The sequence below is a fragment of the Camarhynchus parvulus genome, chromosome 3, assembly GCF_901933205.1.
Source record: "Camarhynchus parvulus chromosome 3, STF_HiC, whole genome shotgun sequence".
NCBI lineage: Eukaryota > Metazoa > Chordata > Aves > Passeriformes > Thraupidae > Camarhynchus > Camarhynchus parvulus.
The window spans coordinates 54,428,351-54,572,529 of record NC_044573.1 but is presented as its reverse complement, the minus strand read 5'-3'; the positions used below and the strand labels follow the sequence as shown (position 1 = coordinate 54,572,529).

The 144,179-nt window shown below is 38.9% G+C and overlaps 3 protein-coding genes across 7 annotated transcripts; all 3 read right to left on the bottom strand.

Moving 5' to 3' along the window:
- Positions 1 to 17,858: 17,858 nt before the first annotated feature.
- On the bottom strand, positions 17,859 to 23,889 carry FBXO5 (F-box protein 5). The gene is made up of 5 exons (XM_030944600.1): positions 23,833 to 23,889; positions 21,225 to 21,955; positions 20,833 to 20,923; positions 19,741 to 19,902; positions 17,859 to 18,479 (listed from the first exon to the last, which is right to left on the bottom strand). Exons 2-5 carry the CDS (start codon positions 21,938 to 21,940, stop codon positions 18,228 to 18,230), a joined length of 1,221 nt encoding a protein of 406 aa, XP_030800460.1. The 5' UTR covers positions 21,941 to 21,955; positions 23,833 to 23,889; the 3' UTR covers positions 17,859 to 18,227.
- Positions 23,890 to 26,100: 2,211 nt separating this feature from the next.
- Positions 26,101 to 36,924, bottom strand: MTRF1L (mitochondrial translational release factor 1 like). Of its 2 annotated transcripts, none has more exons than XM_030944601.1 (7): positions 36,531 to 36,924; positions 35,058 to 35,137; positions 33,686 to 33,869; positions 30,034 to 30,197; positions 29,002 to 29,119; positions 27,073 to 27,209; positions 26,101 to 26,478 (listed from the first exon to the last, which is right to left on the bottom strand). In XM_030944601.1, the coding sequence occupies exons 1-7, from the start codon at positions 36,811 to 36,813 to the stop codon at positions 26,263 to 26,265; spliced, it is 1,182 nt and encodes a 393-aa protein (XP_030800461.1). In that variant the 5' UTR covers positions 36,814 to 36,924; the 3' UTR covers positions 26,101 to 26,262. The 2 variants fall into 2 exon arrangements, with proteins under 2 accessions (XP_030800461.1, XP_030800462.1); XM_030944602.1 differs by lacking the exon at positions 36,531 to 36,924 and adding an exon at positions 36,205 to 36,285.
- A 4,061-nt stretch (positions 36,925 to 40,985) lies between these two features.
- Positions 40,986 to 111,092, bottom strand: RGS17 (regulator of G protein signaling 17). Of its 4 annotated transcripts, none has more exons than XM_030944603.1 (5): positions 110,940 to 111,092; positions 70,180 to 70,323; positions 48,699 to 48,788; positions 46,636 to 46,870; positions 40,986 to 43,553 (listed from the first exon to the last, which is right to left on the bottom strand). In XM_030944603.1, the coding sequence occupies exons 2-5, from the start codon at positions 70,296 to 70,298 to the stop codon at positions 43,365 to 43,367; spliced, it is 633 nt and encodes a 210-aa protein (XP_030800463.1). In that variant the 5' UTR covers positions 70,299 to 70,323; positions 110,940 to 111,092; the 3' UTR covers positions 40,986 to 43,364. The 4 variants fall into 4 exon arrangements, with proteins under 4 accessions (XP_030800463.1, XP_030800467.1, XP_030800465.1 ...); XM_030944607.1 differs by having other exon boundaries at positions 48,699 to 48,776; XM_030944605.1 differs by lacking the exon at positions 110,940 to 111,092 and adding an exon at positions 110,178 to 110,248.
- Between the last annotated feature and the right edge of the window lie 33,087 nt (positions 111,093 to 144,179).

The window sequence follows — 144,179 nt, the reverse complement described above, 5'->3', positions numbered from 1 at the left end:
ATGAAGCCTCATTTATAGATTTTTTTCTCTATTTGCATTATATTTCTAGTATTTTCTGTCCTGCTTGCTCCTTTATGTACTTGAGATAAATAATAATCATAATATTCATAACAATAATAAAGCATCTTCTTCTTATTTTACTCCAAAACATTGGGGATGTGATAAAGGGTAGTAAAGAAAAAAAAGGAGTTTGAAAGACAGAATTCAAGCTTTGGTTTTAATTGGCAAGAAAAATTGTACCTTGGTACTGAGAGAATATGCTTTAAATAATTTCAAAATTGTCTATAAAATTAGTTACATCAAGATAGACATTTTGGTTATATTTAACATAATAACAAAAAAAATGAGGAGGAAGAAAATTAGCTGTGGATCATCAGAAGAACTGTTCTTTTTTGCAAAATCAAGCATTGCATCTCCTAGGTTCAGGATCACTCACTGAATAAAGTCATGCACTTCAAGAGGTTTAATCTCAAAAATGTGGATTTTAACACTTATGTCTGATATGAAGTCAATCTACACTGGATTCTACCAGACCAGAGACATTTAATAGGTGCTATTATTATTCTAGTCAACTTTTAAGATCATTCTCAGGCCAGATTTGGATTTCTAGAAAACAAAAGAACTAGACATAATGCCGGTAGAGAAAAAAACTACTCTTGGTAAATGAGCATTTTATGGAAATCAGGAAGATTTGTACTTATGAACTAATCTTACTTATCCTTTACTTCATATAAAAATTTGATGAAAACCACTTTTAGACATACTTGTTCTTGACAAAATTCTTAAAGGATTTATCAAATGCTTTGCAATATTTAGTTACAATTAGAAGGTGCACGAATCTCAAAATTGTAATTGGCCAATATTTTTTCCATTCATCTGAAACAAAAAAAGTGAAGAGTTATGTGTTCTTCCAGTAAAATAATTTTATTGAAGACATACCAGAAAGTATCTCCATAGAGATCTCCACAAACCAAGGAGCAATATTTCTTATAACCTCCCTCAACATCAATGGGGTGCAATATAGAAAATCTGAATTTCTGATTTTTTTAAGGTTAGGCTCCAGAAAGGTTCAGGTCTAAATTCAGCAAAAATAGACATATAACCTTAGGCATCTAACACAGCGTGCAGAACTAATGCAATCTGAAGTATATACAGCTTTGCAGAAATAAAGAAAACAAAAACCAAAACCAGAACCAAACAAACAAAAAAACAAAAAACCAAATCCAAACCAGCAACCCCCGCCCCCAAAGAAACAAACAAACAAGAAAACCAAATTTAAACAAAAAAAAAAAGCCTCTGGAAATATTTATACAGTTGCATATGAAACCATTCTTTGGAGATTTTTCTTTTTCCATTCCCATCATACTGCCTGCATCAGGAAGGGGACGTGGCTGTTCAGGATTGAAGAAAACTGGTCCCAGTCCCTTCCTGACTCCTTGAAATTTCCTGAGGTTTACCAGTCAATACCACATCCCATTACAACCATTTTCCTGAAAGCCAGACCATCTGCTCTCCTAAAGAAAATGTGAGGGCACATCTGGTGAGCAGAAGAAAGGTGTCTCTGAGGTCCCAGGTAGATGTACTGCAGGTAAGTCAGAACTAGAAAAAGAAACCTTTGTTCTGTCACAGACAACCTGGAGAAAAGGAGCTTTCTTCTGCAGAGAGGTAGATGCCATATTGCAGTGGAAGTTCTCCGTCTTCATTGTTCTTCTGTATTTTCTACTACATATTTAAGCAACAGGCAATCATCATCTGGCAAATGCTCACACAGGCAGTCTAAACAGTTAATTTCTGTGCATTTCTGACTTTTAGAATTTGCTTTGCAATCACCTCTGCATGTAAAATGCTATTGTTTGTATATTTGCTGCTGGCAGCACGAAGAAAACAAAAGCCATTGCCAGCTTTATGCATAGTACTGCAGATCAGTCTGAAACTATAATAAAGGCTGGTTTTTGCTCCTTAACACTGGCCTTTTTTTGAGTTTCTCTCTAATATTCTACCAGATAAACAAATCATATATTATTTAAAAGGGCTAAAGAAGAATTTCACCTTATATACCTCTAATTTTTATTTTAAAAATAAAAGTTATGATGAAAACAAAAAAAACCCACCATGACCATGTTTTATGATACAAGTCCTAAATTCCCATTCACTTCTTCATAAGGCATGAGAGAAAAACAGGATTTCTGATTTTTTCCCTAATTGCTCCAAGTTGCGGTATATAAAAATTGCACAACTGCATCTGAATGTCTTCTTTAATTGTAATTTGTAATGAAGCCCTTTATGCTTCCTACATTGTCCTCTGTCTCAACAACATTAAATTCCAATTTGTTGACATCTGGTCCAGTCCAAATCAAATCAAAGACATTTGACATTGCAGAGCTGTATTCAGCAAGCTTTCAGACAAACAGCAGAGGTTGCAGAGAATTTGTTACATACCACAACAGATCTCCTTCATCCTCAGTATACACTGAAAAACAGTGTGAGAATCAAGTACTAGAAAAGAAAGAATGAAGAATTAAAAAGGGATGTCTTTTTCTTTCCAATTTTAGGTAACCATAAACTAGAATAATTCCACTGAAGTCTGCAGAATACTATTGTGAAAAAAAAAATAGAGAAATTACATTTTCTCACCTTGAACAAAAGCTGTTTGATTTTAAATAATTGGATGACTTTTCTGTGTTCACAAATGCAGCATTCTAGTTCCCTTGTAATAAAGATATAAACAAGCTTTCTCTAACCTTAATCTCCCTCCACAAAAACTGTCTACTTGAACTTTTGGTGCATGTAATGAATAAAACTTTTCTTAGGAAACCTGAAGCAGAGGGCAGTAAAGCAAGTGAAAGAAATGTTGTAAGAAAGATAATTGTAATGCAAGGCCTAGGAAGTGAAGTATCTGGATGGTATTAATGATTTCATTCCTTCCAGTGCAGAGTTCATCAGGTAAAATATATGTTGTGATTTCAGTAATGTGTCCTCTTGACTCTACCTCTTTTAGTCTATCCATGTCCACATCAACCAGAACACCATTTGGAGCCATGCTGAGCCATTCTGGTCCCTTGATGCACCCCTTGGATTAAGCCTTGGAAGGGAATCAAGCACCCTAAGCTTTCCCAAGACAATTAGAGAAGTTTAATTGGCAGCATCTAAGGGTTGAAGTGAGATATGTTTTCTCAGAAAATCACTATATAATTCACATGTATTTTGAGTTAATTTTTCATTATATCCTAGCTAGTGACTGCAACACTTCCCTCTGAAAGATCGTTTTTGGTCTATGAAGTTACATTAGACCACAATACAGAAAAAGTTTGCTTTGGGATTGTTTTGGATTTTATTCATTGAAGATCCTTATGTTAAATAACTAGCTTAGTAAATGTAAAGGCTTCCCTGAGATGAGATGATGATGATGAAAACTTCAGCCTAGTGCTAAATACTGTCAACAGAAAAACTTCCTTCCAAAATGTGTCCTTCCAAAGGCCAAAAACTACTTATCAACATGTTGTAACAAAATATGAGCACAACAGCCTCAATCAGACGCGGCTTGGTGATTGACCTCAACCATCTCTCCTTTAAACGATGCATCACTTTTACCATCAAAAACAACTTACAAGAGGGTGTTAATGTTCTCCTCCAGCTCCTGCAGCAGCAACTGCAGCAAAGCGTGGGGTCAGGTTGGGGTGGGATGATGAAGACAGAAATGAGCTGGTAGGCAACTCCAACAGCCACTTAGCCAAGTTATGTTTAATGTTGTGTTGGTTTGTAATTATTTCTACAAAAATTAAATATGAAGGATGGAAAATTTCCAAACCAAATGACCAAATCAGAAAGGTTTGAGGAGAAGAGGGGGGAAAAGCCCTGCTCTAGAGACTCTGCAATACTGAGGCGCTGTGTGACAAAGCTGTGAAACAGCCCTGCATACCTCAGGCCTATTAAAGTGCAGCTTCTCTTCTCTGGCCTCAATTCCTAAACCTGAAATAAGCAAAAAAACATAAGACAGACATACCTAGCAAGAAGTGCTTCATGAGAGGCTCCTAATGGCAGTAAGTCACCCCAGATGGTTTCATGGGCTCTGAACATCCATAGGCACCTGCTGGCTGACGGCCTGTGTCAGTAGCAGAGCCTCTCCTCAGTCTATTTTTCAATACAAAAAAGTGTAGATATGATTCAGTGTCATGCACCTCCCCACTCCCTCTCTCTAGTTGAAGAAAGAAGCTCATCCTGTACTCCTCCACCTTCCTCTCCGCCTCCAGCTGTTTTGAAAGAGCTGCCTGTCATGTTTAAAACAGACCCCACCTTACAGTGAATAACAGCATCTAATAAAATTCTGGGCCACCAAATCTTTCTGCTTTCTCTGAACCCCTGAGGCTACTTAGAGCTCCTCAGCTTGCCTGTGGTAGAAGGGTGAGTGACCCAGACAAATCACCGGCTGTTGAGTCACAAGTAAGGGAAGGGTAGCCACTTCTTGCAGGTGCTCCAGGTGAGATCCATATGCCAGTGTTGACCTCCTGTAGAAATGTCTCAGCTGTCTGGAGGGAGTTACTGCCATGAGAGTAAAAAGGGAACACAAAATGACAACCTACCAGCTTTGCCCCCCCCAGCCTCCAGGCTTCTATCTTGAGCACAATGGGCAAAGCCACTGTAGTGTCTCTACTAGTAATAGTGTCTCTACTAGCACAGTTCCCCATAGCAGTGGGGAAGAGGGTGGCTGGAAGCACAGCAGCTCCTGCAGCCTTCTGGAGTCAGCTCTGAGTCACCACACAATCACAGCGCATCATTATCACCACTTAGCATGCATGATGACCAACACTTTCCACAAATGGCTAATAAATGTCTATCACTTCTATTTTAGCCTTCCCCTCTTATTTTATTGGGTCCAATTTTTCATGCCAGCACTTCACAAGCATCTTGGAAAGCAGCATTCAAAGTGTCTTCTTCCAGACTTTCAGTTATACATATCAGAGATAATTATATTTCAGGCAGTAGCCTGGAATCTGTCAGCACTGGGGCTGGATTCCAGATGAGGGATGTGTCTCTGGGCTGGCTTGCTCCAGAAGCAAATCTAAATGTAGGGCACATGGAGGTGCAGGACAATACCCGCTCCCCTTTCCACCTGCTCTCCCACAGTGACAGAGACTTGCCCACTTGCCTTGCTGTGCTGGGAGATTTTTGGATGTGTCTCTAGGACTACCTGCATTACTTGAATAATCACCCCTTTGAGGAGAGGTTGAAGAGCCAGGCAGAAGTGTCCTGGAGTCTAAATCAATTTTAGATGAATTTAGCTGTAAATATTCAGCTGGACTGTGCCACTCTAGAAATTTTTTCTCCTTGTACAGAGAGAACAGTAGCTGTTAGCAGTACAATGGTTGCAAAAGATACTCCACAGGGGAGCCAATTCTTACACTGTTATTAAGGAAACATCTCATAAAAATCTTTCACAGATCTGACAGCTTCTTGCTGAATTGTTCAAAACTATAACCTCTCAGCACATTTTCAAGAGTATTACATAGTTTTCTTGCTTTGCTTTTCTGCTTGGAAAAAGCTTGTTTGTCTCAATATTCTCCACATTTTAGCAGCATCAATTGAATTGAATAATCAGTGTCTTTTTCTCTGGAAGAGTACTAAGAAGAAAGAATTGACTAAATTTATTGTGATTTAGCCACAAATTTATAGTGTATTTAACATGATGATGTGCTCAATTTAACACATTTATCAATGGAATTAAATATATGCCTGCTGGGGTTTAAACTTGACAATGACAACACAACATGATCTGTCATTTATATATTTGCAACACACATTTTGGAGCTAATTCACTTCTCATTCAATGAAGAAAAACTTTTACATTCACTGCAGTTATTCCAAAATTATCTCACAGAATTTGCGAGAAAAACCATCCCCATAATCCTTACAGTATAACAGAAATTATCTATACACTATTTGGACTAGAGCCTCATATGCTGTGAATCATGTAGGTGTTTTGATTTAGAACAGCTGAAAGATCTGTCTCACCAAACATAAATTACAGGCTTCATCTGAGAGGTAAATCCCTGGGAATCTTCGGCTGACATGGAATCTATGTGCTGTTTTCACATGCAGAGTCTGGGTATTACCAGCCAAAATCTTAACTTGCTGAATACTGCAAGTGATACTCAGGCATAGCTAGGGCAAGAAGGTCAGGAAGTTAAGTCATACTTTCAGCTGCTAGCCACCTCTTCTTCCCAACTTGCAGCAGGAATTTCAGAAAAAAAAGACTTTCTTTCCATTTCCTTGACCTTGCTCAGGATTGGAAGTCCTTTTTCCCTGCCCTTCTATCATCATACACAACCCTCTTTATCTCTCTATTTACTCCTTCCAGGACAGGACAAAACACATCCTTTCTATGTGCCCAGGGTGAAACAGAACAGAATCCCTTCAATTCAGCTCAGTTATCTGAGGATATGTATCATTCTTGCACTTTTCTTCCATGGCACTGTTAGGGATCTGCATTTTTCCTAAGAGGGGATCAGATCTATACATGCATGGTAATTTATTCACTATAATTGGTTTGTAAGTTCCTACAGTCCATCTATATCTATCTATCTATCTATCTATCTATCTATCTATCTATCTATCTATCTATCTGGCGTGCTATCCTTTGGGAAACAACAGAAACTGCACATATTTCTTACAGCATCAGTGCATTTTTACTTGTCTCTTAAAACAGGATTCAGTCACTGGAAACAGGAATAAGATGAGGCAGTGTGACACAGACTGACAGGAGATGTCTTAGCACTCCAGGCTGGTATTTTCTCCATTGACCTGCTTAGGTTGCAGAGATTTCCCTAAACTTTACCCCTTTGGTAAAAAATCTGAATGTGAACTGATTGTTACCCAACAAATTGTCTCACTGCCATAAATAAAATTAAGATTGTGGGGCAAACTCCAATCACTTTTTAAATTACATAGTTTCAGCAAAAATCATTCTGTATTCTAAAACCTCAATTGATTATGTTACAGCAGCTTAGCTGGTCCACTGTGGCTGTCTTTGTGCAAGCAAATTATAAGTTACCTGAGGAGCTACCTGGGCATAGGAATACTGTCTTCTAGCGCCAGAACCGTGCCATTAGCATGTATCGACTAACTTTTTCCCAAATAATTCCTAACACTGAATGGACATTGCCACAAAGAGGTCACATGCACATAGTCAACCTCTTTTGGAGGCACTGGGGATTCATTAGCACAGGCATGGGCTGTACTGTACTAGTTAGCCTCAGTTACCATAAACATTTCTGAACACTTTTATTTTGCCAGCTTATAGCTGTGGGTATGCTCTAAACTCATTCATATTGCAAAGCAGAAAAAATTATCCTGAACACCACAGGATAGCCTTTAAACTAAAGTGCATCTCGAAAACCAGGACTGAGTCCTGGAACTATTATTACATTCAGCACTGGTCCTTAAACTTCTGTAACATACTCATCATACATTTGATGCCTAAAATTCAGCTATGTTATGAATGCCTTGTACTGTAGTATATATTGCTCTTATGGTGACTAGCATTCCACAGCAAATTAATAGCATACTCTAGTTAGAAAGCCTAAGCTGGAATAATTAGATGCCGAGCATGGCTCTGTTACGTAAAGATTGCAAAGTATCTGTTCTTGAAGTCAATGATAAGTATGCACATGTAGTCTGTGTCTGCAATTAATAACATAGCAGTGCTGTCATGGACAATGGGATCAATAGATTAAACCACCCCCAACCTCATTATAATTCAACAATGTAGGAGGCGAAGGTCATGGCCATACTCAGGGGTTAAAATTAAGAGGAAGATTCATTAACTTTGAATCCACCTCATCATGCCTGCAAGTCTGTATACAGAGAGATGGCTTTACATTCTTAATAAGATAGGAAGCACTAGGAACTGAAAGAGTTAGAAATAACTTCAGCTAAGTAGAATTTAAAACCAAACAGCACTGACTATAAAACAAGGCAGTAATTCAAGAAATATGTGTGTTCTAAACAACACTCATAAATGCATCAATAAACAGATAAATTCAATTATATTATCTTATGTTGAACTCTGATATTTTTCTGACATTACTTTTGGAAATTAATAATAATCAAAAATGTAGGAATGCTGTGCTTTAATTCATGGCAAAATTGGACTCAAAAATATTATGCATGACAAATATCTAATGAAAGAAAAAAATCTTTGGTACACACTTTATTTTGCCTTTTGCACTTTTCTTTGCCTTCCTCCTTTTTTGCAGAGGACTCTTACTTTGGAGGAATGTGTGGGTACTGGTATAGTTGTTGGCATCACAGAAAGATTAACATGATAGCAAACTTGAAATCACGGCCAAGTTTAGTACCAAGGATGTGGAGTGGCGCTGATGGCATGAGCTCCTACACTTTTTATAGCCAACCTTGCAGCAGGAAAGAAAAGCATCACTGCATTAGTGTAATGATTTCTGTACGTTTGTATCTTTGCCCTGGCAATGATCAAAAATTACACCTGTGTATGCTTTCACCTGCTTGTTTTACATCCACTCAGAAAGCAGGTAAGAAGATGGTTCTGTCTTCTCTGTTCTGATGTTAAAGCACTGACTGTTTTGGGTTTCTTTGCTTTTTCTTTAAAGATGTTTTCCATACCAGGTATTTGCAGATTAAAAAGTCTAGTCTCCAGCTGCTTCAGGAGATGGGGTGGATATCATGATTCCAGTGGTGTCAAGGTGGGTGGTTGCACTTCCTATGCTGCTAGGGAGGAAATGGCCCAAGCAGTGAAGCACTGCTGTGGGAATGTTTATACAGTGCTGGAAAACAGCACCACTCCCTGCCAGCCTGTTCCCACCTGCCTCTGGCCAAGTAGAAATGGGGGAGTACAAAAGTACTTAAAATTATCTTTAAAAACTCAGCCTTTGCTTGCTCAGAACATGATTCTGTCCAAGAGAAGAACCAAGTCTTCTACAACCCTGTCTTTGGTTAAAATAACAGTAAAGTTTTCAGTGCTCCCGCTGAGAGCTTTGCATGGTAGAGTGCTGGAAGCTGAGAGCAGGAGTTGTGTGTGCAGTACCTGCATGTGTGAATGATGGGACACAAGAGAAATGGGGTGCACGTGATATCCATGTCCATGTAACACCAGGGTAAAGAGCAAAGCTGAGGGACAATCCTGAACTCCTCAGCCTGCATTCAGGATGGTGCTAACTCAGCTGCATGTCTGGTTTTGAACAGAACCTGTCATGCTACTTGCTTGCTAAGAGCACAGGCAGAGAATTCACAAGTCTGGAAAAAATAAAAAGAGAAAGGCTCTGCAGGCACACCCTCGTTACATACTCATACTGAAGGCAAAACAGATATCTGAGGACTAGTTTTATATGCAAAAATAATCTCTTGGACAAACACTTACAAATTAAGGACAGACCTGACTTCAGCTCAGGCTCCCTTCAAGTCATACCCTGTTCTATGTTCACAGTGTGGACATTACACTGGTGGACTCCAAGTAACAAATACCAAATATAAATAATAAAAAAAACAACCTACATGCTACCAACTACTCTGAATTTAAATCATGCTAACTGAGGTTTAATACAAAAATTATCATGATGCTTTTTCTTCCTCCTCAGAGTTAACATTTATTACCTATAAAACACACCAAGACAAGAATGACATTGAAAATACACACAGTAGGGGTTTTTGTGGCAATTTTGTAGCAGCTTTTAATACAATATAGCAGCATCTCTAAACTGAGATCCTACAGAGGATATATTGTGTCCATGAGTGTTCTGAGTTCACCAGCAGATGAAATCCATTTTTCAGTAACACAAATACTGGCTTAATTTACGAAGATTTATGGATCAGTTTCTTGCCCGTAGGCTGTGTATCACAATCCTGTATTGAGCTCCTTTCATGCCCTTAAGGGCAAGCTTAAGGAGAAACCTTTTGGATCACGTTTCCCTCCATGTTAATTTTTAAAACTATGTGCTTTCTTGCTGGTTTTGAACAAAGCTAGGAGATGGAAGCCAAAATATTTGCTGACTTCTTTTAATATCTAATCCTTCAAACTTTTTCTACCAGGTGTACAGCCCACTACCAGCAAACTGTGATACTTGCGGCGGCCTGAAAGGGAACATTCTCACCTACACACCAGTTTAGAATCTGATTTTTTAAAGCAAATACTTCTTATCATACTGGATTAAATATTTCACCAACTATTTTAAGATGTGTAATAAATAATAACCATGTATTTCCCCTATAACCCTGGGAAGCTGGATTACAAACTGAAAGACAAATCACATTATTTCTAGTTTGTTATTCAGTAGAAACAAAGACATGGCATACAAATTTTATTTTTCATACTTTCATTATTTGTTCTTCACAAGTTTATACAACCGATGTCTTTTCAGCACAGTTCCACAGAAATTTCTGCTAAGTACTAATAAAAGTGAAAGACAGATTGAACAAAGAGCTGGCATAATATTTCTCTTTCTCTGAAAGGATCTGAGGTAATGAAGTAAAAAAAGAGTCTAAAACCCCATTCAAAAATGCAACTTATCAGATAAAAATATATACCTGCAGTTGTACTGCATGTTCTTTTTATATTTTAATAAGGTTATAAATTTAAAAAAGCTTTAATAAAACACAATTTACATCGTGAAAATGGGTCAAAAATATAAGTTTAAAATTCTTCAAATTAAAACTAAACACAATACTTAAAAAAATACATTGTATAATGTCCTTACTTGCAACTAATCCCTAGCACAATAGTTTACAGAGACTTTCTAATTTCTATGTGTAACATATTTTGTTTTGAAATTGAATAGATTTTCTGTGAACTGGAATTAAGCGTACAGATAACTGTGGAATAGGAGAACCATATTACCTGAATAAAAATTTAGTTGGTTCATAAGAAAGAATTTCTGTTCGTATGCAATGAAAACATTCAGAAATATTTTTGAACTTTACAATTATATTTAATGATTTCTCTGAAAAAGAACCTACTAATTTAAGATCAAAGGAACAGAAATAAATAGTAATTTAGCTCATGGCTTTTCTTTTTTAGCTTATAGTCCTTGTAAGCCCATATTAAATCATATACTTAATTTATTCAGGAATGATAGCAAAGGAAAAGCAATATGTACCCTCTACCATCTTCTCCATAAGTAATATCTGTTAAACTTTGGGAGCCTAATCCACTGGTCAAGTTACACATGTTTTCACTTGGAATGACAACTATTTCACCAGCAATAAATATTTATCCTGATTCTATATAGGAGAATAAATTTCTGGTTTTATCAGCAGTAGACTTATGTCATGCAGACCTAGGAGGGCTGTGCAAGTGTACATGACTTATCTGCACTAAGAAGTTACTTCAAAAGGTGAATTTCATATAAGAAAGAAAAATAAAATTATTTGCTACCTCTGATCTTCACTTGGCCTTAAATGAGCTGAGCCTGGTTTTTTATCTTTTCATACAATCTCTTTTGTATATCTATAGCTGTATCTATATATATATATATATATAATTTCATCAATAAAGTAATCAAATTTCAAACATTAATGAATTAAACCAATAATCTTTCTTTTGTAGACAACCCCTCACATTCCCAGAAGCCTCATTGCTTGTTTGAGCACCAGGTAACACAACATACAAATCTTACTAAGACTTGCACTACCGGTACCTTTGATTTTGGTCAGCAGAATTTAAGAAATTGATATGCAGTAAACTAAGTACAAAGAAGGAATTTAATTTCCTTCAGTGTCAATTTGTATGGATAGTAAACCTGAAAGAATTTTAATCATATTTGAGAGTGGCATGTAAACATAATGCAATATATTGAATTACCATCTACATGAGTGAAAACATTGGCATAGTGAGGATAAAGGGTTCTGCATGAACAGTGAAAATCTTGCTCTTGATTGTAACTCCAAGGAAAGAATATCCAAGTCTTCTGTTCTGATATGTTAAGCAGTAAAAGGGTCGTCTTAATCTTCTTAAGAAAGTCAGCCTTCAGGATATAAGCTATTTACAAGAATGTTGAGAAGAGTGAAGATTATCAGTACTGACAAGAGAATAACTCTATGAGTATTAGCATGCTGAGAGTATAAATAGATATACTAAAAAGGGTACTTTTTATCTACTATGTGGTTAATTCATGGCAGAGTGGTGGGGCTGTGGTAGTGGTGTAAGGCATTGAGACATCTTATTCTATGTATTTTCCATTTGTGTATCAAGTACAAATACTGAGAATATAACTGCTATTTAACAGAGGTGAGGAGGTCAGAAGAAATGCAAACTGCTTATTTTTCCAAAAACCATTGCTAAAGTTTATACAGTGAGATTGGAAGTCCTGTGGTATTCCTACTGATTTACTTAAACATGTGACAGCTAACATGATTTTTACCCTGCTTCAGAGGGCTCTTACTACTAGAGTCTAGCATCACGATTTTTTACATAACCATGATGTGCTACAAAGAAAGAAAGGGACATGAAGCGATTCAAACTATCTGGATTTCCTACTAGCACACAGGTTTTTTATTGTTGAGTACATAAGTAAACATGTTGCAGAGAGTAAATGTTACGCTCCCTGATGCAAGTATTTTTAAGGCAACACAGAGTTTTTTAATTTAAAAACATCATATGCATTTTTACAAGCAGCTAGTGTTTAAAGTATGTTTGTAAGCAAATTGCAGTTGATGTTTTCTCCGCTAATTTGGTACCGAGGGACAATCTTGAAAATTAGATCTACATATGACTAACAAAAATCTGTTGTACAATGTAATTAACTGAGCCAAGGTGGACCCTCGGAAAATGACACTAAACACAAGAGGTAAGTCTCAGAGCTCTTGTGTCATCATGCTTGCGCTATGATTCATGCATCAGCCGGCTCCAGCGGAGCCTCTGGAAGCAGCTTCCATCCCTGCTGAGCAGGGGCACTGCGCTCTCTGCTGGGCACACAGTGGACACGGGCAGGAAGCAGAGGGCAGTTTTGGGAGGTGGTGGCCCCCACAGCTGTGCCCATCCCAAGTCCCTCGTGTGAAGCTGTAGCTGCCATGCATTAGCCCTGGAAGAGCTGGACCTCCTCCTGAAACACACGGGAGTGTCTCCCGAGCCCAGTCCCTCGGCACAGCAGCCAGGGGCTGCCCGACATTTATATGCCCACAGCAAGAACTTCAGGTAAGAGACACCCCCAATCCTTTCAGTGTGTCTGGCTTGAGGGCCTGATGAAGGCAGAGGGGCTTTTTAACCCCAAACCAGCATGAACAATGACTGCCTTGGTCTGGCTACAAAGAAACATCAAATGCCCAGAGGTCTTGGTTTTCCAGCCCTGGCCTGGCACATTTACACCAGCCAAGGGCAACAGCACTACTGGCACACCCCCAAAAGCTAGCCCAGCACTTGTGAGGTGGGAAATAGGGTAGGGGAGGGGCAGGGTTCCCTCCCTCTTCCCAGACATGCACTTGCATGTCCAGTGACATCCTCAGGGCTGTTCTTCAGACCATGGCCCTGACACTGCAGCTGGATGAGGCTGCAGAGGGCTGGTTTGTGTGCTGGACTGAGATATTGTGAGGGCAGTTCTGAATGCAAAAAGCGGAACAACATAAAACCTCAGCTGCTGCTGAACCATCTTAGTGGCCACTACAACAATGTCTGTTCCATCATTTAAGTCCTGCAACTATTTCTGCCTGTACCAGCAGGCTCACAGAGCCTAGCTGCTTTTATTTTGTGTTGGGAACATCAGCACTATGTTTTGACCTTTATCCTTAAGTTCCCATGGACTGCTTCAGAGGGGAAACCATTCTGACAAGGTAATACTGAAAGTGAGTGGCCCTGACAATTTGTACATCCTTAGGTAAAGACTCAAAAATCCAGGAGTTGTCCGTCTCTGTAACTCCTCGTCTTTTACTCCATATTTCAAATATATTAGAATGGGGATCTTTTCATCACGGCAAGTGTCTTCAAAAATCAAGCATCTCTCACAGTAATGGCCTGGTCCATCCTAGCATTCAGGTAATGGCATGTCAGCTCTAGATTCCAGCCCCTCCTAAGCACAGTGGAGGCACCCTACAAGTGACATAAGCATGCTGTGACTGTCAGATATTTTGCAAGTTGGCACCATTAGCTCCTGCCAGAAGACACATTAGGGTGGCAGCAGAGCTGTTGGGCTGTTGAGGTGTTCACCAAAACCTCCATCATGAGGAACACTATATCCAATCCCAGGCAAAGTTCTGCTGCTTCCTCCAGACCTGCAGTGATGGCTTTCACAGGACAGCTTGCACCCACTGCTTGGGAGTGGTGACTCTGCTCTCCAGTTGTCACCACAAGGGCACAAGGTGGGCAAAGGAAACATCATGTTTAGGGCAGTTAATCACTCCTTGAAGAAGGCATCTGCATTTTGCAGCACAACAAAGCTTTCATGAAAGGCTCCAGTGTATTTTTAAGTTTAGCAAATGTGTACATATCCTACACAAATGTGTTTGAAACAAATGTTAGAATCAGTAATGGAATTCAAGGTTTGAGGTTTGTTCTTCTGGTTGCATATATAATCTGATTCCCCATGACTGTAGTAACTAGATCTACAGCAACAGTTATTAGAGGAGAAGGGAATTCACTCTCTGTGAACACAGCAAAAGGAACTCAGTGAATCCAACTTCAGGCAGTGAGTGAGTCAAGAGCACCATCTCGTGGTTTTCACTTTCCAGAACAGATTTCATTTTGAAAAATCTCCATACTACAGCATAATTTCCTCAAAAGTGAAGTCTTTGTCTTAGGGAGGTCGGGAAAGAATTCTTATTTAGAATCTTAATCTAGATTCCTTCTTTTTAAAGTTTCTAAGGTGGGGGAGAGTTTATATTTTAGGGCTAAATATACAGAATTTTTTGAGAGTGATCACTGATGCAACTATGACTTTTACACTTAAAAAAAAAAAAAAAAAAAACAACCAAAACCAAAACCAAAAACAAAACAACAACAACAACAAAAAACCAACCCACCATTCAACATACTAAAGTTTTGCTTAGTTGCAGTGAAAGCTTTAACTAGGGAGAACATATCTGGCACATGTTGCAGTTTTCCCACACATTAGAAATCAGGCTTCGAGGTGACCAGCTGGGCTAAGGTGCCAATAGTTGCAGGGTTGAGGGTTGTTTTTTCTCTTGTTTTAATTCTTACATGTCCCACATTCCTCAGAAAACAAAGGCTTCTGCTGGAGGATACATTAAATAGATAAGTCCATTCAAACTTGGTCCTGTTTATCCAAGTGACTCTATCATCACTATCAGGCACTTCTCTTCAGCTTCTCTCCTTGCTGTGGTGAGAGCTGAAATTGCCTTTAATGACAAGCAGCTCCTTGGGTTTTTCAGGACAGCATCATAAGTGCAAGAAAGAAGATCTTAAAAATATTAAGGTGTTAATACTGATATTAAATACTGATTTCAGAAAGTCCTAAATGCCTACCTTCGTCTATCTCCCAGCTAGCATTAGTATGAAGGAATAATCTGTCTTCACAGCTGTTCAAGCTGGGGAAACAGCTGCTAGACACAGCAATTTACACAGCAGAGGAACTTTCCACCCTTCCTCACCATGCAGAGCCATTGCTGGAGATAAGTAGGTCACTGGAAGAAATCTGTACTTGCACCAGGAGACTCTGGCAGCCTGCAGGTATTTATCACCCTCTGTAGATCTGAAAGGCGTATGCAGTGTGGGTAAGCAGCTTATCACATTCCTGCAAAGTCACTGGGGCTGCCAACTGCTGAGTTTGAAAGTGCTTTTTGACAACAGCTGCAGTACCTGAGGAGCGCTGATCTCCATATGGCAATTGCCGCGCTCCTGCCTTGGTATGACTCACAGCGATTGCATATCAAAGGCAGGTCCGAGATAGCTCAGCAGAGACATCCACAGCAATCTGCATCTACGACTTTCACACCTTCGGCACACAAATCACTCTCCTCAGCACTCCTTGGGGCACCTACTAGTAGTAACACCCATCATCTTCACTCTCTGAGGACCTGCTTTCTCCCTCAGCTGCAGATGCTAGCATGCCTGGGTGGGGATTGATTGTCCACCTTCTTTTTTTCTGCAGCTCACCATTCACTGAAACTATTTATGAGGAGACCAAACATCCTGTGACTTCCAGGAAGCTGCATGGTTTTATTCAGGCTCCATTCTCAGTGTTACTGGGCAAGTTTTGAAATGCTGGGCAGGATTATGATAAAGAAATAGCGGTGCCACCCTAACAGATCCTATGCATAAGAAAAATGTGTTGATTACAGATCAAGGTCCTGAAGATGTCACTCGCCTGTTGAAGGCTTCAGTCTTGAATGTCTATTCTGATTAAAACTAAAGCTGGTAGGCAAGGATCTGAGGATCACATAAGTCAAAAAGGGTTGGGCAAGTGAAAACAGCCACAACGGTTTGCAGCAGATCCATTACAGCTTGGCCAAAGCTTCATTAAGTCAAATAATTTGACCTTTCCAACCAGGTTTCAGGCAGAAGGTACTTGCTCATTATCACTTAGAAGTTAGTGAAAAACGTTCATTTTTATCTTATCTGGAGGTAACAAGGGATTTTTCTCAAAATTCTTCATGAACAGATAAATTTCTATGGCTAAAAATGAAAAAAAAGGAAGAAAAAGAGCAGCTGTTCTTTACTCAGTGTACAAATTGTTAGGCCTACTAGAAAGGCCTAACATTTCCTTTAGAAAGCTTGAAAATATAAAAAAGTAAACTTGATTTACCACATGCAGTTTGAAAGCACACAATTTTAATTCAAGATGTATCCTACAGTGCAACACCAGTCCAAGAGTGAATGCCTGTGCCATATTTCTTGAAACTACTATAAGAAATAGCATTTCTGTTTGGATCACATTATCTGCACTCTTCAGAAAACAGGGATTTCAGTGGACAGATGAAAATTTTAACAAATTTTGCTTGTAAGATTCCTTATCTGTGTGTGCTCAGCCTAAGACTTGCTGTGGTATCAAGCTGGTATCATATGTATGTATCAAGATGGTACTGTCTAAATACCAGAATAAAGGATAATAGGATTACAGATTCATAGAATGGGGTGGGTTGGAAGGGCTCCTAAATATCATCTAGTTTCAACTCCCCTGCTGCAGACAGGACACCTTTCATTAGACCAGGTTGTTCAGCGCTCCATAAACACTTCCAAAGTTGGGCATCCATTTTCTCTAGGAAACCAGTTTCAGTGTCTCACCACTCTCACAGTAAAGCACTTTCCCCTAATATCTAAAATACTTTCTCCTAACTTTGAAGCCATTTCCCCCTGTCCTGTCACTACACACATTATAGTTCAAGAAGAAGGACTACAGTGCAGTGCTCCCAGTCTGTCATTTACTTACCAAAGAGGGGAAAAAACCACCCCAGATAATTCCACAAAATTACTAGTCTATTTCTTGAAAGCTTGCCTTTCTTTACTGTGGGATCAGGACTATTTTGCAGTGAGCTAGTTTGGCAACAGTAGCATAAATCCAGCCAAAAGAAAAATTTCCCTTGAAATTAAAAGGAAGCGCCGGCACTATTGACACTATAAACAATTGCTGATAAGAGCCTTTAGGGAAGATGCAGGAATACAGCATGACAATGGATTCAGTACACTGCTTCACACTAACTCAGGAGGACTTGTCCTTTGTTGAATCAACAATTTAAAGAAGTACATACTAGAAAACCTGCAAAAAGAGCATGAGAAGCACTAGGATGACAAAATAGGAAGGTCAGATTTACCAACCAAGTTGTTGAGAATAATCATTTATTTTCACATTTACAAGACATATGAATAATATTTACAAATATATACAAATATTAAAATTAGCTTGTGAATTCAAAAAAAAGTCGAAGTATTTTTTAGCAATATAGCCAACATACAGTACTTTTTTTTTGAACTTAGAAAAGGTTCAAGAAATGAAAGAAGAAATGAAGAGAAATTTCAGATTCACATAAGAGAAGCCATCAGAGAAGATAGTATTATGAATGTCCACATTATAAAATCAAAGGCAAAGCTTTGAAAAACCATAAAATCTAGTCTCCCTCATATTTTCGTATTAAAAGGGGCTTCACTCACCTCACTCAACAGCACTAGAAATGCTTTTAAAACCTTTCTGAGCAGGATGATTAAATAGTACAGAGGAATAACAGAACCAACCATTTTTATGAATATGGAATAGCAGAAAGCATTCTCTTTGTGAGTGACTAAAAAAAACTTCTGCCAATTTGTACTGGGGGGGGATGGATCACAATCGCTTTAGATTCTGTTTGCTTTTCTTAGTCCCAGGAAGCGGCCCCAGTGCGGAGCTGTGTTTCACTGGTTTGCTGCTCACACAGTCACTGGAGCTGTGGTAGCTGCACATGCACTTGGTGCAGAAGTCAAAGCCACAGCTTTCACGATTGCACGTTGCTCTTTGGAGGTAGGAGTCATACTTGGCAGGTGAGCCACAGCGATGGCAGGCTTTAAGGCTTTCAGTGTTCTTCAAGTTCCTGGCAGCCTGTTGGGAAAAGTACACACAGAAAATCGTGAGTAGAGGGCAAATACATCCTCCAAACACTTCATAATATTATCTTAGTGCCACAAAACGTATTATAATGCCTCCTAATGTAAGGAGACAAACTAAAGTCTTAGCCTAATTCTTGTTGCATCAAAATCTGATGGAGTTCCAAACAGGAGTAATGAGGATGTAATTGCAGGTATTTTGAACTGGAATAGAGGTAGCCACTGTAGAATTCTTAAAATTTAAAAGTTAAAGAACAGGCTAAATCAAGAGCAGTAAGGACAGTGGCCTTCCTGAACCTCCCAAACCTCATTCAAGGATAATGATACATATTGTGTATAGTGATGATCTAACAATGATCTATGTTGTGTATAGATGTATATACCAGGAATTGAATCTTAAGACTGCTACTGAACAGTTGTACTTTTACATTCCTAATGCTACGGAGTCCTATGTAGTAGTAGTATTATAGCATCTTGATTATACTTTCCAGTGACTTTTCATCTTCTCTTACTGCATCAATTTGAAGAATAAGACTTGAGCATAAAACCTTTTTCTAGTTAGGAAAATCTTTTGCTTACTAGCAAGCAATAACATCAATAAACATTTTTAAAAGTCTTATAAGATACAGGTGCAGGTCTACATTGCAAGTATGTGGGAAAAATGACCAGCTTAAGAAAGGTAAATGGGAAACAGGCTATTGGCAGTTATTGACAAATGTGTGACACACTATAAATAATTAGTTAAAGTAATTTTAATGCAAGGTTCACAAAATACCCCACAAAATGATTAAAAGAAATATGCAGTGCTAATACTGCATATTTCTTTGATATTTTTCTTTGGTATTTTTCTTTTTTTTTTTTTCCTAATTGTCCATCAGTTTTGAAGCAAAGTTGACAGTTTTTGTGATATTGCTTATCTGGAAAATATGTGATTCATTATAAACCCATGGAAAATAACAGGAAATTACTAAATTTCTTCATTTCTGAGGAAACAAAATTTAAGCAAAGAAAATTCACTAAGTGAAATTCTTAAGGAAAAAAAAAGGATGTAGGACAACCCAGTATGTCAATATTCTCTCCACTTAGCTTCTGACATTGTCTTAAAATAGGCATACTAAGCAAAAGCTGGCAGCCATATTAATAAGAATTACAAACACTTGAAACTGGAGATGCTACTTTCAAAAATACGCTTTACAAGGTGATTGTTTGCCAGACAGCACGAGAGAAATTAAAGAGCAGTGGAAATCACTACTTACCTCGGAAAACTCTGTGAGCCTGCTGTGATTCCTAGATGCTTTGGATCTGGTGCTTTTTTTGTTCAAGTGTTTTGGTGGGGTTGCTTTCTGAATGGAAGCTAAGGACACTCTGTAGAGAACATACTCTCTTGTTGCAGCATGCTCTGGTGCCTTAGTGACATTCTAATGAAAAGAAAAACAAAGACTTAAATTCAGGAAGAGAAGTTACCTGATACAGAGCTTTTTGCTTAACAGAAGTCAGTCAGTAATTTTAGATTCTTCCTCCTGGTTTCCAATAATACAGCATCACACTAAGGAATGCTACTGATTTTACATTATTTTCACAGCTACTTCTGTTATAAATGCATGGAATGGCTCCCTAGTTCCTGGTCAAAACCCAGTCATCTTCTCTCATGTAATTCATCAAAAAATTTTAAAGCAAAAATCAGTACTTCCAATCCTTTATGGTGAACAGGAATGCTTGAGGCTCTCTTTGCGAAAAATAAACTCCGCCCATCTGTTTTCCAAGTTCCCAGTTAAACAAAAGAGCATACAATAGCATGGAAGAACACTAGTCTAGTGTGGATGGATCAAGTATTTTTATTTCACAGGACAAAGGCATTAGGAATAGCTCATAGTATGAAAAGTTTTTCAGTTTTCTGTAGCAGGCAGGGTGGGCTTCAGAGACTCCTGCTATAAACAGAGACCCTGATTCACAGAGCCACCTGAGCAATTTACCTCAGTCTTCCTCCCTCCTTCTGGATCAGTGGGGATGCTGAAGCAAGCAAGTCCCTGCTGGGAGACTCTAGGTCTTGCCCAGTGGGCTGTGCTGGCAATGACTCTCTCCTTCCTGCCTTTCTCTGTAACACAGGACTTGTGGAAGTTCTTAAAAACATCTGCATCTCTCCTTGGGTCACCTTCTCAGTTAAACTTCCTTGGGGTCCCCAAAGTCCCTGAGGTAACTAGCAATGCTTGAGACAAGGCATCCTAACGGGACAAACTTGTACACTCCAGTGACAGTTTTCAATCTAAGAAACTTATCTGTGATCTCTTAAGCTTAGGAGGACACCTGAAATAACAGAAGAACACTGATGGTTCAGTGCAAAAACTTACAGAAAGGTTTTTCACAGCTTTGCTATAGATTTGGAAAATCCATTTATCTTCTTGTAGAATCTTCTGCCATGTTGTGCTGACTTTGGCAAAACTGCAACAACAATACAAACACATCAGTTGCCTCCTAGGAAAGGGATTTATTAAATAGCAAGAATAACCTTTTTCTTTTACGTAAACATAGTGTGTTCACAGTTGTAGTCTTTAATTTGCCTTTTAGGGAAAAGACACATTCTCCATATGTATCACAGCTTACATTGTCAGTTAATATTTTAATATATTAACACATAATACTAAACATTGAGTAAATGTCACAAGCCCCATATCTAAAACATTAAGGAATGTGATTAAGTTTTTTCCTTTCTAGTGAAATACAATAACATGAACATACTTACTTTACTAAATCCATCTCGCTGAGATGCCTTAAAATGTTTGCTAATATATGTTTCAGGTCCTTTTGGAAGAGTTCAGCAAGAATGTCTATTCTATCCAGCCCCATTTTCTTTCCAATTAAGTTACAAAGTTCAAATTTTCCCCTAGAAACAATTCTATCTACAGCAGCCCAAGACTTGAGATTTCTTTTACCACTTTTTTTCAAAGTTGAGCAAACCACTTCTTCATAATGGATTACTGGCAACAGCGTCTTCTTTGAAAACTGTTCTTGTTTTTGGTTCTTCATGAGACAATGCTTTGGTGTACCACAGAGATTCCCAGCCAAAGGTAAGCTATCCTCATGTTCTATTGCATCAGCATAGTGAGTACTTAACATAGAGGAATAGCCACTGTCCTCATTAAGTTTACTGCTTTCCATTGCCTCCATTTCACAGATACCTTCATCAAGTCTCTGGGTTACTTGGTTGTTTTCTTTGTTATGTATGGGTCTTTCTCCATCTTCAATATCCAGATTTCTGGTGGCTGCATGGTATGAGTCACTAAGGAGTATTTTCTGATGTTCTTCTGCGCAGCTTTTACAAAAGCCTTTCTCATAATTCGAGGGGCACGATTTTTCCAGTCTTGTTTTCTCCACAGCACATTTCAATGGCGCAAACCCAGCACGAAGAGAATCAAAATCACGTTTCATTTTGCAAGAGCGGTTAAGGTTTGATTTCATTTTATTGTTTGTATTCTGCAAGAAACAACAAGGGCAAAATGAAAACACAGCATAAACTAGATCACAAATTCTTTCTCTTACAAAGACTCTACCATGCTCCCCTTCTGACTCACCCTTTTTATGTGACTCACCCTTTAGTATCTAAAATACAACTAATGGAACTAAGGATTTGAACAGCCATTGATTATACCTATGTAAGATCTTCCCAAAACCTAGTTTTATGCTGCATATTACTAGGGAAAGAAAATCGACTGAGTGATTTACTTGGTCACCATTTCACCAGCATGAATGAGACACATCAGTGCTTCCACTTCCTACCATAAAGGTAGCAACACAGTCAAGACACTTGAGGTCCCTGCAAGGGACACCAGTGGCAGAGGGTCCATGAGTGGCTGCAGGCCTGTGCAGGCCAGAGAAGACTGAAGTTTGCATCCAAGACCAGAAGCAATGCTGCTGCTGCAGCCAGATATCTGGCATTTTTGAGAAGGGAGGAGGCTGGGGGGCACAGGAAAGGCTTGAGTGCTCACATGTGTGAGTAAAATACAAAGGAAGCAGCCATACCTAAACAATGGTCAGAGAAATAAAGGTTTAAGCATGATTTAAAGAGGATGAGAGGTCGATAGATATCATAGGAGAATTAATATGCCCTTTTCTTGCCCTGTTCCATTCCCCTCCCCCGCGAAATGTGGTGCTATCTATATTAAAAATTGCGGGGGGATGGGCGGGAGCTGAAGGGGAGAAGGAGGTCATCTCTCCCCGGTTAAATCTAAAGGGAAAATAAATTTCAACATGCTTTGCAATCCCTAGGAAATAGAAGATCCCCGATTTGAGTAAGCATTTTAAAGGATTTAAGCACTTCCAGCAGTTTTGTAAAGAAGAACGAGAAAAATGTGTTTCGTGAGGGACTTAGAGAAAAAGTTCCCTCTTTGTATCTACATTTGGTGTGAGAAAGGAGCAAATAGGCTTATGGCTTTGTATCGTGTCAGTTGGGGGAAGAAATGAAAACCCTTCCTAAGCCTCCTCCTCCTCCTCTTCCCTTCCCCCCGTCCATGCGAACGGTCAGAGAGGCTTTTGGGCTGAAATCCTGATGATTTGGAAAATGCGCCCAAATCACATTTCGGTGCACCAGGGCCTGCCCCGACCCCCGGAGGAGCGGGCTCAGCCGCGGGGCCCCGCGGCGCTATCAGGCTTCTCCCGCCCAGCGCTCAAGATGGCCCGGCCGGGTCGGTGCAGGTAGACCGGGTCCGGGCTCCGCCGTGCCCCACGGTCCCGGGAATTCACCCCTCGCCTTCTGGAGCCTCTCGCAATGGAGGATTTCCCCCACAACGGAGGATTCCCCCTAACACAGGGGTGGCGGGGCGGGCAGGAGCGCGCTGGGGGGATGCTCTTCCGACGGCGTGGCCGGAGGGCGGGAGACAGCGCGGCGCTTTCTCGCCGGCCACTGCCCGCCGGCGGGAGCTGGGCTGAGATCCGCATCCCGGCCGTTCCCGGCCCCGCCAGTGCGGCGAGCAGCCGGGACCACCCCACACGCGGCTCCTTGGCGGGATCGGGGCGCTCCCTGGCCACCAAGGCGCCACCATCCCATCCCATCTCGTCCCGCCGGCGGGATAGCTGCGGGGTTAGGCGAGGAGACCAGTGAGACCGGGCGGGATTCCGCCAGGAATCCCCATCCCCAGTCCAATCCCCGCCGCAGCGCCGCTAGCATCCGCACGGTCCCGCCACCACGTACACCGGCAACTCCCGCCTCCCCATCCAAAGAGCCCTGACGGCGGAACCCCGCTGCCCCCGAGCCGGCCCGAGAGAGGCGCCCCGGCCGTGGAGCCCCGGAGCCCCAGAGCGACTCCCGACGGAGCTCGGTTCCCGGCGGAGCTCGGTTCCCGCTCCTCGCTCACCTGCAGGGCTGCGCCAGCGCCGCCGCGGGCAAGGAGTGAGTCCCGCTCGCGCCGGGCGCTTTTTAAAAACTTTAAATTTGGTGTCCAAAACCGCGGCAGCCAATGGCGAGGCGCCGAAGCGCCGGCCGCGGCCAATGGGCAGCGGGCAGGCGGCGGGGGCCAATGGGAGGTGCGGCGGGCGGGGCCGGGCCCGCCCCTCGCTTTCCCTCCTCGGCCGCCGGGGAGGGACGCGAGTGGTGCGTCTGCGGCTCCCGCGCGGGCCGCTCCCGCCCGCCCCTTCCTCCCGCCCTCGGCCCCGCACCGCTCCCGGTCCCGCAGGAGCCCGCGGCTGCCGCGTCCCGGTTCTGACTCGCGCCTGAGCGCAGCCTGGCGCCCAGCTACATCTGCGTCTGCTTGTTTAAATGGACGCGCTCGGGATCTGCACGTCGCCCCGGCGCGCTCCGAACGTGCAAAGCTCCTCTACCGGGAAAGGATTCTCTCTCGCACTGGAGATATTCAAGAACTGCCCGGATGCAATCCTGTGCCATGTGCTCTAGGATGACCAGGCTTAAGGAGGGTTGTTGGACTGCATGACCCACTGTGGTCCCTTCCAACGTGACTCATTCTGCGACTCAAGCCTGGCAGAGATCTGGGCTACTCGCCATAAAAGAGTTGTATTTATTTTATATGACCAACGCTACCAGTGGCTGCAGAGTGAGTAGGAGCACTACTGGGAGCTAGGCTGCCTGGACACCAGTGCAGGGATCCCCACCACTGCTCAAGGAGATTGCATTGGCAGAGACAACATCCCTTGCATTAAAATTAATACAGAGCAAGTGGGAGACTTCAAGACTTTACACAGTAAAGCTTGTCATGACAGGCCAAGGACAGTGAAGTCCTCCTATGTACAGCACCGTCAGACACCAGGTTTGGAATACCTCTGTAAGCCTCCTGCCAGAGCTACGTGATGTCTGTTTTTTCTCACACTGATCAGAGCCCGGTCACTTGCAAGGCAACAACACATTCAGTGTTCAAGAGCCAGATGAGAATAGGGAGGCAGGATCTGGCCAGACAGGTTACAGGCCAGAAGATCAGGGAAGGTCTATGGTGACAAAGACCTAAACAATTATCTAGGTTTCATGCAGAAGTCCAGAGTGCAGACCTGACCAATGGCCCTTATTTGTTTGGAAGAATATGAAATTGAACAGCAAACTCTATCTATCATTTGGCATAAGAAGGCCTGGCTTTAAGTCACGCCCATAGGACTGCCACAAGTGCTCTCCAGTGTTCCATTTACAATACTGATCTGGTTAGAATGAAAACTTCAGTCCTAGTTTCTGCTCCAACAGGTATCTAATTATTTTACACAAAAACTGAGTCAATGTTTCTTTTTACTTTTTGTATGTGCCAGTTTGGAGTTATAAAACTGGTAATAAATATACACCTAGGACTCATGCTTATCAAAAGGAAATATGTATGCCTCGTCTTATGCACACAGACATTTCTTCATCTGAAGTTAATGAATGTGTCTTAAATTAAAAGACTTGGAACTTAATCATAGTTACCATGCAGTGTTTACTAGAAAAAAAAATGATAATCAAATCAAATGTATCAAATGTTGTGAAATGCTGTTAAATAAACAGATAGAACCAGTAAGTGCCAATCATAGCACATAACTTTTAGAAAAATCAATAGCTTGAACATTCCCTTAAAACCATAAAGGAGACTCTGAACTGAAGTCAACTGGATACTAAAATATCAGACAAACAATATTGTAACAATTACTTTTATTTTTGACTCAAGAACAGAAACATTTGTTCCAAAACCAATTCATATGATGCATCACTTGGCTTCCATGGCTTTTTTTCCTCGGACAAGGAATATTCCTAAACTTGTTTTGTATTTATAAATAAGGGCCAGAAGGCCTTGAACACATGACGGAGATACACTTTGATTCCCTTTCCCATGACACACGTAAACGATTAATAAATATGTGGATAGATAGAGTGGGATCATTTATTTATCACTTTTTTCCAATCACTCAAACAAAATAAGATTTTTTTTGTTCTCACAAGTAAGCTCTTTCACAGTGTTGGTTGATGGTTAAGCCATAGTTTAAATGAAAATGGGAACTAGAAATAACTCCTTTTTTAATGCATGCATACCTTTTGAGAGTGGTGAATCACTCCTCAGTAGAAGTTAAAAACTGCTGTTACTTCAGGTACAGTCAAATAAACTTTTCAAAAGGATGACTGCAGCAATAATGTCTCATGTGAAGATAATAAAGTCTTTTACTTAGCAAGTAAGAAAACTGTTTAATATTCATGAGGAAACAAGTTGTGATGTTATTCATGATCTGAAAACAAGTTCCATTTTCTAGGTGGTGCTCTGAGAAGCTTCTTTGCAGACCAAGGTCTACATATGTTGTAATGGCCTGAGAAAGAACCATGTTCAGGATGAATTATTTTTTTCATTTTCTGAAATAATTTCCATTAGAGATTCATAATCAGCATATTCTCTCAGAGTTTGTATCATTTCATCTAGCATTTCTTCCCCTAGCATGAAAGACTCAACATGATGCACTGATCTGCTTATTCTGTGGTCTGTAATCCGGTCCTGTGGAAAGTTGTATGTTCTGATCTTCTCTGATCTTCCTTTAGTCCCAATCTGTTGAACAAGAAGAATCAGTTTACCATCATCCTAAAAAATGGTGAAATAGTGATTAGGCATATAAAGCAAAAGCCTTCTCTTCCTCACATGACTATACAAAATTCGTTAGCTACATAGTACTCAGATCACTTCTACAGCGGCCGTAATTGTTCTCAAACATGTAAAAGAACAATCTTACTGCATCTTTTTCTAATACTATTCTGGTTCTTCATGCTGCAATCCAGTTTGTTTCACTGGATCTCTAGAATTTACCTACTTCTGAAATTTTAAGTATGGCTAATATATAGCCCTTACTACTGCAGTAAAATGCAATGCTGTTGTTCAGACAGCTTGGGGATTCCACAATTTTGTTCTCCAGAGTGACCTAGTAGAAGGCATCCCTTCCCATGGTAGGAGGGTTGGAGCTAGATTGTTTTTAAGGTCCCTGCCAATCCAAACCATTCTGTGATTCTTTGACCTTTTTTGCCTCATTTAAATCCTTCCTGGGCTTCTGCTGCTCTGTATTTCCATTTACTACTTGCTGTTCAAAAAAGGTGTTACCCTAAAGACATATGCTTGTACAGAATTAGATCACAACTAAATGAAACTTACTTGAATCTTTCGAGCATAGTTTCTCTTTTTGGTTTCTTCTTCTAGTTTGGCGTTGTATAGTTTAGCACATAGCATTTGCATAGCCTTCTCTTTGTTTCTAATTTGGGATCTTTCTTGCTGACATTCAGCCACAATCCCTGTCAAAAATATCGTGACATTTAGCATTTAAGATTAACACATACGAAAAGAGCTCTGCAATTTCTGGAAGATTTTTTATATGTTATATTTGGCTGTTATATTTGGACTGGGAATGTAGAAGTCCAGGTTTATTAATGAGTAATGATACATTTTGGGAGAGACATGTAGGCTGAGTTGTACAGGTGCTTTAAGCCATAAGACAAATTTAATTCAGTGGAAATTTATTTCACCTGAACAACAAATGGATAATGAAATAAAAGATACGTGATGTGATCTGACTTATAAAAGACACCTTCATTACTTGTAAATTTTGGCCACAGTTCCAGGAAATGTAGGATTTAAGGAACAGTAAAATCCATAAGATAGTGAGTGCTTAGCATATGATCAGAATATGAAAAAGTGGGCACTATTTGATTTAAAAAAATACAAGGGTGTGCTTTCTCATCCCAAAACACACAATTAAAGGTAAGAAATGAAAAGCCAAAAAAAGAAGCAGGAAGAAGAAATACAGTACGAGCTAAGTTGTTACTTGGACTTATTAAGTTGCTCTGGTAATATTAGAGGATGATTTTATAACATTACATAGTATTATTTTCTGAAAGACTTATTTATAAACAACATTTTGGATCATGGTGAAGGTTTATAAAAAGATTTAGGATGAGAGAAATAGAAGAAACAAGAGGACAATTTTAAGGGAAGAGAGATCAGAGAAATGAAAAAGGGAAAGGTGGAAGAGGAAAAAGTCAGGAGCTAATGTGAGGTATGCACTCCCCCGTTAACTGTGCATTAGTGCAAAAAATTTGCAATACACTTTAAGGTTTCTATAACACACCCTAATAACTACCATCAGCAAAAACTAAGATCAATTGCTGGTTTTAGTTTGCTGCGTTTTTATCCAAACATACAGGCAATGCAAAACATTTTTATCTGGGGAATCTTTTTGTCACCATATAGTGAATAGAATTTTAACCTCTCCACTGCTTGCCTTCTGCTTTACTAGAGTGATGCAGTAAGTGCAGAATGGATTGATATTTTAATCACATACAAAGAAATGGGTGGCAAAAACCTGGATACATGAAGATAGAGGGCTTGGGATTACTCTGAAACCATGTAAAGCCTGACAAATGTTTGTGGTAGAGAAGAGGAAAAGTTAAAATGCAATGAAAGTAAAGAAGGCTGTTGTGAATTGCTCAAAGGGAAGTAAAAGGCTTAGGAATGGCAATAAAAAGCCCCCATACAGCTAAAATCAGATAGTGTTTGAGGGTGTATCTTATCCCTGCTATGTTTCCTAACCTGAGCCAGAGGGATGGGCCTCTTAATTATGTATGTCATCTACGGGAAGGGAGCCAGCAGACAAATGGGAGCTGGCATTCTGAGTAGATTCTGCAATTAAAAGTAATGTTTTAATATGAAAATAGCACGATCTCTCTTTTGGAGATTAGTCAAGAAAATTCAGATCATTAGATTTCAACCTATTCCATTTTTCAGTGTAATTTTCAATATCTGAAAGCTTAAATATATTTTTTTGATAGAAACTGATCTGAGTCCTTTTAGAGTGTCATGTTTAATAGCAAAATAATAGATTACCTAATGAAGACAGTAGTCTTCACTGCTAAAAACTGGAGTGGGCACAAGATGATGCGTTTAGACTAGTATGACTAGACATGAAAACTACATTAATCCTCTGCTGTACTGTTGCCCAGGTTTGAAAATAAAACCATTGTTTCAGAAGAAATTGTGGCAGCAGTTTTGGAATGTAAATCTTGTACTAAGGAAAGGATGAAGTAGCACCTGTTGGAATATGAACTATCCGCACAGCACTATCGGTGGTATTGACATGCTGGCCTCCAGCTCCACTAGCTCGCTTTGTTTCTATCCGTAGATCTTTTGGACTAATTTGCAGCCTCATCTGTTATGGGAGACAGAAGAAGAGAAAAAAAGTATTTTATGTTGTTTATTTCTAGACAGATATCAAATATGCACAGTCAGTTTATTTTAGAAGGCACATTCATGCAAGATCAAACTTCTGAACGCTTACAGGTACTAATTCAAATCCACTTATAAACATATTAAGAAATCTTGATAATCAGACTGGAATGCATCATGATGGAGACCCAGAAATGAGCCAAATAGTAACTTAATGCCTAACCATTGCTTAGCACTAATTTTCCTCTCTTCTGAGAGCTCTGCATTCTCTTCCAGCAGAGTTAACCAACATTTGAGCTTGATTGGATGGTTTTTAAATGAAATGGAAGACATTCCGTTTTTTGGCTTTGGAGTGGAGCAATAGTCTCTGTGAGGAAGGAGCAAGACAGTTGCAACGAAGTTCAGGAAGGAGTAACATCTTTGTCAATGTGCTACGTCAACATGAAACTAAGATCAAAACAAAGCTCAGCCCGTAGCTTTTAAGTAAGCAAATATAGCAAAATTGAATTATCATACATTTTAGAACGGGCAAGAGAGGACACTACAAAAATGGGAAAGAGGAAGTGCTAAAAGAAGTAATCTATGAGCTTGGTAAAATGATGCAGTCTTTTGTTACTTTTCAGAAAATGTAGTTTTCCATAAAGCATGCAAGAACATCACAGTGAATGTTTAAGTCATAGTTAAATATACTCTCAGTGACTTTACTGAAATTAGGATTATGAGAAAAGACAGAAATTCTCTACTCCATCCCTGTGATAAAAATAAAATAACAAATATGACCTAATTTAAAATTAAGATTAAAGAAGTCATTATGTGAGAATATCAAGAGAGGCAGAAAACACTTGGTATCAAACATTGCTCCTGGTAAGTTCTGTTATACTGAAAGATAAATATTACCTCAGCGGGTTGGGGTAATATTGCAACAGTCATTGTGCTGGTGTGAATGCGTCCTTGTTTTTCTGTCTTTGGTACCCGCTGAACACGATGCACTCCTCCTTCAAACTTCATGTATTTGTAAGCCTCAACACCTGCAATACTAGCTACTGCATGTCTTAGGCCACCTTAAATAGAGAAGAAAAACACTTGGAAACCTTTAAGAATGGCTGGTACTATGCTGTTATACTTCAAACAGTGTATTTACACACCTCTGTCATTTGTCTCTTAAAATGATGATTTTACCATTTAAACACTTGGGCGAAATTACGCCAAAAATGGAAGGACAACCTTAAAGCCCATCATATTTACTCACACACTACTACTAAAGAAATGGACTTTCAACTTGTCTTTTGTAGAGTGCAATTTATTTTTAAATACATTTTTTATGCATCTTAAATACACTTGTATCAATTTTTCTGGAGCAAACAGAACATAGGTTCTTGCACCTCTTACCAATACCTCCAGGCAAACCCTTGACAGCAACATCCTTACAAGCATTGAACAGCTTGGAACTTGGAAGTCAAGCCCATAGCAATCACGACTTTGTGACTGTTTGTTGCTCTACTACTTTATGACATTCTTGATCTTCCTTGTTCACTGGTGTGCAGTATAACTGAAGGACCAGAGAAGTGATGACACTATAAATGAACATAAGTTTTCACCCATTTTTGTTTTCAATGCAACACAATTCCCAAATCCCATTCTCAGCACAGTGGGTAGTGTGTCAAGGGACTAACTGAAGAAGATACAGGTGGCCTTGAAAGAGTATTGGTCTTCAAGCCTTGCAATATGAAACTACAGCTGAGGAAAAGAAGAGGCACACACTTCTCAGAAATACTGGTTTAAGCTATATGTCAGACTAAGGAGCTCAACCACAGGAACAAGACAACAGCTTTTTAAAAAAGTAAAATGAAGACAACATGGAATCTGAAATTACCCTGTGGAGCAGGAAAAAGTCACCTGCCAGTCACAGGCCAGTTCGTTCACCTTCATGGATGTGTTTGTTCAGTCATAACTTTATTAAAATATATATTGTTTTACAGTCACATTGGTGAAAGATAGGAAGAGGCAGTTTGGCTTTCAATTTCACATCATTTTTATCCTTCTGCTTTAAAAATTTGTAGTGGCATGTGTACCTACAGTGCTTAGAATAAGATGACCAAGAAACTGGTTCACATGACAGGTATGTAGGTCATACTGCTTCAAACTGACTATTACCAACACAGGTTTATCAAGAATTGCAGTGAAATCTAATGAAATTTTGACAGACTTTTTATGTTGGCAGAAAAGTTGTAGGCTTGTTTAATGAAGTTAACTCTTGATAACTATGTGTTTGCCCCTTTCATACAAACTATCCTGTCCCAATCTATCCTGATATCTGATCTACTCAGAACAAAGTATGAGTTTGTGCTCATTTTTTATGTGGCATCTTAGATCACAGAAAAATCCCACATCTGTGTCTCTGCCTGCCACTACAGGGTGAGAAGCAGAGGATAAATAATGACACGTGAGTTTGTGCTTAATCTTCAACATATTATTTTTGCATAGTGGCATCCCATGGGGTAGGTCAATAGTCATTAAGAGTGGACTGTAACCTGTATTTTATTGCAACTTTATTTAACATGCACCTGGTTCACACATGCTCACCTTAAGATTTCAGATTCAGGAGTTCTCTGAAATAAGGGAGACTGACATTTTAACACAGGACCTCGCTTTTGCTCTTGTGATCAATAAAAAATGGAATGTGGGTAGGATGTAACAGCCCAGTGTCATCAGCATCCTTAGCCCCACTCTTATGCAGCACAGCACAGACACTTTGAACCTGAGGGTTCAAATATGCATTTCATTGGCCATGCAATGTATACTGTGCCTACCACCCAATTTTTCTCCAGCATCTGTTTTGATAATATGCGGTCAAACAAAATCAAAAAATAACAAAAGGCTGACAAAAGCTAGGACTTCCTTTATTTTTCCCAAGAGTTACATCCTAAATGTTAATTAAGGTGCATAAACAAACCCTTAGCAAAACAGACTTTAAAATAAACATATAACTATTTCAAAAATAGCCCTTTACAAGAGAAAATATGGATAGATTTATACTAGGTTCACATATTAGTTCCATTTCCCATTTAAGGCATTAATGAGAATATCTCTGAGGGTGTGGGCTCCTTGTCCAAGGATTGAGCTTTCACCAAAAGGGTAGCCAAGCCCAACTCCCTTTTTCTTCTAATCATAGGACTGTAAGCTGAGTCAGATCTGAATTACAACTATTCCATAGCAGGGAATTTTCAGCCAAATCAGTGGACTGATCCAATTAGCACAGTGGCCTCAACACTGCTACAGCTGAGAAAGAAGAAACATACAACTGGCTGGAAGATGAGACAGGCTTTGCTTAAGCTGATTGAAACTGTACTCTGAAGGTGAAGTGTGTGAGACTGCTGGGGTTTACCTAATCCAAGTCTTGCCTCAATGGAAAGGCTACTCTCCTCTCCCCCTAGTTTGTGGAAAAAAAAAGACCCAGACCCTTCCTCTTTTCTGTTTACATCCATCTAATGTGTACAATGTTTATTCCATTCACTTAAAAAAAAACCAAACCAGATTTCTGTTGGCTTTGATGGCTGAATTGGTTCAGGTCCTAGCAAAGTGTTTGCCTGGTCATGAGTGGGGATGAACATGATTTTGTTCCTTCAGCAACAAGATGCACTCTAATATGAAGCTTCTCATCCCTATCACCACGTAAACTGTATAGACAGTTTACTTGGCACATGAGCTCTTAACAATATAAGAAGTTTATTAATATTACCAAATCTAGATAATAGAAAATAAGGAATTCAAGTGTCATAAGTTTTTTTTTTAAGTATATTATTTGAATTATTAGTAGTCACTCTAGAGGGGAGTGAGCCACTCTAGAAGGAAGCCTGCATTCATGTTCATGAACTTGAAATAAGATACTTACTAAGAACTCTAAAGAAACATATTAAAACAGTTTACAAATATAACACTTTTGAAAACCAAATTCTAATAAAGATTTTAACAGATGTTACAGATGAACTATATCCAAATATCTCATTCCCTCATATTATAGATGAGATACTATTACAAATAAAATTAAAATGTTTTAAATTAAACTTCAAGAATTTTTTAAAATAAAACTGATTCCTCTATGCTAATAGATCCATAATAAAACCCAGATTTTTCAATCGTCCACCAACCTAATCTATAAACAATAAAACATTAGATAACTAAGTAGAATACTTCAGCCAAATAAAGTTTACTAAGTCTTTATTAAAAAAAAGCTAAACCAACATATCTGTATAATTTTCTAAATTTCCTTCTGCCAAGCTCATGTCTTTCAATAGTTTTAAAATATAGAAATGAAATTACTGAAAGACAAATTTTCTTTGTAGCACTTTAGTATTTTACTAGTTTTTCTGAAATGGAGTTTCATGCCCAAATACAGAAGCTGAAGAGAACTGTACTCAGACATTCAAACAATATTCCACTTCTAAAATTAAGATAGTGCAAATTAGTTTCCTTTACTTTGGAAATTAAAATATCATATGAATGAGTGTTTCAACTTGAATTAGGAAGTTACAGTTTTTTCATTACTGACCTAGTTCACTGGGAAAGTATTCTAAAACTTCAAATTTCCACTTTTTATAAGCAGCATATCGTTGATACATATCAAATATCTCCGAGGTGAACAGCATGGCTTCCTGCCCTCCAACTCCAGCAGTTACTTCCATGACAAGATCACTCTCATCTGTTTCTTCTGAAGGAATCAAAAGCAACACTATCTGTGAATACAAAAGCACCCAGCTAAGACTCCTCTCTGACACTGCTGTCCACACCTGAGTCAGTGTAAAACGCCAGACCCGCCTGTAACTGTTCCAGGCTGTGTTCTCCTGCCCTGAGGACAGGAATCAGCCAGGCAAAGGTGTGCAAGGGTGATGCTGCATTGCAGGAAGGCTCCCTGTGTCTGTTCAGGGTCACAGGAGCCAGCTACAGAGGCCTCTCTTGAGAGCCACAAAGCTTCACAGAAGTTTTTAATCCATCAGGAGCACTGGGAGGATAAACCACAGGATACATGCCTGTTCTTGCAACACAACTGAATCCAACTCCCCTTTAATTCTGTCTCAGCTGCAGAGCTAAGAAGGATGTTCAGGAGCACAGTCCTTCAACAACAACACAAACGTATTATTTGTTTATTTATTTTTTAAAAAGAGTCTGATTTGAAAAAGAAAGATATACCAAAACCAAAAAACGATCAACATTTTGCATGCTGAATCAAAATTCTGGATGATTTGTAAATGCTTTTAAATCCTCATCCTCTACTAGCATTGGGTAATGTTTCTTTCCACAGACAAGGAACACCTTTTGGCAACATCATAAATATTTACAAAAATATTAATAAAGTGACTGTTGTATTGCTGTTGGAGGAATAAAGAATACAGCCATAGCAGCTTCTACAGTTAAATTGAAACAGCCTGTTTACCTAAGGATTTTTTTTGTTAAATAACATAGATACTCTGTAAAATTTATATAAAGTAGCAGCCTAACATAGTTACATAGTATTACTTTTTTTCAAACCAACCAGTGAGTGACACTATGTAAGTTTAACGTTTCCAATGGCTAAAGGGTTGAACATCCATAAAGATACATCCAGAGAAGACAAACTATAGCACCTATTTAAAAAGATACTTTGATTGAAACATTTTCAGGTACAAACAGGCACTAGCTTACAGGATGTCTTTTATAGCACCTGATTTTTTCATTTTCCTTAGCTAACAGACACTGTCTGGGGACTATAACTAGCACAGTGGGGAGGAAGAAGAACTTATCACATACATCTTGATGAGAATCCTAGAATGGTTTGGGTTGGAAGGGGCCTTAAATACCACCTAGTTCCAACACCCCCAAGAAGGCAATTTGGCATTGTTATTTAAGAATGGCAAGGAAACAGGGGCTTTATAAGGGGATCTAACCTGTTGTTTCAGTTCAGCTATCTCTTCTTCACAGGAAGCAATTTCTGTTTCTGCAAGCTTCCGGAAATCTTCATTATCATCTGAAATATTTGAGTATGGTTAATCCTCAGACATATATCAGTGCCATTCTAAGAAAACCTTTTAAAAATATAACCACATGAAGAACTTACTTTACCTAAAAAAAAAAAAAAAACAAACCCAAACCAAAACGACATTACCACACAACCCCTCCCTCCCCAAAACACTAAATCTGTTAGAAAATCAAATTACTAATATGCTCTGTAAAGGAGATTCTAAGTACATATTAAGTGTTTTCTGATCCTGTGCAGATATAAGACATGAGAAAAATCTGAAATAAAAGAATTTCTGTTAAAACATTCAAAACTAAAATTCAAGCCAACCATAAAAAACAACAATTACTGTGCCGGTGGTCAAACAATAGCACAGGTTGGTTGTGAATTTCCATCCTTGGAAATACTCAAAACCTAACTGGGCAAAATCCTGAGCAACTTGTGGGTGACCTTGCTTGAGCAGGAGGGTGGACTGGGTGATGTCCAAAGGTCCTTCCCACACCAGCCATTCTGTGGCTCTAAAGAACTATTTTCTGTATTTCAGTGTGGCAAGAACATAAAGGATTAAAGAGCACAGTGGCTCCAAAATTGACACTCCTTGTTAAAAGGACTGAGGCTCCTATCACTGTATGCAAAAATCTGAATACTACAGTTCACTGGTTCTAGGGAATACTTAATCATCTAACGAATGTTTATTGGTGCTAAAATAGTCCATATCCACATTTTAGTTTTCTAACTGCTATCAAAAAGAAGTTTGATTCTCGGTTAAAAAAAGCAGCCCATTATTTGGCAGAACTAAACGTGCACAGCTTCTGACACACAACAAAGTCAAATCATGGTGTGGAGACAGCAGATTCAGGTGCTGACTTCTATGACTGCCAAAACGGAGACAGGCAGGTGGACTGGGCTGTCTTGGCAGCAAGGGAAAGATGGATTAAAGAAAAAAAAAAACTCCACCAAAACTTTAGAAGTTTTCTCTCCCCGATTAGTTATCTTTGTTTTATATGAAATAGCTTCCAGCATCAGCACTTCCCACGCCGGCGGAAGTACTTCCCCCACTCATTCGCACTCACTACCTCTGCTCGGGCTGTTTCCTTTGCCCGCGGAAGGCCCTCGGGGGGCGCCCCGGGCTCCCGGGGGTGACGCGTGCGTTGTCACCGGCCCGCCCCCGCCCCCCCCCCCGCTCGGGGACACAGCGTCCCCCGCGCGCGCTCCCGCCATCCCTCCCAGCAGGTGCGCCGCGCCACGCGCCGGACTCCGCCCTCCCGCCCCACCCAAGGCCCACTCGCCCAATGGCGTCAGCGCATGCAAACGAACCCCGCCCTCTGCCCGCCCCCTCGGGGCCGCTCCCCGGTGACGTCACGCTCGCAGAACAAGCCCCGCCGCGCGCCCCGTCCCGCACCTCGCGCCAGCTCGCGCGTGTCGCGCAGCTCCCGTTCCTTGTCGCGCAGCCGCCGCACGCGCGCCGCCAGCTGCGGCGCCGCCCCGCCCTCGCCCCGCGCGCGCGCCTCCAGCAGGCGGCGGAGGGAGGGCGCGGCGAACAGCTCCTCCAGGCCGGGCCGTGCGCTCAGTCCGCGCCGCGCCGGCAGCCGCCATCCCACCGGTGCCGCCCGGAGGCTCCGAGGGGGCAGCGCGGCGGCTCGGTAGCCTTGCGCCGCGCGGAGAGCCCGCGAGAGCAGCCGCATGTCTGGCTGGGGCCGGATCGCGGCCGCCCTCCTGTCGTTCGGGCGTCACTGCCGTTCCGGAGACGCCCGAACGCGCTTGGCAGCCTCCCTTCCGGATTTCCGGAAGTTGCCGAAGAGACTCGGCACTGGCTTTGGGCGCAGTCGGAAGTCATCGGGTCTCCGGTGGCGGAAATGGCCGAAGTGGTTCGTCTTCCCTCGGCTCGCGGTGTCCCGCAGTGGGGCGGGCGGGCTCTGATTGGCCAGCGCTGACGGGGCGGGGCTCTCCCTCATGGCCCGGCCGGGCGCCCCGCGCGCCCTCTGCAGGCCCCGGAGGAGGGTGTTAGTCATTCTGAATCAGGGAAAAAAAAAACCAAAAAACAAAAAAACTTCAAACCTCATCAAATCCTCCGTACCTCAAGCTTATAAGCCGGACTTCTGAGCAAGAGCCTCGGGGGTACTGAGGTTTTTACTGGAGTGGTTTAAAGTCTTGCATAGGTAAGAGTGAGGGTGGTGGGGAGTGTGAGCTGGGTCTTTGGATATCTGGGTTACTCTCACAGACCTTCTCTCTCCAGAAGAAATCTTCAGAATTAAAGTACACTGGGGACGACCGTGCAAAAATTGTGGAAGGATGTCCCCGTACTGAAAGCAGGTGAAAAATTAAGCATTTAGAGGAAAAGAAATGAATTGTCAGAGGAACCAAAAAGGGCAATTCAAAGTGCCTTCACATCAGAGATTAGCGGTGAGACTAAAAGACAACCCATTTACACAATACAGATCTGAGCACAGTGTTTTACATGGAAGTTTCAAGTGGGAAAGCAGTAAGGATGCAGCCATTTAGGAACTGTGTGTTGTAGGATGATCTGGGCAAATCCCTCCTGAAATGCAGACCAAGTGCATATTACCTTGTTTTAGATAGCAACATTAGTGAGATTCTTGGCTAAACTTACAACAGTTTCAAGATTATATTTTATTATAGAAATGTGCAACTATCCATAAAATTTCATTAGGGAGTATTTTGTATTACAATCATTGGAGGAGTCAGAGTTGTGTCCTTGCCTTCCTTCTGTCCTTGTTCATGTCTTACCAGAACCAGGCTATCATATCTTACAACTAAATTACAGTGTTGGAATAACAGTTACTTCCTTATGAAACATTAGTAAATTGTTATTTTCACAAATATATTATCAAAAGCAAGAGTAATTCTTAAAAATCTAAGTAGTTCTGGTAGTCAGAAAAGAAAACATGGAAGTTTTTGTTCTATGATGGAAATCCAAAGGCCAGTGTGCGAATTTGTTATTCAAAATATTAGACATTAAAGTGAATGGTTACATAAAAATGTTTTCCTATGATTTCAAGTGCGCAACTTTGGATAAGGTGTATTGGCAAAATACAGTGTAGCAATAATTTATAAGTAAAAGTCACACTGGAAGATCTTTGTGGAGAATGTACAGTCTGTGTGAGTTGTTAAAAACTCACTGTTAAAACACTGTTAAAAACCCCAGGCTATCACTTCTGAAATCTCACCCACCAAAAGCTTCCTTTGCACCCACTACTGCCTGTCCATTGAGTGCCTTGAAGTCTTCTTCCAGAAGCATAAAGGAAAAATTACCCAATTTATGGTTTTGCAGACAAAATATTTTGATGTTCTGTAACAATCAATGAGAGTCTAAGATCTGTGTGAGCCCAGCTTGTGAAGAGACATATGGAAAACTCAGGAAACTTAGAGTAAGGGGTAAATAAGATAAAGCTTTTGAGAAAAAAAATGTGATCTGAGTCAAAGACTGATGGTCAGCCTTTGAATCACCTTAATGATATCCCTGTTTTAAATGAGAAGGGTGGATTTCCATAGAGTGAGTTCTTGGATAAAGGAAGAGGCAAAATCAGGCTTTTGGTATAAAGTTAAAATAATGTGAAGACACTGTTTCTGTCAAGTCCTTGTCCAACTGATTTTGGCACTATTTTGCTTTGTTCTTTCATCCCACCAACATCACTTGTACTGCTGGCAGAAGTATTCAGGACATGTTTGAAGAGAGATGATGGTTTGTCACTGCAAATGTACTCAGAATATTGGTAAACAGGATGGGACTTGCGTCGCTGTGTCCCTGTCGCAGGATGTGCTACCGTGCTACTCTTGGGTCTCTTAAGAAATAACAGCATTATAGGCTGAGAAAACCCTATTTGGAACTTGGCAGTTTCACATGATTCAGACCAACTTGGAGGAGATATTGCAGCTATCTGCCTATGTGCAACCTTATTTTTTTGCTTTGTTGGATCTCATAAGGGGTCAGGCTCTGTTGACTGGGTCAACAGTGCCAGGAGTAGGATCAGACATTGTGGAAATACAGACTTTGCTCCTTGTAGAGGTGTAGAGAGTTGCTGAAGTTACACTTTCTTGTATCAGCTTTGATTGCTTTTGCATTGGTGTTGTGGAATACTTCTGTTAAATGGCTTTTGCAACCACTTCCTGCATATGGAAGGTGTGGGTTCCTAACTATGCTCACAGCATGGTCAGTCCAGCAAGCTGCTCTTACTGAAAAAAACCTCCACCTGATTTTAGGTATTGGCTCCTTGTAATTGAGTTTGCTGCCTAGGGAATCAAGTTTAGCATGAGATGACGTCTTAAACCCTGGCTGTTGGAGCTAGACTGTAGGTCTCCTTTATTTCCTTGTTTTAGACCACAGCCTAGCAGCACTTCAGCATTTTTTTAATTTAAAAAGTAACTATTGCTAGCTGAAGTGTGGTTTGTGTCCACTTTCTGTTGTCCTGCAAATGAACTATGTGGACTCCACAGGTACTCAAGCGAGTTATGGACTGGTTGTGGACCTGGAGGTGCTATGACCACGTTCCCATAGTACCGTGCCGTAGCTGTTTAACCTGCAGCCCAGCCACCTGTGTCACCAACCTGTCTTTTCTCCATCAAACCTTGAGTCTCCTTCGCACCACATGTGCCTTCAGGCTAATCTGAATGTTCATGATACTGTCTCTGAGTTTTGCTTCATTCTGGGTATCCCAAACTACCTTAAGCTCGGTTATGTGAAATCTGGCTGTAAACAGCTAAGTTGAACACATGTGTAACACAGTATAGATTGAGTTTCTTTTCAATGTAAAGGACAGGAGGGTACAGAAGTACTCTGCTTATTTTTGGCTCTTTGGCATTACGTTCTATTTGACAGGAATTTAAAACACCAGGCAAAAGTGACAAAAAACATAGCTCACTTTCTGTAGTGCACTTGCTGTATACATTCTCATGAAAAACTGAAATACAAGTTAAATACATACTTATTTTATTCCAAGCTATAGAATAAGTGTATTTAGGCAGTTTTTCAAAGTGTATTGTACACTGCATGCACAATAAATCAGTTTAATAGCTTGACTTTTTTACAGTTTGTGTTCAAAGAACTGTATGATAGGCAATGAGATCATGTTACTTATTGTCCATTTGGACCACATCCATTTTTGTCATAAAAAAATTTGGGAAATCCAAACCGATAAACGGAATGTATATTAAATGTTTTAATGTGAGCATTTGCTCCAAGAAAGAAACTTTACATGCTATGTTCAATTTTTTAAATCCTTCCCAACAGAGGATTTTAGACAATAAATTTTGAACGTGATTTCATTGCAGTATTACACTGAAGATTGGTGTAATATTTTTCAAAATTATGTCACAGTTTCCAAATACAGATTTTGGAACCTTAAGCTAGAAATCAAGGTAATATTTTAGGGCCTGCACATCTAGCTTTAAACCTGTCTTGAAAGGATGACTTGTCTGTGTTGACAAGAATTTCTACCTGTATGAAATATCTTATAAAGATAGCTTATGACTAGCAGGTCACCATCAAATAGTAACATTAAGAATATTCAAGTCTACATTTGTCAAGACTTATGCATGCAGTTTTGTCTCTTACACATTGCTTAGATGTGTGCACTAAATGTGTTGTGCCTCAAACACCAACAACTTGAAATTACACTATGTAAATATATACATATATGATGCTGTATATGTTTAGTACCAAGTAAATATAACTAGTCAAATGATACTAGACATATATAGGACCATAGTTAAATTCCAATTAAGAGAAAAGCAAGAAAATTTATTTTTTTCCTAACAGCATTTCACAGTAGAAGGAGGCAGTCCTTTCTCACTGAATTTTTCCCCCTCAGGATTTGTAAACATCATAGCTCGTATTCTATCAGTATAATAATTGAATATTTTATTCATAATGGTAAGTAGCTAACCAACATGAATAAAGTTGTCATAACACGGTAGCACTTTCAGACAAAACAGGTATTTATTAAAAGAAACATTTATAAATATTTTGTCTTGCATTTTAAACTACATTTTCATAAATAACAATATTTAAAAGTGCTGAATATGGTAGGATAGTCAGCAATGCCACTGTAAACAGATTTGTTTTTCCACTTTGCGGATTTTTGTTTTAGATCTCATTTTGTCAAACACTACAACAGTTAAAATATTTGCATAGGGAATAGAGAATAGCCCTTTTAATCATCTCCTGAATTCTATATAAATTACAAAACCAAATCAGTTTAAGAAACAGTTTGTTAAATTGTTCATATATATATCCAAAAAAAGCACACAGGTTTCAAGTAAAAAGAATGACTAAAAAATTCCCCAAACCTGCTATCTGAAGCATGTTCAATAAATTAAGAAAATCAGAGGTAGTAAAACAAAGGGAAAAAAATAAGCCCCAGAAGATAAACTAAGACCTGCATGCTCTCAGTTACGGTGCCACAGCAGACCTGCCTCGGCAGCAGCAGCTCCCGCCAAAGCTGGCACCAGAGGCTGCCTGCAGGGAGTAACTGAGGGCTTGGAGCCAACTGTGCTCAGGCCAGATTCCACTCGAGGACACAACTGCCAGACCTTGCAGGCCAATCGAAAGCGATGGGCTCATGCCATGTTTAGTCCTACATAAGTGAGAAGAACCTTGCCTCTTAAGTCTTAGTATGGTTGTCAGTATTAAATATATATATATATACATATACACACAAACATATATATATATATATATATATATATATATTTAACAAGTTTTCAGAGCAATTTCTTGGTGTATCTTTAGCAGTTTATGAGGGATGCTAACACTCATTTTGCTTGTGTATGGTAGGTATGAAGATGGGTTTTTTTAAGTTCCAAGTCACTGTCTCTTTAAACATCAAAATGTGTCCTGAAACTGGACATTCTTTGATAAAAAGGCCAAGCAAACACCTATTAAAAACACCATGGCAGCCTGGTGATGGGAGTACTGTGCTGCCTTAGCTATGATATAAGGGCTCAGTACAGGAATCTTTACCCAGGAAAGATACCCCTTGTGTTTCTCTAGGCATTTTGCTTGGGTAAGATCTGTGGGTTTAGAAGCCCTTGAAGTTTGGTTTATATTACTCTCCAAACCCCTTGTTTTCAAGGAGTTGTTCAAAATCAATGAGGCTAGAAGCTAAGTCTTCTTTAACCTGCCACCTCGTAAAACATTACTTCATTTAAAAACATTTTTTACCAGATTTAGCTTTCAAAAAAAATATCTTACAGAACAGATGCAGTTCATCAAAATGTTCTAAAATGCTCTAAAATGCTACATGTAGGCAATCTTTTATTAAATTTCTTTATTCAAAAAACTAAATTATCAAGCTTTTTGTGTTGTTTCTTGTTGTTTTTTTTTCTGAAGTACATAACATTATACAACAGTGTTAGAACTGGATAGCCAGTCTTTAATAAATCAATTACAGTATCTGACATCTGAAATGTACATTGAAAATCTTTGTTCTTTTAACAATTAAACAATATCAGCGCATAGATTGTGTCACCCAGAAATGGATCCCTTTAAGTGATTTGTGCTTTTTTTTTCTCCTTTTATTTTTCTTTTTCTTTGACATTGCAAACTCTGTAATGAAAATGCCACAGTTTTGGCAGTGAACAACCAGAGGAATCCTCCGCTTGATTCATTTTAAATAAACAGTGATAAATAGCTCTTTTTCTCTGTACAGAAATATTGGCTTCAAAAAGTCAGTGTATTGTACTCAGTAGAGCATATAGAGTAATGCTACACCTTAAAAATTGGCTTTTTAGTTAGTGATGTTAAAAAATGCAAGCCTCTTTCTGGTTTGCTGTAATTGTTTCTATGTACCATAGGACTGTATTGCACAAAAAAAAGTTTTTAAATACAGCTATAATTTATGTTATTGGATTAAATATTGCAACAACTAAGTGGTAAGTGAAGCAGTTTTACCTTGCACATGCAGTGTGAGGATACACAAGGAGACTGTTCATAAAACTACAAATACATCATTGCAATCTTGACTGCAGTAGGGTGAAAGGAGTGTGAAACAAATGTATTTTGGCAAATCCATTGATCCCCTCCCACACCATCTTAAGCAAGGAGGACCTTGGTAAAAATGTAGACAGAGACCATAATATGTATTTTTTTTCTTCACAGTAGCCTGAGTAGTGCTAAACTGTAGTTCTCCAGGAACCCAGCTCCAGATGTTATTAAACTAATTTTCTTCCATCCCACCCACCAAAAAAAAAGGCAAGTTATTTTGTTTGAAAATTAAAACTAAGTTTCAGAAGTAGAGCCCGTAATACTTTCAACAAGAGACTTATAAATCTGAGAGTTCAAAAACCTTGGAAAAGAGTCTCTGTGCATCAAGGTGTATATCTGGAGCTGGGCATCTTCATACATGTGAGGGCTGGGATCCAACAAGTTTCTGTTGATCACTTCTCTCACCCGGGAATCAAGACTAACCTGAAGAAGATGAGCACAGAATAATAAAACAATATCATTGGAAAAGCTGTAATATGTCTCTTTATTTCTCAGGGCTCCATTGAACATGCTGAGTTTATCAGTTACTCAAGTAATGCTCTGTGCTTCTTTCAGAACCATCACACAATTACTGGGTAATGCACTGAGACCATCATCTCTATTTCAGTTTTGACTTGGTCTTTGCATCCCTCTTAAGATCTGTGCAATGAAATGCAGCTGTATAGCAGATTAAACTGCAGTTTTCCAAAATATATAGTTTTACCTTAAAAAATAATTTGTATGCATTTAAAAATGTTTCTCTGAAATGAATGTTGAATTACCCACATTCAGAGAGCTGCAGGGTTTTTTTCTGAGCATTTGTGGTTAAAATTTTTGAAGATTTCTATTTATCATTCTTATCTGGCTGCCCTAAAGATTTTTTTTCTGTTTCTTTTTCAGGCACTACATTTGCTCCTTACAAATTACACAGGGATTTTTATCATTTTTATTGTGTTAATCTCCCCATTATTATTAACTATTCCAGATTTTTTCTTCTTGTCAGAACTCTTTAACATCTGGTAATTCATACTTTCAGGAGATCATATATCCATATTGAAGTCGTTAGCAAGTTTCAGTTTTAGCTTCTCATTTACTTACCATTTGTGATGAACTCCTGTGCCTAGGCAGGCAGAAAAGGGCATATTATGCTTGGGATGAATGCCCTGATGATTTTAGAATATCCTTTAGAAAACTGAGTGAATGTACAGTTTATCCACAAAATGCTATAAAACCTACTAAATTAATGCGTTCTGGATTAAATGAAATGGCAGCAGCAGCAAGGACCACTGGGACCAGCAAAGGTTTACTCAGCTAAGAAGAAAAGGGCTAAAATCCTGAGGAGATAAATGCCAAGAAGAGATCAGTTGAGATACTGTGATTTACACCAAGTCGCAATCTGACCCTACTGCTCTGCGACTGTACAAAGATATTCATACTGTCTGACGGGTTGACTTCAACCCTGGAAAGCTCCATGTATTAAGATACCTTGATACATGAAGGATGGTAACCAAGATGAAAACAGAATATGTTTGGATGTGTGAGCCTGTGCTTTCATACATGGTGAAGCAAAGTCTTTGAAAAATGCTGGTGTGGTGTGCTATAGTATGGTACGGCACTGAGAAGTAAATATACATTTTCATTCTGTCTTCAGTACCAGCAGTAGCATCTGACATTGTTGGTTTGTTGGCGTACTGGAGTACGCTACTGACAGAGCAGACAAGCTTTCTCCTCTAATATTTGCTCTCACTTGGTTATCAGTCACACAGCACAATTATGAGAGACTAGTGGTGCTGCTCAGCCAGTGAGTGTGGGCAGGAGTACAGTACTTATGGTAGTTTTGCGCGGCAGTGTTGCAACCATGTGCCTTCAGAATGTGTTTGAATAGATTTCAAGCCCAGACCATTGCATTTCTACAGCACAGAAAGGACACTAAGATTTAAGCAATTCGCCCCCTGACACCCAGGCGCACACATTTATATCAATAAAACCAGTTTGTGCAGCTAATTGGTTCTTCAATATCAAACATAATAGCTGGGATAAAAAACCCCTCAAATTTGGCAGGATAGTGGGGTTTTGAGCCACTGAGCATAATAAAAGTAAATTGCACTCAGAGAATGCAAAAACCAAAATTAATTATGGAACTGTTAATTTGCATTTTATTTTTTCAGTGACTCACTAAAGCCAGATGGCAAAACTAGTTGTGATTACTAAAGGTATTTTTTTGCTAAACAGATGAATACCAAGTATCTGTTTAGGACACTAAGACCTTCTGCCTCAATAACTTCTTTACTGTACCAGTCACGCTAAATATATCAGCTCTTCTGCCAAAAGGTAACATCTGGAAAGGGATGCCTGGACGAACAAGAATTTTTCAGTTCCCATGCTGTTCTAATGCATTGCAAACAGTTATTTTTTGCCTCCTAAGATTTCCAGTATGGGCAGGAGCAACTGGATTGATGAGATTTGTATGCATCCAGTGCACCAAGTTTGTGAGTAGCTTTGTTAAACTCTAAGTCAAACAATGCTTGGTTAATGTTTGAATTTTAAATGCTGACTGGTCTTAACTTAAAAAGGCAATTAAGCATTCATCACATACCTATCTGGTAAAAACATAGAAGAATATTAGAGGGAAAACTTATTATTAGCTTGCTGTATTGGCAATTGTATTTCACTCGAAAGCAAAAGTAGATACTATGGCACAAGAGAAGATAATGGAGCTATAATTCACTTTGGGCTTCATTCATATGAATGAAGTTAAAAATTATTACTGAATGTAGTGGAAAAGTAAAATGTAGGAAGGAAGTTCCACAGTGAGCATAAATTAGCATAATGCCATTGAGTAGAAATTCAAATGCAATGCACAAAGACAAGGCAAAGAAAAGTACATGATGTGGTCTAAGAAAAACTATAGTGCTTATATATTTATGTATGTCTTTGTATTACAAAACATGGTTTGATAGGGATGCCTTTTCTTTACTAGAGATGAAGATAATTTTAAAATTTGTCTATTTCAGTTAAATGGTTGAATAAAATCTTATAAAATTCCCTAAATATTATGCTTTTCATTAGAGAAAATATGTCAGCTTCACTCTTGGACTCTCACATAGGAATAACCACCAGAAATTCAGATTTTCTCCCAGACAATTGTAGCAGCAGATAAATCTATAAAGATTCTGATTTAAATTCCTTCAGTTTGGTGCTTTTTCTCCAGAAATCTATTTGCATTTGCATTACTTATTTCCTCTCTCTGTCAGACATGTAGCATTACTAAAGGGGCAAACCTATTTCTCAGCTTTCTCTTACTGGAGTTTCTTGAGCCTTATAGAGAACTTGGATGTGTTGTGGCTGGTAATGCTAAATGGCCCAGTGCCTGCATCTCTACTGTTTCTGTCCCTTCCTTTCCTGATTTAATGTTCATACTAGGACTTTCATCTGACAGACTTTCAGACCCTCACCAGGCAGTCCAGTGTATAACATTTCTGCTCTGGGATAACAGAAAATGCAAATGTAACATTTACAGCTTTACCTCTTTTGGTGATAGTATAGAAATGTAATCTTCATATATAAGTCTTGCTTTTTCTTCAATAACTTTCTTGTTCTGTTCCTTCTTTAGATCTTCACATGCAAGCCAGAAAAGCAGGTTCTCCTCACTATACTCCGTTCTAAGAAACTCTCTGAAAAGGTTCCTCCCAGCTGGTGTTTTCATCATCTTGTCAAAATTCTGAGCCCAAGACAAAATTTCATCTGCAGTAGGGTTTTGGCTGCAAAAGAAAATATCATTACAAATATGCTTCTATTTTTGTAACAGTGTTTTCATATATTCCTCCAAAAATTCTCCTTTCAACTGCACTTTAGTCCAAGGTGAAAACTGGAAGCAAAAAATCTTCAGCAATAACGGGAATTTTGTTTGCTCTTCACTTGTGCATTCATTATCTCAATAGACCACTAAATGTGTTTAATATTATAAGACATGCACTTGACTTTTTATGAGTTTTCTACTGGTGTTCTTAGCCATGTGGCTCAAAGACAAAATGCTACAACAGCACTGAATTCCTGCCTCTGCAGTTAAAGGAGATTCCAGGAAGCTGGAAACAGACTCTCTTTTGTGAAGAGTTTAGATGACACCTGGTGTCCCTGCCTGCCTCTGATGGTGACTATACACGATTTGGTTTAGGAGGAATAAGAAAAACAAAAAGCTCTTGGCAGCCAAAAGCATACTAATGAGGCCAAAGAAAGTAGTAATTCAGAGAGATTTTAAATTAGCATATTTCTCTGTGCTTGTACATAAGGGTTGCTAAGCTTCCCTCTGTCTCATGCTATTGACCTGAATGATGATCTTTTGGCATGAGATGTGATAGACTTTGCTGGCAAAACAGGAAAGAAAAGAAATGGGGAAAACTCCTTATTTCCATTTCCTGAAGGAAACTATTTCCTGGCTTTTACTAGTGGATGCACTGGGTAAGTGATCAGAAGACTTACTGGCATCCATTAACGTACCAATGAACAGCTTAAGAAAGTAATACTCCAGATTACTTAACAACAGTTTAATATAGTTTCAAACTTAATTTTGAGCACTCGCCCTCTCCGTCCTGATCCAACACAAGAGCTTTACTAGCTGTTGTCATTACTGTCTGTGTTATCATGATGTACAGTGACATTTGTCTACATAATTTCTCTTCAAGTCAATTTATCAACTTCTTACTCTATACAGCAAGGTAGACTGGATGATGGGAAGCTATTTGTGATAAATCACAAATTGTTTAACTGTAAAGTAATTATAAACTGAATGAAAAAGGTTAAACACAGATTTTAAGGTGAACAGTCCTCTCAGGACTTTGCACTCTGCTGAGGAGAGTGCAAACAACCTGCTGAGCTGAATGGGGCTGACAAACAACCTGGGCTCCCTTATTGTCTGTTGGGAAGCTCTTCACTATTGTATTTTGTAGAAATTTACGATATTGTCTTCTCACAAAAGATGATGATTAGCAATAAAGGCAATGAGTTGTTTGGGGTTTTTGTGTCATCGTATATGTCCTTTAAAGTTTGAATTTTCTTCTTATGTGATTAGAGAACTCAGGGCCCCTGACAGATTACCATTTTTCCCCACACAATAAATAGGGGCCCAAACTTTAGACAGAAGTAGAAGCTCAGACTTTGTGTGTTTAACCTAGTTTGCAAAGTATGTAGGTTTTTTTAAAATTCCAGTGAAACCATAGTTCAAGATGCTTTATGATTAGGTAGCCACATTAAAAATCTGCTCAGGAAGTACACTTGTGACTATTATTTTTTCTTCTTGTCTGGAGAGACAGGAAAAAGTGCTCTCACAGGCAGCAGAGGCTTCTTACAGAAACCTACATATGGAACTGTCTATGCATCTTCCATTTCTCCCCATGGTTCTTCCCTACAAATAAGAAACTGTAAACAAGCCTGACTTGTGAATGTCTCCACTGTCATTTCATTGTCAGGACAGATTTTGCTTCCTTTTGTACAGAATTTTTTGGAGGACATTCCCAAAGAATTAAACCCAAGACAATTCTTGATATTAGTTAAGGACAAAACACTTGTTAGATAACAGTTTGACCAACTTACCATTCTTCTATGACCTGGATACTCTCCAGTTTGGTCGTATGTGTTGGCCTTCCTGCATTGTCTCCTCTATCTTCATTCCTAACAGTGAGGCTGCAATGTAGTACAACACTTTATTTTGTCTAGAGAAAGTTAATTTAAAACAATGACTACAGTAATGCAAGCTTTTAAAAGATATAGACCTATATAGGGTATCATTTGTAACTCTTCTGTCTAAAATTTTGGAGAAAAGTTTTTATAATTACTTTTCCCCTGAACTATGATGAATATTAATTTACAGTTGCTATTAGCACATGCAGTGTTTTAGAAACTCACAGTTTATCCACTGAAAGATGGGCAAATACTTAGAGGTCACTTTTGGAGTGATTTCACTTAGTTAACTGAGAATACTGGCAACAGTATGAGTAGGGGGGATATGAATATCTGAACTGGATATTGATGGGGTTTTGATGCCCCACCAGTTCTGCATAGTTTTTCAGGCTTTATGAATGTTCCTTTTTCTCTCTCCAAGACAGAGTGGCAGTAGATGGCTCAGATACAGAACTTAGCATGTGGCAGCTCCTTATGATTTCCTCTTCTGACCTAAATTTGTTTTCCATTCCAAAAAGTAAAACATACTGGCCTCTGAGCAGAAAGGCATCCATTACCCTCATATTACCACAAGCAAGGAAAAGAAAGGATTCCTTTATGCAAGGATGTTTTTAATGGTTTTTTGCTTCTTTTTAGAACTGCTAACTAGAATCACTTATTTTTTTGCAAATATCTTTTAAATCAGATTTGCTGTAGTGGTAAAGACTTCCTCTGTGTGTGTTCTCTGTGAATCTTCTGGAATAGGGTATTGCCAGCAAACCCACAATTCCTGATAACTACTGAAATAAAGTATGTTTTGAGTGACATAGATATTCATGTGGAAACCTGGTTCTGATAATTAAGCTTAAGAAGTGGAATGTAGTAAGGAGATGGAAATTTCCTTTCATCAGGTGTTCCCTATGTGTCCGGTTGGGAGAAAACAAGCAACCAAGCAAAAAATCCCCCTTCTAATCTCCAGAGCTCATATTTTGAATATTAAGTATTCACCATAAAATGATGGTCTCAGTCACTCTAAGTGTTGCTACAAAAATATGTTTTTAGCATAAAGCTTCTCCCTCCCCCACTAATCTAAATAACTCCTGCTCAGCTCTAAGAAGAAATTCCAGCTCTGAGACATCTTTAGTGCAAATAATCTTCCTTTATAGGTTCTTTGCATTTATGAGTGTCTTCAACATTTTTTTCAAGCATTTGGCAGAGCTAATAGGTATTCTCAAATACTCTTCTGAAAACTGGAAGTTTAAGCTCCCAGGTAAAGCAGAGCACATATTAAGACTTAAACATTACAGAGACGTACACTTGCAAATGAAGCTCTTTGATACTGGTTGCTCCTTCACTTACCTGCCAAGACCTTAGTTCAGGCCCTTGGTCCTGCTTCCCCTGTTACAGCGTAGGAATGCAGCTCCAGTGCTGCTAAGGTTGTTAGGGTGTCATCAACTGCTGCAGGAGAAACAACACATCCTGAACTCTGGGGTTGGCAGGTAAAAAGCCTTTCTGTCTCCTCTGACCTTTCTGTTGTTCATCAGTCTACAGAGGGAGCACCCAGGAAAGACAGAAAGGAGTTCCATATACAGGAGGAGAAAAAAAAAAAAGGACCATCCACTTTCTTTCTGTCTTGTAATCTTTAAGTCCACACATGTAACTGCTTAGAGTCACCTTGCATCTGACCAGAGCACAAAGTTGGAGTGAGGGAGAAGCAGGGAAGGCACAAAGGTCTCTCTCCCTCCCTCCCTCCCTCCCTCCTTCCCTCCTTTGCAGTCCATAGGTAGAGCAGCATTTGTCTTCTCTGCTGGGTGCAGAAAGCAGAGTGTCCTTTGGTTCCATGGAGGAATAGCACCATGGAGGGAGGAAACAGCTTGTGTAGGTTGCGAATGCAATAGAGTGTTCATTTGAGTCTGCCTAAAAGAGAATGAAGCTGCCTGTTTTCCTTCCTCCATCACATGAACAGCAACTAAGCTGTGCTGAGATAATTTACTTGTCAGCCACTAGACATTCAAGGTTTGGATGCAGAGTCTTACTGGAAGTAGAAAGTGACTCATCTGAGAGCAGTTAGTATACACTACTAATTTAATTTGTTGTCTAGGATCAAATACTGTTTGCTTTGCTCATGCAAAATCTCTGCTAGACTTGGGAAAACCATCATGGGTTGATGAAGGGGAAACAATGATAGTGAAGTAGTGAGTGGTGAAAAAGAGAAAGAGGAATAGGAGCAAGAAGGCCATGTTGACTTCATTGCAATGTTTGTTTGTCAAAGGAATAACTAATAGAGAGTATGCACTTTTATTTTCTTAAAAAACCCCCCAAACAACAACAAAAAAACCCAATAGTTCAGATTGTGGGCCTGGAACATAGTATGCAATTTTATGGTATGTATACCATAGTGACAATGCAAGGTACACACTTGGCCCTGATTCCTTCATCTCACCATTCATAACTGGAGTTTAATGGCTGAAGTTAGTCAGGGCTGCAAAACAGAGAACACTCCAAAGGCAGAAGTCTCACACTGGGTTGGAACATGTTTGGGTATTGCATTTAAAACGGTGATACTTTTGTAATACATCTTGGCCTATATTCTGCATTATGTTTCCTGTGACAAAACTAGCACTAAATTTCGACTTTCATTTATCTACATCTGTCAAGGCTAGAGTTCCATCAGATATGTTACTTCTAATATGTTTTTCCTGTAAATGAAACCATCATTTTTATACTCAAGTACACTCAATTCAGGTATGTTTGTTTTCACTCAAGAAATTGGTTTATGATCTCTTAGAAAAATAATTAAATATTTAAGCATTTTTTACTGCAAAGCTAGCTTGAAAGCAGCCTTTAAGTAACTGATCACAATAAGAGATTGTTACCTTTTAACTTGATATGAAAACACTGCGCTGCTCTTTGCTATGTTGCTATATTCAGCTGGAAACACCATATCTGTTCATGTTTCTCTATGGAATTCAAGCAGTCTGCAGCAGCAAAGGTGTTCTGCATACCTGAGCTGATGTCCTTGATACATTAATCCATCATTGAAGCTAGCTGTTTGTGTCAGAAGGATTTTACTGTATAGTGTAATACTAAACAGACTAAAAGTAACAGGCTAAAGATTAAGAATATTATATTAGTTAAGGATTTAAGAAAAGGAAATTGCTGATACACCTTACCAAAAAGTACTTAAATGAAAGAGAGGTGCACTAGAGAGACATCTGATGCAAATGAACATCTTTGGTTTTATTAACATCTTTGGTATTATTTATTAATAGGAAAACACCGATCAGATATCTTTAAAATTTAGAGATGCAAATTACCCATGATAAAAGCACAACAAAACTACTAATGCCTTAAAAAAGGAGAGTTTGGGATGTCTAAAGGCAGAGTTTAAATGGAAAGTACTAGTATGAGTTTGTTCTCTCTTTGTATGGAAGGTTTGTTCTGCCCACTTCTCTGTTGATTTTATTGCTCTGGAGAGTACAGTAAAAATTACCTCAGTGGCCTGAGCTTGATGTACCTTTCAAATATATCTTGGGTTCCTGACTGCTACAAAACCAATAAGTTTCTTGAATGACTGCAACAGTATTATTATGAGTAATTTCTGCTTGGAGGGAAGGTATTTCTATTTTGAACTTCACATGATTTATAAATAAAAAAGTTTATGATCAGGGACTACTTGAAGAAGTATACATATTGAAAAAATGACCACAAATAAGGGTAAGTCTGTCCAGGTTTCTAGCTGATGTGTTTTTGGGGGTACTGCTGCGATTTAGAAAACTGATATTTATTTATTTATTTAGCTGTTAATACTTGGCTGTTAATATTCAAGCTAAGCAATTAAGTAATTATTCTCTTGAATAATTACATAGCTAAATCTATGTTGAAGAACCCTATTGCATGAGAAGATAAAGCCAAGTTAATTGCACAGAATCATCAAGAATTGAACTAATTTAAGAGCAAATATCTCACTGACTCTTCCTCCAGATGTTTCTAGCTGATGGTTTAGCCTTTTTGTAAGTTGCATCCCTGTTGCTGCACTTACCTTCTACTGCCTTTAAGAAGATGAAGGTAATTTAGAGTTTGTACTTGATCTTTCATTCTCTGTATATCCAGTAAATAAATGGTATTTAATTGGTTCCCAAGAGTCACTTTCTCATGTATCAGTAGCCTAAATCTGGTAAATCAGTGAAATTACTGTTTCATTATGGCAAGAAAACCATGCCATTGTGAGAGGTGCCAAGATTAATATTCTGCCCCTGCATGGCTGACCAGGTATTATTTGTTCAGGTATCTTCTGTTATGTGCCTCATGTGCAATATATCCTCACAGTATTTTGTGATTATGTCTGGCAGTGAAGATAATTAAAACTATTAAACCTCTTGCCTTAATGCTGTTTTTTTGTACTGCCATGCAGATAAGGAGTTGAAATCAAACAGGGACACTGTGAATGGCTATTGGGTTGGCTGTTTAGGAGAACTGTGCTCAGTTTCTATTTTTTGGCTGAAATTTGTAGCTTGCTGGGCAGTGACTGTGCTTTAGGCTGGACATGCTTATGTCACACAATAGGGTCATGAGCCCTCAAGCCACAAATGTAACAGAAAAATCTTCTTTATTCTAGGCCAAAGGTCACATTAAGTCAATTGTCCATACATAATCTGAAGGCCCAATTTTGTTTTCACATGAAAATCAATATACAGATAAAATTCTGGGGATAACAGATGTGCTGACAGGTTTCCTTCACTGATCGACCCTTTGAAAGACTATATCTCACTGGCACTGCACTTCACCCCATGCTACCCCTAGAATTTTTTATTATCATCAGATCAAGAGACATAATATTTTTTGCTTTCTAAAAAAACCCCAACAACTCTCTCCCCACAAAAGACCTCAATATATCAAGATTTAAATATGATTTTAAAATTACAGTGGGAGATGATGTAAAATGGCCATTCCCCAAAAGTCTTGAAAAATGCAATTTACCAAATAGATTCAGATAGGAAATATCTTTTCTCTTCTGATTGGAATAGGAAAGGCCTTTAAACAAACAAATTACTGCACATGAAGACAAGAACATATGTTTAGTGCATTTTCCTGAAATGAGGGGAAGGTGGTTTTGAAAACTCTTCGTGTTGGTGCCCATCTTTGTCTCAATCTTTTGCCAGCTGGGTAAATACCTTCACTCTTCAATTCAAAATGGGTGTGCTCCTGCTGATCTCCCTGCTCTCTGATTCCTTTCCTTTTATTACAAGTGTTTAGCTTAAATCATGCCATATGAACAAATATTTTTTTCTGGTTTTATTTCAGATGCAAAAAACCTGCATGCTAGTATCTTTTTAATTTTTAATTGCAGTTCAACCTGATCAAACTGTCTTCAATACTGCGGTTCAAGAGTCAATCACCGAAAAATCAATTGTTCACACAATTGTATTCAGAAGCTCACTCCTAAATGCTGAGGTATGCTCTGTTAGATGTCAGAGATAGATGTGGTCCCAATATCCCATATACTGTGTGATAATGGAAAAGACAACTATACTGAGATTCTTCAATTTCTTTTATGAAACCTGATTTAACTTATGACTCAAAATCATTTTATTACCTCATTTTTTTCTGACACCTGGAATATTTAAGCTTGATGTCACTGAATACTAGTCAAGACTGTGTTTGTTTATGTACAGAGGAGAATGATGATTTTGCTACATTTGCACAGCAATAATAATGAAAAATAATGCAATATTATTGTGACCCATTCATAAGGAACAGTACAGCTATGTTAATCTCAAATCACTGTCTTCTATCTCCCTTTTAATGTCACAAAAATAGGATGAGAACGAAATGTTACATGAACAATATTATCCAATGATAGCTCTTTTTTCAAAGCTGAGGTAAAGGGTAAAAAACTTGTTTCTATTAAAGTTAAGGAAAGAATTCACTTTTTTGTTACAATAAGTGAATAATATCCAGAATCATTATTCTGAGAAAAACTAGATCTAGAATTATTATTTTTATGAAGAAGCAATACCATGTACTAGACATTTTCATAGGCTCAGATAAACTTGCATTATATCCTTCAAGTCACTGGCTGTGTCAGAGAGAAAGGGAACCCATCTCTTATCTGACCTTGAGTTTATAAGAATGTTTATAAGTTTGAGTTTATAAGTTTGGAAGAAGAGCAAGAAAGACTAAAGCTCTACAACTCTTCCAATAACACCAGTATGTTCAAAATGTCAGCCAAATTTGTGGCAATAAATGAATTTGGGAGTGGAGGCTTACATGGATGTCTGGAGGTCTGCAAGGCAAACATAAGTGATGTGTAGTAAATTTGTTATTCCCATATGTCTGCCTTGGTAGTCTGTGAGAGACTTTGAAGGGAAATGGTAGTCAAAAGCCTATGGAATAATTTGCTTAGACTGATCAGAATATGGTCTTAAGTCAGTCAGCAGAACATAATAATTTTTTTTACAAATAAGAAACAGATCAAAAAAAAGTGAAGTTTTTTTTGTCATTAGTGTCAATCCCAGTTCTTTAACAAGACAATGATTTACAGCTCTTCACTGAATTCAATAAAGAAATGTAGGATGTAAAATTTTATATTGAAACAAGTTAGAAATTTAATGGAAAATAGCTACATCCTACTCTGAGTAAAAAATTACTTGTCTTGTGCTTAAAACTAAATAATGAGATTGTGTTTAGCAGACTGACATAGGAAAGCAGTCTGTTGAGGCAAAGCCAACAATTACCATAAGGCTATAATCAGCCCACTTGGCATTGTCCACTGAAACTATAAACTCCTTTCAAAAAGTCCAGGTACCTGTGGTGCTGAGTCTTTTGAGTGCCAGAGTTACATTTGCCTTAGGTGATAAGATGGTGCAAGAGGCAAGTATGATCCAAATTGTTTTTAAAAGAAAAAAGCAATCCAGCTTAGACTCCAGCTTGAATTTATAAACTTGACATCTGCTTCTGTGAGTCTTCCCTCATGTAACTAAAACCCCAAACATTTTGCAAGTTAAACATCCTGGAGATTTTGTAACCATCCTAGAGATTACAGCTAAAACGCCTCCAGTATTTAAAAGCATCAGGTGAGGAATGTGGAGTCACAAACCTCCCAGCTCTTTGTTCAGCTTACAGTGTAGTCTCATTGGTTTAGCCTTTAACTGCAAGGGCTGCACTAAAAACTGGCCTGGCTTTTTTTCTCATAGGTCACAAAAGTAAGATAAAATGAAGTAAGTGGTTTGTCTCTTCCAATGCTTTGTCTCTTCCAATGGCTAGAAAGCCTACAACTTTTCTTTTAATTTTTCTTTGTTGTATTTTCCCCCTTGACTCTGTTTATGATGTAGTGTGTGTAGTGTTGTAGTTCATATTTTTCCCCTTTTTTCATCTCTGTTTGAAGAGCACACAGCTGAGAAATAGTCTGTAACAGAGGGTTGGGCACTTCTATGTGCCATGAATGTGCTTTCCTTGAAAAAGCTTAGGATCCTCTGGTCAGGATCCAGTAATATTAAATGCAGGCAGACTTCTGGCTCCCACATGCACATTTCTGCAAACCATAAATCCTGTGGGCCACGCAGGAACACAAGGTGTAAACTTTCTGGTCTGATTTTTCCTACCTAGGATGGATACAGAAGCTGTTTCACAGGCCCTTCCACCAGGGTTTGATGGAGAATGCAGCTGAATGGAACTGAGTTTTTGTTTTGCACAGATTTGACAGTTAAAATTAATTTACTTCTGAATTGAGTTTCTAACAAAATAGTGTTTGCGGAAAAGTTTAATGACATTTCATAACTGCTTTTGATATTTCTAAAAATAATTATCATTACATTTTAAAATGAAATAATCAGTTATCTTGGTTTTATTCATTGTTAGTTAGTATTATTCGTACTACTCCTTTGTGAGTAATTCTAGTTAATGTAGTAAAATAATAGATTTAAATGAAATATTGTGCTTAAATTTAAGAAGCTCTTTAGAAAAATTACATTCTGTCACAGCAGATTTCTTTTCCAGTAGGCTTTCTGATTATGAGACAAGTGATTTTCTATTAAGAAAACAGCTCATCAGGAAATCCAGCAGCTATAACTCTTAACTTCATGATACATGGAGTGTTTGTTAAAGCCTCATCTCCCAGAGTGCTGCAAACAGCTTCTCCATTTTTCACTTAGAATCATGTTTATACTAAGAGCTATGGAGAGAAGTGTGAAGAACAATGCCTTACAGCATTAAAATCCCAAAGCACAGCAAAAAATTGCACTTGTCTCTTGTGTTTGAAGTATCCTTGTTTCCCTAAAATAGTCTTGAGATTTCTAGAAGAGTAGCATTGACAGTAGGGCTGTGGAGGGTGTGGACACAGGAACAGAGATATAGTCAAAACCCCTTGTGCCTACAGATGGGTATCTTGGCCCATTAACTTATTTCTGACACCAATGCTGTAGCAGCAATCCAGGGTGACTGAAAGAATCATTGCCCATTCTCCTGTGTTTGTTCTTTAGTGCTGCTATTGCTGTTCTATTTCAACTTTTCTGTGTGAAGGAATAGCTTTTAGCCCTGTGAGATATTGAAGAATTCAGAAGGAAATACGCTTTAAAATACTACAGATGGATAGAGTCCTACCTTTCTTCCTTGTGCAAACCTGGACTAAGTTCTGTGAGTTCTTTTGTTCAAAAGTATATGATAACACCAGATTGTCTTTGTTGAGAGCTGTAACTTTTCCATGAAAAATAAGAAACTTCTCAGTTCATTTAAGATTGTATCTCTCTGTCATACTTTGAATGTGGGGGAGAATGGGTTTGATTTCTTACTGGTTTTCGATTGCTGTGCTTTCTTAGTACTGTGCAGCATTCAGCCTAATTGGTCAAAAGTCAATATGGATTTAACTATAAACCATAAAAGAAAAAGAGATTGGTGGAAATCACAGTTTAAAATATCTGGAGCACCTCAGGCTATTAAGGTCTAGTCTGTTAAGATGTTTAGATCTGTCCTGATAGTATTATGTTGTGCTATTCCTCAGCTTGAGTAGAAGCAGAATTGAACCCAAATGATCTACTGCTTAAGAGTATAATCATCCCTTTGTAAATGGGAAATCTTGGCCAAGATGGAGTTTATGTAAGATCATTATATAAGGTTATTAAATTGGATCCCACATGGCACAGTGAAGGTAGATCATCCTTACTGGAATATGAGTGCTAAAGTAAAGTAAGTCATAGAGGGATGTGCTCTGTAAAGCAAGTACTTAAAAGGTTTTAGCAAAGCTGCACTATTTCACTCTCTTCCCTTTCCTGTATATTTAATATTTTTAAATGGAATAGACATAAAATCTGGTAACCTTTTCTCTTCTTAAGGGACAGTCAGATTAACAGTCTCTTTATAAAGACAGGAGTTATATTTTCCTTCTGCATTTTCCATCAAAGTTGAAATTAGCGTATGTTTGGCAGACAAATTGTCAGATTTGTCCAAACTACCTTTTCCTTTTGGACCCCATGAAAAAATTTGAAAGAAAAGCCTTGTAGAATTAAAAATCCACATGTCAATACTTCTTTCATCATAGATTCATATTTGCAATGTGATATTTGATGTAATTTTTATATTGATTCTTTTGTCTTTTAGAAAATGTTCTGAAATGTATTGGTAATGGAAAAACTAACCTGCTGGAAAACCCTTGATAAAAGGGATGTTCTCCTAAAATACTCAGAAAGACCCTCAGAAATGTTTTGCAAAAATTTAAGATCTGAGTTTTAGTCTTAAAACTGAGTTCAGTGCACTGAGTTCACTGTTTTCTGATGTTGAGATGGAACCTCCTCTGTTACAGCTTGTTTTCCTTGCTTTCTGGTGTCTTGTCAGTGGGCACCACTGAAAACACCCTGGCTCCATCTTCTTTGTTCACTCACTTAAAGTGTTTATACATATTGAGCCTTCTCTTCTCTGGGTGGAACCATGTCAGGTCTCTCCGCCTTTCCTCACAGGACAGGAGCTCCAGTCCTTTAATCATTTTAGAGGCCCTTTGCTGGAATCTCCAGTATACCCATAGCTCTTGCATTGAAGAGCCCAGAACTGGATATAGTGCTCTAGGCATGGCCAGTAGTGCCACAAAAAACATATTTTAAAAGAGATTCTAATTGAGGAATATTCTGGGGGGCTACTTAAAAAAAAAGACAATTATATTTACATTTCAGAATGAAAGAGAGAACTGTTCTCAATGTCAAAGCAGGTTAAATGTTATGTGAAAGAAGACTGGCCCTTTTAATGGACAGCATTGCTGAACGTGTTGTTTTCTTTCTCTGCTCTTGTGTGACTTATTTAATCTTCCTACCTGCAGATATTGCAGCTCAGCAGGAGCTCAAAGGCAGATGGAAACTACCAATGTGCACTGCACTTGAACTTCTGAAATGAAGGACAATATTTCCCTCAAACTTAGACTAACACAGAGCAAAATATGTAACTGTGCAAGAGAGAAAAGGACTAGTGATTTAAAGCAATCTAATTTCCTAAACTCTTTTTTTACTTACAATGTTTTGTTCTCCTGAAAATCTGTGAGAAAATATACTTTCTACTGGATTTTACCTTAAAGAGATTATATTACTTTTACATAATGATATCCGCAACAGAAGTAATTACAACTTTTGTTAAACTGCTAGTCCTTTCTAGGATATTTTTTTGAGAATTTTATTCTCGTATGTGGAATGTAATTTTTGTACAGGTAAGAAACACAAGGCTTGCCAAAGTTTGCTTACCAATGATTTCTAGTGGAGTTACTCTAGCTTTCTTCCATTAGTTTAGAGATGGTTTCTGCCTTAGGCAATATTTAACTCAAAGATGTATTTTCTCTTGTCAGGTCACCCAAGAGATTGCTAGTCTGGCTTCATTCCTTCCTTCAGAATATTATCATTCATATTCTATCTTTTATGATGGATACATTTAATTACTAGACAATCTGCAGCATCCTTACTCCTGGCTACAGCTATTTTGCAAGCAATTCCTTCATATATTTGAGACAATTAAAAGTGACAGTTCTGTACTGTTCAAATAAATGGAGATTGTATCCCTTCAAAGGGTAGCTATATGAATAAAAGCCCTCCAAATCACTAGCAAGCAAACCTAATGGTCTCAACTAATTCTGATAAATGAGCCTAGTCTCAGTTTCTGTAGTGACTTTTTCTTTATTATTCTTGGTTTTCAGGTATTAAAGTAGGAGCAACACCATATTTTGTGAAATTAGCCTTGACTAAACTAGTTGATGCTTATCCAGATCACAGTCAAGTAAGATGGGGGATTCGCTTTACATTCTTCAAGATAACAAACAGGATTGAGACCCTCTGTGCCAGTCTGTGTATCTTACAGACATCTGTTTTGTTGGTGCTGGTTTCCAAATTTTTTAAGACAAGGCCCTCAGTGGGGAAGCACTTTCAGCATGGATGTCAACAAGAACTGAAATTACCCATTCCTTCATAATGGGTGCTCAGCATCTGCCAGTATCCAGCCTTCAACCAGGCATTTCAGAAGAACCAGAGCTGCCATCTAGACAAATGCATGTGCTATGGAATTATTAAGGGTGACTAGACAAGACTCAGATCTCCTTTGCCTTTCTCACTCACATAATGAATGTCTGATCCACTTTTCTAGTGAGAGGATGTCCATCTAATAAGTGCTTCCTAACAGAGGTCCAGACTCATTTTCATGAAATATTATCATTTTTTCTCTTTAAAGTGCTAGACGTTTATTCCTGTTTTAACTGGCATCTTAAACCAATTCAGAATTATGCACAGTTAAAAAATAAATGTATGCAAGATAGAAATTCTGCTGCTGACAGATTTTAGAAGCCTAATTTTTTTCCCTTTTGGTTTGGAACTGCAGGCTGCATTTATTCTTGCAGATAAAATGTTCTGGGAGAGTCCTGAGGTTGACTGGCACCACATAGCCCCAGTCCACTAAAGCCCACGCCCAAAACAGGGTTTCTGCCACAGGCCATTTGTTGGGAATGCACTTTGGCACTGGTCAAATCTCTGCCAGGGAGTTAACACTTGCTTATAATTTACTGTACAGGCTGACTGTAGCCCATTAGACACTGGCCCTGCTTAGTTTACTTAGTGGTATAGACACTGTCAATGTGTTTAACTTGGATAAGGGTGTTTTGTTATTGTTTTTGCATGTTGAATATTAAAGTTTTTATTATTCTACAATGAATAAAGTTCAGAGGGTCTGCAAGGGGACTTTGGCACCTTTAAAATGTCACCATCTATCAACATGCCTTACTTCAGGTAATATTGTGATCTCAAACCCATTGTGACCTTTCATGTACTTCTTTGCTTATGTGGTTTTCCATGGACTTCTGAGTTAATGCATCTTTGAGTAAATATCTAATTGCAAATTAGTCATAAGAAAACCAAAAGCAGCCCAAACCCTGTCAGGGGAGATTTCAAAGGCTCCAAACTCCTAATATCTGTAATTCACAGCACAAGCTGGACTCAGGCATTCTCAGCACTCCTTATGTTTTTTTATTTTCTCCACAGCAACAGTCAAGCTGTGCTCTGGTGACAGAAAATCTGTCATGACATTACAAATCTTCCTCCAGCCAGTGTTCCACAGACACCACAGCATTTTGGCACAGGCAGGTGGGAAATGGGTATGAGGGTGAGGGAGAGCCAAGACACTGATGCTCTGAAGCAATCCATCTCTTAAACAGCCTCAGAGGAGGCATCAAGCTGCTTTTCACCAGTGGAAGTGATTCTGCCACTGCTTTCTCTCCCTCCAGTCTCCTCAAGAGCAGTTGTCCCTGAATCCACTCTTGAGTGCTGTGCCAGGACAGAATCAAGATCATGTTCTAAAGTTAACTCGATTTAGTCTGCTCTCTCCTTCTAAGGAGCTACTGTTGGTATCTTTTGCACCACTGAATTAGAATGAGCCTTGTGTAATCCCAAACCCCTTCTCAGCATGTATTTATTATTCAATTTAGAAGAACTGCAGTTCTGGGTTTTTTTTTCGTTGTAATTTTCTTTACAGAAATGTTTGCTTGAAATAGGACTATTTTCTGAAGTTAGACTGATCAGGGGTTTGTATCTTAGTAGTACTATACACAAAGGAATCTGCATTTTATTTGTGAATCTTCAGAAACATTTATTTAAAATTTCCTAGTCTATTATGTTTAAAGTCTACTAATTTTCTAACCTGCTTGTGTTATCACAGATGGGGAAAAATATCAGTAAACACATGAGTCTCCATCTGTTCCTCAAAATGAAATGAACTTTCAAAGTTTAAATTATTAAGATTAAAATCCTGATACTAGGAAAGCTTGGCACAGAAAGCCCAGAGCTGATTTTGATGTTAATGAGGATTCTACTACTGGTTTGTGATGAAAGTTAACAGAGCAGCTGCAGAAGAAGCTGTTGCTCCACTCTTCGCATTAGCCTTCTATTTTTATTATTTTATTATGGGGAGAAACAAGTTTTCCTCATACCTTTGAAAATAGAAACATTTATCAGTTTGCATGGACTTAGTTTACAGTGTTAAATTTTTTTCCAAACCAGGGTTCTTGGTTGGAAACTAATTCTCAATTATATATGCTGAACATCTGTGTAATGTCTTGTGTATCTTTGTGCTTCCACCATGATTTCATGGAAGACTGGCAGCATCTTAGTGATTACCCCTTTGCACCACTTGCCAAAATAAATACAGTGTGTAGCTTACAGCTTTCTCCCAGAGAAGGACATGATTTTAATTTACTTTACATGTCCCAGAAAGCAATGGCCTGCATCAAATCTAATTCTTGGCAAATTTCCTGTGGAAATGCCTTTCTGCTGCGGGAGCTGGTGGCTCACTGTCCTTACCCCTACTCCAAGGCTGTGCAAGAGCTTGTGCTCCAACAGGAATTTGGAGGTATATGGAAAGATGCTGAAAAGAAGAAAGGAAGAGGACAAAAGGTGGTGCATTAGCTTGGATTAAGGGATTTCTTAGATGCTTTTTTATGAGAGAAGGTGACATATACTTGATTGATTCAGAAGAGGGATCCATAGTGACCAAGGCAGGTTCTTATGACATTCAATAGGTTAACTTTAAGCTTCCTTTAGTTGTTTTTACATGAAGTTTTTGTTTTCTGTAAATCTTATTTCTAAAGTCCTTTTGGTTTGCCAGTAACTCTTGTTTTCCTGCATTCACATCTTACTCTCTAGAAGTAGATGCAGGAAAAATGATAGACTACTAGCTAGGAGCAGTTAGCATATCTGTGAGCCTACCTACTTTTACACCTTGTGGCAAAGAAATGTGCCCCCCTCTTTTGAAAAGGCAGCATTTCACATCTGCTTCACAGGGAGGTGCAAGAAGCGGTCAAACCTGCCTTTACTTGCCAGCTCTGGAGCTTTGAGATAAGCTGTGTATCCCATACGAGGTAAATTTGTGGTCTGGCTCAAGGAGACAGCAGGCTTCCAGGAATTATTAGGCTAACACTGACAATCTGGACCAGTGTCACAGAAGGGTGCAAGCCCAGGGGTTGGCAAGTCAGGCTGTGTTGCCCTAGGAGAGTTGTGTAAGCAAGCATGCACACAGCCACCTGTCTCCAGCCCGCCCTGAGGACCTAAACTTCTATAAATTTCCAGCAAAATCACTTCCCCTGTCTTAATTATAAAGGAAAAAGAGCTTATTAAATTTCATACTTGTTAGGAAGACATGCTTCCCTGCTCTGATTTTTTTTTTCAGTTTAGAGATCATCCTTTTCTTTTGCTTTAAAGGGAAAAGAAATGCTTTTCTTGGGCAGTATTTAATAAGCACTGTTAACTTACAGAAGTATGAAAAAAACAACTTGACAAGCTATTTATTTTCAGTGTATTTTCAGTGATGATACTGTCCCATAGTTGTATTCTGATTATTTTTACAAATGCTGAGAATTTAATTCTTTTATTTTAAGTATCTCAGGGAACTTTGAGAGGCCCATTTCTGAGGACTAGATATTTAAATCCTCAGTCCACACTCACCCCATGGTGCATTCCATCAACAACAGGAATGTCTGCCAGCTTTCTCTCATGGGTTCAGCACTGAGGGTATGTGGATTTACAGACAAGGTGATTTAAGACTGATTTTCATAAATATCATGTTCAGTAGCTTCTGTGACAAAGCAGATAATGGATTTTATCCAGCTTTAAATACTATCCATCAAAGAACTGGTGCTACTTTCCTAAGAAAGCACCAGTACTGCCCATTGCACTCTGATTGTCAGATACTGTCCCATAGTTGCACAAAGAACAGGTCCCTAAGCCTTGTCTCCTTCAGAATAAAGTATTCTCTGGGAAAGAGATGGAATGTTTTCATCTCTGACCTCTGCAATAGCAAGTGGTAAAAATGTAACAGTGTTCTACGATATTTTAAAGTATAAAAGGAACAGATTGGAACATCTTTTCCCATTAAATATTATTAAAAATATCACCTTCTATTTCAGTAAAATAGAGTACAGTAGCCTGCACTTCTGTCTTCTGCACTAGAATAAAAAAATTCCTGATGCACTTTTCCATATTTGCTTTTTTACAGATGTGATGTTTTGAAAAGGTAAAGCACAGAGAATTGAGTTTCAGATGTGTTGGCCTATGTGTTCAGGGAGGAAAAGAATAATTAAAAACAAAATTAAAAGCCAAAATACATTTTTCAAAATCAGTGCTTTCATTTTAAAGATAAAGACTTTCTTTTCTTGCCAGAATCTTTAACAAAATCCTGGAGCCTGGGAGACTTTTTTTTACCAGTCCGCCTCTAGTCTGCTCCTAGTCTAAAAGTTTTGCTGCAGACAGGCATGGGAAAAAGGATATGGGTTTTGTTTTCCACAGACTTATGAACATGTGGCTATAATGTATTGGAATAATTTTGTTTTGTTTCCATCCTTTCTTTGCTTCTTTGTCCTTCAAACTTTCTGCCACAGTTAAATGAAATAAAGCAGCCATGACTGTAGCCCCTAGAAATAATCTTATGTAGACTCATGCAAAGCCTTGACACAATTTTTTGATAACAAACTAAGATTGAATATGCCAGGAAAATGTTGTTCTTCTCAAAGTACCACAGAGGTGGGAAATGCAAAAAGAAAAAAATAAAGAAAAAAAAAGGAGTTGTTTTGTTTTGATTGGTTTTTTATTGCATTTAGAGCACACTGTTTATTAAGAGGATAACACTGAACCCCATAGAGAATGGGTATTAATGCAATTAAAAATTGTTCTTAGAACTGTGTCTGCCATTTCATATTCATTGCACAAGTGACAGAAATATTTTCTTGTAGGCCCAAGTAAACTGTGAAACTCTTGCAAGGAAAATGCTCCCTTTAATAAAGAAAAATATTTGTGTAGCAACATCATCAGGAAGAAATTTCAGAGTAGCTCACAGCAGTCATAGACAAGTTATAAGAACTGAGGGGAGAGGCTTCTTGCCAAGAGCAACTCTTGTTTACTGCCAAGATGGCAAATACCCTATCTTCCCTGGGATCTCTTGTGTGTGGGAAACTCTCTTCCACAAGTCTTCAGCAGTTTTAATGGTTACATTTTTGGGTAAAAGCCCTTCAGCTCACTCACTTCAATCGAGCTACAGTTGAAGCCAAGTGATCATCTTCACTTATCACCCAGAAGTCTTTCCATGTCCCCCAGACTGCCATACTGCTAAAGTCTCTCGCAGGGTAGATGTCAGACCCCTTCTGAGCCTTCTGTGTACAGTAAAAGGAGACAGATTATTGGGCACCAGTGTCCCATAGTTTTCAAATTCACTGAGCACCTTATGAAAGAGGGAATAAAAAGATATGACTCCTGCTCTGGGTAGGAGACAAAGGAGAAAGCAAAATAAAACTGGCAGAAGACCAACCTCCCTGTGCTAGTGCCTTTAGAGTTTATTTGAAGAATGTAATTTACAAGTGTTTGCAAGAAAACTACTAATTTCATGTCTGCTCAGGAAGCTGGAGTAATGGATTTCTAAATAAGGTTGGGGAGGTGAAATAGCAGGCTTACGCCTCTAGCCTTGTCAAACTGAGCTCAAAACTATAAAGTCACAGCTCTAAGTACTGAATGGGCAACTCTCTGGAGAAAGCATAATTGAGGAAATTATGGAATGTCGTGTTAGAAGACTTACTGCAAATTTTGCAAGTCTCAGGCTGCCCAAGTCATTGAAATGATGCCTCATAAAGAAGCACATTCTTCAGTCCTCTATTGAAATGGAGCTTTGCAGAAGCTTAAGACATGGGGTGATTCAGGACAGGACCATAGGTACATGACTGGTACTTGTCTGTTAGCTACTTTAATTAGGCAGTCTTCCTGAAATGAGTGCTTAAGATCTATGTCTGGTCAGTGAAGAGAGGAAGGTCTGTAGAAGATCTTCACAGGGATGTATCATCTGCTTCTGCTGTAAGAGGACAAGCATTTCCTGTTGGGAGCTTCAAAAGTGTTTTACTTTTTTCCACTCAGGAGGATGAGTGTTCCCTTCACTACTTTTACTCAGAAACAAGTTCAGAGCTTAAACTAGTTGGGCAATGTCATGAGCATGCCTATTAAAATAAAACAGCCATCTTAATAGTCGTATTAATCTCCATTCTTTTTCAATCTGAGCAAACCTTGGTAATAAGTCTTGCTTTGTCCCTGTAAACTGAGCAATTTACTGTCCTGACAATTGTCAGTGCCAATAGATGTACTGAGGCTGGCTGGGATGGAGTTAATTTTCTTCATAGGGATCCTTGTTGGTGCTATGTTTTGGATTTTTGACCAAAACAGTGTTGATAACACATTAATGTTATAGCTGCTGCTGAGCAGTCACTGAACAGTATCAAGGATTTCTCTGTTTCTCACACTGCCTGGTCAGTGTGCTGGCTGGGGGTGCATAAGAAGCTGTGAGGAGACACATCTGGGACAGCTGACCACAAGTTACCAAAGGGATATTCCTTACCATATGACATTGGGATCAGCAATAAAAGCTGCAGAAGTAAAAGGAAGGATGGAGATTGAGATTTGTAGCATCCGTTTCCTCAAGTCACTGTAAGATGTGATTGACCATGGCTTTCCAGGACATGGCTGAACTGATGGGAAGCTGTGAATGAATTTTTTGTTTTGCTTTACTTGTGCATACAGCTTTGCTTTATCAATTAAAATTTTTGTCTCAATGGAAAAGCTTTGTTGCTTTCACTTTTCTGATTCTCTTCTCCATCCTGCTGCTGAGCAGTGAGTAAGCATCTGTCTGGGGCTGAGCTACCTACAAGGATTATCCCACAGCAGTAGAGAAGTCCTTCAAATAGCTGTTATCTTTAAGAAAGATATATTAGATAAAAATAATTTTTAAAAGGGCTTTAATAAGATGTACCAAACAATTTCTCTATTTTTTTTTGTTCTTAACAAGTGTCTATTAGGCAAGATACTATTTCCCCAAACAAAGGTGTGAATATTTGCCAATGTTGTTGTGCAAACAGAAGACTTAATACCTATTCTGATTTTAACATGGGGTAGAACAGAAGAAAACAAGAACCACGATTCACAAAAGATATTTTCAGAATTCTAATTATTTATTTGGATATAGGAACTACTGAACTGTCTCTTTGAATAGTAAAAAGGGAGTATTTTTTAATAAAATTTGCACATCCCATTTCTGTGAATGGTGAAGAAGTTGAGGCAGTAAGTGGTTAATGATGTAAGCGCTATCATCAGTCACATACAGGTGGAAAAACTGAAGAAAATTCTGATCTTCATAGAACATTGCCTGCCCCATTAATGAATCTAGCAACATTTCCAGACAGGTATCTCTTGAGAAATTAATGTTACTCAAATACACAGACCTGTGGAACTAGGGAAAGAATGTAATTACATTAGGTCCAGAGAACCTGTTACAATTGTTGATTTGGCTTTTCTCTTACAGAGAACTACCCTAGAGAATTAATTAGCTAGAATTCCCTATATATGAGAGTAATAAAGTTAGTTACTTTTTGAAAGTTGTTATTAAATTTGGCATCACAATCAGTGACTTAATTTTAACTGAGGTTCTGAAACATTTCATACTGCATTTTTCAAAGTTTTGTCCCATCTTTCCTCTAATGGAGTTTCTACCACAGGATCTTAGAAGTTAAAGCTGGAAAATACTTATTGCATCACATTTTCTCTCTTTTTGATTTTAGCAACCTGAGTGATGTAACTGTTCCTTTGATCACTTACTTTACTTAATCTTGAAAACTAGCTAACAGGATTTCTCCATACTCTGTCTAATTGACTTTGCAAAGAAAAATCCCAACCTCAAGCCCTTGAAAACCCTGAAAGACAGTAAAAACAACAGAGCAGCTGAAGGTACATCCTATGTTTTAAATCAATAATTACTCTAATTTAAGTTTAATGTGCTTAAACTGTTTACATATATAATGGTATTGCCTTCTAAGGACTGGAGGCACTCCAAGGGTCACAAGAGCTTCAAACTAGAGTATCATTGTCAAATTTAAGATTTCTTGAGGTGCAGCTTGCTTAAAAAGTGAAATCAGTTGCCATTAAGTTTTAGAAATTAGATGGATATTTTATTAAATACTATTGATATTATATGAATATTATTAATATTCTAGCATGCAAGGGAAAAGCCAACCCTAGCTGTACATGCACAATGATGGGTTTTATTTTCATTCAGGAAAGAGATGTTGTATTCAGGGTGGATAATTCCATGAAAACATCATCTCTGGGGCTGTTAAAAAATAAGCAGAGTGCTAGGAATTAGTAACAAAACTCAAGAGCAAACACAAAACATGGTGCACCCATGTCTCAACAACACAGATCTAGTCACACATCTCAGACAGGAAATAGTAGAATAAGAAAGGTATATAGCGAGACACAAGGTAGATGAGTAAATAGGACGGATAAGGATAAATCATGGTCTAGGTCAGTTTCTGTATCACAGAGATTAAAATAGAGAAGACTGTGGAAGACAAAACGGGTGAAGGGGGATATGAGAGAGCTCTGTAAAATCTTGACCATCCTGGGAATGATTAGTCACTGTTCTTCATATAAGAACAAGGAAGCATCAAATGAAATTAATTTCTAGTAGGTTAACACAAGTAAAAGGGAGTACACTGGCCCATTTTAGAATTTATTGCTAGAGGAAACCCTGGGTGCCAAAATTTTAGATGAGTTAGGAAGTCACTTCAGAAAATGGTTTGCCAAATTAAGGAACGAAAATTCCCCCAAGGTCTATAAACCACACAAAAAGGAACTCTGGGCCAGGAAATCCCTAAATTGCAGATTGACAGTAGTTGTGAGGTGTTTTACTGTGGGTAGTTTGAGGAGGTGCATATCTACTTTTTTATCCTTATCTTGTGGTATCTGATAAAGGTCACTTCCTGAAATAGGATACTGAGGTAAATGAATCTCTGGACTGTAACAGCATAGCTGATATTGTGCCCTTGCCCCAGAGCAGAAAGAAACACCCTCTCTTTGCTTCCTGTTTAATACACTTCCACCTATTTCTCAATATGGATTGAACATATTGCAAAGTTACTTGGTAAAACATGAGCTCTGGCTCATCCTTGCTCCCAATACACTCTGCCTTCAGGTGAAACTGGAAATAACAGCCAAGGCAGGTCTCCTCTGCCACTGCCTCCAGGATGTGGCAGTATCTTGGAAAAAACCCTAGCCCTAGTGCATATATACTGGTAAGTATTTTTAAATATACTGAAGCAAAGAGCCTCAGGTTTTAGACTGGGGCCAGATGGGTGATTGAAGTGAAAATAACACAGGTACACAGAGGAATGGTGACTTCAAAAACACTGAACTGTCTGGCTAATATGACGCACAGGCTCTGAAGAGTACTGCATGTCATTTACCTTATATTTCAATACTGTGTTCATAAAAATAAGAAATAAAGATCTGATGCATCTCAAGACACTGAGAATTTAAAGCTATTTTTGAAACTGACTTTAAATCTTTGACTTTACAAGTGAACACTTCATTGAGGAAGGGACAAGCAGCCACTAAAATTATGCCACTCCATTTAAAAGTGGAATTAAAGGCCCATGTTTTCAGATTTACATAATTTATATTATTATTTATATTACCTGTTACATTAGTAATATAACAGGATACCACATATTCACATTCATGATCATCTCCCTTTTATTCTCCTGAATGCAGAGAACTGCACTATCAGAAGTACAAGCAGAAAAAAATGTTTGGAATGTAAGCTATAAAATATTCATTATCAAGTCTCTCACTCACAAATACATGTTTTACAACTGAAATTTTCTCATTTAGTTATGGCTTAAGTAGGATAAATATAGCTTGAATTTACTATTCTTTCCTCTTCCCCATCACAAGATGTCCAACCAAATCAGGGAATATATAAATCAAAATTTTAAGTGAAAAGTTAAATTGTGTCTCCTCTCCCAGAAGTTAACATGTTCCCAGTGCTTTCCATTTTCATTGTTTACCTGTGGTGGATATGGAAGCAAATATACTACAGGACATACCATGAACAGCTGCAGCAACAGCACCAACAAAAGCAACATGTGTTGTTGGGCCTTTGGTTTCCAGGTGCTTGAGACACAGCTGATGTTCCTTCATTTTGTGACTGCTGCCTCTTTCTCATGTCAGCTACTTCAGTGCCCAAGTGGCTATAAGAACACAGACATAAGAGATGTACAGAATTACTACAGACCATCATAAATTACATTCACATTTCTACAGCAATGCCTGATGCAACTGCTTCCCACAGCACATGGCAACAAAAGCACATGACCATCACCTGAGCCAGCCAAGGAATAGCTCCAGTGCATCGAAAGCAGTTTCTAGAAGAGCACGTCTCAGTGACACTCTTATGCTCCTGGGCTGTTAATCATGCCCATCCTTACTGCTTAGGCTGGACTCAAAGAGCTCTTTATCATCAGTGTTTTTAACAGCAAGCCATACATCTTTTGCAGCACTTGGGAGAGACTGCCTTGCTCCTTACCATAGGACTACCACAGCTGTTTCCATTGTGCTAAATATACAGCTAAAAGTATACAGCAGGATGGTCATTCACCTTCAACACGAGTTGGAAAATGATTTTTTTTTTGACTTTTTGACTTTGCTAGACCAAATAAATTGATGTAAGTGATATTATATGGAGGGCAGCTGTCTGGTAAGGGCCAAGATTTTATATGTTATAACTGAAAGGCTTGCTACTTAAGAGTTATTCTTGGTAAATAAAATTAATAGTAAATATGTATACTTTTCCACCTTTGAGACTATTTTCTCAAAGATATTCTTCTTTCAAAAGATTTTTTCTCAAAGTCACAGATCTTTGCTCATTGCCAGGTTTTCCTAGATTTTATTAGGCCAAGATTTTTTTTCTTCCAGTGACTTAAAACATGCACCTGGAAGTAGTATACCATGCATTATCTAGTCTTCAAAAGAAGTGAAACATTTACTGATAAGTTACATTATTTAGGAAGGTTTAGATGTCAGACTCCTTCTAACGGGTCACACCTTTCTACAACAACTTTGTTTCCCAGAGTAATGGCTAGTACAAACATATAAATTAGAGTAAAATTTGGTACTTTTGCCTTTGCAAAAGGGCTAACAGATTACTGTGGGGAGGAGCTTGGTTTAAAACAGAAGCGGGTAGAGATGGCCTGGTGTGAGCAGCATGCACTGTGCTCCACACTCCCAGGGCATCCTGCTACAACCAGGAGTGCTGGGGAAAGGCAAAATCTGATTGATTTGCCACCTGGGTACACCATGCACAGACAAATAAGAGACATGCCACTTCTTCTACATGCACTCAAGCAGCAGCTGTGACAGTTATCATTTACATGGTTGCTAAAACTCCCGAGGTTTTTATTTTGCAATAGTGTCCTTCTAGACAGCTTACACACAACCACACACAGTAAGGATACTAAGGTTCAAACCCATGCTCTAAAACTCAAGAAGCTCAAGGTTGGTGGTTATTTTGGCTTCTTAAATAGCTATCTTTTCCAAGTATACTGTCACTGAGTAGAATCAAGTAATTTCTGTAGTGTTTGGTCAAATCAAACAATGAAGAACCATTTAACTATCACTGGTAGTTGCACCTGCTTATGCCATTGATATGACTTATGGTTTATAGCTGCTCTTGAAAATTAAAATGACATGGAAACAAAACTGACACCTTTTTTTTTTCTCATGTCAAATGCAAACCTCTGGGGTTAGAAAGAGATGCTCTGGTGTAACTGGATTACTGCCAATATTTTTTCAATAGATGGGAAGGAAGGGAAATTGTTGAAGCATAATATGTAGCTCAGAGAGCAAGTGACAGTATGAAGTCTTTTTCTCCAAATTACAATGCAGAACTTCTGCTGACTGTGCATGATGCATTTAAATTATTTCATAGATAGCTGTGTCATGCTGTGAATTAGTATTTTTTTCAGCAAGTGCAATGACTGTGGTTAAAGGAATTAAAGCCAGATATTTTCAAATGGAATGTTTGTTTCTTTTAAGTAAGATAGTGATTCTAGAAATATTTGTACAAAAAAAAAAAAAACAAAACCCAAAAAAACCCAAAATTTATCAGTTTCAGAAACCAGTAAGTTATCCATATTTAGGGATTGTTGGGCTGTAATCCCATTCATTCCACCTGTGTACCTGAAGTCAAGCATTTTTTCACCATTTTAGCTATATATATATAAAATGTACTATGGCTAGAATATGTGGCACTATAAATAAAGGGGACAGGATGAAGGTTATCCATTCAGACATGATGATGACCGTTGGTGACTTTGTATAGTTTCACAAAAACTTTACCACACCACAAGATGCTGCTGCCACTAAAATAAATATCCCTCTCCCGTTTCTCCTGCACAGCTCACAGTCACTCATTCCCTCACCTGAGCTGTCTCCCTTCTCTGTGCTGGAAGCAGCATTTGTACAGGGACCTGGTGAATTTGATAAAGGAATAGCCATTATTGAAATTTAATCTAGAGGGAGAAGAAAAAAAATAGGTTTAACTTGCTTCAAGTGACTTTCTCATTTACCTCGGGAAGATGTGAGCACTTGGACAGAGCAGGGGAGAAAACTGAACATCAGGCAGCACAAAGAATGTGGGGACCACTTTCTTCCATTCCTGCTTACACTGTCAGAAGTGATGGTGAAATGGGTGGGAATTATGCAGCTGCAGAAAGGTAAAATCTGCAACTGCAGTTCCCAACACACAGAATATGGCAGAGAGGGACAGTCAGAAGTGGGGTTTCACAGGAATGTTTCACACCTTTGATCCTGACCAGCAAACTCAACCACTGAAAAGTCTCCAGCATTCATCTTTTGGTATTAACTACCATGGCCAACTGTTTCAGAGGTTTGCAAGTTTGGCAGGACAAAGAATTGTGAGGAAATATGGCTCTCCATTGTAGAGCATTTCAGGAGAAATGACTTCCTCCAAGGTTGCTCAGAGACAGTCTAGCCAGTCTTTAGGGCAGAACTACTTGCTTTGCTATGTTGTAACAGCTCTGGAGTATGGGGAGGTACATAACCCATCTCCTTTCTGGCCATGCATTATTTGATGAAGGAAGAGGGAAGTCCTTCGTTGCAGGTAAAGTTACATTTATCTATTTAGGCTGTATTTGAAAAACAAAAAGAAACCGATAAAAGAAAGCAAGAAAAGAATCATAGAGTCAGAATCATACAATGGGTTGGAAGGGACCTGAAAAATCATCTGGTTCCAATCTCCTTGCCATGGGCAGGGACACCTTCCACTAGGCCAGGTTTCTCAATGCCCCATCCAACCTGACCTTGAACACTGCCAGGGATGGATGGGGCACCCACAACTTCTCTTGGCAACTGTTTCAGTGCCTCACTGCTCTCACAGTAAAGAATTCTTCTCCTAAGGAAGGAAGAAAGGAAGAAAGAGCAAGCAACACCCCCCCCCAAATCCTGTATGTACATCCAAGGAGATTCTGGCTCTAGCAGAATAAAGCATTAATTGCAATGCCAGCGAAGTGCTACAATGGGATACATTTTGAAATGGATTGTAAACATGGGTATTATATAGTGGGACTATCCTTAGCTGTCAAATAAAATGGGGAAAGATCTTACTGCCACAGTGGGAAAAAGCTGTATTTAATCCATTTCAGATTCTCTCCTTTCCACAGCTGACATTGGTGTTCACTCTGAACCTTGCTGCGTCGCATGGTACAAAGAAAGTGATTTTGCTTGGCATGACTGGTGCTCTGCTCAAAAAAATGCATGAGGCTGAAACTCCAAGGAATGGGACAGTGTTCTCAGTAAATGCATGAAGTGTTCACTGGCTCAACCAGTGGCTGAAGCCAAAGTCTTCAGCCCTATTCTTCTGTTTGTGTTACTTTCTCTCAGAGAGATTTAAGCTGAAATTTATAATATGCAAAACCCACCCTGTGAAGCAAAACTATTACATTTACTGAGGATGTAGTTGGGTGGCTGGAAACTTCAGTTTCATGCTTATTTTGGTTGGATTTCATGTTTCATGTTTTATTTGCAAATACCAGATGTCATCTACGCAAAACAGTAATTGATTCCATTAGATTATTTAGGATGCAGAAGCAGGAATATCTTAATTCTTGGCTATATTTAGAGACTGAACAGACAGAGGGTTTATTTTTGGTGCCTTGGTCCAAGGCATAAAAAGAAATTTAGAATCTTTGATTCAGCAAGTCACTCCGATGAAATGAACAATTTCTCCGGAGTGTGAAAGTTAGTACATAATTATGAAGGACTAGAATGTTGTGCACTCATTCTGAGTAGACCTTCTAGAATAATAGTACAAATAATACACACTGTCTCCAAGATCTCAGTTTACCTTTCAGTTTTTTCACCACTTTCACTCTTCCTGAGACCCTCTAGCTTGGCAAAAGTACCGGATGGTGAAGATGGGCCTTCTGTCCAATGGAACGTTTTTTCTCCTTGGTACACTACATATGATCTCTCAGACTATCACAGGTATCAATTTCTTCTGCTAGTTCTGCATCTGGCTCTTTGCCTCCATTTGGTGGCATGGTTTACTAACTGTGTTATGATTTCTGTTTGTACTGCTAGGAAATAGGAATAGTATTTGAGCTGGCTGGACTGACTCATTCTCTTGGGGGTGGGTTGGTATTATGGCCCTTTGAACAATCCCACAATCATGGAGGACTTCATTTTGCATAACATCTGCTGGCCCTACTCTGTAGCTAAGGAAAGGAACCCAAGGGTACAGCAACTGTTTATTATACCAGCTATGGGACAGGTAGCTATTATAAGCTGCAGAGTAAGGAAGTCTGTGAAAACCTTCCATCTTTTAGTGCTGGAAGATTATGAATATTAAAAAACCCTAGAAATCTGGAGTAAGGTTTCCTATTAGTTCTGGAACCAATGGCACAAGGATCTATTTCTGTGTTTAGATAGTGTAATTACCACTTATTCCACTGGGTTCCCAGGAGTAATTATTACAGAAAACCCCTTGTGTGCAGAGCACTGTCTTGGGAAGACTTCTCAAAAGAAATAACTGATGGAAGAATTATTTGGTTTATTACATTTATACCTGGGAAGCCCTATTGAATACAGACTACAGTCCCTTCAAATTCCACAGAGTAACTCTAGAAAATGAAAAGAAGGCAATTTCTCAATTGTTGCATTCACTGACTGTCTACCTCCTGTAGAATTTGTGCTAACTTTTAGATAGGTTTTAAAGTGTTTTACCCAGCAATTCCCAAGGTATTGGACATGGCAAAAACCACAAGTTGCACCATTTCAACCATTTAATTTGATGTCTCTCTACTGATTAAAAGATTTTTTTTTTCTTCCCCCCCCCACCTCCTCAGAAGGCTGTCATTACAGTACTGCAATTTTCTGAACTTCTGGCACTGTCCCATCTGGCCCTCTTTGCTTGTTTTGGAGCCTTTCCTTGAACATGACCCCCCTGCAACATTTTCTGTCCTCCTCTTAGCATTGTGAAGGCATTCCCTGGAGAAGCTCCTGCGCTATGAAATCAGAGAAAAATCTTGTAACCCCACAGGGGGTTGAGAAGAGTTTCTATCCTATCTTCTGGAACCATTGTCTAACAGCTATTTTGGAAGAGAGAGATCATATAAGGATGAGGATAAACACATACCATTTTATACAGCAAAGAAGTGGCACTTTGTCTTTTGTTGCAGGTAGGACACATAATGGCTGAGATTTTGGGGCAGAATTGGTGCAGAATCAGCTAGAGCAATTTGTCCTTTTTCAAACCTTGCAATAGGCAAGAAAGATCAACTTGCAAAAGAAAGGTGCAGTAGATGACTTAAGGATACAGAGGGTGATTTACTCTGCAGGCAAGAAACTTAGCCCTTAAAATATCTCTCTTTTTTTGTGATCTATCACATCAGTTCTCCCACATTGCTTTTCTTCTTTTGACTTTGAAAATAAAGGGCCAAATGTAGTTTAAATTCGTACTTTATACCAGTTTATTTCAAACCCAGATATGACTCTAACAATCTCTTAACCATACTTGTTTTCACTGTCTTTACTGACATTCACTTGACTCCTAACAAGGATTGTTTCTAAGTTTAGGGGTTTTGAAAGCCTTTAAAACCTAAGTATTAAGGTAGACAATATCTGTTTAAGACCCCATCGAGAACCAAAATGTACACTGAGGAAGGCTTTGTATCTTGTGGATTCAAGACTTCAAACTACCATTTTAGAATATATTCCATATATTTGGAAAATCTCAATGTTTATTAGAATAGAGTTACATTAACACTTTCTTGAATCTTTTTAATGAGTTGTTTGGGGATAATTGGATGGCCTTTACATTATTTTGATTGGTTGCTTGGGTTTTAGTTTCCTAAAATAGTCAGCAAGAGAGTGACAAAAACAACCCTGAAATACTGTTGCTTTTTTTTTTTCTCAAATAGTCAGTTTTTTTTCAGTAGTCAGTCAATTTTCAATGTATAGACCACTTTTTAACTTGAAACACTAAGCAAAACCCCTCAGGGAATGCTACAATGTGGCACATCTAATGATCTGTGATGTGCTATTTGTTTTAAATGCAGTGTGATATACTATCTGTTTGAAATCCATAGTGCTTTTAAAGAACAGACATCCTAGAGTAACAGAACCACGCAACACAGTCTGGCTACAGCTGCCAGTTAAATAATACCACTGATGCATGTGCTGCACTTGCAATGCAAAGACAGCCCTAACACAACATCGATTTTTTATTTGTGCTGTCTTCATTCATCTGGAGGAGTGTTTTAAAGGTACCTCAAGCTATATGAAGACAGACCACGAGATTTTAACAGATGTCTCTGAGCTACAAAAAGATTTCCATACTCCCCTTGCAATGCTGAGTGAGCAGCAAAATCAAGACAGCAGTACCATAGGCACCCTTTTAGGCGCTGTTGACCACTCAACAGCCATCATACAGCAATGGCATTCATGATACTCACTCTGCACAAGAGAAACCTCCACGTGGTTTCTTTAATAAATCCTGAAAGTCATTCAGTACTTCACAAATAAATTCATACAAAGTAATGGAGAAGAAGAAATCTACCAGAAGAAATGCAATTGAGTTATCTTGAACTTTTGACACCATAGGTTTTGAACACCTGCTGGCTCAGAGAACAGGTTATTGCACCTACTATCTTTTGCTTTTGGAGAACTGAGGACTTGAGTGTCTACAGCAAAATATCTTGCTCTTCTATTAGTTACTGAAGCTCAACAAGAAAATTTCAAGACATAATGATCTACTACTGCCATACAGACATCTTTCTCCTGCCAGGTCTTCTGACCTGGAGATGCAGGACTCTTTCTAAAGTCTTTTGCAGCACGCCCTGAGAAGGTCATAAAGTGGACATTCTATCCATTATAGGATAAGATAAAAAGAAAATAAAATCTAGTGGAAAACTGGCAAAAAGTGTTCAGACATTAAATGTGTTATTTAGGGTAGAACCCTCCTATACAATTATTCATTTAAATTGAAACTGTGCAATTTGGCTGAACGCTATGAAATCCTTGTCTTTTTTACAGTAATATTCTTTTTATGACTTTCCAAGACACCTTCTGTACTCATAAAGGATGTCTGAGATTTCTTTTTATTATGTTATGGGAACTTGGTATCCTGAAGAAGCCTTGCTTAAATCTTCGCATCATCAAGTAAATATGCATTTGTGCTTCTGAATCAGACATTACTGTTCAGCAACAAAACATTAAACTTGACAGTAATGCATTATTGAAAAGTTTGAGATGGCTGCATGTGTTTTTTAAGAAGCTACACTAAACTTATGATTAAAAGCCCTTTACAGTCTTTGGGAACATTTTACAAAAAGCAAAATATAAAACTCATCAGGAAGCCTTTTATTTATTTTTAAGTGCATTGTTTTTATTCATATTTGTGTTTGAAAAACATCTAAGAACCCTGTTTACATGACATCTATGTTCCTATTAATTATAGCTACCATGGCTTCCACTGACTTACACACATAAAGCCAGTATACTTTAGAAAGCTGAGAAGATAATTTCCTTACAGTGGGGAAGTACAAACCTTGACATATTGCTGAAAAGAAGTGTTTTGTTAAAGTCTCTGACATTCCTCATAAAGAGGACACTAAGAAGACACTTGAGAACCCAGAGAGCTTTATTTTATGCATTAGCACTGTAATTTCTAAATAAGTTTTCTTGTGCTCAAAGCCCTTCCTCTGTATAAAAAGCCAGCTGTCATCTGGGGGTTTTGTGAGCTGCAAAGATTCTGCACAAATTTCTGCAGAAATTTAAGAAAAAATTCATAGACATAGCATAAGAATTTGTAGCCAACATAGGCTAAACAGATTTGCAGGTGTGATCCAAGTGTCAAACAAACTATTTGTGGTGAACAACTTTTTCTGCAGGTAAGACCATTCTGGAAAATTTTCATCTGCAGAAATGGCAGCTTTTAATCAAATAAGTGCATATAAATTTTGTTTATGGTGCACATGCTACTATGGGTTGAAGGACAAAGGGAAGGATTAGGAAAATTGTTTTAATGTGAGAAGAGCTTTTCTGAAAGTACATTGGACATGGTTCTAGTCTCTGAAATGACAGAATCCACATTTTCACTGTAAGATGAAGACTTGCATCCTCTACTTCAAAGGCCCTTTATTTTTTCAATTTCCTTTTCAAAATGAAAGTCTCAAATTTGAACAGAAGGAGCTTCAAAAAGCCTTCCTGACTATAGGTTTTTTGAAATAACTCAATATTTGGTAGTCATGCGGATTTTAGTTACACTGACTGACTTCTGAGATATCTTCTGACATGATCTCTGTGTGTTCCAGTCCTCCTTTCCTCAGCACCCTCAAAAGGAAAAAAAATTACAATAATAAGTATAAACAAAATTAAGAGAGTAGTATGGTGTAGAGAAGGTATTTGGTTAATATGGTATGACAGAGGGAGAGGAGAAAAAGGTGGCAGGAAGTAGCAACAGCCTAAAGTTTTTCTGATGGCTTGGAACAGTGGGAGAAGGTGATCACAAGCACTACACTCAGAGAGGCTTGTGTAGGTGCCATGTTCTGCTCACATTACAGTTTTTATGAACTTCATGGCCCCAGAACTAAAGAAATATTTGCCTTTGGGAGAGAGTGGCCAGGCTGGTGCATACCCACCTGTAATGAATCTCCACTTCTCTCCCACAAGATGTGCTACTTACGTTAAACTCATAGCAAGCTCCTGGTACTTGTGCTTTTGTAGACAGTGCTGATGCTTGCTGGTCTGAGGAAGTGGGAGAAGACCAGTTCTACTCTGTGTGAGGGATATGCTCTTTTCCACCATGCTGGCATATGGTATTAGAACCAGATACTGGTTGGAGATACTATGGATGCTATGGATACTATGCTTGGAGAAGGCATTTTTGTCTGAAATCCTGTATTTCTACTGTCTGAATCTTTCACTGTACTTGCTTGTTCTGTGTTTAATACTATTTTTTTTACCTGCATGTTGCATATACCAACACTCATTTCTCCATCTGCTGATACTAAGCATCATGTCCTCCGTGGTCTGTCACATGTGAGGGTTTCCCACTTATAAAAACAATGTGGCTCTTTTCTTTAGTAGCAGAATTTTTCATGGGTCTATGGATGTGCTGGAGTGCGCAATGTGGACACATAGGTCCTCAAGGCTTTGTTACATACTCCAGTTGGTGATCTCCCTTCCCTAGGCTCTGTGTCCCTTACAGCTGGTTTTGAGACATGGCTGGGGCTTCACCAGTGCAGAGAGAATTGGGAGACTGATCCCAGCCACCAGCACAGGACAGTCAGGAGGAGTTATCAGGGGCTCTTTTATATCTTTCTGCCATTCTGCAAATTACCAGGAAAAACTGGCATGAAATAAAAAGGGCAGCTGACTAGAGCAGGAAAACAGGAAGACAATGAAAAAAATAAGGATGGAAGAAAAAACCCATGAATTTACCTGACTAAATACTGGGTTAGAACCATTTTGGAGCAAGGAATTAGAGTGGATGTCTGAGACAACACAAACTATATGGCTTGAAAAACCAAACTTATAATGGGAGGTTTTTTTAATATATAGAAGAACAGGCACATAGCTTTCAGCTACTGTGCATCTTGAACAATATTTATGTGTTAACAAAGTAAGCATTTCAGAAACAACATTTATGTGGTCAAATATATAAAATTTCTGCCTAGATCTCATGGAAAAGACAAGCCATGCCCCAAGCCCAACACATCTCTGTGTGGTGGAAGCCACCAGTCAAGGCCCTGAAGCTGTTTGCATCTAAGGTTCTCTGACAGCAGAAAAAAAACCACCACAGTTATTTTTAAATTACCACACTGTGCTTTCCAAGCTTTGATTTGTACTCACCTGCAACAACCCAGGGCAGTGATACAGGATGCACTCAGCCAATATGCAATATGCAATATGGTACTATAATATACAATAGTATAATATGGTACAATATGCATTCAAGCCTGTCACTCAGAATGACAGGCTTTCATGGGACCATCTGCCTCCTCCTGATTTGCACCATTGTCCTAGCTCAGTTCCTTTTCCATGGCCTCCACCCCTCTTCTGAGGTCATGTTCTTTACCTGGCTAAGGTGTCTGCCAGCTCTGCTGTGAAACTGATAACCTGCAGAGCAATATAGCAGGCAGATGCCTGTTTAATGCTGCTGCAGCAAGACTCACTATAACTCACTAGGCAGCACAGAAAATAAAAACAGATTTGTGGAGAAAATACCAAATTCAGACTTCCAGGTTAAATCCCCTTGCCTTTATAAGAGCATTTGAGAACTCACTGTCTTTTCACTGAGACAAAGCAAGTTTCCTTTCTCTTGTCCTCGTTTTATCCCTTCTCTGGCTGGAAGGATTCCCATACAGAAAGCTGCAGCCTCCTTTGTGTACCTGACCGACCACTTGAGTATCTGCCTCAGCTGCCTGAATCCTCACTAGTGTCTTGTTTGTTAGCTTGCCTGGAAGAATGGGTTTCTCCAGAGCCACTCACCAGTGAACACTTGGAGCACAGCCTCCCTCCCCTAAACACAGAGGTATGGTGCAAGCGTGAAGTAAAAAGACATAAAGTCTAAATTATACACAAAATACCTAACAGGCTATGTGGTATCTCAGTTCACAGAAATTTCCGAAGTAACACACTGAGGTAGAGAGCTTAAGATGTTCTGAAACTACTGCTGTGGAAAACTATTCAGTATGTTGTGTGTTGGAGGCAATGTATGGAGGTTCACAGAAAGAAAACAATACCAATTATTTCTTCTCCTCTCTTTTCTCTTCCTATGGTCATTATTTAATGTGTCAGTTTGAAAATACAAAATGCCAACTGTCCCAGTAAACAAATTTTTTATAGCAAGCTGTGCATGTATTTTCATATGCACCAACAGTAATGAAAAATTATGTCTTCCTGCAGAATCTGACAGTTATTGCTGTATGGAAAACTTAATATTAAAAAACAATATAGGAGGTTTTATTTCCTTTTTTTTCTCTCTTTTTTTTTACCCTACCAAGCATGTGAGTTATTTTTTCTATAATTTCTACAAATGCTAAATAAAAATTTTGATAGAAAGAATCCATCCTTTTTCCTTCTCAGAAAGGATATTTTAATTTGGAGGACAAACAACAACAGTAAGTGATATTCCAGAATTTAATTTTTCTCCCATTTCTTTCTATGGTGTTTACTTGAAGCAATATGTGCCTAGGGAAGGCTGTGGTGCTACTGCATTTTTTCAAAGCTTAAGAAGAGAAAAAGAATTGCAAATTATTTGATTGCCAGAAAAGAGCAAAATACATCCAAACACAGAAAATCTTCTGAATACCACTTATAAGTGAATTACAAAAGAGTCTTACATAAAATATCTTTAACACTTTAACACTTTGTTTTTATAAAGCTTAAAGGCTGGAACTTAAAACTATTCTTCCATAATATGAAGTTCATGATTTTTCATTATCTTTATATTATACCAAAGCAAAAAAAAAAAAAAAAAAATCTGCTAAACCGCAAGGGACTGAGAACATGCTGTGAAAACCTAAAACCTTCAAAATCTCTGGGAACATGTAAATTTTGTATGAAAGTTTCACTTCTATAGTCACATCCATACATTTACAGTCTCTCTGCTCTTATGCTGAGCATTAGCACAGACTGCAATGCTCTACCTGTGTCACTGCACAGCAAGGCATTAAAGGAGCTCTTCCACCAGAGTATGCAATGAGATAAAGTGAACTGACTTCACTTAAAAAAATAGATTTTTGAAGATCAGCAGATGAGCCCTCTTGAAACACTGCTTGTCATGTGACTGAGTGGAGCTTGATGTGAATGTCTGGTCTAGCATCCCTCCTCCCATAAAAAGCTCTGCTCACTGGCAGTACAGCCTGATGTCCTTGTTTCAGATTCCGTGAGGGAAGTTCAGAGGCATCCTTTTATCCAATATTTCATAATGTAAAGAACAACAGAAAAAACCAAAACAACAGAGCTTTGCAGAAAAAGAAATATATCCTCTAGGCAGTGAAATATATTTAGGTAAGGGGGTTTTGCTGAATTTTAGAAAACTCACGACTATACTGATAAGAGGACAAGGTAATGTTTTAATTTAAAAGAACAGTGCAAGAGGAGCTTGGGGAAGCCTGTTGACTGTATGTTTAAGCACAGCATTAAGTGGATTAAAAAGTACTATGGGCATGGCAGATCTGGCCCATCCAGCCATCTGCAACTCCTCCTTCCCCACAATTTGTCCTCTCCCAGATACTGAGCTGTGATTCTCTCCAAAAAACCTTTAGTAGGACCTCTCTCCTTTACTTGGTTGTTTGATTTTTTCCAGGTTTCACTTGGCCTAATCTTCTGCCTTTGAGGTTGTCTTTAAAGGTGTGATTTGGTTGAAATTGAATGACATACAAGAAATCAGTGGAGAGAGAAAGGCAGACACAGCAAGGATGATCTGTTGGGAAACCAACATGAAAAGTTAGAAATGAGATGTATGGTGAAGAGCTTTAAGCTCTGGCTAGCCCACCACCGAATAATTGATTCCTGGTTTTTCCAGCCACAACTCTCATCCAGGAGCTGCCTTCAGTCATCCAGGCAAAGAAGGAATGTTGTTGCTGGAAAAGGGTGTGGAAAGAGAATAGGGCTCGCTTTCTAGCCCAGCTAGGAAGTTTAGCAGAGCTAGGCCCCTCTGTGGTTTTATTTCCCTATGTCAGGAGTATTTAGGCTAGATTCAATCCTTCCAATTGTGCAGTTTCATCATTTTGTGCTTTGGGGAGGAGAAACAAGCTGTGAAATAAAACTGGAAAAGATGGCTGAAGCTAGCAAGCTTTGCAGCAGACTAAGGAGGAAGCTTAATATTAGAAACTACCTAAGTCTCTTTTTTAAAAAGGCAAAAATCAGAAAAAATGTTTCTTTAGGCTTTTTTTTTTAGTCACATAAGGCATAAAAATTTAAAGTTTTCCATCTGAAGGGCCTGATCTAGCTCTCATTTCAGGTCCAAATTCTTATGTTCTGTTTTAATTTGCCTCAGCTAATTCTTTTGAGTCAAAAGGTAGAATATGTTCTATATTTATATGCAATATAGAATCAGTTGCCTTAAAATCTACCATAGCAATTTCTAGTATATTTTCCTCTAAACCCCTTTACAATAAAAGAATAATGAAGCTTTTGTTGAGTGAGCAAACTGGAAATTAGGGCACTGTAGCAAGCAGAGCTTGTTATGGACCAAGACATATCTTTCCTCTTATAAAAAATACAATACATTCTGTATGATAGGACTTTCAAAACCATCCACATTATTCTAGTACTTTCTGAACTGAATAATTTCTTTAAAAATTCTCTAATTTGAAGCAAAGTGAAGACAAGGCTGTCACTCTGAAGAGGGTGACATTTCTGAAGATACTCTAAAAACCTTAGATATAAAAGATTTTAGAAAAAGAACCTAAAAAACCCCCCATAAATCACAGAAAACTGCCTGAAATTAATTTTATTTACTGAAAAGCTATCTGTGTTTTAAGTGTTAGACATAAGGTCATTTCATAGTACTGGTTTCTTAAGGTTTCATGATTTGGAGCAGAGATTCCTCTGACATTGTAATTTTTCATGAAGCAAAAAATATTACATTTGCTACAGCTAAATAAATCCTTGTCCTTTGAGACAAAAGATGAATATTTAACACAACTGTGCAGCCTCAGAGTTCTACTTTATGTCTTTCCTTGTTGATATCTGAATGGTGTGCAACTGCAATGACAAGTATGAACAGAGGCTTCAGAGAGGGACATTAAACACAATACTTCTCAATAAAGAGACCACTGCTTTGTTTCAAGAGCTCTCAAACAAAATTGTTCTTCCCTGTTATGTTTTATATTTGACTCATGCCTCTTGCAAAGTTTTAGTACATTCAGTGAATGCACAACTGAAACAGCAAAACTCAGCATTTCTTCCCAGCACACTTGACACAGGTCAGAATGCCTAATGCCCCTCTGCCAGTCCTTGCTAGTTCTAATACACATCTCTTGGGGTGGCTTCATTCCACATTACAGACAAGGAGAACAAAAAAACCCAGTGGAACTACTCGGTTATGCTTGGAGACAACTGATGGAGAAGAACTGCCCTGTGCTTGAGAGGAGCTCCCAGATGTGGAAGAAATGAGGCTGATATGAGAGGCACACGTGACACCCACAGAGCACGTGGGGCAGAGGTCTCTGGACCACCATTCCACTGGAGGCCACCTGAAGCCTATTCTGAAGGGGAACAGCTCACAGACCAAAAGAAAAGATTTAACAGATATAAAAGATATAAGCCCTAACAGGAATACCTACCCCAGCAGTACTGCAGGTTTTAGTTATCTCTTCTGTTTGTTGTCTAGCTGTCTTCTTGTGGGGGAAAAGTCACCTGGACAGCTCTGATTCTGCTTACTTGCTACTATCTACTGATTTTCTCTCTGAAATACTGTCAGCACTAACTGTGCATCAGCATTCAACACTGGATAACTGAGTGCTCCATATAGCTGCAGTTAATAATCCATTCATTTTTTATTTCAGGGCTGTCTTGGACTGTAACAAAGCATTCTTCTGCTCATCACATTTCCTAAAATTTGCAGAGTCATCCTAAGGGGAAAATCCAACACAGTTCCTCCGGTTTTTCCACACTGGCCAAGTGTACTTATGTTATTTGTGGGGTGCTGCCCATGGTGGACTTTGACATTGTGGAAAATAAGGACATAAATTTAGAAATAGACCTGAAGTAGAATGGCATTCAGAAGTCAAAGTCCTGTTTATCATTCAAAACTTCAGGCAGAGACCCTTCCTTTGCCTATTAAACATATTGATAAAAGTCAATTACAGATCTTTCAGTAAGCCAAGGGATTTGTCTCAAATTGCAGTCCTAGTGGGGTTTTGTATCTAAATTCACCTTCCCCAAATTACCTTTGAAATCTAGACCAGTCCTTAACTCCATTTTTAGTTGCATGCAATATCTTGTTATAAAATTTGTTGTTTCTGGGGCTCCTTTTTGTGCATTGCTCCTGGTTTGAGCATACCATAGGTCATTAGCCACCTTTACTTGAGTTGTTAAAAATAACAAAAGCCAACAGATTCTTTGGTATCATCTACTTTTGGAAACATAATGCTTCTGCCCACCTTCCTTTTCAAATAGCACTGACTCCTGTCAAAATAAAAGAATATCTAAAACTTCTCTATTAGCCTTTCCCATTTCCAGACTTCCAGCTCTCAGTGGAGGATGACCTGCTCCTTTATTCCCCTAAGGCTGGGTGACAGTTTCCATTACTGTTTTATCATCTCTGGACAGGTGCCTGGCTGAGGTCACCACCCCTTGCAGGTCCCTCTATGTCCTCCCTCCTCCAAACCCAACCTGTGGCTCCATCCCTGCTTCCAGCCCACAGAAGGATGCTGTTCCACAGAGGGAACTGCAGGAATAAAGTCCCCCAGAATGGGCTGAGACAACTCCACAAGCAATTCTTACTGCAGGAGGCAGGAATCTGACAGGATGAGGGAGATATTTTTTTCCTATTTTTAAGTAGATACATCTGCCACCATCGCCTTCCATGTCAAGACAGTGCTTTCAATCACAAGCTGGAAGTGGTTAAAGGCAGGTTGCTGGCAGTTCTTTTCAAGTTGACTAATCACTACAGATAATCTGAATCTAGTTAATAAAAATTATGAGAACCTGGAAGTTGTGTACTCCATTAGTAACATGTGCTCTGACAGGAAAGCTAAATCAGCTGAACCAAAAAATGGCTTATGAAAAATTATTCAGATGCTGTTGCTGGACACTCTTGCTCAGGTTCTTGTGAACTCACGAGGTATCTTACTTGTGATTTATTTATCCATAAACAAAACTACAGAATAACCTACTCTATTCTGAAACATTTGTGAATTACTCAGTAATATTCACAATCATGACTGCACATTTTTCCCAGAAAAAGAAAATCAAATTAAGTGTTTCTGCTCATAGCAGATATTAGGCAAAATTTTTGAGAGATGTTTGAGTTATATAGTTCAAAAAACACAAAAGATTCTGCAGAAGCCAAGAGTTGTGTTTTTGCTGCAAATTACTGAACATCATCTAATATTGTTCTGCCAAGGACAAATCAAAGTTTCCCTATGGCTGCTGGAAAACAGAATTTTTGCAACACTAAAGGTTTATAGTGGTGTGGTACTGTTGGAAAGATTTTGCTAGTAATGTTCTAAGTTTATAGATGGGGGAATTCTCCCCCACTGTTGTTCAGTTCAACATTGGACTGCTTCTGCCACTGATGCCATGATTCATCAATTTCCCAAATGCTGGGAGAATTTGCTAGATTTATCTCCTCTGATGTACTGCTTTTCCCTCACTGCCTAAACCCACAATGTATCACTGAAGTCCCATTACTGGAAGTGCCTCATAGGAAACAGCAGGTAGAGAAGATCTTGGTGCAATGGAAAGGTGCTATTCTGCAAGTAATGCCTGGAATACTTTGACTGGAGTTGTTATAATTAAAGGCCAGAAGCTTTGCACAGTTATTTCAATCATTTGAAATGAACACAAATATTTAAGTAAGGCAGATTACCATTGGATTGAAATTCTAATTTTTGTGCAAGTTAATTTATGTTATAGAGCCAGAAAACATGCTCAAAAAGTCCATTGTCACTTCTATCAGCTTTGTGTTCTTTTCAAATTCAAATTAATCCAGACGAATAATTTTTCTGGAGTGGGTCCTTTCCTATTCTCATCACTCATTATTTTAATTGCCTGTATTGAAACTATTAATTGTATTAATGAATTGACTTTTTAGTGACAAAATACCAAATTCTTATCTTCTTGTTTTGTGGTAAATGTAACTACTCTGTTGAGTCTATTGTAGGTGTTCTTCCCCTGCAGAGGTGTGGTGAGCCTGGGTGTTCTTGCACTAATCATGAATACCAGCCACTTTGTCACTTCTCATGATTCCATCTCTGTCTCCACCTACTTCTCATTCAGCAGTTCAAGACTGCAGACTTTGTTTCATTACCTCTTGAGGCTGAGAAAGTGATCTCTTATACTCTTGGTACATCCAGGGCTGTAAAGTCAGCAAGGCCTATGCAAATGAGACTACTTTTGCTGCTATGGTTGAAAGAATAACCTCTCCCATTACACTAAAACCCTGAGTATCTTCTATCTTTTTGTTTTATTGTTGCCTAAAATTTACACTGAAGAGTAGCTGCTGTAGTGAACCAGGTATCTCAGCCATGTTTTTCAGTTCTCCTCTGGAATTACACATGATGCACACCTTCTCAAGGAGAGTTTGTTTTCTTTTAGATGAAGAATTATTCACCAGAGATTCCCAGCATAATTTATTCAAACTCTCTTGAAACATATCGATTAGGATGTTCAAAGTGAGTGATTCGTGGCAGAGAATAAATTCCCCCTGAGGAACAAAGGTGTCTGCTGAAGATGAGACTTGGAGAATATCCCAAGGTATTCTCAAGTGCACAAGAAAAAGATTAATTATATCTTCCCCCCAAATGTCTGTGGCTAGAAAGATGGAATTGCACAGGGAGACTGTAATCACTATTCTCCTGCTGTACTCTAGAAGAACAAAGAAGAAAAAAAAAGAGGATTTGATGTGGAAGAATAAAAAGGTCTGAAATCTTCAGAGGAAATCTCCATTTCCTCTTCCTAGGAATGCAGGAATTCCAACTCATCCTGCATGTTCCCCACTCTTTTGATACTGTTCTTATGATTGCACTTTTCCCACCTCCACTGGTACAACCGCTGCTGCAAGTGCCACTGCTGTCTGTGGCTGGGCCCCTCACCACCACCTCTGCTCAGGCAGCAGTAATAAATCTGGTGGGAGGTGCAATGGCAGCCAAGAACAACCCCATTTTTTCCCTTGAAAATTCAGCCTAAAATAGGGGGATGTTTTATAAACAGGGCTATTTTGTAATTGGCAAGGTAATTATTATATTAAGGTATTTCAAGAGAAGCAGGAAGCTCTGCAACTCTGTTCACGTACAGAGTTTTCTGTAGCCCTCCAATTAGCAGAACATAAACTTTTTGTTGGGCATCACTGTCACAAAGGCTATGCCATGGAGTAAAGGAAAATCTAGATTTTAATATTTTTTTCATCAAAAATATATACTGATGATGCCAGTCTCCTGTAAAACTCCAACTTTTAACTACTGGCACTGTGCATGTTGATATACTATGTCCTGCAGAGGTGTGCAGATGCTTTCCAGGGCAGGGAAATAGCCAGGGCATCAAACAACCCCAGTTTGGCCATGCTACTTCCCCTTGCAGTCACAACAAATAAAATCCATAATGCTTTCTGTTCACTATGAGATTTTTCGGGGAAAGAAGTTGCCTGAGATAACATCACCTTAATTTTTATGCCCTCACTCCCCAGCTTCCTTTTCCTCCTTGAGTAACACAACTATCATATTTCTCTTGCATAGTGCCAATTTCTAGCCAACTCCCATATCAATCTAGCAGAGGTTTGGTCAGGAATTTTTCAAATAATATTTATTAGAAAAAACTAAAATTACCAAAATCAAAATTGACTTCTGAAGGAATTGTTTTTTTACAGATGTTGTCTTAAAAAATCTTTTATAGCAAGTTTGGAAGTTCCCAAAATATCTCACTGTAATGGTTTAGTTAGTTTTGTTTTGTATCATTAAAGAGCAGTTTTTAATTTAAAGAAATCTTTGGTTCAAATTTAATCCATTTATATTGTGAATTGAAGTAAAGGAATAACAAAACCTTGTTTTAATAAGTCAAATCAAATACCCACATTTTCCCATGTATGAAGAGTTTTTATGTTTAAGACCTTTTTTCACTATTTGGGGCAGAAACAGTTTTGAAAATATTAATATGCTCATGGGACACACCAAATCTTTCTGGCTCTACACTGAAATTGTTCAGGACTCTGTGTCAACACATTCCTAGAGATGCCTAGAGCAAGTGAAAAGTAGAATACAAAATGTTTATGATAATATCCATTTCCTACTTGCCTATAAACCAGTAATTTTCTAGATTCAAAAGTTTGATTCTCCCCTGGAATCCAATTTCTTGTGTTTTCAAGCAGTTGTGCTGAAAACACCCTGAGTGCTTCCACGTGAATAGTGAAAATGGCTGGAGCGTAGCTAAAAATGGGTGAACAATTCAGAGGAGAAAGCAGAGCTCAAGCTATAGAACTCATAAATTATTGGTTAAGAAAAAAAGCCAAACCAACACTTAGTGAATACATGGAGCATTCTTATTGTACCCAAACCATATTTGCTCGCTTTTTATGATGTAAATAGATGCCTTTAATTTTGCCTCTAATCAACTGATTGCTACTGATTCAGTTGGGTATACCTGGTTATTTTAGAGGAGAAAAGTGTTTCCCCATAGCAAGCTTAGTATTTAGCTTAGAATGAATACTAATGAGAGGTTTTTAGATTACCAAAGCTTTTCTACTTAATCAAACAATTATACTTGAATGGCAGTAGTATGTACAAAGGCAAATAATGGCAGCTAGAAGCAAATTGGTTATTCTGAGTATCTCACAATAAGAACAAAAAAAAAAAGTATTTAGAACTTTTTGACAATGTAATCTCTTCTGTTACAGACATCTAGTTTTACCTCTGCTAATTAGCTCAATTCATTTTGATTGCACCAGTAGACAAGTAGATGATTGAACTGAAGGGATGGGACACTTTGGGCATAATGGAGAGGAAAAGTTAGAGCTTCATACAGCCAGGTAGTGTCAAATAGCCAAGAAGTATGTGGATAAATATAATATTATAATAATATAATACCTGATAAATTATAATAATTATAATATCTGATGTTTATGGTAAACCTGTGCAAAAATAAATATATATGTGATAACAAAAATCACTCTTCTTCACGCATAAAGCAATAGAATGACCACAATCACATTTATTGCATGTTGTGACAAGATATTTTGCCCTGACTGCACCTCAGCACTTGAACTGGGCGAAAGGTTTTTTCTCTAGGCAACTGAATGGATCAGGGATGCAAAACTGAGTGATACAAAGTGACTGGCGTCTAAAAAGTTCTGCTTCAAAGACTATGAAATTACCCTGGTATTTCTTTCATAAGGCAGGTATCTGTTATTTGCATAGCTGTTTTCTAGTGTTGCTGAATCATAAATACATCTAGAAATTATTAGGCACCATTTACCATCCCTTTAATTATAAACTGGAAAAGCTACATAAACTGGTATTTTAAAATGAGAAAGTGAACAGTGAGCAAAAGCTTTACATGAGCTATTGGAGAAGAAGCATAATTTAAAGAGCAGCTGTAGGGTAGATCAAAGAATAATCATTTCAACCAGTGACCCAATAAAGCCGCCCAGATGTATTTCTGGCTTAACTCCATCTTAGCCATTGCAAAGACACACTTTGGTAAGAAAGCAGCTTTATGCATTTGGATAGAATTTCCATCAGATTCCAAACACATGAGATACACACCAGGCTTCCAAATAACCCTAGAAGGAAGTGGAGTTTTGGTTGCCTGTAACTGCCCATCTAAAAATAAAAACAAGTGCATAAGGCTTTGGTAGGATATTTTGCAGAGTTATACAGTAAATCACCAACTAAGTATTACAGAACACAAGGTTTTCTTGAATGACCCAAAGTTTCCCAGATAGAACTGAATATATTTCATATTGGATACAACTAAAATTTTGGTGTTTTTTTCTCCTCTTTTCTTCTCTTTTTATGGTCAGGGGAATGAGGGACAAAGTTCTTAAACCAGAATGGATTTTTACTTGCATTTTTTACTCCTACAAAGAATGAGGGAATGTTATAGGACTCAGATTTTTTACTTACTGCACTCAAGTGCAGAGGACAGTTTACTCTCCACTCTTGCTGAAGAGGATGACATATGCCATGATGCAGGGGTTTGCAGTGCTCCCCTTGTTTTCCTTTACAAAAGCAGTTCTGCCAGCTGTGTCAGCTTTTTCAGATCCCTTTCTCTGTTCTTTATCCTCCCTTGTTATCCACTGAGTGTTTATGCTTCAGTCACAGAGAGATCTACTGTGAGGCTCTGGTGAGCAGCTCACAGCCATTTGGCAAAAAGAAAGATGGTTTATGCTTTACCATGTCAGGAAACTGATCTGAGTCAGTGAGGTTCAGCAGCCATGTGATTACAACAGACTGACCCCAGATTTCAGGAACAATCTCAGTCTGGTGTCCTGCTGAAGCTATGCCTTTCTGGTAGTTTAGCTATCAAAGTCCACTAGTTCAAGTGGGTTTATGAAGGATGAGCTGCAGAGAGCAATACTTAATTCAAGAGAACAATACTTTGTTCTTCAGCACCATGTCATATTTGGTCCCCAAAATGATATGAATGAGATTCAGAGTTTTCCATCCCATGCTAAATGGTGTGTACCATTGCACACTTGAACATTTTCTTCAGTGACAGCTGCCATTAGTTACCCTGTGGGCACACTTGCAGTTTACATGGGTTACTTCAGTATGCTTCCTTTGGGAAAGGCTGAGGGATGATGTTTAAAATAAACCCTAACACAAAAACCTCAACCCCAAGTCCAGCAGCATACTTCACATACCACAGTTTCTTGAAAAGATGAATTTCTTTAAATTGGAGTTGCTAATCCATAATCTCCCACGCATCGTATACTAACCTAGATGCAAACTGAACAGTAGTTTCCTTCAGATACATAGGGCATTTTTTATCAAATGGGGGCAACAAATTACTTTTTAGATGTGATGTTCAAGATATAAATGAAAGGAAACCAGAAACTGCAATAGATGGAGAAACTGAAGTAATATATAAACAGTTAATCATTCTTTAGACATGCTTAGCAAACTTTCCTGGCAAGAATGCTATCACTTTGGAAGGTAATTTAATAGACAGAGAAGACAAGAAAACCAGTTTGCTTCTAATGGCATTGCTATGGCGTAATGGAGCTGAGATGTCTATATTCAAGACAGATGCTATTATTTCTTCTAGTTTTACCATAAGTGACACTATGACAATTCCAAAATCAAGCCTGAAAGCCCATTAAAAACATTTTGCTGGCTTGACTCATAACAAAATGTAGGAACTGCTTTTTTGAGTCCTGATGAATGGAGAAGCTTTCAGAACACTCAGACTGATGATCCCTAGCTTTTACAACAAAGTGCAAGGCAAACTTAGTGGTCTAGTGATATGCTTTTATCACACTTTCTCTTTTAATGGTGTGGCCTTTTCCATCTGTTATTGTAGCAATAGATAGAAATATTGCTTCTCCATTTATTTATTTATTCCCATTTCTGTCCATTTGTGTCACTTTCATGAAAACCTTCAAAAAATTGGTCAGTCTGCTTCTTAGACTCGTACAAAGATGCTTGCATGCTTTTTAACTGAAGAAGTAAGTTCCGAGCTCCTGGTGCAATCCTTAAAATTAAAGTTTAATTTAGCATAAAAAACCCTCTCACTTATTGCACTTTGGTTTTATCAGTGTTCTCTGCTGTTGCATTCCCATAACAGACCACACAGTTCTTTATTTGATTTGTCTTTCAGTGTTTATCTTCACTGCTCTCTCATATCCTAAAATTTGTCAGTGTATAAGCAGGACATTACTTCAAGGAAGAAAAGTATCCAACAACATCCAGTTAATGTTTATATTAACTAACTAGAAAATCTGTTTATGGACATGTGAACACTTTCTCAATTTTTGCAACTCTTCACATGTGACAGTGTTTCAGTAGATAAGCCAAAGGCATTTTAAGAGCAAGTGTTCAGATTCCCCTAAAGAACAGAAGCATCAAACTTTCTGGAACAGCTGGCCATTCACAACTTTAATAGATAGCTAACAAAGGAAGCAACACTTGTGCCCACAGCACATTGAGCAGAGATAGTCAACAAACTGGAGAGGAAAGATGATCCAGTAGCTGAGGACTATCCTAGAATTTAGAAAATCTGACTAAATTGTTGCTTATTGTCTTTTGGTAAGCTACTTCTTTCAATAGGAATTGGACACTAGAGGTTGTTAAATAATGTATTTCAGGTATTATCACAAAACTTAATTTTTCCTTTTCATGAAACATATACATGATTTAAAAATCTTTCCAGGATGGAAGTGAGTGGCTCCAGACTTCTCCCTTGTGTGTAGGTTGCTTCAAACGGGATGTAGCTGTTAGCAGATACAAGCTAACAGGGGATGCAAGAGATGCAGGTGTAAGTATCTTTTCTGCTAATCATGAACCTTGCTTTCTAAAAGGTGGAAGAATCAGTGACTGATGATGAGGAGAAAAGGAGATTTTCTTTTTGATTATATAGTAAAAAAGTTGAGCTTGGACTTGAGCAGAAGGTCTTTAAGATTCTGAGGCACTTGGACAAGATAATAATGACAGATACAAAAGAAATGTAAATGGTAAGAGAATGACTTTAACTTGTATAAATTTACTGTTAGCATTTCTCTAAGCTGCTGTGTGGGAGGTACTTGCCTGTATTAAGGGAGCCCTGTCTGGAATTACCAAAACTGATGTACATTATTTGTTTCAGTCCTACAATAATTTTTAAACAACAGCTTTTATCTCCCACATATGACACCTGTCATACTGATAATTTCATGGACTAGGGGAACATTCTCTTTTCTCTTCCATGGGTCTCTGGAACCAGGGACTGACAGATAATTCAGAAATGCTAAATGGAGTTTTCTAAATCCATCCACACTCTACTTGCATCAGCATGGGTCTCGACCCCAGGAAGCGATTTCCTTACAGTTTTGTTTGATGCTTTCATGGCACTTGAAAGATTTATAAAAAAAGTACTTTTTTTACAGAAAGAAACAATTTCAAAATTGTCTGACACAACTCCCAGAAGAGTTCTTCTTTGCCCTAACCAAAAGCTGTGTTAGATGAAATGCGTAGAAAAAGTCTGCCTTCAGTTCCCCCAGCATCCAGGTTTGGTGAGTATTTTCACCCAGGTAAAGTTTAAGAAGACTTGATTATAGTATAACGAGTAAACAGAAAAGAGAAAGAAACTATGGGATAACAGGTGTAGGATAATCACAGGGCTGCCAAACCTCTATGCAATGATAAACACCTTTTGGGATGCCCAGTTCTTTGAAGAGAACTTGGCAGGCAATCTGTTCTAAGTAACATTTACTGTAGGTTTAGTCTTTTCCCCATGTAGGCACCTGTGCTGGTTTAAATGTGTGCCCTAATTACATTTTTCTGTTTATTTGGTAAGTTGAACACTTTTTTTTAGCTTTTGATGTGGTTATTTATTATAAGTTAGTCCTATTGTATATGATCATATTTTTTGTAAGATATGACCCTGAGTCATTCCTCAAAAAAACCCCACATTATGGACTAGAACATGCTTTGTAAAATGACATGGTAGATGTGCTTTCTTGCTTTTATTCAATATTGCAAAGATTAAATAATGTGGCACCCACACTCTTTAGCACTTAGAGAAAGACAGACATCAAGGTGTTCCTGCTCCCCAGTGAACATTGTAATGGTGGATGCTCTGCTGCCTCCCTGGCTAATTTCTCTTTAATTGTTTGATGGGGTTTTGGGTAGGTTTTTTAGCAAAACAGCACAGTGTCAGTGGTAACAATGGAGACTGTTTCTGCCTTTGAATAGCTTTAAAACTGGTGATTAGAGCAGAATTTTTGTGGTGGGAAGGGAAAGGTCTGAATTCCCTCAGCTTCACGTTGGATGAACCCAGGAGTATCCCATCCTGGCTGAACCTGTCCCTCGTCTTATATTTTATGAAAGAACAATTGAGAAAATTGAAAGAGTTTTGGGGAGGGCAGGAGGGATGAAATAACCCCAAACCTTACATCTGACCAGCCTCCTTTTCTGGCTGTGTTTTGGACTGACAGTTCATTTGTGTCTAGTGTTTTGTGATGAGTTCAGCTCTTTTAGAAAATGAGAAGCTCAGTGTGCCTTCTGGATCAAGCTCCTCTGAGATCTCTGGCAGACAACACGTCCTGCTGAGAGCTGGTTGTGACCTAGTTAGCAGGATGTAGTTTCAAGCATGAGTAATAGGCACTCAGTGCACTTAACTGGGGAAATCTGGGTACCTAAGGGTGGGAGGGGAATGGGACCTTGTGTGTTCTTAAAAACTGAGAGTCGTCTTAGAGGACTGAAAGCCAACTAAGTCCTAGTTTGGGTGCCTAGTATCTATAGCAGTTTGGGTGGAGGTGCATACAGCAGCTACTGTCATCCCAGTAAAGAAGATAAATTCCTCCTTGTCCATCTCTATGCTAGGCCAGTTCCACCTGTGCACAAATACCTCACCCTGGAAGGCTGCATGGAAGAAGGAGCTACAGAAAATGTTTAAATTAAGAGAAATATTTTAATCGCATTTTTTAATTCTCATCTAAGCCCAGGGCTTTCCTCAAGAAGATGGCTATTAGAAATGCCTGTATCCTCTAAATTATGGAGTTCTTAGATTGAGCCCTGAATGTATATTTATGGCATTACTGAAATGGCCACTTTCTGTTTACCAGAGTGGTTTTTGTGGTTTTTTTGGGGGTTTTTTTTGGCACCAGTGGTGCCAATAAGTATGCTACTCTAATATTTATGTGTCTTCCATAAACAGAATTGCTGAAAATAATTTTAGGGAAACTTCGGAGAGTAGAAAATTGCCTCTTTTTTAAAAAAAGACAAAAACAAATAAACAAAATTAATTTTTAAACGCTAAGGGTACTGATCAGAATACAATGAAATTTCAAATTATCTGTAACAGCAATAAAATATTTTGGAAACTTGCAGTTGACTCAACAGTACCTTCTTCATTAGGACCATAGTCTTGTATTAGAAAGTGTGCTGCAGGTAAGAAAGGCCTCCAGTAGATTTGCCACATGAAGCAAATAATGTGACCTTTCATTGCCATCAAAAGTTTTCTGCCTTCTTTCCTCCTCACATGCAGATCTCCACATCCAGTGAACACACAGCATTGGGAAAGCTGATCTCCTTTCTTTTCAAGATCATCTGCTCTTGCTTAGCCAGAGACATTTTACTTATTCTGATCCTGTGGTATAGGATCAGAAAGGAGGAGCAGGAATAGAAGCATCGTCCAATTGTTGGCTCCTGTCTCCTGTTGTCTCTAGATCAAGGAAACTTAGTCGAACAGCACACAGTTTTGAGTATTTCAGGAGCAAATTCTAGTTGCAGATAGGAAAAGAAAACAACCTGGGTTTAATGTGGGGGTTTTGTTATTGTTGTTGCCCATATGCCATTATTTATTGCATGTAAAGGAATGATTTTAATTTTTAACACTTTTTTTAAGGCAGGACTTCTGTAATACCTTTCTTAATAATCAGGTTGAACAAACTTCTTAGAAGACTGAATTCCTCAAATGTTACAAACACCTTCTAAAAATCAAAAGCTATTAGAAATCAGCTTATATTTTAAAAAGTGGCTCTAACACATTTCTTTTTCAGTGTCCATCTCTGCTATTCTATACTTCCAGACTTTATCACTGTAGCTTTTTAATTCACCTGCTCTTTACTAATTTCCTTCTTTCTCCACTAACTAGCACTTAGATCCATGTTATATTCAGTATCATTCACTGCTATCTACTGAGATTTCAGTCTCACTGTCTATTATACCTGTTTCTTGCCCCTTCAGATTTGAAAGGTCCTTTTCAACTTCTCTGTGTTCTCTCAGTCCGTGCTGTTATTACTTCCACTCTTGAGATTTGTCCCTTCACCTAGAACATCTGGACAACCAATTCTGAGGTCTACACAATCTAAAATTGTCTCTCCCTGTCAATAATTCAGTCATCCTGCTCCCCAAGTTCAGCAGTTCTTGCCTCAGGATGTAAGCAAGGAAACAGCTGGAGAGCCAGGGGCAAAAATCTCACAATGAATATAAATGTGGCATAAAAAGTTCTTTAGATCTTATGGAAAGGCTGTATGGAAAGCAATGAAACAACTTAGCATCTCAATAGAAGACTCATCCCAGTTAGTGAATAGGATAAACTTCTGTTCTCTGTGGAGCTGACTCAAGCACTTCTTCCTTCAGGGAATTTTTTTTAGCTTTGTGGAAAGAATTAGTAAGAATTAAATTGAACCACCTGCATGTCTGATCACAAAGTAAGATTTTGCAGATTTTTCTGCTAGGGTGAATGCCTGTGTTCATGTTTGTTTCATGGGGGGAAATGTAGGAACGAATTTTGCCCTACAATTACTGATTTGTACTAACATGTTTTCTCACTAGGGCAGACCTGTAGGCAAGTATTGTGATACTTTCATGGAGAATATTTTTAAATGCTTCTCAAGGACAATCTAAATGTCTCAAAGCTTCTGGAAGTTTCTTTCTCTGGCTTCACTTTAAGTTACAGCCTTATTGACATAATTGTGCTATGACCCATGACTTCTGGATGATGGTATGACATACCTGCTATGACAGGTTAGATATCCTTGCCAACAGTATTCTGTTTAAATACCTGAAATTTTCTTCCTGGGGAGTTGCAGGTTAGGGTCCTAGCAAGAATAACCGTGCACTGAGGAACCCTTTGCTCTCTGGGGAACAAGATGACAAGATTCCTTGTGCCTGTGTGTGGCATCACAACAGCAGCAGGACAAGGGAGGCCCAGGCATGTGGGTGGGATGTGCAGTGCCTAAAGGAGGACCATCCACTTGACACTCAAAAGATAAGGGCTAATTGCGGGCAGCCAGGCCTTCTCAGTGTTGTCCCAACACGCTTGTTGGGAGTCTCTGAGCTTCATACTGCCTTTAATAAATAGCGTGTGCATACCTACAACCTCGGAGTAGCTGCTCCTTCTGATCAGGGAACACACCTAGATAATACATGTGACACTCGTTGCCTGCTGGTATTTCATCCATGCAACATCTTGGAAGGAGACATGGATGAAGATGTTTTCCATGTGCTAACAGCACTGACCTTTCCATTTCCATTACACATCACTCAGAAGCAGTGACCAGGCATTCAAAGTCTGAGTCTGAAAGCCAAATTTAGACATTTTCTGAATGGTTTTATTTTTGTTCGAACAATAAAATTATTTTTAAATAGAAAAACTAAACTGAACGTTATAATTGCAGGAGAGCATGGGAGGTAGAGCTGCCTGCTGATCACATTAAATGTTTGATCCTTATTCAGCCACCAAAGGCTTGGGTGCAGCCAATTTTTTTTTTTTTCTAGTGAAGTGCCTGTCCTGAGATAGTGTTATTTTTCTCAGTGCATAGTAACAGGTAGGATGTCAACAAGTGGAATAAAGGACACAGTGTGGTTATTGTCATCTCAAATCTCTCCTTGGCTCTAAAAACAACTTTTTAGGTATGACTCTGAAACCCTTATGAAGAAGAATGATCAGTTTCCATTCAAGTCTGCAAGTGGGTCAACATAACAGAACTGAAGTCTGAGAACAATCATTAACAATCACCAATTCATCTTAGTGGCCCAGATTCTTCATTTCCTTGACAAATGTTTAATTTTCTCTTGTGATCTAACTTTTCTTTAGAAGGTGAGTCATGCACAACAAATCAAAATGATGACATTTTTGTTTGTCCTGTGCAATCTCATGTAGGTGAACCTATGCATTTGCAACACAGTTGCTATTGCTGGAACCCTTCTCTTCCAGACTAGCACATGTCTACACTAAAACGTTACATCTTTATCTAGTTCCACAGGATACCAAGATTGAGAAGTACTTTTAAGTAACATACAAAAGAGTTTCCTGAAGGAGTTGTTTTGTCTGAGAAGAGAAATTATACTAATATTGAAGCTATTTTGTATCCAAATCAACATGGAAATGTATTTTAACAATGGACGGGAAAAAAAAAGACCCTTTAGGTTGCCCCAAAGTGCAGGTATGTAGGTGAATCTCCTCTTACACACATGACCTTATGTCTTTTGCTGCCACTATTCATGGCGAGGATCCTACTGGGTCACACAGCACTGAAATTCCAGCAGCACACTTCTAAGATTGTTTCAGGCGTGAACTGCACCTTGAATATTCCTTATCAAGGGATCCCCCCTACATAATCAGGAGAGAATGCTCATGGAGCAGTCACACAGGCTTTATTGTCTTCCTGCTCCAGGGAGCTCCACAGATGAGTTATGAAGGGAAAAGGCTGGAGGAGGGGTTTTGTGATTGGGAGGAGAGCTGTGGCCAGGACATTTGAGCCCCCTTGTTTCACAAGATACGGATTCTGCATTCTAAGTGTTTCTCTTCATTTTTTCATGTCTGCTTGACCTAAAGAGAGTTTCTGGGACAAATGTTTAAAGGGGAGGGATATGAATGTGTCAGGTGAACAAATGGAAGGGAGGAAGAAAAATTTAATATGGATCATTGCACAAGAGCAAATGAAGAATAAGCAGTCTTTGAGTGAATGTGGCTGGAAATGAGAAAAAGGTTTTCAACAGGAGATCTGGAACAGCCTCTGGATAAGAATAAATGTAAAAAAACCCAACCAACCAAACAAAAAAACACCCACCAAACCAAATGAAATAAGAAAACCCAAACAACCTTCTCCCCTCTCCCCTCCAAAAACCCCCGCAAACCCCAAAAACCCCCACAAACCCAAACCAACAACAAAACAAAACAAAAAACATTTCCTGCTCCTAATATCAACTTGATCAAGAGAAGGAAAGAAAAAGTAAGAACTGGTTGATGGAAACAGACAGAGTTTGGGATTAAATTAGCTAGGGTTTTTCCCTCAGCATACTCTCCTATTTTCCAATGTTCCTAAAGTTGCTACTGTGGCACCTGCTGGAATCAGCCATGCCACTGAACAGGGCCTAACCCAGAGTGCTGCTGAGCACGCACTGCCTGCCTGGTTCAATAGCAGCTGATTTCCTTGGCACCCTGCTGGACACACTCTCTGCCTCAGAGGACAGGACTGTAGCACAATTTTAAACAGTATCTCACCTAAATAGCTCAGGGTTTAATGTAGAAACAAACCAGCAAAAAAAGCTAGTCTGCTGTATGAATAGTACCCGACTTAGTTTTAAAACATAAAATACTCTCTTTAGGTTATTTGACATAGTACCTCACCAAATATTAAGCAGTCAAAATCAAGGTGTCTCTGGCATTCTCTGGTATGATCTCACTGACCATCAGAACAATTTCTACTTAACAGAGCCTAAACAGAGCCTTACAATCCTATGTTTAAAATGTGAATGATGATTAGCAGTACTTGTAAGAATAGTTTCTGCCATAGAAGTCCACTCAATTTAATGGAAAAATGTCTCGAACATTAATAGCAATTCAATTATTTGGAGTCTTAAAACCCCTAATCCCATCGGTAACTGGATCTGCAATAAATTGTGCTTTCTGATAAATTTAGTCTTTGTACATTAAAGCTCTTTCAGATCATATTTTCTTGAATTCAAGGAGACCTGTCCCCCATCTTTCAAGGGACATACAGTAACTTACTTCTTTTCTTTAAAAAAGAAACTAAATTGCATTTACTTGGGCCATCAGCCTGCTTCACAGGAAATTTACTGGAGAAGCTGAATGGTGGTAGCTCATGCCACAGCCACAGCCCATGGGTTTGTCCTGTCACAGTGACAACTAGAAGGCAATTAATTAAAAGTCTCTGAGGCTAAATTACAAATGAATATAAATAAGCATATATAAAGTATATGCTGATATGGACTGAGTAAATCATCTCCCCTAGTTCTGATTGCATCCAAGATTGAAGTGTTGCTAAAATTCAGAGTAATTTGGGCTTAGAAATTGTATGCAGTCTTTATTATTAGAATTAGGTATGCATTGACTAATTAGTCCACTCCCTTTTGTTACCTGTAAAAATATGTTATTGTGCTATAGCTGTGATATTACAGGAACTTATGTCATGAAAACAATCAAGCTAAAACAAATGTGCATAGATTTTTTCTTTTAATGCATAATTTGGAAAAGTTAGGACAGGTGTTATTCTGTTATGAACAGGACTGAGTTGACTATACTGGAGTTAAGTAATTTTATGAGGATGACAGATCTAGAGGTAGCAGTTTAATGGATCCCCAAAATCCCATATCTTTTTAAAGAACTGATGAGCTGAAAGTTATGGAATATGTATAAGCAGAAGGTATCCCATGCTACTTGCCTTATGCTTTCTTTCTCTCTTTTTTATTTTTTAAATGCAGGTTTACATTGCTCAACCATCCAGAGTCTTCATGTTTTTGTAGTGTTTTGCTTACTGAGCAATTTTTTTTTCTAACATGGCCCAAATTAATATTTTTCATGTTGATATTCAGATTACATATTCAAAGAAGCAAACTGGAGAGGTTTTACCCTAGTCATCTTCAAATGAGTAAGAATACTTGATCAGAAAGACTAACTTCTCATTCAGCTGCAAATTCCCAGTTTTGTCCTGGAAATTGTCTGCATATGAAGATTTTCTGGATCTTAAGCTCTCTCTGATTTCTATATATGAGCATTACTTTGGTAATAAGGAAGCTGGAGTAGGAGACAAGATTCTTAATGTTAGATTTTAACCCTTGAAATCAACAAGAATTTTGCCCTGTATGTTTAATTTCTGCATCTGCCACCATTTTACTGTGTGATCCTCTAATTGCTTAATTGATATGTAGCTGCATTTCTGTTCTGTGAAAAGCAGTGCTGCTGTCTTAGCATGCAAAGGTAATTTAGTGGTTGTTTGAAAGGTGAGCTTGTAGAAAAGACAGCATGATGGAATGATTAAAAAGCACTTATTAGCTCTAAATTACCAAAATCTGAAAGGACAGAAATAGTCTTTTCATAATGTGTTCTTTATTTATTCTTAGTGCTTGCTAAATTGCTAGATTCTCAGAATAATAATAATAATATGATGAGTAGTCACCTCCTCTTTTACTATTTTCATCTTTCTGGATTCTCTATTTTCTTCAAAGTTCCCGAAATGTCACATTGTATGAAACCAGGACACTGTATTTGCCACAGCATTATATGCCTGACTGAGAAAAATGTTCAGCAGAAGTAAGGTCTTACAAGATATATAACTTTTCTATTACCTTATGCACATAGAGATATGAGCAACTCACCTTTCCTAAACTTTATACCTTCTTTAAAAATATGTTCAAATAATTCTCTCTCCTGTTACGTATGAAAAAAATTAGTATTGAACATAAATCATGACCTCCCTGTCCCACGGTTTTGATAGAATATTAATAGTAATAAACACATGGAGGATTTGAGTAAACTCAGTACAGTTAAAGCCATTCAATATGAGTTATGTTAAATGTAATTTTTAAAACGATATATATTTGAGATGGGTATGAGATGGTGATATTAATATTTTATATATCAGATTTCTGAATTGATGGTATTGTCAATATAAATATGTTGATTTCTGTTAGTGAACACAACATTGTGATTCTAGAATAAACATGGTAAAAGTCATCATGATAAACATTAAATGTATTAAAAGCTGATAAATTTTGATCTGAAATTAAACATGGGGAATAACTATTAAGCAGGTGTGTTACTAACTGGATCCTTCAAGCATATGTTCATTTGTACAACCTGACAATGTACCCCTCTGTTGTGAACAAAATAGAAAGAACTATAAAAATCTGCAGTGTTCTTGTTTGTGGTAGGCAAAAATCAAGGGAACAACACAAGCTAAAAAATCTCAGCAAACACCGTTTCCTTTGGTCAATACCATATTCCTGAGAAGGAAGAATTCAGGCCAGAGGCAGAGAGATGTGATGGGCCTGTACTGTCAGGAAACAGTTCCTGGGTTTGTTCTCTGGCTCTGAGGCTAAATGGCCAATTCAGTTTCATTTGTACAATTAGAGTCACCTGCTCTGCATAGCAGGACAGTGTCATATTGGCATTTTATTGGGAATGATCCCTGGAATGTGGTAACTTTCCAGTCAGGTCTGGGACCATCCAAAGAACTCAGTACATAGACAATCAAGTTCTGGTGCAAAAGCTCAGGCTTCTGTTAGTTTGCAGAGAAAAAATCTGGGACTCTTAATAAAAATGGAGTCTTGGCAACTAAAAGAAGTCCTCAGTGCAATCCTGCACCCACAGGAGTTGTGCTACCTTGGCTACTACATAAAGCCAAAATCTTAGACAGCCACATGAACACCATGTTACTGCTGTATTTCAGCACTGACTGCTATTGAAACAACAGCTGTCATTTCCTTGGATGATTACTGATCAATTGAAGCAGGTTAAGAAGAGCTCAGACAATGGTTGAAGGAGTATGGAACCTATTTGGTGGTAAATGTCTTCAGGAGCTATTTAGGTTAAAAATAGAAAAAATTTAAGAGTGCATTTATCAGCTTCTGAGTAGTCTGTACTGCAGGATGCAAGATTATAGATAATAGAGGTAAAATAAGGTAACTTTCTTGTTAGTTCTGCTTTAACTAGATTTTTTAAGTGTCTGAACTTTGTCAGCTATCTCTGTCCTAGTCTGCAATTAGCAGTGTAGGCATAGGCTTTGAGACAGATGCTGGATATGGGATGGTTCTTCTGCAGAGAGAGCTGAGGACAAATCCAATAAACAGTCAGATTTCTGTGTTCTGAATCGCTGACCAGTGCTCAGTCCTAGCTCCAAGCTGCTGCCTTCATAACTTCATAGTTTATGAAGTAGCTGCACTCACTGGTTATTGGTTATTCCCTCTATCCTTTCAAGATAATCACCACACAAGTACTTATTTATTTTGTGGTTGCTCTGTGACTTAATTTTACATATCAAATAATCAAAAATTTGAAAGCAGCTTTGTCTATTCTGGTCAGCACAATGCTTACCATAAAGCTGAGATTCTGTTTATTATCATCTGGGTTTTTTTAAATTGTGAGGGTCAGTAAATGTTTATAAAAATACTTGGACAAATGTAATACATGTAATAGCGAAAAAATTCTACACATGAGATTCCAGTTACCAGGTTATCAGATATATCAAACTGTATCCATTAGATTATCAGACCATTATAAGACAACTGCATTACAACACAGTAGATATATTTTTAAACCATTCTACATGAATGATAAAAAAAAAAACTTTTACATCTCACTCTTCCCAAACCCATCTTGAAAGCTATGAAGCATCTGATTAATATTTTAGGACTTTGTAATTTCTGAAGATAATAAGACTTGGAAATAAAAGTACCTTTTGGACACTGACTAATTAGGATGACACTTCCCACCTACATTCATTAAATCAAGGCTACTTGTGAAGCTCTTGTACAGGAAGTTATTATTCACTGTTCTCAATTTTCATATGATGCAAATCATTGAGAGCAGAATCTACACTACCCAAAGGTCTGGTGCAATGTGAATATCAGAGAGCATGTGCTGTCTGCAGTACTGCCAAAATAAAGCAAAATGGATAAGAAATTCCTTGCTTCAGAAGTTGTTCCCATTAAGCAAACCATAAACAGTAACAATGGCATTAAAAACGTAGGATATTTCTTCACTGTGAGGCCAGTGAGGCACTGGAAGAGGTTGTCCCAAGAAGCTGGGGGTGCCCCATCCTTGGGGAGTGTTCAAGGTCAGGTTGGATGGGCCTTTGAGCAACTCAGTCTAGTGGAAGGTGTCCTGGTCCATGGCATGGGGAATTGCAACTCAAACATATGTAGGGGCCCTTCCAGCCAAGACATTCTATGATTCTCTAATTTAAGCCTCTATGAGAGCAGCATATGTACTGAAACTAATCAGGCAGTGGTGCTGTGAGAAATGTCAGGGCTTCCTGCAGCTCCTTGCCACAGCAGAGACGTGCCTAGGACACGCTGCCTCTAAGGGTGCTCACCGTTCTGAAGTCTCTCTTGAAAGCTGTCCGAACTACAGAATCAGAGAACCACAGAACCACTGAGTGGTTTGGGTTGGAACAGACCTTAAATATCACCTAGTTCCAGCCCCCCTGCCAGGTTGCTCAAAGCCGTGTCCAACTTGGCCTTGGAAGCCGGTATAAAAGTGCTGTGCTAAGGATACCACGACACCCTCCATCCACGCTTCTGGGGGTTTAATTGCTTTCTCTCATAGGATTATTTTACTTTAACTTACATGAGCTGCTGATAAATGAAGACATTGTTACAGCATACCATAGCACAGCAAAACAAAATACAGCAAAAACATAATACAGCAAAACTGCCCAAACCATACTCAGCCTCCGTTAAAAAAAAAAAAAAAGACCTCGAGTCTTGCTTAGCAAGGTGGCATAATCAATTAATCAGGGATCTGAGACAGAGTGGCTATGTCCTTTAAAGGTAGTGCTACTGTGACATTCTCTCTGTTAGTCTGTATGTACAGAGACTGGCTGGCTATATACAGTGGTTCAGCTTGTGAGCTCATATTCCAGCAAGCACAGAGCTGGCATCACTGGAGAGAACAGCCAAATGAAGTTGCTTTGGTAGCAGAGGTTACATAGCAGTGTTAATGCCTCACTGTCCAATTTACCCCTTTCTCACTGAAGAACCTAGGCTAGATATATACTGGTTTTGTTTGGAGAAAGATTATGCAGCACAGATGTAGTGTTTAATGTGTGTGCATGTTTTTAATGCTTGGCTGCTGGATTTAAGATTTTATTAAATTTTATTTCTGCTCTATCTCCTTACCTGTAATTTCCCACATACATTCTATTTATATATTTACTGATTTCTAAGAACTTGCTGCTATTTACTTACCAAGTAAATAATGTATGAATATTTCTACTGTATGGAAGTTAAGATGCATTTCATTTATATTTTATAAGCAAAGACTTTAAAGACAAAGCTATGATTCATAATTTTTATGATGCTATGACAGAATCAACCTTAAATTGATTAAAATACTCTTATTTAAGTCCAGATTCATTAACATACCAGAACAACAAAAGTTTTTCAAAACACACAAGTCATTTAAATTGAGTTAACATCTACTTTGCATCACAGGAGCAGTGCAAATGAGAGAAAGCACACTAGGGAATCGAGCCCTTATGTCGGTTTGGTTGAGGCACAGGTTGCATGGTGGCTGGGCAGGAGCAGCAGAGCAGACCCCCAGTTCATCTGTTTGTGTGTTTCAAGCATTGCCCAAGGTCCCTGCCACCATCACACTGCTTGGCTGCTTCCTCTGTGTGTGCTAGAGACAGCAGCCATGCCAAGGAAAACCTTTTGAGAGCAAATACCCGACTTCAAGTAGAGACACAAAATCTCTGTAGAAAAGAGCTCTCTGAAATGGTTAACTTTCCAGAGAATCAGGGTGAGACACACATGCAGCTCACTTCCTCAGACCCTCTGCAGCCAAGACCTGCAGAAGTGCCAAGCTGAAGTGCTGGGCTTCTTTGGAAGAGTCAGCAGCAAAGCTATCCACACAACTCTACTTACAGCCTGTATAGCCATAGCCATTAGCTATAACCACGAATAGATAAACTTAATTACAACTTAATCTATTCACTTGTTTTTATATCCTATGCACAAGCTTTTAATTAATTAATGGTATGGAAAGTTTGATTGCATTATTCCATTATAAAAACTACTTAGAGCAAAAGCGTATGTCAACAGAAATGCTAAGTTTTGTGAAGGATTTATTTTTGATGAATTTTAGCTCAAGCCAATTAGTACATGAATTTAATGTTCTTAGAAAACTTGTCCTGTATTTACAGAATAAGCACTACTAGTATGGTAGGGATATATTTTTCACTGTAAAAGCTGAAATCTTGGTATGAGTGCAAAATAAATCCCTGGCATCATGAAGCCATGATCAGGAGGGAGCTAATGGAACAGTGATGAACATCTCTGTAAGAGCTAATAGTGTTTCACTTAGTACACTTCTGGTGAATTGCTAAGAATCTCCATATGTTCATAGTTAACGGCATGCATGTGAAACATACAAGTAAGAAAGTGCTATTTAAAAGTACTAAGATTGTAACATTTATTGAGGATAATGTATTTTTAGTGAACAAAAGTGTATATACAATATATATACATCTATATATATATGTGTTTTGCTACATATAAACCACTTGTAAGTAGAAAATCTTGTCTGAGACTGGCTGACATTCCTCCTATCCTGCCCCCATAACAATACCACTCACCCTCTCCTCGTTATAGTCTTTTGGGAGATGGCGATTAACACATCTGAGGTTTCCAGCATTTTATTTTTTGTGAAGAATTTCACAGCTCATGGGTTTCTACCCTTCTCTACTGTATCACGTTCTGCTGTGATTGTGTTGCTCCAAGTTGTGTCTGCTGCCAAATTAAAACTGTGAGAACTTCTGTGTCTTTGGGTCTGGGTTGTGCTTTTGTAGTTTCCTGGTCTCTTATTCCTCTATTATTCTTATGACAAAATCAAAGAGGGGCTACGAGTGAGATCAGGGAAGTACTCTGCAATGTTGATCTGATCAATATCTCCTCAAGCAGGACTGAACTCAGGAGCACTCTTCTGAAGAAGAATTTGTGTTATAGCTCCTTACAAATCAGCTACATTTTATGGCACATTTAAACTTTCCTTTTGAAACTGTGCATGGCGATGCACATCTTTATAATGAACATTACACAGAACAATTAGAAAATGATGCTACTTCAAATGTACACAGTTCATATATACATATGTGCCTTGACATACAGCCTGCATTTTGTATTTTATATAGTTGTTAAAAAATAAGAATTGCAGTTAAGAACAAATATTTCATCTTCTTTTCAGGGTAGGTAGAAAACTGCATTGGGATAGGGAATTTTTCACCAAGCTGTCAGTCAGATTTCAATTCAAATCAATAGTGCAGGGAGTATTTTTCGACAGCTTTGCAGCAGCCTTCTTGAAACCAAGTTCAAGGGTTCAGGGCAATTCTTTGTGCATAAGTGTCCATGTTGCATAACAAGAAGAACTATTATTTGTAGATTCCAAGAAAAAGACCAAGGGCTGAGTACAGCTTTACGCTCCTGGGCAGGCCTCTCAGCTTGGTGATAGGTAAAATGCAGGGACCTGATCTGCCCTGTGCTGTACCTGCTCTGGTTTCAGAGGACACTCCTGGCACCTTACATAGACACAATATGTGCTCCCTGTCAGCTAAGGAGCACTGAGTGAAATTACCAGGCAGCAGATTCACAGCAAACAAAAGGAAGTAGTTTTTCACACAAATCATAATTAAATTTTGGTGCTCATTGCCACAGAACAGGGTTGAGACCAAAGCATAAACAGATTTTTTAAAAGGGAGTAGGGAAACTCAAAGTTTATTATATATGATGATCTGAGAGCAATCTCCAGTTTAAGAAACCCATGTTCTGCGTGTTGCTGAAACTTAAAGGATATGCCAGGAAAAGATCCATGTATGCCAGTCCTGTTTCTTACGTTTTTCTCCTTCAGCATCTGCTAATGACTGTAGTCAGAGCCAGGATATTGGACTAGATGTTCAACTCACTATAGCAATTTATTTGATCGTATTCTTTTAATTAAATTATGTTCTTATTTTGGCTACTTAAAAGGATCTAAGGCCTTGATGGAGAAAGGCATTTAAATGCTTTAATGCTCACGTTATTTCAGGGAGGCAAGTACTTGAGTGTATCATAACATTTGTGTTTTAGGCCATAAACTTACTGGGGTGGGGCTCATTCATCTTTTAATAGGACTTTGCTTTTTCTGGGTATGAGCTAGAATAAAAATATGTATTTGATAACAGTGATAACAGAGTGCAACACTGTTTTTCTATAAAGGTTAAATAGTTTGTTTGCCTAAATGGCTTGTGCCACAGGTAAATTTCCCAGTGATTTATGTAAGGATGATGACACTAGCATCAACTGATGTGAAAAAGAATCAACTTCCTTTATAGAACTCCCAACATTTGTAATGCATGAATATTACATTTGTAGGAAGCTATTTTTCACCTCTTACCCATAATAGTATTGCCAGACAATATGTAACTTACTTATATTTACCTAGAAGGGTATTTCCTATTTCATCCATTTTGCAAAAGCATCTGGCTGCAAACCTATGACACACGTTGGTGAAAATCCAGATACAGAAACGAAGAAACCGAATACCAAAAACCATAAATTTCACCCCTGCTGTTTCCAAGCCTGACAGCACCAGTAAGGTTTCCTTCTACATCAACAAGCAGAGATAGAGATGAACGTTATGCTGGCAGCCGAGCAAGCGAGGCAACCTCGGCATTTTTAATTGCGGGCGGTTCCATCCCGAGGATAGGCGCAGCCCGGCAGGAGCAGCACACGGCGGGTCCGGGCAGGGGCACCGCATCCCCGCCACACCGAGCGCCGCGGCGGCGGGTGTTCCCCGGCGGCGCAGGGAAGCCCCGCTCCGCTCGGGGCCGGGCACGGCGCACCGGGAGCATCCCTGCCCGCCGGCCGCGCCCCGCCACCTGCTCCTCCCGCGGCCCCCGCCCGCCTCCCGCCGACATTTCCCGGGGAGGGGCGGGAAGGAGGCCGGGGCAGAGGATGGCGGTGCCGCAGGGCACGGCGGGCGGGGGAGGCTGGGTACCGCCCGGGGCTCCGCGGCCGCTGCCCGCGGGGGTTCCACGGCCCCGGTCCGGCCCGGCCAAGGGGGCAGCCGAGAAAGGGGGCAGAGGGAGGGAGGGATGGGAAAGCAACTCCTGATCTTAGAGCAGCGACTCGCTCGTTCGCCCTCACCTTCCGCCGGCTCCTCGGATTGAAATAATAACAACAACAATAATATTAATAAAAATTACACCACCCACCACCTCTCCTGGCGCGAAGCAGACCCACGTTACAGGCAGGGCAAGGTCAAGAGGAAAGACAGGAGGCGCGCTGCCTCGCCTCCGATCTGGCGGCTGTCACACCGCCAGCCCGTGTCCCCGGCTTCCCCGGGGGCGGCCCAATCCCTCCCCCTGCCCGGGCTGGGCAGCATCGCCCGGCGCGGCGAATGCCCCGCGGCATCCCCAGCATAAACCGGGGGCCGGCGGAGATGTGGGGCGCGGGTAGAGCCCGGCGACACCTCTTCCCACCCCTTTGTGCATCGCGGGCACGACACACACACACACACACACACACACACACGCTCCACCTTGCAACCTCGGCGCCGAAGCCGCCCGTTGTTACACGCACACACAGAGGCACGCTTACACACACCCTGTCACCCCGTGAATACATTTTCTGTTGCACTCTACCGCCCGCCATCCATCCATCCATCCATCCATCCATCCATCCATCCATCCATCCATCCATCCATCCATCCATCCATCCATCCATCCATCCATCCATCCATCCATCCATCCATCCATCCATCCATCCATCCATCCATCCATCCATCCATCCATCCATCCATCCATCCATCCTCCCTATGGTCTCCCTCCTTCCTTTTCCTCTTCCCCCCCCACATCCCTCCCTTTGGTCGGTGTGGTTTTCTCCCCCACACACACCCTTTGCATCACTATAAAGCAGACATTTTGGTGCCGTTTATCACGCTTCAGGCTGAAATAAGCGCGGAGCGCCTTACCCACCCCCGCCCGGCTGCGTGCAGTTGGCGCTGAGCGATCCGGGAAGGGCTGGTGCGGCTCGTCCCCTAGCGCAGCTGCTCCGCTGCCATCCGCCCAACTTCAGCACCCAGCCGGCGGGGAGAGGGCGGGAGGCGGCGGCAGGCGGGCGGGCGGGCAGGGAGGAAGGGAGGGAGGGGGGCAGCGAGAGAGAGCGAGAGAGAGGGAGAGGTTGGGAGGGAGGGCGGCGGAGAGGAAGGGCGGGCGGGAGGGTGCGAGGAGCGGCGCGGAGCGGGGAGCCCCCGCACATGCGCTCTGCCGCCGGCGGCGGGAGTTCCCCGCTCGGCGCGGCCCGGCGGGGGAGGCACGGCCCGGCCCGGCCCGGCCCGGCCCGCTCGGCCGCAGGGTCGCAGGGACACGTCCCCGGCAGGCAGGGGCGGGGGACTCCGCCGGCGGAGCGGCAGCATCCCCGCTGGTGGGCTGGGCAGCGTGCGGCGGCGGGAGCGACGCGCCGCCGTGCTCAGTGAAGCGCTAGAGGTGCCAGGCTGCGGTTTTGTTTTTATTTTGGTCCCCCACATCGGTATGTCCAGATAGATTTAAAAAAATAAAAAGTCCATAAACCGCTATCCGACACTTTATTGTCCTCTGAAGCCAAGGGAGAGGCAGGGATTTAGTGGCCAAGTAACTTTTTGATATTAGGCACCTGAAGCACAGTTTTGGAATAAAGAACCAGAGTGGATCTGCATGGATCTGTTTGTGTCAACCATGAGAATCAAGATCAGGATGCTCTGAAAATCTGACTGTGAATCCGGAATCCTGACAAGTTTTGCCAGTTAGTTTGTCCCATCTTTCCAAACTCCAGTTTCCAAATTTTGGCTCCATAGAGAACGCTGTTTAGCTTTCCTTCTGCACTTAGAAATCTGAGCCTGATATGCCTCCAGGTAACAGCACTGTAAAAATACGTTTGGCATCTAGATCCTGTCAAATCATGCCATGAATCCAGAATTGTTAATAACTCAGGAGAGGATGCATTACTACATTTACCACTCCACTAAAACAGCTTGGCAAGGTGGTACAAAAGGCACAGGGCTGCATTAAGGTGGTTCTGTGGCTTGCCATCAATGTGTACCAATTCTCTTTGCAAAAGTGGTCAACACACTTTTGTATTTCATCTAGAGCCCCAAGTGGAGTACTACAAAAACTGAAGCCAAAATCACATGCATGTTAGTAGGGCTGAAATTAAAAGAATTTAAAGCAGTCCAGAAGGGCTAGCTTCCATGAGAGCTGTAAGAGCATAGGCACATCAAAACAAGCTCAGCTCTTGGGAATCTGTACTCAAAACATGACTAATTTAAAATGTGACAGTAGCAGCCATGGTTGTCTGGTTTACTTTTTGTCTTCTGGGATAGAAGCTTCAGATTCTGAATCTCACAAGGACTAAAGTCAGTGTTAATCTCCTTGAAAGTCTCTCCCCATAAAACCACGACTTCTCTTTTCTTCTGATCTTAATCCTTGTGAAGAAAAAGTCCTTCAACTTGAAGCCACAACTCAGTCTGATTCCCAGAAGTTATTGGCATGGCAATTGGGTAATCTTTATGGAAATCTAAGTTATATTCCCTATCACAAGAAACAGTGCTCAAAAGAGTATTGTAAAGGATAAAATGCATCTCTGAAGCATTAACAGTGTTTTATATTTAGTTAATTGCAATGCTTACAATCTTGACTATCTTTCCACTGCTTTAAGGAGCACCAGTGCTATTCTAATGCCTCGAGTAAGAAAAACCTCCATATTTAGGAAATAATTTCAAGAGTTTTTTAACTTTAAACTCATATGTTGAAGCTTAATGACTTCACAGTAAAGAATGTTAGCCTTCATACTCGCTTAATATTAGGAAGACAGCTCCACTCTGAAAAAGCTATGAAACCAATCAAAGCAAGCATCTTCTGCAGATTTAGTATCTACACTGAAATGTTCAATTTAAAAGGGAGACAGTAATGGGAAACTGAATAATGGGTAGGATCGAAAGAAAATAATTTTATCCATATATCAGAAAAATACCAAATACTACAAGTTTGAAAATGCTATGCTTAATATTTTAAATTAATAAAAGACTTGTGCTTTTTATTACTCTCTTAATGTTTCCCACAGCACTGAACAAGCCCAGCCATTCCTATTTACCATAGTTTCCTGCACTGAAGCCATTCCTTGTTGTTGCTTGAACTCCTGTTTATAAACCCACTTCCTTTCAATAGTTGTTCAGCTGCTCTGTTCTGGCCTCTGCCTAATCCTTGTGCCTATTTTAGAGCCCTGCAATTGCTCTCAATGACTTTTTCTTCCAGGCCTTTCAATCCTCTCTCCCTGGTTTGTGGGTTTTGTTCCATGCTTCTTTGCATTTCTTAATGCAAATGGTTTCCTTATTACCATTTATTCTTTTTTCCTTTTTGTTTTTATTAATTATAACCTATTTGCATTGTTTTTCCAAAGAATTTTCACTGTCTTTTGAGAAAAGGAAAAAACGGAGAAATGGAGAAATATATTATAAAAGAACATGTGAAAATCTATAACATGTACTTGAAAAGGTCTTCTGGAACAAAGAGTCCAAATAAATCAAATAAAATCATTTTACTACAACATTGTGAGGTTAAATGTCTGTAAAATTGCTATTGAATTTGATGGGGGTGAAGCTAGGTTCCTTATTTTCCAATATTAAGTCTACACTATTGTTAGTTGGCTATATAATTTCAGTCAACTTCCTATTTTACCTGTAGAAATCCAGGCATTTAAAACTTGTCATGGTCATGAACTCTTCAAGATGACAGTCAGTTAATATTATCTGCATATCTTCAACATAAAAGAAATCAAAGGCTAACATTAAAACAACTCAATAGTTGAAGACCTAATATTGATCATAAAGCCATGATCTTCTTTTATGGCCCCAGCATGACTTCAATGTGATACAAAATGAAATATTTAAAATGTGTTTAAAGTGCAGATCATATAAATATTTTTTTCTCTGTAAGCAGCCGTGCTGTAGCAGCTTAAAAACACTTATATTTGTAATATCAGCTGGGAAATGGGTCAGAAAAATGTCCTGCAGTTACAGAGATGTATTTATGTGTATTTATGGTCTACTTCGTTCAAAAAATGAATCCTGCATCCTTCTTAGTTATGTCTGTGCAATACCATGGTCCCTTTTCAGCTGTGAAGTTTTTTTATAACTATCAGGCTATCTAAAGCTACTTGACACTATTAAGATGCATTTAAAGAACTAAGTAGACCTTTCTGTGCTGCTACACATAAAACCGTGAAAACGAAAAAAAACCTGAACAACCACCAACCCCAACACCTAACTCTTCTTTGTCCCAAAGCAAATGAGTTGAAGAAATCATTATCTTCAGTTGGTTCTTTGGATGGAAAGCTCCCTTGTGAATGTGATTAGAGCTACCGCATCTCAGTAGTAGAGAGATATTTTTTTTTCAGTAGCAGTGAATTGAGCAAACACAGAGTCTGTCTCCGACAGTCCACTTTCAGATTTCCCCAAGCGACGTTTATAATTTGGCTTGTTTGTATGCAGAAACAAAACCTTCAGAAGTCCCCTTATTAAAGAACTGCTCTTTACAGATGGCAGTGCTCTTGTAGCTTACTCAGAGCAAGACCCAGAGATAATGGCATCTTGTTTTGCAGCTGTTTCTGTTAACTTTGGCCGAGCAATCAGTGTTTCAAAGGCTGGTATTATGTGCCAAAAGCCACCAAAAACAAAAGTCTGTTGACTCAGAAGAAAAATGTCACTGCTACTAAACCAAACTGAGCTATAGCTCTACTGCTTGAGATGGCTTCATATGGGCTTGGGCTGCCCTGGTGGTGTCTTCATCACAGCTCAGTAGTGAAGTGGTATCATTTTGTCATTTCACCAAATATATTCTTTCATTGCAAGCTCGGCAAAGATTCCTAGCACCAGTCATACTGCTAAATGCATTTCATTCCTCTTCTTTAACAGCTAGATTGAATAGATTTTAAAATTTTTCATTGCACAGAGCCAGGAGATGGAGATCTGCTTCAGTAACCAGCTGATCTTTGCACTCTGCAGCAAAACATTTCTTTAAGCAGCACTGAACAGAAAGGACCAATAGTAAGATTTTAAGACTGGGAGTCATAAACTCCACCTGTATCAAGAAATGACATTTAGCATGAAGTATTTGGAACATGTCTATTTCTAGTGATTGATAATCCCAGGTTATAAATCATGACAAATTCACAATAAATTATCAAGATTAAGGTTAAACAATGACATGTTAGTTTTTACTTAGCTTGCTGATCCACAAACTCTTTAATGTTTCTTTTTAATGTTGACATCCACAGTATCATCCCTACTCTTATAAGTCGTGGGTTTATTGTAATGTGATGTCCCTAAAACTTTGTTTTTTATCAGTAAATAATTACTTGTAAAAATTGATCCTGTGTCAAGAAAGCCTTTGAGCACATGCTTGTTCTCAGTAAATGAGACTTATGTAGAGATTAAGTGGTAATTCCATACTTAAGAAGTTTTGTAAAAATAGCACATTGATTGCTTTCTCAAGTAGAAGTTTGTAATTTTCTTTGTGTTTTACTTAGTTTATAATGTCATATATTTTTCTGAAGGTAAAATGAAATTGCAAGGACTTGTGCTTTATAAATTTTTTTTTACTTATTTGGTCTACTTCATATTTGTATGAAAATCTTAAGCTGAAGCTAAAGATCATAATACAAATAATAATAGTTAAAAAGTCCCAAATCCCCTGCACCTTATAGCACAAGAGTGCCTATAGAAGCTTATACTGCTGAAATTCAATATGGTATGGTTTGACTTAAGACCTCTGAGCTATTGAAACCACTGAGTATGGGTGAATATAAGCCCACCTTTTAAAAGAGGCAAATATTTCAGGCGGAGAATTGTAACTAAATATAGAACAAGGCAGTTGTGTTGCAATAAAATTGGTTATCTTATTTGTGAGTTTGGGTCATGTCTCTTCTCTGTTATAAGTACAGGCAATGTGCTCAGTATAATGTTAAGAAATTAATTTTATGCCTATTAAATAAGTGAGCCAATTTATTTTAATTTTTAATTTTGAAATGTATTTAAATCCTTTTTCAAAGGATAGCAGCAAGACTTGGGATTGGGAGCACATATAGGTGACCACCCAGAGTTTCTGAGAGAATCAAGAACTTTTTTTCAAGGAGAAAAACCATGATATGACATAGCAATGATTTATGTTATGGAAATAAAGGGTCATGGTATATCTTTAAAAGTTGTTTAATATGAAGCTTTTGAAGTTTATGTGGTTTTAATCCTATATATTTCTGCCTATGCTATGCAGCTGGTGGTGAGGTGCTGAGGGTTTGATCTGTGGCTGAAACTTTCCTCCGCACTCTGTAAGGCAGGTTTTACAGCTCTCAGCCTCAGAAGTTTTATTATACACCCAAAGGAGTGGGGTGAGTAGCTTCCTGTGTTATGGATGCCATATCACCCTCTCAGTCATCCCCACTAGGTTTGACAAGAGTTTTTTAACTCAGCCCAGAGCCAACGAGAGGCAACGAGAGGGATCAGGGAGGCAACTTTCCCACCTGGCTCTGGTGCCAGTCACAGGTGGGTGCCAAAGGTTTGTGTGTCCCACCATCTCCAGACACATGGGGCAGCCTTGGTTCCAGGCAGCTTGGAAGTCTCCTATGCTTGTCATCTGCTGCTGCACCCCTCAGTTCTGCAACCAGGATTCAGCTTTGGTCCTTCTGCTCCCAGCCTTGTTGCCTTCAGCAGTGAATGCCATATCCCATTGCTAAGGCAGTTCTCTGTTCTTGATTCCCTCTTTGTCACTCAAAGAATCTGCCAAATTCATATGGGTTTTAATGGCTGGGAATCAGCATCTGATAGTGATTTGAAAAGATTCCTTACCACAAACTAAGTGCCTCCTTCCTCCTTCCTTGGATTGGCACCTCTGGTTGCAGTTATGGTGGGTCCCCCAGCAGTGGTGGAAGACCCTGGGAGATAAGCTTACAGGAATGAACCTCTGCTTGTGCTTCCCTGTGTGTCACAGCACAGCTGTCCTCTCCCTTCAAGCATCTGTTCATCTGGCTTTGGGGTCAATGAAGAATCCAGATCAAAAAGTCTCCTCTGGCTGCCCTTCCTCTCGATCACCAAGAGATGGAGGCAGAGCTCTCCCTCTCCGGGGCCTGGCACTATGCTCTACCGGAGCACTTGGAGCCCTTCATGTGGGGGCAAATAATTTAATCATATGATTCAACACAGTGGATTACTTCTAACCCTCCTCTTTAGATGATGTCAGATCTTTCTAATGGTGTTTTTATTTGCACACAAACAACCATGTAGACAACGCTCTCTGGTTAGTGCTGGCTTTTTCCTCTTTGTGCTGTATAAGGTGAAGCTTTTCTGAGTAACATGGTGCACAGCCACAGAGGTGACTTGGGTAAGTAATGTTAGCACATGTAGCCAAGAGAATAGGCAAATATCCTTAAATTGTCCTTGTGGAGATGCCTCATTCTGTATTCTGTAACATATCCTTTTGGGGTATGCCCTCTTCAAGCCAATAATAAATGGAAACATGAACTTAATCCTCTGTCTTGTAAGCACTTTATACAAATACTTTCAGATAATGTAGTGCATTTTAAGAACTTGTTATAAAGACTGACAAAAGTGATTGGAACATTTTTATAAAACCAGAACAATCCTCAAAGTGTACTGCAAGGGCTTATTTAATCTGACTGTCGCAAGAAAATTTGAAGCTCTTCTTGTGTCATTTTCTTAACTAATTGCTTTTGGCTGTCTCTGATCCCTTGTCTGAATATTTGAAAAACACTGTCAAAATTTGTATATGATGCAAGAGCAATGAGCTGGCTACAGCCCTAGCCAGAAAACTTTGAGTTTGCATAACAAAAAACCTAATCCTTTCTATTTGAAAATAACCTTCTAATAAAAGTTATGAAAGCAAACTCCATCAGTCCTTAAAAATCAATGACTTCATTGACCTTAAGATACAGCCCACAGGTTAGATGGCCAACGACAGACTTTGTAGATGGGCATGGATTGGACCTGGTGAGAGGTCACAGGCAGAACAGAAATTGGCTTTCCACCTACTTGAGCAAGAACACTTTCAGTAAATTTAATACCCCTCACAGAAGGGAAATACCATGTGAAAGCGCTGTGGCTTTCATTGCAGTTATCAGGCAAAAATTTTGACCTGTATTTTTTTGGTATTTCTTTCTCCTCACCCACTTTTTTCTTCTTTTTGCTTTGACTGAGAATAACTGGTAGTAAAGCCAATACAAAGAAGCTTTTGTCAAATCTCCACTAAAATAACAATTATTTTTTCTTACAATTAAAGTCTTTCGCAGGATAGTGTAAACTTAGTGGCAATTTCCTGACTTCTGAAATACTCTGTTGAAAATCAAGACATAGTCTCCCTAATGCATTTTCTTCCATAATATATTTACTGTTCAGTCGGCAAAGACATGGCTTAATCCAAAGGCTGAGACATCAGGACATTTTTTACCTCAACATCCTTCTCACAAAACAATGGAATAATGTTGACCTGCAAGTGACATACGCAGCTGATCAGAGAATTGTGCTTCTCAAACTCTCCTATTAAAGACCATTTAAAATTTTTTGAAACATCCCAGTGCCTGTGCAGTTTTGCTGCGCTCAGCCCAAAATTAGCATAAATTCTGAATGCTTTTATGTAGCTTGCTTTTCCCAATTTAGTTTCTTCTCTCAATTGCAGGTGTTAGGGTATGTAGGATGTGTTCCATTTCTTCTTTTCCCAGAGTCACTTTGTGTGGCAATCCCAAGCTGATAAGTAGTGACTTTTACCCAGCTTTCCTTGCCCAGCATCACTGTTGCAAACTGCATCAGGTTTGGACCAACAGCATCCTAATGTTTTTGGAAATTTGCAGGTGAAAAATGGGGAATGGGTGTAAATCCAGTGATTTGTAAAGAATTAATTAGAAAATATGCTGGTTTGTGCAAAGTGGCATTTTTATGGCTCCATTTGGACTTATTCGGATTTTTGTTTTCGTTATTACTCTTGCAATCTTATGGACCTCTAGCTTTATGACTCTGGAAGAACGGAAACTGCACTCTCACTAACCAGAAAAGGAAGTGGCCCTTTATTTCAGCTATGTATCATTTTTAATGATACAAAGTCCTGAAGACTTAAGTCTTAATTTTTAAAGTAGTATTTTATGTCCTAAACTTATTGTTCATTTAGAGGGTAAAGCAGAAAGGTATTTGCCTTACTTGCAGAACTGAAAGCATTTATATTTGAATATTACAACATAAATCCAAATTAAATGTGTCACCCCAATTTGTCATTGTGTTTCAATGAGCTGAGCACCTAACTGGAAATCAGAAGGCTTCATGAGGTTAGTCTCATATATATTTATTTCTCATATGTGGCTGTTATGTATCTGTCAAAAATCACTTCCCTAAGTAGACTCCTGGATTAGTCTTTGTTTATTTAAAGACTTTTAGACAGGTCTTTATTTATTTAAAAATTATAAAGCAATTCTGAAGTTAAAACCAGACAGTCACATCACCTCATTATTTCATTTTTAGCCTCCCTCCCTCAAAAATTTCCTATATTTATTTTCTTCTTCTGTCACCTTTGTTTTGAAATCACACGTCATTTCTCTTAAGCAAGACTCCATCTTTATTTTCTAACATATGTGCCTACAGCACTTTATAAAAGGGTAAGAGATTGCTATTACATCAGTTGTTTAATATTGTGCAGTTTGATGAACCTAATCTATAAACATGACACAATAACATTGTACAGAGGAATGTGAATTCACACACTTTTTTTTTTTCAGGAAAAATCACTGCAAGCTTCTACAATGAAATCAGCCAGAACCTTCTCTCCCTTTTGAAACTGTAGAATCTAATGTAGGGAATATTACTGTAAATCTTTAGAAACTGTTTAATTTAACACAATCCAGAATGATAGTGTGGTAAATTAGGTTTCATTATATCTTCTACAATAAAAGATAATTGATAAACTCTAGGAAATTTGTATGTGATCAAAGAAGTTTCTTTTTCTTCCCCACAATGAAAACCAACATCTTTTCAACTCTAGTTTGTCTCAAAGCTAAGAAGATAGAAATATAAACATTCTGTGGATAGCATCACTGTTTGCAAGTATAAAAATCAAGCTTTTTAAAATCAATCCTTTGTTTGGTAAGTCTCTCTGGAATCTAACGATTTGAAAAATTGCATGCGGCTGATATTGCCCAATAAAATACTTTAGACACAAGAAACAAGAGAAAAGAGTCTTTATGAGATTTTTTGGTTTTTTGGAGAGCAATTTTTGTCACAGCCCAGAAGACAACAGACCAAAACCTGAACAGCAAATTATGATTGAAAAATGGGTGTTTAAAACTGACACCCTCTAATCAAAAAGGACTGTTCCCAAGATATAATCAGAGCTATAGTGGAGGGAAAGCATCTGGAAATGTAGTTGAGCTAAGGAATACTACAAGGAATTCCTAACTACCACTTTATGAATCAAATCAAAGGACATAAAATGAAATAACATCAAAGCACCTTAAATTGCCCTTTTTATACTGACCAACTCCTATTTATGAGATCCAGGTATTTCTCATGGCTGTGTTGTCAAAAGCAGGTAGATAAAGTTGCCAACATTAAAAATGATAATATTTCAGAAACTATTAATTATTTTCTCTCAAAAACCTGAGACACCCCAAAGCCTCTTATTTTTAGAGAGAGGACAGGGAAGAAGCATGGTTTGCTCTTGAGTTTCTATAATACTGACCTTCTAGAAACATCTTAAATTGGTTCCTCTAATTCACTTACTGTTTTATAAAAGTCATGGTCATAGTCTGATCTTAATTAAAAAACAACACCACCACATTTAATAGAATTTATTGAACAGTAGTGCTATTTTAATTTAGATCAAGATGAAGTTCACAGGGAATTTAGGTCCCATTGCCAGTAATATGAAAATATTTCTTTTTCATATAAATCCCTAATGGATAAGAACATAATGCAAGAAAGGGCCCTTTGGTATACAACCTTAAAAAACAAAACAAAACAGAACAATAAAACCAACAATGAACTATAAAATTCCATTTTTTTAGTAGAGGATTGATATTGCCAATAAGCAGCAACAAGAGCAAGAAAGGAGTATAAGCAGTGCCTGTGTATTTTAAAAATGATTTCTGCCCTGTTTGTCACAGTCTTGCATGCAGTAGCAAGCTCTGAGAGACACACATAATCACTGGCTGTGGGAGAATATAATATAAATGGTATTGCACATGCATGCACAGGCACAATGCCTTTGGTGCTGTGGGCTTTCTGTGAAAACATTTTGATGAAAAAAAATTACTCAAGCAACTATTGAGACCATTCTTTTAATAGCCCTTTATAAATTCAGACCTTGAGTAAAGTTCTCCTTTCATTTATACAAGCTCAATCTGGGAGTCAATGGCCAAATTCAATTCTGCTTCACAGCCCAGTAGATGAAGATGCAGTTCAGTTACATAGGACTGAAAAGAACTACTTTTATAAGTCTGCTTTTGTGTCTGGGATTTGCTCACATGTGCTTCCCAAACCTCATCTAATTTACAAAATGCCCCACCTCCCCAGCTCTGACCAGGCTTTGGGAGCAATTTCTTCAACAGCACCTTTTAGAGGTTTTTAGATCATATCCTGTTATGAAACTTAATACTTAACTTAATAATAAAAAGGAAAGGTGTCTGATTTTTCTGGTGATGCTGACAACTGGATTATAATTTGTAAGAATCTCGACTATAATTTGTAAGAATCTCTGCATCCCCATGTAATCTCCTTGTGCGTACAGAAAATGGCAGTGAAGTAATTTAATTACCAAAATCTCAAGCCCTGGCCCCATCTGTCAATTTTCTGTGAGTCAAATCATAGAATCATAAGCTGGAAGGGACCTTAAAGATCATCTAGTTCCAACTCCCTTGTCATGGGCAATGACACTTTTCACTAGATTGGGTTGTTAGAGCCCCATGGAACCTGGCCTTGAACAACTCCAGAGATAGAGCAAGTCTAAATGTAGGAGAATACAAAAAAAAATCCTGACTGTGAAACCAAAGGCTACTGTATGTGATTTCTTTATAAAATATATATGTCTAAAGTGAATCTGGTGTTTTATTCCTACACACTCAGAGCTCCCCTGGGTTTTTCTGTAGAACTATTGTGTTGGAATTGGGAATGAAGTTTGCTTTCCAAAGTAAATAAAAAGGCAAGGGTTCAGAACACCCAATTTAAAAGAATAACGGCCTGATCAACACACAAGAAATACAATTGTAAGAGTGGGATAATTTTGCTGATGAAGTGGGAAAAAGGGAGAGGAAAAAAGCTGAGGACCAAGCTTTACTGATGGCAGAGAGTTAGACATTTCTGTATAAAGGACTGTTAAGGTTTAAGCCCAGCCAGGAGCCAAGCCCCAGGCAGCCCTTCACTCAGTCTCCCACCAGCAGTATCAGGGAGAGAATCAGGGGAGTAAAAGCTACCAAACTCATGTGTTGAAATAGAGACAGTTTAATAGGGAAAACCAAAGCCACTCACACAAGCAGAGCAAAATGAGGCATTAATTCCCTGCTTCCATGGGCAGGCAGGTGATCAGACATCTCTGGGAGAGAGGGACACATCATGCATAATGGTGACTTGGGAAGACAAATGCCATCACTCCAAAGGTCCCATCCTTCCTCTTTCTTCCCTCTTTATATTCTGAGGGTGAGGTAATATAGTCTGGAATATCCCTGTGGTCAGTTGGGGTCAACTATCCCTGCTGTGTCTCCTTCCAACCTCCCTGACACCCCCAACTTCCTCACCAGTGTGGCAGTATGAAAAGGAAAAGGTCTTGGCTCTGTGTAAGCCCTGTTCAGCCGTAACTGAAACATCTCCATGTTATTAACAGTCTGTGTTCAGCAAAAGTCCAAATCATCTGAAACCAGCACAAGGAGCAACCAGCAGAGACCATCAGGACTGACAGCTGTGCACATCAGTGCTTGTCTTGTAGAGAAAGTGCTGTTGTTGCTGAAATTAGGGCGTCCAGCACTAATCAGTTCAGTGGTAAGTGTGGCCACGGAAACCAGGCAGAGTGCAGAGTTTCTACCTAGGGAAAGGGCTGTTTTAATTCTCTCTAGGAACTTTGTAACATCCCTGCTTTCTGCCTAGCTAAGACAATGCTATTTCAAGTGTGATTAGATGTTAGCCTAAATACTATTTAAATGTTCCAGAATTTTCCATGTTTAGTGCAGCAGTAAGATGATCTGATTGGTAATGTGTATTGGCCTGGAGTATGTCCTGGGCTCTGCATTGTCTTCTCCTTATTGTGGGATGTTGTCCCCTGAACCCACAAAATTTCTGCAGATCTCTATGCACCCATGATAACAGTCAGTGGATTCACAGGAATATTGAAATCATAGGATTAATTAACACAGGGTTAATTAACATCAGCAGAAGATTTGGAACTAGGTTGTGTAAGTCTAAGTATTGGGATGGATGGCTTGAAATATAACTGACAAGATTTTTATCTGCACTGATATTGGTGGCCCCCAAAATGAACTGATGCTTCAGTTTCCCTGTCCTATGGATCACTGATTATCTTTTGTAATTTACTAAACAAATGTAAACATTGTCACTATATATTTTTGTGAATAACTCAAATTATTAAAAGATGTCCTTTAAATTTATATTTTTCTCTTCAGTGTATGGTAACGATACTTACTGTTAGGTCCACATTCACAGACTTCCCATCTTGACCCCAGTGTTCATTACTGAAAGTTTACAGTGAGGTCTGGAATTTGAAAATCTGTTTCAGAGAACAGTATGTCAACAAACTAGAAGCCTTTCTGGTTAAATTATAAAGCTCATTTATGTAAGCTTTTGTTTCCCAACAGGCAGTAAATAATCATGTCTGCTGGTTTTTCCCTTTATTTTTATAATATACATTTACCTCTTTTGTTTATGTGATCATCACAACATCCCTCCTACACAGCATTCACAGAACTTTTCTCTGTGGGGGAGGAACAGAGAGGAAATTTCCCACCACAGACATTATTCTTCTTTGTTTAGTCCTAATTTGGGAAAGTGTTCAGTTGCTGTGATGATTGGCACAGTATGAATAGGAAAGGACAACAGGGTAATTCTGCTCCTTGTGCCACCCTCTTACTCCCACAGAAATCCATAGGGTCCAACTGAGGGCAAAATTTGTCTGACAGTTTCTAAGATCAACTTGGATCCTCCTCCTCCTAGACTTTATTGGAGTAGGACTGTGACCTTGATCCTATGAAGGTGGTATGTGTTGAAAGGAAATGAGTGTTGTTTCCATTTTAAAAACATTAAGGTAAGTTTCTTAACCAAGAATGAGGAGACAACATTGCTCACATAAAGAACAAGAGTGCTGAGTCCATTGAACATTTTACAATTTATTTTAATCCCACTGTTAATTCACAGTAGATTTGTTTGTGAAATCCTGAGCTCTCACATGTTGTGTTTGTAAAAAAAAGGCAATCAGTGAGTTTAAAAGAATTGTGTAAAGGAAAATAAATCACTCCAGGTATACCAGGTATGCTTGTAGTACATATTTTGCTGGAATTTAGCCACACTAACTTTAGGGGAAAAATACTAGATTCAATGCCTTCTGCTCTCAGTTTGGGTTTTATATCTTCTTTCTCCTTCTGTATACAGAGAAAAATGCCAATTGTTCTCTAACATCCCTGTGTTGAGCTATAAGACCTTTGCCAATTTTATGACAAAAAATTGTAAAAGCAAGCTTTGTGACTATATAAAACACCTTGGACAGTCCAAATCAAAATGTTTTCTAAGCTATTTAGATTTGGTGTTAATGTCAGATTTGCCATCTGCACCTTAATCTTCTTGGGCCATGAAAGTGAATTCAAGAGTCCATTCAGTTTTTCTAATAGTGATGTTCTTACACTTTTTGCTGCAAGGCAATTGACTTTAATAGTTTCATTCTGCAAGTACCAAGTGCCTCCTCCAGAGCCTTAAACTGTTTAAACCTCTGTAGTAATTTGAGGGGGTAAGGAGAGAAATTGGGAAATAAACAGGGTTCAGTTTCTTGGTTATTACAGCTGACTTCTCCTAAGCATAATGTAGTAGGTGCTGTATTTGATGTAATCCTTGCAGTTCTCTGCAGTCCTTGTAGAGGTTGTTTGAGCTATTAAATAGCTCAAGCTTTAACACTATGTGAATTAACAAAACAGTGAGGTGGGAGAAACATGCGCTCCCTATTAAAGTTTCGTCCCTGAAAGAGCCCCAGTACTTTCAGAAATCAAGCCAAAAAGCAGACTGAGAGAAATGAATGAAAGCAGCAGGGATTTAAAAAGCAAGTGCTACATCAAAGGGACAGGAAGGAACTGCTATAACACTGCTGTGATTGCAACTGGGCACGGTCCCAGGAGGCTGGGGAACAAGCACCTCCAATAAACAGAGCTGTTTCTGTACCAAGTACTTACAAAGCCTTGGTGAAATATGGAAATAGGTTCAGTAAAAGGTGATGAGCATGCTGGTATCTCACCTTCACAAGCATTTATTCAATCATCAGCAGATACAAAGCTCAATAAGGACACATTTTGTTACCAGCATATGAAGTCTCTGCAAACCTCAGTGGAAAAGGATGCCCCCATGAAATCATTCTCTGACAGCTAAACAGACAAAGGCATTCAGATATGCCAAAAGGCTCCGTGTAAGAGCTCAAGGCTTTGAAATGGATTAGGGAAGGAAAAGAAAAAACTCAACAAAAAACCCCCAAGCCTTTTCTGCCCATTATTTGCCAACTGAGTGAAATGACAAATCCAAGGGTTGTTACATTGACAGTACAACACCAAGGCAAATTACTAATTAGCTATTCATTCTTTACTGAGTACTCCAAGAAAGGGAGAGTATTTAATTCTGAGAATCACCATCCAGTCCTGCCTTGCACCCTGATGATCGCAGTGCAAATAACCACTGTGACTTGGCATAAGTTACTTGTCCCACTGTAAGTGTTCCCAAACCTCAATCTGAGAAACAGAAGCACAGGAAGAAGTGGCTGTGTTTCTCTTTTACTGAATAGGTATGTGCCTTGGGATGTAGACCACTCCTAAAAAGCAAGGAAAGGGAAATGTCTGATGGCTCCTTATTTGCCAGCATTTCTATAGCTATCAGCCAGAGCCACAGGCAGCCCTCTCTGGATTCATGATGTGCACACTGAAGCCATGATTCTGCAAACAGCTGTGCATGTGTTTCCTTTTAGGCAAATAGGCTATCTATTTCATTGGTTAATTTTACATACATCAGTGGGTGATCTGTGCAAGTAAATATTAAAACATAAAAAAGAGGAAGAAAGCACATGATTTCTGAGAAATAAAATACCGCAAATCTCAGAGGGTCACAATCAGTGGCACAGGGTCCAGTTGGAGGCTTGTCACCAGAGGTGTTCCCTAAAATTCAATACTGTACGCATGACTGTTTAACTTATTCATCAGTGACTTGGACAAAGGGACTGATGCATCCTTGGAGAGTTTGCTGATGAAACAAAGCTGGGAGGAGTGGCTCATAGCCCAGAGGGCTGTGCAGCCCTTAAGAAGGACCTCAACAGGCTGGAGAGGGGGCAGACAAGAACTGTCTGAAGTCCAGCAAGCACAAACGCAGAGTCCTGCCCCTTGGGAAGAATAACCTCAGGTACCAGAACAGGCTGGAGACTGACCTGCTGGGAAGCAGCTCTGCAGAGAAGGACCTGGGGCTCCTGGTAGACACCAAGCTGTCCATGAGCCAGCAGTGGGTCCTGCTGGCCATGAATGCCAATGGCACCCTGGGTGCATTAGGTAGAGCATTGCCAGCAGGTTGAAGGAGGTGATCTTGTTCCTCTGCTCAGCCCTGGGGAGGCCTCATCTGGAGAGCTGTGCCCAGTTCTGGGCTCCTCAGCACAAGAGAGACATGGAGCCCTTGTGGCAGGTCTAGCAGAAGGCAATGAAGATGATGAAGGGACTGGAGTACCTGTCTTCCAAGGAAAGTCTGAGGGAACTGGATCTCTTCAGCCTGGGGAAAAGACAACTGAGACAAGAATTCACCAATGTGCATAAGTATCTGAAAGAATGGTGTCAAGAGGATGTTTCCAGACTCTTCTTGGTGGTGGCAAGCAAAAGGATGAGAGGAAACAGAGAGAAGCTGGTGCACAAGAAGTTCCACCTGAATAGGAGGAAGAACTTCTTTACTGTGTGGGTGACTGAGCACTGGAACACATCGTCCAGACAGAGCGTGAAGTCTTCCCTGCTGGAGATACTCAGGAGCCATCTGGACACAATGCTGTGCCATGTGTTCTAGGATGACCTTCCCTGAGTAGGGAGGTTGAACAAGATGACCCACTGTGGTCCCTTTCAGTCTCACCCATTCTGTGATTCTGTGTTTCCTAAGGAAAAACAAACAAAAATAATGATTAAGTCACACCTGCCACAACAATAGTAATAATTAAAAATAAAACCAACTCAAAAAACCTCAGTATTCACATAAAATAAGACTTCAAGTGCTTTGGAAGGAACAGAACCGAACAATACGGCCATGCTATTAATTTTCAGAGAGATAAAAAAGGACTAATTGTTAACTGACAACCATCTGATAGGAATAGACTTACTGATGTGCAGAATGGGAGCTGATGTGAGGTGCTTGTAGGGTATATCTTGTAGAGAGAATTGGGCAAAAGAAGCTCAGTGTTGATCTTAAACTTTAGATACTCAAGTCTCCCATCTGTGAAGGGGATAGCAGAACTTTCATGTCTCACCAGAGAGAGCATGATAATGAAAGCCATATATAAGCACAACGAAAATAGGAGCCATATATAAGGACTTAATGGGCTGAAAAATTATGTTGTGTGACCCAAAGCACAGTAAATATTTTAAATATTGCTGGCATGGATTTATATTTTCGTGCCTCTTCAGCTGTTTTGTAATCAAATTAGAAAACAGAGTCAATAAAAGTTTGGCATGATAACTCTTTGAATAGACAACAGAAAATGAGTTTTCCCCTAGAAGCTCATTGAGTCAGCCTGCTTTCAGAACCCTTGTTAACCAAAGACATAAGTAATACAGTAAAACACAACTGACAAGCCCAAACACAACATTCTCCTCTTTGATCTGTGCTCCAGATCTTTTATGTGCCATTTGAATATCAATCTACAGCACACCTTTCTCCTATTTGCTCTAGAATATGCAAGGTACTGTGATTTGTGATGTTGATCAAAGGAATTACTTGATTGGGATGATTAAAGTAGGAAAGGAGACCCATGTGTTTCTCTTTTTCAAAAGTGCATACCAGGGACAGAAATTAATGTGAATTACGTTAGGAGCTGAGGAAGCATCATACCACCTCCCCCTCCTTGGTCTGCAGGACTGTGAGCACAAAAAGGGTTCAGGAAAGAGCATGCACATCTTAAAACCTTCAATTCCATTTTCAAATGCAGAAAAAGCTTTGCCACATGGATCATAATGAAGGCAGGAGGACTGGGCTAGTACCTCCAAGTAGAAATCTTGGTTTGGATTCCTTTGATGAGGAAGTGTGACAAATCACAGCATATTCCAGGAAGCTAGAACTACTGCAGAAAGCTTTGGCTTTTCACATCTTTTCACATGTGTTTTTTTTCCCTAGAGTTCTTGGAAGGAGATTTTTTTTTTGTATTTTTGTTTGTTTGTTTCTTCATTTGGTTGATTGGCTGGTTGGTTTGGGTTTGGGTTTTTTAATGTTTCTTCACATTGCTGCCCACCATTTGTCGTGTGGTATCTTCATGTGAGATTTAGTCTTCAGGACACAGGAAATGATCAGGAAATTTTCCTTGATCTCTTACATCTCAGGGAGCTCCTTGACATTTTAATCTCTATTATTTTTCACAGCAGCTATTGAGGTTTTTAGAAGATAAAAGTGACCTTCCCCATCTCTGAAAGACAAAATCTATTGAAAGAACTCTGTGTAGGAATCTCACATACTAGCTCCTCTCAGTCATTTCTCCCAATCAATTTTGGCACTTTTTTTGTGTGTGTGTGTGGATATTTGGGGGTTTTGTTTTTTGTTTGTTTGCTTGTTTGGGTTTATTTTATTTTTAAAGGAAAATGTGCAGCTAATTCAATATGTGGTGGACACAACAGTCAGAGTGAGAACTATCAGTACTCAGCTTTTTGTATGTATTCAAGGAATATAGCTTAGGCATTCTGGGCTTGTTTATGGTGTGATTCCCACAAGATGTAGCCAGTCTAACAGGCTCTTGCATAACTTTAAAAACAGTCCTTGAAATTCAGATGTCATATTAGGGGCAGAAAGACTGAAAGAAATACTGCTGGGCAGAGCAACTAACACTGAAAATGGAGCAAGCATATGGGGCTTTTAGCCACAGTATTATTAGAAACTTCTCACTTCACAACACAGAGGGAAAAAAAATTCCTCTCCGTGGATGGGCCTACAGGCTTGTGTTCAAATGTAATTTTCAAGGTGTTCTGCAGTGGCTCCTCTCCCTAGCGTATACTTGTATTTTCTTTGCATGAAAATGAGGGCATGTGGGTATGGGTGAAGACTTAATGAAGTTCACAGTTGCATACAGCTTATTAAGATGTAACATAGAAAACAAAGACGTAAATTAATTTTTTTATCATCTAGATTAAAATTGCTCATTTTTTTCTAATAATATACTCTAGATCTCATTTCCTCCTATTAAAGCATAGTTTAACAATTTTTAGGTGCTTTAGGAAAAAATTCTAAAATTGTGTTTAAATTGAGATTTTTCTAGCTAAGTACTATGTCATTAGTAGATTATAGACTTGACAAACCCAAGTGTCTGGATCAGACACTTTGCTAGTATATTAGATAAAAACCACCTGAGTATAAACAGGTCATAATTTGCATGTTTTGATTAACAGCATGGCTTTGCAACACAGATATACTTTTTAGAGTGCTGTGTGCAAATTTAGCTGACACAGAAAACACAGTTAATTTGTTTATTTAATGGCATGTATTAACCAAAAGGAATTTCATCTGTTTCAGATCTTGAGAACATGTTGGAATTTTTCCTGAAACTTATAGAATTTTTTTTTCAATTAAATGTGAATCTTTTTAATAAATGTTGAGAAGAGCATGGCATTTGGAGACTGCTGAACATCTTAAATCACAAGCAAAGCAACACAGAGAGTGTAACCCCCTTGATTCCACAAAACACTCTGAAAGGTGAATTCTCATAGTAACATGACCATAGTGTACCATATATGCTTGCTTTCATAATGGAAATCTGACTTTTGGAATGGGATGAAAAAATCACAAGTACAGCTAGACTCTTTTCTGCCATGTGCTACTTTTTCTTTTTTTTTTTTTTTTTTTTTTTTTTTTTTTTTTTTTTTTTTTTTTTTTTTTTTGAGTGGCATCCATTTTCTCTCACCAGCTAGCAGAGTTTCATTTCAGGTTAATATATTCTGATTCCAGTTTTCTTCTCCAGCCCCATTATTTAATGGAACAGTCTTTTGGAAATTCAGCAGAGACAATATTCCCCAGCATGAGGCACCCACTTTTAAAATCAGATGGCTTGGAAAGCTCACTCATCCAAGCACACTAATTGGTTGAACGCTCTTGAGTGCTTTATCACATTATTTTCAAGGACTGCCCTAAATACTAGGAAGCAAGCCATGGTTCCGGAGATTAGTGCCAGAAAGCTGAATGTTAATTATTGCTAGTCTACATTAGTATAGTGGCTGATTATCTGTAGCAAATTTCAGAAATAGACTATTGAAAGAACTAATTAAAATCCAATTATTTGTATTATGAATTTCTGATAAATTCAGTACAAAGGTTGATCACACATTCTTTTATATTTGTTCAGAATAGCATGGAAAATTATCAGTTTACTAGAAAGATTTTACCAGTGCAGTAGAAAAGATTGTGGTAATGAAATAACATAGGATGGGAGAAAGAAACAATAGGCACTAATTTGATATCTGTGAGAGCAGAAATTTCAGAGCAAGTTTTCTTCTTGCTGAAAGATCCAACTTTCCTGCAGGTTGACTTTTTCTGACAAAAGCAACCTAAATATATTTTCAAATGTCTTCCTTTTAAATTGAATGTGACCTCTTTACGAAATTATTACTGCAAATTACTATACATATATTGCTATATATTTTCATGAATCTGAGACTATGTTTGTTAATTTTGAATATGTATATGACCTAAGTTTGATTACTCACTTGTATTATAATTACTATTATTATTTTATTTGATTTTGTTTTGTTTTATTTTTTATTTTATTTTATTTCAGGTCTTAACCTGCTGTTCTCTCAAACCCATGGGTTTTACTTTTTTTTTTTTGAATTGTCCTCCCCATCCCACCCAGGGAGTGTGTGAGCCAGCAACTGCATAGTTTTTAGTTGCCATCTAGGATTAAATCATGGCAGCCACAAACCCGGTTCATTTGTGTTTGTCAGTCACTTCCAGCCAAATCAGACTACTTTAAGGAAGCAGATGAGGAAAAAGAAACACGTCAAAAATCTAATGGCTCTAATGAAGTATCTCCAAACACAGTTGAGGCATCTCATTTGAGGGTTTTACCACTGAGAACTTTGGAAATTAATTGCAAGACAGTCTTGAATGCTATTGGTTATCCAAAAGGAGAAATGTGTTTGATATTGTTTTACCTCATTAAAAACATAATCTTGCAGCCAAATCCTACATACATTTTTATGATTTAGCTAATTAGTCATGTCATATCTAGGGCTCTATGCTATCCAAGTACCTTAGACTATTGCCTAATTCATTAAGCAAACAGGCAAGACACCTTCAAAAAATGTTATTTTTTATCATTAAACATTGTTCTGCAGAAAAAAAAAAGTCTTTAAAGACACTGGCTTTGGTAACATATTCAAGGGAAAACTCCTTGGCAGTTCAGCATATAGTCTCCAGTCTGTTCCCAGGGGAAAGAAGAAAACTTGTATGAAAAAGAAGAGCATTTTGATCATAAATGGAGTCATCACTACAATTTTTTTTTTTTTGTAAATATTCTGAAGGCTTTACTATCATGCTGATGTGATATGTACAAAACTTACGAAGCTTCAAAAACTTTGCAGTAAGGGAGCTCTCAGTCTCAGACCCCCATTACCATTAATGCCATCACACCAAAGCAGCACTACAGGACTGAGCGCCTCCCTACAAACTCTCACTCCAAAGGCCTGAATGGAAGTTCATGGAGCCAAGGGCAGGAGAGCTGCCAGGTTACCTGAGCAGGCTGACTTCCTCCTTTCAGTGGAGCTCGGCACAATTTTACAGGAACAACAATTTACTCTCTCTGTTGTGCTCTCTGGAAGATTGCTTTAGCAGAGAAGGGCTCCAGGTGACTCTCATGCCCTCGGTGCGGTGGTGCTAACAGTGTGTACCCACAGATGGAAAATCAGCAGTGAAACTCTCTTGAGGAAGTGTTATTCTGCCTCTGAAAGTATTTCTCATTATGCTGGTAATCCAATTGACAGTACCAGAACTTCTTTTATTTGTTCCTTTATTTTTCTAGAAGCTAATCAATATATCTTTTAATGCTAGGCCTAATGAGCTTATCAATGACAAGAACTCTTCTATGGTCCTCAGGCACTTTCTCTGCAGTGCTACCAAGTATAGTTAAAATGCAAATCTAAAGATAGAGACATCAGAGTATTGCCTTTGCTGTTTGAGAAGTGGGACTGAGAAGACCAGCAAGTTACTCAGAAGTGAGCATAATTCCTACATGGCAGCACTGAGAATATTATCCTGCACATCTGTCCAATAGGGGACTTGATAATTACAAACACTGGTTTTTTATAATATGTAAAAAAGAACCAGATATGGTTCTTCATGAGACCACACAGAAGTTTGTTTGTTATATTGACCTGAATCAAATCCTTAAGTTTTAGTAAACAAAGTTTATGAACTTTATAGAATTCTAAACTTTTCTACAATTTGAAGAATAGTTTAAAGACAGGTTAGTGTTACTGGGGAATCAGGCACTTCATATGTAAACATTCACTATTATGTTGAAAACCAGATAAGTATCACAGTTTCTACATACTTGATGTTGCCTGAGTGATTCAGGTGGCCTGGTTGTATTTTCAAGAGATGTATCCTATTTCATTTACTAACTAGTGATATTTACTGCATGATATTGATATCATATTAGTGACTCTCAGAGATTTAAATTTCTTCGAGGTTAAAAATGTAAAGGACTTTTGAAAATAGAATTTAACCTTCTAAATTGGTGTCACCTGCAATTATAAGAATAATACACAAATAAATTTATAATAAAGATACATTTATTTATACATTTATAGAAGCTATAAAGAGGTGAGTTGCCCTATATGCCTTCAGCATAATGATGATTATTGTGCAAGTGGGTGGTTTATTGACAAAATCAGTCTGTTGGGCCAAATTAGTCATTCAATAGATTAGACAGTCACCTACTACCTTCAGGGGAGAGTTTGTGGTCTAAATGGGGCAAAAGCATCAGTGCTTTTGTGTCATGTACTGTGCAAGCACAAACTATTATCATACAGCTGGAGAGTGTAAGACAGAAGTTAGGATAGAAATGTGTGTTACATAAACGAGAAAGTGAAATACCTTTTATTTAGTTCCCTCCTTTCTTAGGCATATACACAGTTTACTTTCTGAGTAGACGCTATCCAACACTAGCTGAGATACTTTGGAACTGTCATTGACTTAGTTGATAAAGCCACAGTATGGTGCTGCCTTTCATAAGATGAAATCAACGTATATACTGTAACTAACATATTTTCAACCAGAACAGATTTCTTTTATGGATAAATTACTATGAAGAATAATAGAATACAACTGCTCAGAAGTTTTTTGATACCTTTTTTATTACCTTCTGTATTATACAAAAGGTACCTTTATTTTTTAATACCTTCTTTTTTGTGAATTTCTCGAGCTTCCTCTTCACCCAGTCACCAAGCTTTCTGTATCTCATTCTGCTATTACAATTATTTTTTTCCAGTTATTTTAAAACATTATTATTAAATGCCTATAGGTAATTTTACTTCGTGATAATATTACCTCTCCTAATTCCATCGTTTCTTAGTCCTTGGTGAAAATGTTTGTTTCACAGTCATCCACCATCTTTGTGGATCTTTTATAAGTTTTTCCCAATGTAGCAATATTATTTCCTTGCAGTGCAACTGTCAAAAGCTGAGGACAGCCAACTGTATTTCAACCACATCACTACTAAATACAGAGATAAGATTTCTAGTTCTGATCCCTTTCCTTGGAAATTAACTGGTATAATAAAAACTTGCAAAAATTTTTCAATTAACCACATTGATTGATTTGCTGACCTTTTTCAGTAACTGAGTCCAGACTGAACAGTTCCATTTTGTTTTCATGAACAAAATCAGACTGAAAGGCCCATCACTACGCAGACAATTTCACTTCCCAGTTATTGTAACAATGTTGTTTTTCTTCCAAATCTTTGGAGTTGGCTTTTTTCCTAAGACCTAATGAAAAATCAACTCTTATAATTATCAAAGTTCTGGGCCAGATCTGTAAGAAATTTTAAGCCTACTATTATACTATATTATAATTCCATGACAAGTGAGAAAATCTCTCTCTCCAGAGTTTCAGGTCATTATTCTTAAGAATTGTAAACTGTTTTTTCCTTATGTGACTCATATTGACTTAAATGCTATCATCAGACAAGAAGATAAATTCTTGCAATAAATTTATTGCAAAATTCTAGAAAAATAATTGCTTTGTGGAAAGTCAACTCTTTCAAGCTGCTTTCTCAAATTTACTGCCTAAAGTAGTGATGTTAATGCCACCAGAATTATGAAAATGACTGCATATTTCAATACATGAAGCACTTAGTCACAGAAAGAAGTGGAAATTTATCTGTTAAGAAGCAATAAAAATCTCAAATATACATTTTAGAAAAGAAAATAAAATCAAAACTGAGATATTAACTCATGTATTTAATAAAACTCATGCCCAACTTAACACTAAACTGTTTAACACAACATATTCATAGTCACTAGCAATGCCACAGAAATGTAAGCCTTCCTAGTTTATTGCCTTCTAAAAAGAAAATATTTCAGGCTGAAGCTACAGTTTCTTAGCCAAAGTTGAGGCAGATAGGATCATTGCACATTTTTAGCAACACTGAAAAGAGTTCTCTGGTTAGAAAATGTCTCTTAGAAGTTGCAACGCGATCACTTCTGAGTATGTTGAAGTAAAGGAATGTGTCTATTAAAAATATTTCATGGAGTGTTTATCATGCTATAAAAACTATACCATGGAGTATGCATGGTATACAATACTCTGAAGATCTCAGCAACTCCTCAGATATAAACACAATGAAGATTCTCTTGAAATCTGGCCCTGGTTACCTTACAGTGGTGCATCAAGATTTCTAAGAGCTCTTGACATGCTCTCCGTCTGATGCTCTTAAATATTGGGAAGGTTTTGCTAATGGGTCACACAGAAGAATTCCTTAGACATTAAGACCATGAAAATTAGCTTACTTCACCGAGTACAACATGTTTGTTTGGCTCCTGAATCAGTAGTTGTCATGTCCAAAATTTAAAAGGTTTTCTTTTGGGTCACATGAGACTCTATGGTAGGGACTTAAAATTGCCTGTGTATAACTCTCATTTATAGAAATATGTACACGTAGTGTAGTAGAATGAAATCTTCTAAGGATCATGACTATTGTACAAGCCTGATTTCTTCTAAATCAACAATAATTGCTTAACAATTTTAAAATATTAAATCAGAAGGCAGAAAATAATGGGAGGATCTGGACAAAATAGCAAATAATAATCAATGATTCAAGCTGAGCACTTGACACTCATAGTCTGTCCCTTTAAGAAAAGTTCCTTCAGCTTTGGAAAATTCAATTATGATGCAAGTTCACACAAGTATCTGAGTATGAAAATATGTAGATATGCACCCACTGGGATTTTCAAGAGGAGTTAAGTGTGTAGAGGTTCTTTCAAGTAACAACAGAAGCATTTTTCCATGGAAGGCAAGCATATTTTTATGAAATTTATCTCTAATTGTTCAAGTGTCTTGCAAAGCTGAGCAAAGCTACAACTAAAGCTGAGTGAAAATTAGCTCAAAAAGCATTAAAAGCTATTTTTTTTGAGTGGATCAGAAGTAGGCTCAGCTGAAAACACTTTAGCTCTCATTCTGCTCATATATTAACCCCTTATGGTGTAATGCACTGTTATATACTGCTGTTCTCATCGTGCTTTGTTTCCTTTCATACAAAATGAGCAAAATCAAATTCCTAGAAGATTTCAAAGAACCATTTTTTTTAGTTTCTGGTCCTCAGCAGACTTTGGTTAATTAACTAAAAATGAATAAATTATTCCTGTGGGTGTTATCCTTGAAACAGAGTGAAAGGTTTCAGTCAATGTGGTATTTCTTGTTCACCTGAGAGAAATAGAGGTATAGTTAAAAGGGTTATTCTGATTGATAAGGTTTTTGATTTTTAATTTTTAATTTTTTTTAATAAATGACCAGTTTTAGTCCAGGGACAGATCTACATTCAAATTGTGACAGAGCTTAATTTCAAATCTTTCCCTCTCTCCTTTTTCTACACCCCTCTTCCTTTTGTGATCAAGTATTCCTATTGGACACTGTGTTCAAAAGTGAATGGAGTAGGGGTCATTTAACATCTGTAGAATATCAGGAACTTTTCAGAAGCATTAGTTGAATGCAACTTCAGCAAATTTCTTACGTGCTTTGACAAATGGGACTTGACTTTTAAAAGGGGAGTAGGGCTGATTATTGTTATCATTATCATTAGATAGGCGCGCTCACAGATGCAACAAAATGTTGCATGATCACTTTCAGGAGCTCAGAATCAGGCAGAAGCATGATCAACTTCTGAAAGTACCATGTCTATTGAATGCCTCAGCTACCACACGCATTAGGGTTTAGCACCACAGACAACTCATCCCTTTGTTTGTCACTGTCATTGCATGAATTGTAGATGTCCCAATATTCTTTTCCCTGTATTAATTGGGATTACCACACTGTTAGAGTCATGGTGAATATCAAGAAACAACCATCTTCAATGAAGTAGCCTTTCAAGGAAAGCAGTAAAGTCAAGGTTACCTTGCTTTCTGCATAGAACTTGAGTGAGTGTTGGTGCACACATTCACAGCCATGTGAAGTAACTTCTTCAGCCTCAACACCTGAACCTCCCTGATTTTTATACAGTAGATGAAATGTCACTGGGCTAGAGCTAGAGCTCTCTCTTAATGGAGCTGCTATATAGTGTGTGTGTATATATATATATATGTACACACATATATATATAGTATACCTGCATGTATGTTATATATATAAAGCATAGATATATAACACTATATATTATTATAAATATATCATATTGAATTCAGTGACTAAGGAGGATGTGATCTTAAAGGAGTGATTAATCTTCATTTAATTGGAGATCAAATTTAATTTAATTATTTAATTTTGTCCTGGAACAATCTTATGGGAACAGGTGCTGCAAGGAAGAAGGGTCCAAGAGAGTATGTTAATATCCGAGAGTCACTTCCTTTAGGCTCAAGAATGTTGAATCCTGATGAGCAAGAACTCGGGCAAAGGGGACGAGATGAATAAAGAACTCCTGTCATTACCCAGGCATAAGCAAAGAGCACACAGGAGATGGAACCAGGGTCAGGCCACTTGGAAGGAATACAGAGAGGCTGTCAGACTAAGTAGAAATGAGACAACAAAGGCCAAGGCCCCTCTGGATTTAAATTCGGCCAAGGATGTCAAGGACAAGAAGAAGGGCTTTTTCAAATACATCAACAAGAAGAGAAAACAAAGGATTTCATGGACCCATTACTAAAGGGAGGGGTACCCTGGTGACAGGATGCAGGGAAGGCAGACTTATGGAAGGGCTTTCTTTCCATTTTTCTTCATGGAAAATACCCGCTCTCAGGAAACTGACCCAGACAACCAGGGTAAAGGAATGTCAGAAGGAAGATTGCCTTGGTCCAGGAGGATTGGATTAGAGAACACCTAGCCAAACATGATATCACAAGTCTGTGGGCCCTGATGAGATGTATCCACAAGTGTTGAGAGAGTTGGTAGACTGAGGCCACATGATCATCTTTGAAAGGTTGTGGTAGTCAGGAGAGGTGCCTGAGGAAAGAAAGAATGCAAATTTCACCCTGGTCATCAAAGAGGGCAAGGAGGAGGACCCAGAAAATTACTCTCAATCAGCCTCACCTCAATCCCTGGAGTGCCTTATTCTGGAGGCCATCTCTAACCACTTGAAGAACAAGGAGGTGATCAGGGGCAGTCAGTATGTATTCACTAAATGTAAATCATGCTTCATGAACATGATTTCCTTCTACACTGAAACAACTCCCTTGGTGGATGAAAGGAGAGCGGTGGATATTGTCTGCCTTCACTTCAGCAATGCTGTCTCTCACAATAACCTGACTCATGAGGTGTGGACTGACTGAGTGGTCAGTGGAGTAGATTAAGAATTAACTGAAAGCACAGCTGATTCCAGAGGGCCACAATCAGTGGCACAGGATCCAGTTGGAGGTCTGTCAATAGTGGTGTCCCACAATGCTCCTTACTGGGTCCAGTATTGCTTAACTTGATTTCAGTGAATATCAATGACTTGATAAAGGGATAGATGCATCCTTGGAGAGTTTGCTGATGAAACAAAGCTGGGAGGAGTGGCTCATAGCCCAGAGGGCTGTGCAGCCCTTAAGAAGGACCTCAACAGGCTGGAGAGGGGGCAGACAAGAACTGTCTGAAGTCCAGCAAGCACAAATGCAGAGTCCTGCCCCTTGGGAAGAATAACCTCAGGTACCAGAACAGGCTGGAGGCTGACCTGCTGGGAAGCAGCTCTGCAGAGAAGGACCTGGGGCTCCTGGTAGACACCAAGCTGTCCATGAGCCAGCAGTGGGTCCTGCTGGCCATGAATGCCAATGGCACCCTGGGTGCATTAGGTAGAGCATTGCCAGCAGGTTGAAGGAGGTGATCTTGTTCCTCTGCTCAGCCCTGGGGAGGCCTCATCTGGAGAGCTGTGCCCAGTTCTGGGCTCCTCAGCACAAGAGAGACATGGAGCCCTTGTGGCAGGTCTAGCAGAAGGCAATGAAGATGATGAAGGGACTGGAGTACCTGTCTTCCAAGGAAAGTCTGAGGGAACTGGACCTCTTCAGCCTGGGGAAAAGACAACTGAGACAAGAATTCACCAATGTGCATAAGTATCTGAAAGAATGGTGTCAAGAGGATGTTTCTAGGCTCCTCTTGGTGGTGGCAAGCAATGGGAAAATAGGCAACATGAGGAAGAACTTTACTGTGTGGATGACTGAGCACTGGAACAGATTGTCCAGAGAGTTTGTGGATTCTTCCCCGCTGGAGATACTCAGGAGCCATCTGGACACAGTGCTGTGCCATGTGTTCTAGGATGACCCTGCTCAGGGATCATCCTGCTTAGTAGGGAAGTTGAACAAGATGACCCATTGTGGTCCCTTCCAACCTTGCCCATTCTTTGACTCTGTGGTTCTATAACTGCCTAAAAGTTCATTATCTGATCTACAACACTTATAGCACTCCCTACAATCTTTGGAGAAATTAGGGCATCTCCTGAAAGGCATTGCTTGTATTTTAGCCACCAGTTTTAGGACTGAATGAGCATCTCTTACTATCTCCTTCCCTGGACTGGTGTGAATACCAGAACTAATTCAGACTAGGCTGCTACATATATGTGTTTAAAAACAGGGGACATAACTGCACTCAGTGGCTTGAACAGCGAAAGGTCACACCCAGATAACTGGGCTATTCATACATGATGAACAACATTTTCTGCAATACAGATCCCCAAATACTGGAGCAGGCTGCCCAGAGAAGCTGTCAATGTCCCATCCCAGGAATTGTTCCTGGTGAGGCTGCATGGGGCTTTGGACATAGTCCAGTGGAGGGTGTTGCTGCCCATGGGAAGCGGGTTGTAACTTCAAGGTCCCTCCTAGTGCTGAACATTCTATGATTCAACGATAAACAAAGAAAAAATTGCAAAGACCTTACTACTACTACTCCTGTTCCAGGTTCCTCTAAGCCTGGTATTCTTTTCCCTTGGTGGAGGAATGCTCCAGATAGATGAAACACAAATATTTTGTACATAATTGTATCACATGATGTATAATTTTCTTCAAAAACATAGCTGATAATTATTTCATACTTCACAGTATGAATTAAACCACAGGTAACTATCCCAGTGTTGTCTATATCAGACTAAGCTTCAAAGCTGATCTTTTTAACAGAACTTTTTTTCCCCCTGCACAGTTTTCCAGTGGAATAGCCTGCAGCACTAATTTTCTTCACGGAATTGTATTCCATGGAGATATATTTCTGTAAATCACTTTTTCCTTCCTCTTTAAGAAAAATCAATTTTTCTTCAAGGCTAGATTTATAAGCTATACCTGTTATAATGAATCCCTTTTACTGTTTCCCTCAGGGGCTTGAACACCTTCTAGAATGGTGTAAATTAAAGTGAGCCCAGATACTTTCCCATGCTTTCCATCTCCTACTGTTTTCTTCATTTTCCTTTGCTTTCTCCTATCCACTTGTTCAATTTCTCCTACTACGAACTTCAGGTCTCCTCCTGTTTTGCCACTGTGCCTGCATTTGTAGCTCTCTGAATATCAAGAAGCAGAAAAGAACAAAAATCAAAGAATGGACTTTACCCAGGTGTAAATGCAAAATATATTTGTCCTCTATTCTTTCCAATTCTGCTTTAGGAGTGTAGACTCATTCAATTATAGTATAAGATATACAGTTTTATATCTGTTTTGACTACCATTCCACTATGCTAAGTTTTGGTGTTGGATGTTTGGTTGTGCTGCTTCCAGAAGATTCTTTAAGATTATCCTACACAGAATAACTTTATTTTTTTTTTCAGATTTGCAAGGTCCTTCACCTCAGTCAGGGCAGTCCTACAGACAAGCACAGGTTGAAAGAAACAGTAATAAGACATTATTTTCCTTGTCTCCTTTTGAAAATTTTTATCAAACTGTTATGAATATGAACAAGGCCAAACTTTCTCCGGAGAAAGAGGTTCTTGTTTATCAAAATAGCTACAAGGAACGGAGTACCCAGGATAAGCCCAGGCACCCACACAGCGAGCCAAAAACAAAACAGTGCGCTAACCCCAAGCGCACTGGGCCCTTTCCAAAAACACAAGTATCCAAAAAGAAGAACACCCCCCCGCACCAAACTTCCCCCATTTATAGCCCCCTTTGAGTCCAGGATTGGTCCATTTTGGATGCGCATGATGATTGGTCCATTTCCAGGCTTCTCATTGGTCTTTAACGCCATTCATTCTGAACCAATCGTTTCTGCAGGGCTTCAAATGATTGGTCAGGTTTTCCGTCCAATCCCGCTTCGACTTCGCCTTGCCCCGCCAGACCACTGTTCCACCAAATCCCGGACTCTTCTCCTAGCACATTCTAATAAGCCCCCCATTTAACATAATACAATTAATATAGCATAATTAGTACAATATAATTGAACTATACCCTAATTTACCTTAACTTAATTTTTACCTATAACAAAACAGTCAGGTAAAATTTGAACTTTACAAAAAAAGGATTAAACAAGAAAACCTTTGATGAAATTTAATTTTAATACATTTCCTAGCTGTGTACTTTTCTCTTCAAGGAATCATTTCTTGATTTTCCCACGTAACCATAAACTACATATGATCTTATTGACCTAAGTGTGCACAAAGATCAAATGCCATTTCTGAAATGGGTACTATTCTTCACCTATACAGGGATGTCGCTGTAATGTAATATTCATTCTGTCATTAAGTGGCAGCATTCCTCTTCCAAAACCAAAAGCAGAGGTTATTTTTGGGCTCTTGTACCTTAATTTTGAGAGCCTGTTTAAGAAATGTTTATGGTATGGCTGAGAAACCACTCAGTACTGGAATCAGTCATAGGAAACATGGCTGTAAAGGATCTCAAGAGCTTGCTTATTCCATGCTGTTCTCAAGGTGGATCCCTAACCCTTTTCTTACAGACAACTGCCTAATCAGTTCTTAAAGACCTCCAGTGATAAACATCCCACATTCAGGTGGTCTACTCTGATGCTGGACTGTCCTTGCACTTAGAAGATATTTTCTTATGCTTAAGAATGATTTACTTTGCTCTTATTTGCACCTAGTGCTTATTGCTCTAATTACAACACACAGGGAGAATGGTGCATGCCCTTCTCCATAGCCTGCCTCTTTCTTTCATAGAAGGGAGAATATTACTTGTTCTTTGTAAGAAATTAGCAGCTCAAATGATGATGAGGTGGGAAATCTCTGGCTTTGCATGATAGAATAGCTTTTGAGCATATACTTACAATGCCCTCTACTGGGTTGGAATGTGCGATTTAATGGAATGCTCATACCTGGTTAATTGCTAGTCCTTTTTATAAATATATATGTTTATATAAATATGATGCACAAAGAATAAGATGCACAAACTACTGCAGACTGTTCTAAGAATGTTCTTGGTCAATAGTAAGCAACATGTTATTTTTCTTCTGAATTTTTCCATAATCTTGTGTAAAGATGCATCTGAAATAAGCTCATAATTTGTGTTTGTTACCCTCAAAGTAGTGTAAATGTGTTGAGAATCAAAACTACAAAGGAACATCTTCCATTGAAACTTGTTAAAATGTGCTTGATTGAGGCCTGTTTTTGAAACTACTTCTTATAGTGATGAAAAACAGAGCTGAAGAAAATGCTAAGAATATTAGTGGTGAAATGCATTGCCAGTAGCTGTGCCTTTATTTAGAGCAAGAGGAGAATCATTCTGTTAAGAGAACTGGCATCTCCTCTTTCCATTTTACTGCAAAATAAAATGACTTGCTTAAAACTGACATCAGCTGATGTCTCGACCTGCAGAAAACTGGCTCCAGGCTGAAGCATATTTCTGCATTTGAACAAAGGAACTCCCACAGTAATGACATTTTTATTTCACACAGTGACCCAAATGGATTGGTACTTTTTGTTGTTGTTCCAAAGAGGCTTTAATTGATTAGCTTGCTGGAGGCCTGATGGAAAAGTAGTGACAGAATACTCTCAATGAAATAAGTACAGCCTTTAAAAATGAGGGTTTTTATAAACATCTTCTAAAATACATCCTAAACTGGTAGAGAACTTAACAATAATTAAATTTGGAAATGTGCATTAAGGCTTTTGTGTCTACCTTCTGTGAAAAAATTACTATATCCTGTGCAGGAAAATTTCAACATATTTAATTTAGAGTAATTTTTGATGGCTCTGTAAAAATAGTTTCGTTTTACCACACAGAAATGCAGTTCGTTGCTTTTACTGTTTTTTTTATGAAAAGATAAATGTTTTCATTAAGTCTCATGGCTCAGTAGAAGAAAGGTCTCCAATGCCTCCATCAACTGCACCTGTGCAAAGCTGCAGACCTGACATAAGAATCTCTGGGGACATAATTCATATGGGACAGTTTTTACTGCTGGTGACAATGTGCAAAGTGGAAATAATCAAGTCTGTACCTTAGCTCTCAGGCTGAGTGTTCAGGGCTGACAGCTGTCAGGGACATCTTGAGCACACAGGCCTGTGAAGTAATTGAGCCTCAGCAATCTTCGACATGTTACCAAGCTGCTTTTTGAAATTCCACTGCATTCAGAATGATACAAGAGCTGGAATTTCCTCTGGGATTTTCTCTGAGCAAGTTCCAGAGATTAACAGGCCATGCGTTTGATCTATGTTTCCAGACTTTGTATGTATTTTCTTTTCTATAATTCAGTTCATTATATTTTATGCAGCATGTAGCAGACTTGTACTCAGGAAGATATGTTGTCATAATATCACAGTTTCTCCCTGCAACATATTTCAGGAGGAAATGGAAAATTCCATAATAAGAAAGGCAGAAACATACTTCTGCAGACTATAAACAATTCTCAAACAGTGACACTGTTGACATTGTTGATGCATAGCCTGAAAATTTCTAAATAAATTACAGAGAATGGATTTGTTAATCATACTTGCCATCTGTTTCTTAAGCCTTTTGACTGTACCCTTGAGTGAAACCTGACTGGATACTGCGCCCAGAAGGTAGGGATTTGAGGGAAGGAGTGATTTGCTCTCATATTGCAAAGAAAGCACGAGTCTGCAAAACTTCTCTGCACTTCCCAGTTATCTGGACAGGCAAAAAGAAGGTGAAGCTAGAGG

Coding starts and splice junctions, on each gene's coding strand:
- FBXO5 (XM_030944600.1), bottom strand. CDS start 21,940: ATGAAATCAAACCTTAACCGCTCTTGCAAAATGAAACGTGATTTTGAT. Junction 20,924..21,224: donor AGCGAGATGGATTTAGTAAA/GTAAGTATGTTC, acceptor TTGTTGTTGCAG/TTTTGCCAAAGTCAGCACAA. Junction 18,480..19,740: donor GGCTCACAGAGTTTTCCGAG/GTAAGTAGTGAT, acceptor TTTTCCCAACAG/GCTGCCAGGAACTTGAAGAA.
- MTRF1L (XM_030944601.1), bottom strand. CDS start 36,813: ATGCGGCTGCTCTCGCGGGCTCTCCGCGCGGCGCAAGGCTACCGAGCC. Junction 33,870..35,057: donor TAGCTGAACTGAAACAACAG/GTTAGATCCCCT, acceptor TTGTATTCACAG/ATAGTGTTGCTTTTGATTCC. Junction 27,210..29,001: donor GATAGTTCATATTCCAACAG/GTGCTACTTCAT, acceptor TATTTTTGACAG/GGATTGTGGCTGAATGTCAG.
- RGS17 (XM_030944603.1), bottom strand. CDS start 70,298: ATGAGAAAGAGGCAGCAGTCACAAAATGAAGGAACATCAGCTGTGTCT. Junction 46,871..48,698: donor ATCCAGGTCATAGAAGAATG/GTAAGTTGGTCA, acceptor TTTCTTTTGCAG/CCAAAACCCTACTGCAGATG. Junction 43,554..46,635: donor CTATACTATCACCAAAAGAG/GTAAAGCTGTAA, acceptor CATCTTCTTCAG/GTTAGTCTTGATTCCCGGGT.